Here is a 122,750-nt window from a genome sequence, read left to right as displayed (position 1 = left end):
AAAACACAAAAATAAATTGCATCTACACAAACACACAAAAAAAAGTTGCATCTACACAAACACACACAAAAATGAAATTGCAATTGCACAAACACACACGAAAATTAAATTGCATCTACACAAACACACACAAAAATGAAATTGCATCTACACAAACACACACGAAAATAAAATTGCATCTACATAAACACACACGAAAAAAGAAATTGCTTCGACACAAAACAAATGCACACAATTAAATGAATTGTATATATTCAAATGCACAGTTAAATAAAATTGGATCTCTATAAACACACACTAAAATGAAACTGCATCTACTTAAACAGACACTAAAATGAAATTGAATCCACAAAAACACTTCAAATCTTGTAAAATAAAATTGCATGTACACAAACACTTCCAATAAAAAAAATGCATCTTTACAAAAACTTGCACCAATATGAAATTACATAAAAATTCACACAAGCCACGAAATTGAATCTACGAAAGCATACAATAAAATGAAATTGCATCAGCACAAATTCACATTAAAATGAAGTTGCACTTATGTATAACACACAATAAAATGAAACTGCATTCACAAAACACACAATAAAATGAAATTGCATTTACACCAACGCACAAAAAAGTCAATTATATCTACACTCTATACAAACAAATAATAAAATGTAACATTGCATCTACACAAACACAAAATAAAATAAGATTGCATCTACACAAACACACACGGAAAAAATGCATCTACACAAAAACACAATAAAACAAGATTGCATCTACACAAACCGCAATAAGATGAATTTGCATCTACACAGAAAATAAAATAATAAGAGATTGCATTTGCACAAACAAACGCACACAATAAAATGAAATCGCATATATTCAAAAGCATAGTAAAATAAAATTGCATCTCTTTCAACACATACTAAAATGAAATTGCATTTCTATAAACACACAATAAAATAAAATTGCATCTATACCAACACACACTATGATGAAACTGCATCTACACAAACACAGACTAAAATGAAATTTGTTCTACAAACAGACACTGAAATGAAATTGAATCTACAAAAACACTTCTAATAAAATAAAATTGCATCAACACAAACACTTCATATAAAATAAAAGTGCATCTACACAAACAATTGCTACAAAATAAAAATACATAAAAATTCACCCAAGCCACAAAATTGTATCTACGCAAGCACACAATAAAATAAAATTGCATCTATACAAACACACACTATGATGAAACTGCATTTACACAAACACAGACTAAAATGAAATTTGTTCTACAAACAGACACTAAAATGAAATTGAATCTACAAAAACACTTCGAATAAAATAAAATTGCATCTACGCAAACACTTCGAATAAAATAAAATTGCATCTACACAAATACTTCCAATCAATTAGAATTGTATCTACATTCCAAATAAAATAAAAATGCATCTACACAATCACTTGCAGCAAAACGAAATTACATAAAAATACACACAAGCCATGCAATTGTATTTACGAAAGCATACTATAAAATGAAATCGCATCTGCACAAATTCACAATAAAAATGAAGTTGCACTTACACAAAACACACAATAAAATGAAACTGCATTCACGAAAACACAAATTCAAATGAAATTGCATTGACACCAACGCACAACAAATTAAATTGTATCTACACTCTATACAAACAAATAATAAATTGTAACATTGTATCTACACAATCACGCAATAAAATAAAATTGCATCAACACAAACAAACGTTCAAATAAAATTGTATCTACACAAACACACAGTAAAATAAATCTGCATCAACACAAACAAACGTTCAAATAAAATTGTATCTACACAAACACACAATAAAATAAATCTGCATCAACACAAACAAACGTTCAAATAAAATTGTATCTACACAAACACACAATAAAATAAATCTGCATCAACACAAACAAACGTTCAAATAAAATTGTATCTACACAAACACACAATAAAATAAATCTGCATCAACACAAACAAACGTTCAAATAAAATTGTATCTACACAAACACACAGTAAAATAAATCTGCATCAACACAAACAAACGTTCAAATAAAATTGTATCTACACAAACACACAGTAAAATAAATCTGCATCAACACAAACAAACGTTCAAATAAAATTGTATCTACACAAACACACAATAAAATAAATCTGCATCAACACAAACAAACGTTCAAATAAAATTGTATCTACACAAACACACAGTAAAATAAATCTGCATCAACACAAAACAAACGTTCAAAATAAAATTGTATCTACACAAACACACAATAAAATAAATCTGCATCAACACAAACAAACGTTCAAATAAAATTGTATCTACACAAACACACAGTAAAATAAATCTGCATCAACACAAACAAACGTTCAAATAAAATTGTATCTACACAAACACACAGTAAAATAAATCTGCATCAAACACAAACAAACGTTCAAATAAAATTGTATCTACACAAACACACAGTAAAATAAATCTGCATCAACACAAACAAACGTTCAAATAAAATTGTATCTACACAAACACACAGTAAAATAAATCTGCATCAACACAAACAAACGTTCAAATAAAATTGTATCTACACAAACACACAGTAAAATAAATCTGCATCAACACAAACAAACGTTCAAATAAAATTGTATCTACACAAACACACAGTAAAATAAATCTGCATCAACACAAACAAACGTTCAAATAAAATTGTATCTACACAAACACACAATAAAATAAGATTGCATCGACACAAACACACAATTAAAAAAATTGCATCTACACAAACACACAATTAAAAAAATTGCATCTACACAAACACACACGAAAATAAGATTGCATCTACAAAACACACAAAATAAGATTGCATCTACATAAACACACAATAAGATGAATTTGCATCTACACAAAAAATAAAATAAAAAGAAATTGCATCTGCACAAACAAATGCACACAATAAAATGAAATGTAAAAAAATTGCATCTCTTTAAACACATACTAAAATGAAATTGCATCTCTATAAACACACAATAAAATAAATTTGCATCTATACAAACACACACTATAATGAAACTGCATCTACACAAACACAGACTAAAATGAAATTTGTTCTACAAACAGACACTAAAATGAAATTGAATCTACAAAAACACTTCGAATAAAATAAAATTGCATCTACACAAACACTTCGAATAAAATAAAATTGCATCTACACAAATACTTCCAATCAATTAGAATTGTATCTACATTCCAAATAAAATAAAAAATGCATCTACACAATCACTTGCAACAAAACGAAATTACATAAAAATACACACAAGCCATGCAATTGTATTTACGAAAGCATACTATAAAATGAAATCGCATCTGCACAAATTCACAATAAAAATGAAGTTGCACTTACACAAAACACACAATAAAATGAAACTGCATTCACACAAACACAAATTAAAATGAAATTGCATTTACAACAGCGCACAGCAAATTAAATTGTATCCCCACTCTATACAAACAAATAATAAAATAATAAAAAAAAAATTGTACAATCTGGACATTACTTTCATAATGATAACTAAATTGTTTTGAGTGTGTCTTTCAGTCCAAATGGATTCCATTATTCTACATTAGAATTTTAGTCGTATAAATCTTTTCAGAAAATTTTCCAGTGTTTTCTGTTAACAATATCCTCTAAGTCTACAAAACTAATGTAAACACCAGACCAATATCTAAAACATCGTTTTTAAAATCAAAGCTATCATTTTGTGTCGGATTTATATTTAAATGTAAGTTCACCTTCGAGAAAAACAACAACTAGGTTCGTAGTCATTACGAGGTTTAATGACAGAAGACACCCGGTAAAGAGTAATAGCATATGTCATCCCCTTTGAAGTGAGACTGAAGAATCTTAACCGAAGATGAAATATAGTCTTAAGTTGTCAAACACAAGGAATTTGCCGAATGTTGAACAGCTAAAATAGTTTAATCTAGGGTTGAATATTCTCCTGTCTCACCGAACGAGGGTAAAAAATATATATTAATCTAACATCGGTTAAATTGCAGATATTCTTGTCCGGGTAATTGGGAACATTCAATGTGTAGCATATATATGTACCTTGTACCTACATGAATATATCCATATACTATCGTTCTTTGTTGGTTTGTATTTGAAATATATGATTGGTGTTTTAAATCTCCTGCTATACTGACGCCATGTCATTACTAATCAATAGGTTATAATCATTGTACGTCATCATACCATTGTGTCCCAAGCTACATTGGTCCCGCATAATTGTTTTTCTATTGAACATAATATGTAGACCGTAATACACCATAAAAAGATACTGGTAAGTAAGCAATTACCTGACAAATTTTCAAAAGAATATTGGCACTTAAAATGCCAATGTATGTTACTCATACACAGTACTCGACATGTATATATATAAAAGGCTATGACTATTCAATGCGTTATAACTCAATTAGTAAATTAGTTCAGGAGTTTTTTATATACATTTTTTTTTCTGTAAATATTTTTGTTATTATCTCTACACATAACAGTTATATTTTCTCCTTTCTGACTTCCCAATAGTGTCTCTCTGCCGAATATATATAAACAAACTATTATCTTATGTCTTATACCGCTACAGCAACTTTAGAAAAAATGATATCATGAATTCATTTCACGTCATAACATCTGTACGGTAACATTTATCGTGCAAATAAAATGTTTATTGTTGTTTTGTGTGAGTTTAAATATAATTCTAGAAAATATATAATGTAATTAGTGTTATTTTGTCCGACATCTTCAGATAATTGTTTATATACACTGCGGCCAGTTTTGTGTTTCTCTGTGTATTGTTTCATTGAATAGATATGGAATTCAATGAAAATAATATTTATTCCTTGATCCCATAGTCTTCGTTATCAATTGTGATGCTGTGATGAGATAGATTAAATCCATTATACATGTGTTTAAGTATTGATACCACTATTTCAATAGAGGTGTGAAACGAATTTAAAGTGTTAAGACTGTTTATGCTTTTGAACTTTTCAGACTATTTGATAAAACAAAATACGTCTCAAAGTACGACCATTAAATATAAACTTTAAAATATCAAACAAATATTTTGGTTTTTACAATACCTAATTTCTTTGTATATATATTTTACTTTTGAACAAATATTATATAGACTTAATAAACAGATATTAAGTTTTTGACCATACAATATGTTTTTGACCAAACATTTTGTTTTTTACCATACATTTTGTTTTTGACCATACATTTTGTTTTTGTACAAACATTTTGTTTTTGACCATACATTTAGTTTTTGACCATACATTTTAGTTTTTTGACCATACATTTAGTTTTGACCATACATTTAGTTTTTGACCATACATTTTGTTTTTGACCATACATTTTGTTTTTGAACATACATTTAGTTTTTGACAATACATTTTTGACCATACACATTTAGTTTTTTGACCATACGTTTAGTTTTTGACCATACATTTTTGTTTTTTGACCATACATTTTGTTTTTGACCATACATTTTGTTTTTGACCATACATTTTGTTTTTGAACATATATTTTTTTTGACGTTTTTTGACGATACATTTGTTTTTGACCAAACATTTAGTTTTTGACCATACATTTAGTTTTTGACCATACATTTAGTTTTGATCATACATTTAGTTTTTTGACCATATATTTAGTTTTGACCATACATTTTGTTTTTGACCATACATTTAGTTTTTGACCATACATTTAGTTTTTGACCATACATTTAGTTTTTGACCATATATTTTGTTAAACATATTTTTAAGTTCTCTACTAATACTTATGTCTAATGTCATCTAATTAAAAGGATACCTACTATGTCGCTCTCCGTAGACCCAGTCGATATTTTATGTTTCTGATGAAAAGTTATCTCCTCTAAATCAATTATGTGATTTTCATGACTAGTAGTGGTTTGCAAATTCACTCTTTATGACCTCTATTTGTCTTTCCTTTTCATGGGAATGTTTATGAATTAACGTTGTTAAATATTTGCAGTACCGAAATGTATGACGAACACGCTGATGAAGGAAGAACGCCTTGCCATGATAGAGGCCCCATCGTTTTATGGAGCTAGGTAAACTAAAACGTCACATTTTTCCAGCTTGCTTTTATTCTAGATAGCTCTATGCAGTCTTTTATAAAGCAATACATAAAATTAAATCATTTGTATGATATACATGGTATAAACTATATATTAATACTGATGCGACTCAGTTAATGTGGATAACACCAAATTCAGCCAGATTGTGCATCTTCACAAATGAAAGTTTGTAATGCTAGTTTACGTACAAACACTTTATAGAAAGATGTAACTGGTACATAGACGAGGACTTACCTTATACAATAGAACTTTCTCTTATCAATACAAACTTACAATATGTTATTTTTAAGATATAACTTTGAGCGCTTAAAAGTGATTTGTTGTGTCAGCTCTTAGCTTTATATATTAATATATGTGTGCATTACTCTTTTTCCAATATAGTTTAATAAAATATAACATATATAAAATATGTAATATTAAATGTTTGATTTCATTGTTGCTTTTTGCCACAAGGTTAAAACATATGTTTTTCGGAAAATATAAGCACTTACAATAGCTTTCCCTTCAGAAAACAGATGAAGAAATATTTCATTATTTTTATTAATTGATTTTTAAGACATCTTAGCAGTATATTTACTCCCTATGTAGTTTCGATTTCGGAGCAGTTAATCAAATGCGAATAAATACACAAGTAAAGCAATTATGTAAATCTGAATTTTGATTAAAACACAAAATTAAAAATACAACATTATAAAATTACATGAAAACTAAAAATTTCTGTTTAAGTCTTTTTTTTGGATTTTTTTTAAAAATTTATTTACAATAATCTAAAATAAATGAAGTTAATAAGTATTTTCTAATACAACCTTCTATTTCTACAACTAGTTTAATATATTCAGTTAAATTTTCAAACCCGATAAAAATATATGAAACTGAATTTCAAAATAATTACTTATCCATTGATTTGATTTATCCGAATCTTCAGATGAAATTAAACATTGTAGACCTACCGTCACTGGTAATTTCCGCAAATATATATTGCACTGGTACAATGTACAATGTAATTTGTCCTGGTAGCTTAATCATAGTAATTCTGTCGATTACACACACATGACTACTGTGCTTATAAAACGTATGTAATAAAATATAAGGGAGGGCCATTGTTTTATGTATTGAACGGTACTTATAATTTACCATTGCATGGTACTCATGATCAGTTAATCACATGCCAAAGTGAAACACATTTAAACAGCATATACGAAACCATCGACACAAAATACAAGTAATGTATTTATTTAACATATTTAAATTTCAGCGCAATAAATTAAGGTTAAATTTGTTTGTAACCCTTGATATACGAAATATCTTTCGGGCTTCACGACAGAATCTATTTCTGGTGATGACATATTCAGTTTAAATAAATATGACGAATCATACTATTTAAAAGGTTTAAGTAATAATTAAAACTGTTAATTTATTTGTGCTAGAATCTCTTTAGAAAATCGTGATCTATCAATATGGCTGAATCAAGTACGAAACATTAAACTAAAGGTTTACACAACTTTTGAATGTTTTCTTGATATTTATGATTCGTATCGTTTAACAAACACGTTGACCTTTAAAGGTATCATAGGCAGCTAATTTTAATCTTAAAAATTCAATAATCAATATTTCTGTTTCGGTCTATGTGAAATCATAAAAAACCAACCTCAGTTGAAAATAATATTGACATGAAACCAACATTTCAATATATGAGTTTAAAACTAGAATTTTACTTTTGCAGATAAACGCTATCGATAAGGATTTTCAAAATACGCTGTTGAAGAGATAAAAAAAATAGTACGCATCAAAAATGACCCTTTACATCTTAATTTTGCCTGATATGTCACAAGTGTATATCAATTCTGACGTATCACGTTTAATTTATTTATGCAGGTGTGTTTCCATCTACACATACGTAAGGCATGAAAAGAGCAGTAATTTTGTGTTGTCACATATGTAAAAACAATTTTATTTGAGACACAGAACAAGCACACTTCACCTAGTCACATTATTCTTACAAACGGGCGAACCAGTCGTCCCACTCCTTTAATGCTAAGCAATAAGAAGGAGCAGTAACTACCACTTATATAGCCTATCCTTGGTCTCGGACATGGGGACAGAAACCAGAGTCTTCCTCACAGGGGCAAGGGTTCAACGCATGCCCAAAACTGAGGCGTAGCCGATGATTTTATAGGCGACACGCTGATAGGCTCAACATAGTGGTCATACTGATAAGACCCTAAACGGGAAGTGTTAGATCTTTTGTTGGAGCGAATCGTAATGTAGCGGAATTACAAGTCTAATCTTATTAACATTGATAATTACTGGACGAACGCCTAGAGCCATAGCGTTAGAGCCCATATAACTTTAAAACATACCACAAGTGTGAAATAAAAGATCATATCCAACAACTTTATGTATCCTTTACTTATTTGATGAAATCGTACACGTGTTTAATTATTTGACATTGATCTCCTTCCTGACTGCGTTGAGTGAATAGACATGTGTATAATGATATATATATTTCATATATTTCGGTTGTAATTTTTAATGAGAGTAATGATAATTATTCGTTTTTTCTTCTGATTTTGTTTTTCAGGATGGCAAACACTGTAAGGGCACAACAAAACATAATGTTATTTGTAAGTAATTTCCCATCCTCATTACTCCAGGGGTTCCGATCACTTTCGATCTCTACACCCCTGGACTACTTCATATTGAAATTGAAGGCAGCTCAGCGGAAACATTTTGACCAATCACAGGCTACGAGCAAAGATTTCCTTTGAAAGACTACAGAGACAGACGCCTAACATCAAAGCCACACAGTCAACCACAGTGTACCGTTTATACGACTCTTTTGATGTACATCAAATGACTAACTTACCTGTTCTATTCTGTTTGCCTCCAGTTTTACTATGAGATAGTCCAGGGGTGTAGAGATCGTAAGTGATCGGAACCCCTGGAATATCGAGGATGTTAATGTCCATACATCATTGTGTCTTTATTTTTGAACATATATTTTGAAAATGATACCAAATAAAACAAAAACTATTTATATGCCCTCCTACTTCATAGCTTTGGTCAATGTCAAATGGTAGAGATTGTGGTATGTCGGAACATCACATAACCCTTGAAAAATCGCAGCGGAGTTCGTTTGAACTGACTATTTAAATCGGTTTGGTTTGCTTTAATTTACATCTTATCTACAGTCAGGGTCATGAAGGTAATAAAAAGTTTTGATGAAAATGACTTAACCGTGTCTTATTAATATGTAGTTAAGGATATACACCTTTGAGAAGTCAAAATGTTCTTGTATTAAAACTTTTTCCTTTTATTATAGATTTCTATAAAGGGTTAAATGTGGCGAAATAGGCTGAAAATGGTGCATTTTGTAGCTCAAAATTAAGGATTTGTTGTTTATTTTGAGAAAAAAATATTAGTTTTTTAATATTGCTTATGTCTTTATACGTTGGGTAATGTTATTTAATATCTATTAATGCACCACTGAAATCATGATTCGTATACATTTGATAATGTATACTTTCTACCAAATAAGCTGGATGGGCTAGATCAGGCTATTGTACGAAATACTTGTGAATCTATAATTATTCTTGACTTGCAGTTATTCTGGAGGGCTGAGCTTGCGCTCCTGGAGTTGCTCTGTTATGCAGAGGCCAGAACCAATTCATCTTAGAAGCGAAAATGGTGGTGTACAATAACGCCCTGATGACCGTTACTGGTGTCAGAGAAATACACAGTCCTATTTACTTTTGCACAAACCGATGGCATCCTTCGTTCTTCGATGTCAATGTAAGGATTCATCCTCTTGAAATTTAATATGTTGCAGTAGCAAACTATTTACAATCTAGAAGTATCTCTCAAAAAACTATCTAGAACTTTTTGCTTGTTTTTATATACATTGTTCTTCCTCGTAACCATTTTTTGTTTGTCTGGTTGTTACTTAATTTTCATAAATTTATTAACAGATAATAATGGCATTATTTATCTTATATTGTTGAAACAAATGTTATGCTATCTACGTTTGTACAGAAAATTTTAACCATACAGAATTTAATGTGAATAACTATTTAGACCGACCAGTATACTAAATATATCCATACTGAATGCAATTACCGTTAGAGTAGACTGGACTCTCTTCAAATAACTATAGAATGAATCACTCTGCGCAAGAAATTCTCAGTTTATGTTAGGTTATGATGAGTTATATTTCCCCTTAGTCCTTTTAAGGGACACTACCATCTACGCTGCTGCTCAAACCCCGCCTTGTATAGTCGTCCAGGAGTATATTCGGTCTTGTTGGTATATGTGACGGATACGTACCTTCTCGAAACAATCAGTGTTTACATTAATTAACATCAAGCTGAATTCTATAGTAGGCCTAAAGAGTGATGCCTCAGAACCGTACGTCACGTTCCCACGCATATGTCATAACATCACTGTTAATGAAGTACGTCATGTGTAGGCTCCCACTTTTACAACTAAGCAGATCCATACTATTATCCACCACTACGGCGCTACTATTCCACAAGAACAGGCTCTACTATTGCGCCAGAAGGCTCTACTATTCCACCAATAGGCTCTTCTATTCCACTAGTAGGCTCTGCTATTCAATTAGTCGGCTCTACTATTCCACCACTAGGCTCTACTATTACAATAGTAGGATCTACTATTCAATTAGTATGCTCTACAATTCCACTAGTAGGCTCTACTATTTCACTAGTCGGCTCTACTATTCCACCAATAGGCTATGCTATTACAATAGTAGGCTCTACTATCCAATTAGTATGCTCTACTATTCCACTAGTAGGCTCTACTTATTTTCACTAGTCGGCTCTACTATTACAATAGTAGGCTCTACTAATTTCACCAATAGGCTATACTATAACAATAGTAGGCTCTACTATCAATTAGTATGCTCTACTATTCCACTAGTCGGCTCTACTATTCCACCAATAGGCGATACTATAACAATAGTAGGCTCTACTATCCAATTAGTATGCTCTACTATTTCACTAGTCGGCTTTACTAATTCACCAATAGGCTCTACTATTACAATAGTAGGCTCTACTATCCAATTAGTATGCCCTACTATTCCACCACTAGGCTCTACTATTACAATAGTAGGCTCTACTATTCAATTAGTATGCTCTACTATTCCAATAGTAAGCTCTACTATTTCACTAGTCGGCTTTACTAATCCACCAATAGGCTCTACTATTACAATAGTAGGCTCTACTATTCAATTAGTATGCTCTACTATTCCACCAATAGGCTCTACTATTTCATTAGTCGGCTATACCATTACAATAGTAGGCTCTACTATTCAATTAGTAGGCTCTACTAATCCACAAATAGGCTCTACTATTCCACCAATAACCTTTTCTATTCCACTAGTATGGCTCTGCTATTCCACAAATAGGTTTCTACTATTTCACAAATAGGTTCTACTATTCACCTAGTAGGCTCTACTATTCCACCAATAGGCTCTACAATTCCACCAATAGGCTTTTTCTATTCCACTAGTACGCTCTGCTATTCCACAAATAGGCTCTACTATTCCACTAGTAGGCTCTACTATTCCAGCAATAGGCTCTACTATTCCACTAGTACGCTCTACTATTCCACTAGTAGGCTCTACTATTCCACTATTAGGCTCTGCTATTCCACAAATAGGCTCTACTATTCCACTAGTAGGCTCTACTACTCCACAAATAGGCTCTACTATTCAGAAGTAGCTCTACTATTCCACAATAGGCTCTACTATTACACTAGTAGGCTCTACTTTTCCACCAATATACTCTATTATTATACCTTTGCTTCCTTTTCACTATAGAAAGAGTAGAGAATAGAAATGCTATTCAAATCCAATTGTAATGTAGTCGTTTTCCCCGGGTAAATAGTCACATATCGAACTATTTACCTGAAAAAATGAAGCTATTTACCTGCATTCAAATTTTCGCGCGGACTTTTGCTAAATCATGAATTCGATTGGATATCGCATTGGGAGTACTTCATTCGGAACCTCTCTGACTGTATCTCACACTTCAAACGAAAAAACACAAACGCTTAGGTGATCTAGATTTGACGCTGCAGACTACAACTTGTTTACATGGTCTCCAGATTCATCAACCTAGACGAGGAATTTCTCTCGAAAAATTGTTGACCAATAGGGACATGTGGAAATACACAGCAAGTTGTTAAAACAGTCAGTTAATATTTTAAAGGACTTCGTACGAGAAAAATCACTGGGCACTATCGATGATATGGAATGTGGAACGTTATAGCATTATTGTCCCCCTTGACACAACTATTTCCCCCGGCTTTGCCCTCGGGAAATAGTTTATGTCTCGGGGGACAATAAAAGTGCTATTTCCCTCATACCCATTCAATAACTGTATACTATTCCACCTGTATGCTCTACTATTCCACTGGTAGTCCCTACTATTCCACCAATGAGCTCTACCGTTCTACCAATATACTCTACTATTCCACTGGAAAGCTCTACTATTCCACCAATAGGCTCTACTATTCCACAATTGGATTTACTATTCCATTAGTAGGCTGTACCATTCACCAATAGGCTCCACCCAACCACACTGGACCAATTACTGATGTCACTGTCTAGTAGTCCTACTTTCTCCAGAGATGTAGATTATAAATTAAGTTAAAATCCGTCTAGGACTAAAAGTGTCCTTTTGAACAACTCCCCATATTTATGTCGACATGGTCTACTGAAAATAGACTTTTTTCCTCCTCATTAATCTTAATATCAGTATTGTGTGATGCTGGTATACAAATGCGTGACAAATGCTGTGTGTTGTGTGCTCCATTTGTCTAATTTTTGATAAAAGATAAAATCACAACAAAATATGTGTTTATGGTATTCAGGCGTAATACGTGTTCATTGAATTCAAATAATGCAATGGACATTATCACGCTGTATGAGAGGGATGAAATAATGTGTATAAGTGGTAAAATGTATTGTTATAGCGAAGTGATTATAATACTTAAACGACAAACACAAATATATATGTATAGAAAAAATATCGGGAACGAAAACAAGTGTCTGTAATAACGGGCTGTCGTAATTTAATTGGTATTGTAAAAGAAGCGGGTCGTTTGTACATAGTGCTAAATATGGTCACTGTTCCTCAGTTGATGGAACATGCTTCTTGTCTCAGTGGGTAGAGTCGTACGTATTTTGCACATCGGAGACCAGAGTTCGATTCCTGGTCGTACATGTAGCACTCGATAGGAATCATGTGTAATTTCTATATTCTTCTACAGTATAATTATCTCGCAGTGAGAAGTGTTCCATACTTTGTTAGTTTTTTGCTGAGCAATGCCATTAGAAGGAGGGCTAAATATTTTTAATTGCTTATTTATTTGTTGATTTATTTTGTGTTAACGGCTGTTAAACATGCATTTATGTCGTCAAGAGACAATGACTGTAAAATGGTTTCTGATGGGATTTGTAGAATGACTGCGATCGTTTCTAACTTCAAGAAATATTCAAGGTAATGTTATATATCCATACTTCGAAACAACTCTAAGCTAATTCAGTTTATGTATTTATAATATTTACAATGCATCATGATGGCAATTTTACATTGCAAAACAGATCTGATTCTCATTTCATTACTAGTATGATGTATATGCCGTGGCTATCACATATCCTAAGAAATTTGTAAACGGTAATGTATGACGTCATTTTTCAAAGACTGTATGACGTCTTTGTGGAATGTTGTGAAATGGGAATCTCTACCTAATTGGGTGAAAATAAGAGTGAGTAATTAAACATGATTTCCAATGTTCTTGAAAACAACATTTTAATGGCAAGATGCATAGGTTCAGAGCAAAATCCTTAAAATAACATAAGGTATTTTGATATTAATTCAAGCAATTTAGGTTACTACGATAGATAGGGCGGTGATATTGGATATCTAAAATGCTGCATTGATTTATTGCTATATTTTTTACATCTTATTTGAGGTTATTATATATGTGTTCAGGATGCAATTAACGGTTACTATTTAAGTGTAAGTAATGTAAATTTTTACAAATTCTTAATTTTCAAAACGTTGCATACACCATCTGCATTTAAGCTTTGTTCAATTTATAGATTAAAAATGCAAATATTAAAGTGTAATGATGTGCTATTTCTCTAGTTGTTGAAAACAAAATGTGATGCAACACAAATAATATTCACACTGATTTATTGTTCAATTGAAAGTACAATGTCTGAAGAAGGAGGCCTATGGCTACATTGTTTGTGTGTTTCATTTTTTTTATTTCTTTTTTTATAACAGGTTGTCACATACATATACGCGCATTTATTTTGGTAGTACGCTGTTCTGTGTATGCTATTTACGAAAAGTTATAATCGTAAGAACATGTTCAGGATACTATCTTTGCGTTCCTAACTCGGAAGGAAATGCTGACTGGAATGTTGATTAGGTTAATTAACAGCTTGAGTCACTGTTAGGGTGATGGCCTCCCATGAAGGCCGTTTGTTGTGTGTGCAAAGTGCGTGCGTGGTTTGGGAGCATGCATTTTGTTATGATATTGTCTTTTCATATTTCAAACACAGCTCATGAAATATCAGATTTAATGTTACGTGTTTTTAAAGAATGTTGTATTTTTTGTCTGTATTCTGTATTCTGTATTCTGTATTCAATTTAATGGGACTGGAACTTTGTCTTTAAACCGAATTTGAAATTGTTTTAAAAGCACAGTCAAGCGTATACACGGTACATTTTTGTATACGCACTCGTCAAATTAACTACATGTTTACATAAGATCCATAGAGTGGTGCTATTTGGCCTTTGAATTTGTAGACTTCATACATATGTATATGTATGAATCTACATGTATTCAGGAATGCAGATGTAGTGTAGTTGATGCTAGTTTGATTTGTTAATTTGACTGTGTCAGGGTTAACTTACGATGACTTTAGAGTGTTTCATCTAAAGTTGATTAAAGATGTTAGAATAATTAAGAGTTAAGTCTATAATAACCTGCGTTATTTATCGATCGAATGTTCAACATAAGGTTTAATCCAATGTTAATTAATGCTATGTAACATTAACAGTGTAACTTACAGGAAGGCTTGTTATATTTTGTATCTCATCAATACGTTAAATATTTAAATTCGTACTGAAATAACAAACTTTCACAATGCTATGGAAAAACAGCAACACATACTGGGAAGTTATCTCTTGTTATATTGACTCAACCAACTTATCAATTAGTTAAGATATCAATACCAAAAAGTAAAAAAAAAAATTTAATTTTTACATCCTTTTCTCTGTGGTACTATATTTTAACTATTAATCACTACCCTCGGAGAAGATTCACAACAGTCTTACCCTCGGCAAGCCTGGGATTAGACAATCGTGAATCTCCTCCAAGGGTAGTTATTTCTCTGTCGGAAAGTAAAAACATTTTTATTGACATATTTTTTTCTCTATGGTACTATATTTCAACTCTAAATTATTTTGATTTCATACATTGCACATGAAGGTAGTTTGATGCAAGGGTTCGACAATTTAGTTTTCATGAAAAGTTACCATGTGACAATTCTTAAAAAAAGTTTTAACACAAAAATACTGTTGGCAACAAGATGTTCATTTTCCACATAAACAAAACATGTTTGCTATCAAAACATTAAACAAAAAACTTGAAAATCAATCTTCGGACCAGTGACTTCGTTGAGCAGTGGACTTACCGATAGGTGGGTTTCCGATAGTATTAATCCATTTTAAATATCGACTAAACATTTATAACGCACCAGGAGAGCTCGATACAAGTTAAACGATAATGAAGGACGCACCTGTTAATACAACGATATCTATTAATGTAAAGCATATATGCTCTTTCAAATCGTTTCTAATATATTACTTTTCCAAAGTTGTAACCAATGTTATGGAAATAAAATAATGTTTGGGAGGAGATATGTTGGGTTCTTAATCATAATAGTGAGATAAGTTTAAATAAGCAGTCAACGTCACAGAAGCGCTGTCAGTTGTAAAGCTATTCACATATGAATTCTAAAACACATGCATGTGTACACCTATCAACGACAACAGACGATTCTATGTATACAAAGGTTGCAATTACTCATAACTAAGTAAATATATCATTAAAACCATCTATACAACAATCCCCTGTTCTTACATATGTTTTTTAAATAATGTTTTGAAATAGTAACTAGACCACGTTTTGTCTCTTGTCCGGATCAATGCCGAAATTATTATTGATGGCCTTTGTCCTTTTGAAGTCTACTAGTTCAGAGTAGTAGCTACGAAGTAAATATTGTGACACGTAGATTCCTGAAGGATGACATCAGTTCTCACATCACATGGATAGTGATAATAACGTGACACATTGATACGACAGAACCTGGTGATTGATATAGAGATGTTGCCAGTCTCGACAGAGAGGAGACACTCGCGTAGGCAGCTTTAGGTATTTACAGGACGAGCGACGAGAAGTGCGTGCGCGACGGATCGAGAGAGCGTTGGTGTGTGATGTGTGGGAGGGTGAGCGTGGCGTTGTTATACATACTTGAGGAGCTTTTAGTTTGCGAGTTGATATTGGAATGTGACGATGAGCATGACACATATGAAGAGAGGAACGTGTGAGGTAGGTGAATTATTGTATGATTGAGTACAGAAGAGGTGGTTTTATGTAATTAATTTTGTAGTATGAAGTATTTTTTTTGTAAATATAATTGGTGATGTCTAGATAGATGTTGAATTTGTCAAGTAATATGTTTAATAATTAATTTGTGGTAATTTTGATTGAATTAATGATGATTGGCCTTCCGGAAATTTGATTGTTTTGTACCAGATTTTTAAGGTTACATAGTTTTGTTTTATATTGCTTTGTGGGTATCATTTAGTATATACTAGTATACTTCGTTAACCAAAATCCCTAAAGCAAATGTGGATTTTGAATAGGCAAATACCAAAATAAACAATATAGCATGAAATGTTAGAAATATTCTAAAAACATAATAATTATGTTAAAATGATAGCAAAACATCTAAAATTGCACTTGCAATATGTTTTTGGCCTTTGAAACGAAAAAAAAAGTGAATTTTTCAATTTCTGTTCATTTCCCACCCCGTTATAAAACGCGTGTTAATCCATGATTTCCGGTGTATTACTCACAAAATAGTTGACTTTGTTTTTTTGTCGAATATGAACAGATTATTTGGATTTAGATATTTTTTTTAGAAAGAGACATCTAAATATGCCAGAATATGTAGAAAACGTGTCATACATACAATGTTTAATTTCTTTAGATTGGGTGTTCTTGGCCACGTTCTTTCGCAAATTCCCCATTTTGACAGTGTTCTTTGCTTAGCTGTCGTAAACAAATCAACACGTGAAATTAATTTTAATTTTGTTGAAAATATTCGCCATTAGTTTGTCCTCAGTACAAAATTCAGCCAATGCTTACCATTTTAATTTTTACAGCCAGGAATTTTTGTTGAAAATATTCGCCATTAGTTTGTCCTCATACAAAATTCAGCCATTGCTTACTATTTTAATATTTACAGCCAAAAATCCCGTGTTTTTGTTCGAGCGCTGGCCCGATTTCCCGAAACAAACTTTAAGTCAAAAACTGAATTAAATCACAAATTTTCATTTTGAGTTTACATAAGAAAAAAAAAGTTTTGACTTAAGTACATTGTATACACTTTTGTTTCGAGAAATCGGGGCCAGGTCAGGGGAGTCTAGTATTGTACGATTATATAGTGTAAACAAAATAAAATCACCATTGTTCTAATTTTGTGAATTATTTTTGCATGGTTATCGCCTATAAATATTGTGACCTCCATTTAACCATTCGTAGATACTTTGATAGTTACCATAGAGGTAAAATAGCTACTACATTGTAACAATTTCCCGTCAGCTTCTCGGGGGCTTCGCCCCCCATACCCCCTACCGGGGCTTCGCCCCTGGACCCTGAGAAGGGGGCTGTCGCCACCTGCACCCCTTAGCATGCAGGTCTTTCAAAACCTAGCTACGCCCCTGTGAATTGAGTTTTTTTGCGTGCGATTAATTTTCCTTTATTTCCCATACAGTTCAAAATAGCAAACAGAGAATCATCGCGACAATGTTTCAAACACAAGTACAGTAGAACCATATGTGTATACGTCGTTAAATAAAACCGCCATAAAAAGTCATTAAACATGGAGAGGTGAACTTTAATTTACTCACTTGAACTTTGTTCAACATTAACATAGAAATTAAACTTGCTAATACCATATAGCCGTTATATACTCCAGTCAAACATTTCGCAATTTATAGCTAAAAATGAGAAAATAAAAAAATGACAATTGTGAATTTTCGCGATATGCCTTAAAAAAGACGTGAACTTTAATGAACTCACTTGAACTTTGTTCAACATAAAATAAGAATTAAACAGATGATTTTATTTACTAATATCGTATTGCCGGTTATATACGCGAGTCTTACATTTCACGTTTTTAGCTTTAAATGCGAAAATAAAAAAGTAACGATTGAAAATTTTCGCGATATTGCTAAAAGGGTATATATAAATCAACCAATATTTAATACCTCGCGAATGGAATTTTCGCGATCACAGCAATGTCCCGCGAAATCGGGAAAACATCATCCCCGCGAAAATAACCGGCAATACGGTATATTGGTGTCATATCATAAAATTTAAACGATCTGAATGCATTTTGTGTGTCATATTATGATTTTAAAAGAGGTCTCATTAGATTAGTCTAAGTATTGATAATTTGTTGGCAGCCTTACGTTATAAAAAGATTGTTGATTTCGAGTTAATGTAGTTATAACAATTCCGCAGGGTTTTGTCAATTATTATACATTTATAGGTACATTATCAACAACAGACGACGAACGGGATATGATAATGTTTCTAATGAATATTTTTTCCCTATCACACAAACACACAAATTACCCTACCTGTGGGTTTTTTGCGATACCGTACACGGAGCTGTTTTATCAATTTGCATTTCTAAATGTTACAAATAAAAGAAAAAAATAACACATTACAAATTTTGTCTTTGTTCCATTATCAAACTGATAATGCTTGTGACACAAAACATTAGATTTATCTTTGGTACTGATTAAACACAATGCTATTGTTTGAGATGTAAGGAACCGTATTACATAGTGGACACACGAACACAAAACAACTTTAAATGCATTAGGTGTAAGACGCAAAACGAAAACATAAAAGAAACACGCAGGCTAGTTATGATGTATAGCTACCAAATAGACAAGACAAACACCATGGGATTCCTTTTAAGATCTATTAAAGTTTTTCATTGTCACGCCATTATATTTACCTTAACACTTCAGTTATTATCAATAATCCTCTATACTTATTTAACCCGCACCAACGCGACAAAATACTACGATATCATTAAGCTTTATCATATTTTAGCCATAACTCTTTATACATTCGAAATAAATTTTCCATCGACATCATTTATCGATAACCTTCATCTTAACTTTTTTAATTTTTAATAACAATTTTAATTTGATTTTATTGCTGAACATGTTACCGCTAGCGCTGTAATACATTGTATGTTAGTATATGGTAGTGTATAGCCGATTAACATTGTATTTTAGTGAACAGATAAAAGAAAATTTCAAGGATCCAAAACTACTAGGTCTTTTAATAAACACTTTTGTTGTGAGTTATGTTCACAAGTGAAATCTAAATATCAATTACAAATTAAAGAGATATCCTCTGTATATACTAATCATCGATGCTATGTGCAGTTTTTTTTCTATACACAAACATTTGGACCTCTCTCAGCGCAGCTACATGTGTATTCTCTTAATCTTTTACATTTTGCCACGTCCGACTCCCCACACACACTCCTAATGATAACATATCGTATCTGCATTATTAATCCAATTCCATGCAGCCCTAGACTCACTGGTGTAGTAATCTGCTAACAAAACACAAAAAACAACACAAATAGATATGAGTCCTTGTTTTACCTGACACACCATGCATATGTTTAGTCCTGCGTAGCGAAAAGATGACATCGTAGTTTAATCAACACAGTTTGGTTTATGACACTTATAAAAAAATCCTTTAAATGTCTTATATACATTGAAGGTAAACTGAAAAGCTATTGAAAAACACTGTAATTTTGTTATCTTTTCATTTTTTATAGGGAAAATAAATATTCATAGCGCTATTCTATTTATCTGCCATCCAGATTGCATTTATATCTCCTTTAAATGCAATCTAACAATCCTTTAATTGTTAAATAAATCACGGGCCATCAGAAATGTGAAGATAGCGTTTTCGATAGGTATTTATTACACTGCACATGAGCAGAAAACTCGATAGCCTAATTAGACATATAATTTTTAACAGAAAATTATTATCTTAATATCAACATAGCAATTTAATGATTTTCGTTTTTTAGAACAACAAATAACTGTGTTTTATTACTTGTCACTCACACCACTCTTACCGTGTGTATGGGGCCGTGGTGGCCGAGTGATTAAGATGTCTTGACATATTACCACAAGCCCTCCATCTCTGGGTTGCGAATTCCATGTGGGGGCAGTTGCCAGGTATTGACCGCAGGCCGGTGGTTTTTCTCCGGGTACTCCGGCTTTCCTCCACCAACAAACTTGGTACGTCCTTACATGACTTTGGCTGTTAATAGGACGTTAAAACAATAAAACCAAAAATTTACCATGTCTTTTTTTATCTCCGTCCTATTTATTACTCTCATATGCGAACGGCTTTCCAATTTTTAAAATGGAGAATGTAAAACGAGACAAAATTCGGGCTGTTTCATTTTTTGTAATTCCGTTTTATGTCTATGACCTCATAAACCCAAAATAACTCATCATTCATTCGATATTGACTCAAACATGGTAAGCAAACATTATGGCTGACATTCCCATCGCAATCGTTGTTCAATATCACCAATTAGCAGTAGCGGAAAATAAATCTGTGTCTAAATAAAGTGTCAGTGCGAGAAAAGACAGACTGAGACACATTTACAGATGATTTTAAAAAGAACTGATCGTCTTCAGTTGTACTTTGTATCTTGTTTTCGTTTATAAAGGAGGTAGAGACGCAATGTCGAACTAGATACAGTGTTTTAAACATGAATACATCTCAACATGGCTAAATTATAAATCTGTATCATTATCTCTTTTAAAATGTATCTAAGCATAATCCTTGCAACATCACAGTGGGAATAAATGACACTACATCATGGTCAGCGCCCTGGCATGATGAATAGCTTATGCAAAATACAAATTTAAGATGAGTACTTTATAAGGATTGTATCAGCATTTGAACGGCATAAAAGATGATAAATCACATCAATACACGAAGAAGATTTTGGATGATCAACACTTTTTTTGCCGAATGCTGACCAGTTCTTACTTGAGGATAGATTTATAAAGAAAAATGATGAAAACAGTAGTTTTTTTAAGTGTTTTAATCGCATTATCATCAAAAGTAATATCAAAATCGATGGTGACATTATTGACAATGTATGCCGCGTATACACGGCCAATGTATGACAGAGTTGGTCTTTCCAATAGCAACAACAACAACAAAAAGAAGAATCCTGTGAAGCTTGAAAGAAAAAAAATATTTCTACCCCATTGGACAGATATACAAAAGTACAGTATCTGCATTTCCGATGAGAGAAAGATATTTCTGTAGTACCCAGGGTAAGACAATCTGCAATACGTAGAACATATTCGTGTGATAAAGCAGATGTATCCAAATAAACAGTAACCTGCGCTGTCCAATTGGACATTCTATATCACCTTTAACGCTAAGCTCGTGCTTCACGCGCGTGTTAACTCTGACCTAATGATCATCGCAGTTGGAAATCAACCTGCCTTCTCATATTTCGTTGATGTTTACCCGGTGAAAAGATTGTACTTAAATCAATTGCTACAATATATGTTAAATTTCTTCAACAGTAAATATTTCAAAATGATTTAGATCCTTGTTTGTCACCGTGCAACGAGTTGAGTTTTTGAATATCAAATTATTCTGAAATTTAAAACAGTTTAATAGATAAATATATGTCTTCACATTTTTGAAATAGAGTAAATAGTTTTTAATTTGTTTGGAAATTTCAGTGGCAGGAAAAATATAATTCCCTACGTAGAGAGTAAGACAGTGAAATCTCTACCCTCGGAGAAGATTCACGACAGTTTTTACCTTTGACAAGCCTCGGATTAGACAATCGTGATTCTCTTCCAAGGGTAGATATTTTTTGTCTAAAGGTAAATACATTATAATTGCCATATCTTTTTCTCTAAGGTACTACATTTCAACTCATAATGATTTTGATTTCATATACTGCAGAAAAAATATAGTTTGATGCAAGGGTTCTATTTTTTTTTAAAGAATAGTTACCATATGACAATTCTTAAAAAAAACATAACACACAAATATTGTTGGCAACCAGGTGTTTATTTTCCACATACATCAGCCATGGTATACAATGTACTTATTTTTTTTGTTATTCATTCATTATCCATGGTAATTTCAGAAATTTAAATTATAAAGTCCTTTAAAACTTAAAATATTGTATAAAATATATAATACGATTCTATAACCGATATAAAAAATATGTTTGCTATCAAAAAGACTAAACAAAAAACTTAAAAATCAATCTTCGGAACAGTGTCTTCATTGAGCAGTGGACTTACCGATAAGTGGGTTTTTAATAGTAGTGATCCATTTAAATATCGACTTTATATTTTATAACGCACCAGGAGATACAAGTTAAACGATAACGAAGGACGCACCTGTTAGTACAACAATATCTATTTATGTAAAGCATATATGCTCTTTCAAATCGTTTCTAATATAATACTTTTACAAAGTTATAACCAATGTAATGGGAATAAAATAATGTTTGGGAGTAGATTGGAGTCGTAATCACAAGAATGAGGTAAGTTTAAATAAGCAGTCAATGTCACAGAAGCACTGTCATTTATAAAGCTATTCACATATCAATTCTAAAACACATGCATGTGTACACCTACCAACGACAACAGAAGATTCTATGTATACAAAGATTGTCAATCAACTCAACTACGTAAATATATCATTAAAACCATGTATGCAATACTGTGGTCGAAATTACCTGTTTTACATAATTTAAAAAAATAATGTTTTGAAATAGTAACTAGACCATGTTTTTTTTCTCTTTCTCGGTTTAATGCCAAAGTAATTCTTTGTGTCCTTTGTTCTAATTGTAAATTTATTAACTTTGTTCTTGTAAAGTCTATTGTTCAGTCAATGCGCTTTGTAATATAAAACTTACGAGATATGACCCATGTGTATATCCAGTCATCACGAAATATTGGCAGTGGGTGCATAATTATTCAACTTATAACTAACACATCTAATACTGATAATCAAGTTATTTTTGCGTGCTATTAATTTTCCTTTATTATACAGTTAGTTATTGCAAACAGGGAATCACCGGGAAAATGTTTCAAACACAAGTACAGTAGAACCATATGAGTATGCGCCGTGAAATAAAATCGCCATAAAAAGCCGTTAAACATGAAGACGTGAACTTTAATTAACTTACTTGAACTTTGTTCAACATAAAATAAGAATTAAACAGACGATTTTATTTACTAATACCGTAATGCCGGTTATTTATGCGAGTCTAACCTTTCACGATTTTAGCTGTTAATGCGAAAATAAAAAAAAGTAACGATTGAAAAATGTTCGCGATATTGCTAAAAGGGTATATATAATTCAATTATTACTTAATACCTCGCGGATGGGATATTCGCGATCACAGCAATGTCCCACGAGATCACGAAAACACCATCCCCGCAAAAAATAACCGGCAATACGGTATATTGGTGTCATATAATATATTTAAACGATCTGCATGTATTTTGTGTGTCATATTATGATTTAAAGTATTGATTTTTTGTTGACAGCCTTATGATTTTATATAAATAGATTGTTGATTTTGAGTTAATGTAGTTATAACAATTCCGCAGGGTTTTGTCAAATAAACGGTTGACATGTCAATTAATATAAATATAATATAAGTAGTCTTAAATACATTACCAACAACATACGACATATGGAATATGATAATGTTTCTTACGAAAAAATTTTTTTCGTATCACACAAATTACCCTACCAGTGGGTTTTTTACGATACCATACACGGAACTGTTTTATCAATTTGCATTCCTAAATGTTAGAAATAAAAGAAAAAAATAGCACATAACTAATTTTGTCTTTGTTCCATTATCAAAGTGATACTGCTTGTGACACAAACATTAAATTATCTTTGGTACTGATTAAACACAATTGCTATTGTTTGAGATGCAAGGAACTGTATAAGATGGTGGCCACACGGACAAAAAACCACTTTGAATGCATAAGGTGTAAGACGCAAAACGAAAACATAAAGGAAACACGCAGGCTAGTTATGATGTATAGCTACCAAATAGACAAGACAAACACCATGGGATTCCTTTTAAGATCTATTAAAGTTTTCATTGTCACGTCATTATATTTACCTTAACACTTCAGTTATTATTCAATAATCCTAATATACTTATTTAACCCGCATTAACACGACAAAATACTACGATATCATTAAGCTTTATCATATTTATAGCCATGACTCTTTATACATTCGAGATAAATTTTCCATCGACATCATTTATCGATGGCCTTCATCTTAACTTTTTTTATATTAATAACAATTTTAATTGTATGTTTATTGCTGAACATGTTTACCGCTAGCGCTGTAATACATTGTATGTTTAGTATATGTTAGTGTATAGCCAAATAACATTGTATTTTAGTGGGCAGATACATGTATATGAATTTAAGTCCAAAATCTATGGCTTAAGTAAACATTTTTGTTGTGAGTGTGTTCATATGTTAAATCTAAATAGCAATAATAATTAAAGAAATATCTCTGTTATATACCTATCATCGGCATGGCAGATTTTTTTATAGCAAACATTGGACAAAAGCCAGCTACATGTGTATCCATATATTTACATTTTGCCACTGCGACTCCCATTACACAAATGATAATCGTGATCTGCATTATGAACCAATCAATGCACAGGAAAATTGACATTGTAGTTGAATAATCAACCAGTTTGGTTATGAAACTTATAAAAACATCTTTTAAATGTCTAGATAATTGAAAGTAAGCTGAAAAGCTATTGAAAAACATTGCAATTTTGTTATCTTTTCAATTTTGCATAAGAACAATAAATATTCATTTTGTATGGGGAAAATAGATATTCTTATATCTCCTATAAATGCAATCTAACAATCCTTTAATTGTGAGATAAATCATGGGTCATGAGAAATATGAAGATAGCGTTTTCCATAGGTATTTATTAAACTGCACATGAGCAGAAAACTCGATAGCCTAATTAGATATATAAATTTCTAATAGAAAATTATTATCTTAATATCAACATAGCTATTACATGATTTTCGTTTTAGAACAATGAATAACTGTGTTTTGTTACTTGTCACTCACACCATTCTTACCATGTGTATGGGGCCGCGGTGGCCGAGTGATTAAGATGTCTTGACATATTACCACAAGCCCCGCAGGCCGGTGGTTTTTCTCCGGGCACTCCGGCTTTCCTCCACCAACAAACCTTGCACGTCCTTACATGACCTTGGCTGTTGATATGACGTTAAACCAATAAAACCAAAAACTTACCGTGTCTTTGTTATCTCCGTCCTATTTATTACTCTCATATGTGAACGGCTTTCAATTTTTAAAATGGGAATGTAAAACGAGACAAAATTCGGGCTGTTTCATTTTTTGTAATTCCGTTTTATGTCTATGACCTCATTAACCCAAAATAACTCATCATTCATTCGATATTGACTCAAACATGGAAAGCAAACATTATGGCTGACATTCCCATCGCAATCGTTGTTCAGCATCACCATGAACTTTGACCTAATGATCATCACGGTTTGAAGTTAGAACCTGCTTTCACATATTTGATGTTCACACGGTGAACAGACTGTATTTAAATGATTTGATACAATAACTGTTATATTTCTTTGATTTTAAACATTCCAAAATGGTTTAGATCCTTGTTTGTCACAGTGCAACGAGTGAAGTTTATGAGTATGGAAAGAAATCTCCAATTCTAAACAGTTTAGTCAATAAATATATGTCCTTGCTTTTTTTTAATCGAGTAGATAGGTTTTAACGTTTTTGGGATTTCAGTGGCAGAAAAAGGATCATTCCCTACTTAGAGAGTAGGAGAAGGAACTATCAACACTCGGGGGAGATTTGCGAGTCTTACCCTCGGCAAACCTCGGGTTAGACAATCGTGAGTCTCCTCCTAGGGTAGACAATTCTATATGCATTCTATAATATTTTACATATTAATGAATACTCTGTTAGTCTCACCGATTCAACCTCTTTTTCAAAATATTAATGTTTAATCAGTATTTATGTTAAAATATCATAACCGTAGTTTTCCTAATACTGTACACAGCCAATATTTCCTGACCTGAAATTGACTTGAAATTGACCAGAATTTCTGGTTAAAATTTTGATCTGAAATTGACCTGAATGGAGCAAAAAAGTCAATTTCAGGTTAAAAAACTAACCTGAATTTCACCTGAAATTGACCTGAATTTCACATTAAAATTCGCTGAGGTCAAATTCTGGTTAAATTCATGTGAAATTCTGGTCAATTTCAGGTTAGTTTTTTAACCTGAAATTGACCTCAAATTATTTTCTGGTCAATTTCATGTGAAATTCTGGTCAATTTCAGGTTAGACTTTTAACCTGAAATTGACCTCAATTTTCTGAGGTCATTTTCAGGTTAAATTCTGGTCAAATTCATATGAAATTTGGTCAATTTCAGGTTAAATTTTTTTAACCTGAAATTGACATTTCTGCTCCTTTCAGGTCAATTTGACCAGAAAAAATCTTGACCAGAAATTGACCTGAATTTCAGGTCAATTTCAGGTTAAGTTTTCTTCATGTCATTTTCAGATCAATTTTATTGTCAATGTCATTTCCAGGTAAATGGTTCACTTGCATCAGGGTATTGTTAGAATTTGTAGACATTTCTGAGCATATCCGGTGTTGCAATCACACTGCTGAGGAATGTTTGGTGAGTTTGGTCATTTGTATCTTATCTTGTAGGAAACAGATTTTTACAGTTGAAGAATATTAATCAAAATGTGACCATTGAATTGTTTTTTTCCTTGACATTTTCAACTTTACTGATCATAAGGAATGAGTGTGACCACCAAAAAGTAGCAGAGGCGGCTTAACTACTTCTAAACCATGAACTTCGTGGATATAAAGGACCGCATCCAGTTCATAGCAAGGAGCTTATGGCCTTAAACATTCCAAATGATCAGGTCACGAGGCTACTAGGTTGCAGCATCCGCACATGTTTATAACCTCCTTCAACACGTACAGTCGGGTAATGCTACCATCAGGAGACAACCTAGCGAAGTCTTATAAGAAATTACATATAAATCAATTGTCTGACAAAAAGTCACATTTTAACAAGTATTCTTCACCATAGCATATTGTTTAAGTTTTGTATACATGTACATGTAGATATACGTACATGTTGTAAATACATTTATCTATCAAAAGAAGAAATGACAATCACAGATTGTTTTGTCACTTCATGATAGCTTGGAACGATTCACATTCAAAGAGGTTCACCTTCTTCAACTCTTTTTTTTTCTAGGAACTTCGACTTTAGTGGGTCGATTTTTTTCGTAGAGGATCTGTTACACAGCCTAGAACCTCCTCCCCTCCCTCACCCTCCCCATCCCTAGGAAAACAATGACAAAGTCTGTTTTCTGCTTTATGTTATTTATCTTCCAAAAGTCCTTTACTTGATCTTCTTGCCACTGCAATCCCTGAAATGTAAAAGAGAAACATTTACATTTCAACTGCACATGATCTACAAGTTAGCTGAATCTACGGACATAAAGTCAAAACTCAAAATAAAACTGCATGTAATATACTGGAGATGGCATACTGTGTTAACACTTTCATTAGAAGCCGGAATCATATTGTACACTGTTCTGGAAATAAAGAACACTTTGTCATCAAATGCATTGGTTTTTTCCCTCTAAAATAGTCATAGTAAGATAAAAAAAATGTTCAAGTTTCTCTTAACATTTTTTGGGTTATATATACAATAAATCAGATGACTCAGCATTACCAGTGTTTAATTAAATTAGATTTAAAAAGTTTCAGGAAAAATCATATATACATGTAGCATCTGACAAGAAATATTGACCTGAAATTCAGGTGCAGATTTCTTAACCTGAATTTTAGGTCAGGATTTCTTGACCAGAAATTGACCAGAATTTCAGGTCAAGAAATCTTGGCCTGAAATTCAGGTTAAGATTTCTTGACCTGAATTTCATGTCAATATTTCTTAACCTGAATTTCAGGTGAAGATTTCTTGACCTGAAATTCACCTGAAATTCACCAGAATTTCGCATGAAATTTGACCTGAATTTCAGGTCAAGAAATCTTCACCTGAAATTGACCAGAATTTCTCTTGAAATTTGACCTGAAATTCAGGTCAAGAAATCTTAACCTGAAATTGACCAGAAATTGACCAGAATTTCAGGTCAAGAAATCTTGACCTAAATTTCACCTGAAATTAACCAGAATTTCTGGTCAATTTCAGGTGTGAATTTCAGGTCAAGATTTCTTGACCTGAAATTCAGGTTAGGAAATATTGGCTGTGATATGTGGTTTATTTGGAGTCATGGCATAAAGGTATACACTGAAGAATGTTCAAAATGTCGGGAAACCTTTATATGTGGCATGGCTAATTGCAATAAATTCTTCCTAGTATGAAGGAAACCTCGATACTCTAGGGGTTCTGATCACATACGATCTCTACACCCCTGGACTATCTCATAATAACACTGAAGGCAGCTCAGGGGAACAAATCTGAATCAAACACAGGCATGCAAAAATTTCTTTGAAGACTAGAAAGAGAGCGACGTCCACTTATCTTGGGTACAATGTATATGTTAATAAACACCCAAAACATTCTTTCTATAAATGCAGTATCGCAAGTTTTACAATGATCTTTTTTTTTCACATATTAGTTGTTGAATTTTATTATTTAAAATCATCGAATTCATGTTGAACACATTGCAAAACACAATTAGCTATTTTTAACCACAGCTCATCCGTTTACAATGTCAGGATCTATTTTAACATGCCCTACCATATAAGATATAGTCCGATTAACAACATATTATAATGTTACAAGCAAGAAACAAATGATAACATTTTCTATAAGATGTGTTTTAGATACACAAAACAGAATAAACAGCTAGGTCTGCGTAAGAAAATTTAAGTCATTGATTATTTACTGCGTAGAATGACTTTATACATACGTTACACATGCGCAACGTGTTTTCTGATATCCCCGTGTTTTCTTGGCAGAAAGAAAGTAAGTTGTCTTTCTACAATATACATGTATTTTCCATACATTTTCCTGTACTGAAATATCAATAACTAATAATTTTATAATGTCTACTTATAGCTTTGATTTGTAACTAAATGAACTGGATGCACTCAAATAAGGAAGTCAGCCATTTTATTTATAAATGTGCAGTTCATGTCGAGAAATCGAAAGCATCATTTTGTAAATAAGTTATTCCTTCTGACGAAAAGGATACAATTTGAAGTAATAAGAAAATATTCTTATTCACAGAAAAACTGCTGGACTCGGATACTTCAGTCTTAATTAAGAAGAGGTAGGTATGAATGATACTCTGTACATTGCAAAGAATCATTTTAAACTTTAGATACGAACAAATGTACTTTCTAAAGAGGAAAATTCCGTTGCAACATTATACGTCAACCGTGAAGATGCAATGTAAGAATTTAATCTTTATGATAAACACTTATTGTGATCCAATATAGAGATTAGGGTTTAGCTGCTTCTCGTTGTAAGCCATTATTATATTAGATGTAAGTGAAACTTCAAATTACTAAATCTATTTACCAAGTTTGACAAAAAGAAAGATACCAATTTAAACTAATATAACTAGTACGTATTTCTCTAACAACCAAACAGATTAGATTGGAATGGGGTATAAACATCTTCTACTGCATACAGTACAATGGGTTTTCTTTAAACATTTCAAATTTTATGAAATCAAATACATGTATATAATTTTAAAATACATTAGCAAGACTTATAGAAAAAAAGTTGAACATCCTAATAGAATACATAATCCACAATTACCTTTAACACGACAAGTACTTTTAATCCGTTTTAATAAGGTATTGTGTAGAACATTTTGAGCAGACCATTACTGGATTTAAACGAGCATTCATTAAACAACTTCTTAAACAAAATAAATATCGTTCAAGCGATTATATCCACAAAACCTTATATATGATAGCCCGTTGTCTCCCTCCTCAAGTAGAATAGCGTTTACTATTCCTTTTTCCAAAATACTGTCTGTGAAGATTTGTTCATACCATATTGAACATCTAAACCGGACTACGATGTTAATACATCTACTTCGCCTTATGACTTGTTCCTTAAAAGCTTCATAATTCATTATGGCTTTATACCTACACTAACATAGATAAACACGATTTGCTATGCGTCACGAACAGTTATTGGAACCTTCGTAGGTAATAGCAACCAATCACAACAATGGTTTTCAAAGACCACTGAATAACTGACACCTCACCGATAGTATGTTAATATGAAGAGGTTTGCCATATTATATATTGAAAAATATTTCGGTTAATGCGTTGGTAATTGTCACAACTTTTCAAATTTTATTTAAACGACCATTGAGCCACAATGGTGTAAACGCTGAAAGATAATTATATAATTAGAAGTCTAGGGAATTGGAACTAAATACATACCAAACTATCTGACCAGGGGAATGATGTCGAATGCATATCCTTCCTCACAAACTAATTAAAAGTTATGTATAAATACAGTTGGATCCACTTAATTTGAAATGTGATATTGCAGTACTGCTTATTATGAAATGAATTATAATCCCTGTTCACACAAGCATTATAATGAAATCTAGGTGATTTGAAGAGATTTTCTATTCCCCGAAGACATCATTATAACCGTGTTCCACTGTAAATCATTTTTCCAGTTTATGTTATTGTTATGATAAATTTTCATGCCACGAATTTTGAAACATATCCAACGGATCTGGCAAGACTTCAACTTTGTCTCATTTTTATCATTATTTGGCACAGTGCCATCTGCTTGCTTTTGTCTACAATGCATATCAAACTTCATAATGGCGTCTATCGTTTTTTTGTATTTAAGATAAGTATGTGCATTTTACCCATGTGAAGTCCCCCACCGACTCCATGCCATTTATATTTTACCAACTCAAATTATATGTATGTCTCTATTAACAAAAGTACATTGGACCCGGTTATAAGGCGTTCTTATATGGGATAAACTACCCCGAACAAAGAAACAAAACACTTGAGTTCTATTTAGTAGACATTTAAACATGACAGACAATACACTTCTAATCAATACGTAGGGTACATTCTGCTGAAGCTGAACTTCAGGCAGAGTCAATTTTACAGAACGCTGAAATTGAAGCCAAGTTGAAATGTCTAAAGATCTAGATAAATATCTAGAATGGGGCGGAGACGAAACAGACGACGTCCAAAGACGATTCCGCTCACCTTATCCCTAGACTAATTTATTTTGGGATCTTTCGTTGGGTATATTGGAAGATATTTGTTAGCTGGATTATGAAATGACGACAGAGACGTTGAGATACATTTAACATTTAATTAGACATAATAACGAAACAATAGGGGGTGTCGAGTTTACACAATAACACTATAATTATACCAACAGTCTATTGCCGCCCGCGCTGTGACCCAATTTCCACACGGTGCACACACAGCCGTCACAAAAGTTCCACGCGTATTACACCGACATCACAGTTGATACACACGTTCATGACGTTAGGCAACCTCCTTCAGTTCATTTCGAAAACACATACACATACAGTTCATAGATACACCGCTCCTTGAGCCGTTGTCTCCGACGCGCGTTCCTTTCACTCTCCAACTAACGCTGCCTTAAGGTAGAACAAACCACTTTGGAAATCACACAATGACACCACATTAAAAATAGACTAGTTTCTCAAAAACTCACTCATGAGAAATAATTCTGTAATATTTTGTTTTAGTTCCTATTAAACTTTAGGAACAAAAACATTTTACGCAAACTATTCTTTAAAATAATGATATATGAATTTGATAATTCGTGATTTTCTTCGGAGCACTCACTTCCGGAATGGCGTTAAATCGACGACCACAAATGTTTACATGTGTTCTTGAAGCCTCTTGAAAGGTAATCGGTAAGTAATTTTGTTTTAATTACATTTAAAGCTTAAAATAGTGATGTAAACATGTACTTTACTTTATGACTATGCCCTGCATTTATGTAAATCAATAGTTTTCTCCAGTCTGACAGCTGCCTGGCCGCAGGCAAATGTCAACAAATTTGCAAACTTTTTATAAGCATTATAATTTTCTTGTTGTACTTTTGCTGTATGTTTTATAGAAATGAAATAGTTATTAAAAACTGAATTAAAGTTTTTGTGCGTTTTTAAGGCTTATTATTTATTGCTTTGGTGCTGAGGTTTATACGGCAGCCCTGTTGAGAAACACGCGTGTTATGTGTATATATTAATACAGAATAATAACAATTCCTATTTGTTCTAATCTTAAATAGTACATGAACTTTTGGAACTAGGTAAGTCACAATATTCCTGTATTCATAAGACTGTTTCAAGTTCAATAGTTTTACCTATTTTGTGCCTCTTTTACATGTATTTTTTTTTTGTCTGGTTCCATCACTCTTTACAGACAATCATCTAACCAATTTTACAATTTCTAATTTGTTTACAGAATGATCCCAAGACACATTGGAAACAGTCACTGACGGAAGAATTCCTTGTGTAATTTTTGTTATCCTCACCTTGATTGGAGCATAGACAATTCTACGACGTAAGACGTTCCGAAGAAACATTGACATTGATTCATTTTATGAATATCTATAGGAGGTATCCTGTATCTGTACCTCATGGTATCAGTTATAAATTTTATAAATTACATTAAATTGGCATCTTTTTGAAACCACTCCAGAATAAATATATTAAAACTGACATAGTGTGTGATCATGAAAGGCCTCCATACTTTTTAGAAAGTAGTTCCAAAATGGGTCCTTTCAGTTTTTTTAGACTTGATTAATTTTTTTGTTTGATCTATAGTGGTTTTCCTGCCCATAGTAATATTTTTAAATGAGGGCATGCACTTCCTTGTATCTTCATGATTATGTTTTTACCTTTTTTAAACAGTTTTGGACATTTCTGCAATTGATGCATTTTTTTTAGAAATGTTTGATTTTAACTAAATATTTTTTGTTCTATTGAATTGTACTTGGATCTAGCTACATTTTTTAATAGTATGGGCCAAGACAAAAACAACGATATATTACATGCCATACTTTTCATGTAATTCTGAAAGAAAATTCACTAATAAAAAACCTGGCTTGATAAACCTTAAGCGTTCAGCGCGTTCTCTTCATCTTCACATCCGGTGAAGGGCGATAACTCCCCGGCTAACACAAAATAGGGAGCACAACACTATCTTAACTATGTCCATAGTGGTGTATAGAAAAATCACTAAAATTTATTCTGACAACCCCCTATTTCTGAAAATACTTAACTTTATGTATTTTCGCAACACTAAGAATAAATGTATACATACACAAATCCTATCTTAAACTCTAACATATCTCTAACGACATCTATTAGTAGGGAACAGAATGACAAATCTAGTATTGTCTACTGAGATAATCTGCTGCTACATTTTCTGACCCCTTAATTGCCTTAATGCGAAACTTGTAGTTCTGTAAGAACAGAACCCATCGCATCACTCTACTACTTTCCTTCTTGCTCTTTTGGATAAACACCAATGGCCTATGATCTGTATAAAGTACAAACTCGCGACCTTACAAGTACATTTGGAACATCTTAATAGCGAACACATTAGCAAGACACTCTCGCTCAATAACTGAATAGTTTCTTTCCCTATCAAGTAGTTTCTTACTTGCGTAGGCGACTGGAAATATACCATCAGCGTGTTCTTGTAGTAAAACACAACCTTAAACCAGTATCTGAGGCATCTGATTGCACGATGAAAGCTTTGGAAAGATCTGGCAGCCTTAGAATCGGGGCCTGGGTAAGGAGTTCCTTGAGACACCTGAACGCGTCTTCCACTTGTGGTCCCCAATCCACTTGATTCGGTCGGCTCTTTTTGGTGAGGTCTGATAGAGGTTTCGCGACATCGGCAAAAATTGGCACAAATTTCCGGTAATACCCGGCGAGTCCAAGGAAAGCTCTGACTTGCTTTTTCGTCTTTGGCTGTTGAGCGTCGCGGATCTTTTCCAACTTATCATCCTCCATGGCGATTGTCCCTTCGCCCACAGTGTGTCCTACAAATCCTAATGTCCTGTAGCCGATCATACACTTGGAAGGCCTAACTATTAGATTCGCGTCCCGGTTCCTTGTAAAGAGATCCCGTAGATCCTTAATGTGTTCCTTCGAGGTGTGGTTGTGACCAAGTATGTCATCTACGTAGTGGTTGGTGTTCTTGCTGCCGTCCAACATCTTTCTCATCATACGGTTGAATGTGGCTCCTGAGTTAACAAGACCGAATGGTAACTTCCGAAATTGGTAACATCCTTCCGAGGTCGAGAAGGAAGTCACGTGCCTCGAATTCTCCTCCACTGGTATCTGCAAGTAACCCTTGCTCAAGTCGAATTTTGGAAAGAATTTATCCTTGTTGAGTCTCGTCATTATATCTTCAATGTCTCCTATTGGCTCAGGATCAAATCGCGTAATGGCATTCAACTTACGGAAGTCAACACAAACCCTGTTGGTTTGGTCCTTCTTCTTTACAATGACAATCGGTGCATTATAAGCCGACGTCGATGGTTCGACTATACCCATTTCAACCATTTTCCTTACTTCCTCTTGGACTTCTTCCCGCTTAACATAAGAAATGGGATACAGTTTGACTCTTATCGGATCATCACAGGTTGTCTCGATCAGATGTTCCTGTACATGTGTCGTTCCAGGTATATCGGTGAAAATGTCCTGAAATTCCTCTAGAAGTGCAATCGCTTGTGATCGCTGCTCCTCCGTTAAGTCCTCACTTATCTTGACATCTTTAAAATTCTCTTTCCCGGAGATATTTCCAAGCTCTAACAGATTTTCGTCGTCCACTGCTCCGCAATCAACTGCATCCTCCGCCTCGATAACAGCTATCCCTGCTGCTATATCTCCTGCTGACCCTGCTTCACTATTTGCCTCATCTTGTTCTTTGCTGTCCTTTCGTTCAACATAATGCTTTAGCAAGTTCACATGGTACACTTTCACTTTACCACCAGCCTCAACTTTATAGTTCATTTGGTTCACAACTTCCACTATGTTGAATGGTCCCTTCCACTGAAGCAAAAGTTTGTTGTTGTCAGTAGGTAATAGCACCAGTACTTTCTGCCCGACTTCAAGTGGGCGATTCCTATTTTTCTTGTCGTAGTGGTGCTTGTATGATCCCTGTAATTGACGTAAGCTCTCACGAGCTATCTTGCAGGTTTCTTCTAACCTGTCCCTAAGGTTGAGAACATACTGGTAAGTATTCCTCGTTTCAGACTTCTCGTTAGCCTCATCTGTCCAGATTCCTTTTAACGCCTGCATGGGCCCGCGAACTGTTCTCCCATACAAAAGTTCGAACGGTGAGAATCCGGTACTCGCTTGTGGGACTTCCCGGTATGCGAACAATACTGCAGGAATATATCGGTCCCAATCCTTTGGTCGTTCTTGACACATCTTCTTTAACATGCTCTTCAGAACTCCGTTCATCCTCTCACACCAGCCGTTACATTTGGGATTGTAAGGCGTCGTGAATAATTGTTTGACTGACACCAGTCTACACACCTCCTCCATTAGTCCTGAGGTGAACTGGGTCCCTCTGTCACTAAGTATCTCCTTCGGGAAACCAACTCTGCAAAATATTTCCAGGAGCGCTTCTGCTATCCTCTCTGTCTCAATCTTTGGTAATGCCGTAGCCTCAGGGTACCTAGTGGCATAATCCACTACTGTCAGTATGTAACGGTTTTTAGTCTCCGATGCCGGATAAATCGGACCAATCAAATCCACCGCTACCCGTTGGAATGGTTCCTCAATTAATGGCATTTCTCCTAACGGTACCTTGGTCACCCTGCCCTTCGGTGTTGTCTTTTGGCATATATCGCAAGATCGACAGTAGCGTGTTACATCGCTGGTCATGCCCGGCCAGTAGAAACTTGTTGAAATCCTGTCGATAGTCTTCTGTACACCTCCGACAATTGACTCATGTGCAAGTGACATGACTTGCTCTCTATATGTCTGTGGAACAGCAATCTGTCGTATCTCCTCAATCAGTTCTCCTCTCTTCTGTTTGTAGACACGATACAATATGTTGTTCTTCATCTCCATTCGGTACTTATTACCGGAGTTGTCTCCCTTGATTTTCGCTATCTCTCGCCACCTGTCCAGTGACTTGTCTGCCTTTTGGGCTTTCTCTAGTCCTTCAAGTCCGACAAACTCAATCTCCTTCACTTGGACGTTCAACGGCCTTATAGCTTGCTTCTCCTTCTTTGCTTCAGCTCTGGTAACTACAACAGCTGATTTGCATTCCTCTGAACGTGGCCTCCAATCAACATCCGTTGTTAACTTTTCCTCGTCCACATTACCGATCACGAGATCGTAGATTGGATCCTTCATACACATTACTTCCAACTCTCCTACATAGAAAGGGGTATCAACATTAATCTTAGCCAGTCTGAACTTCCGCTCTGTTCCATCAATCAGTATACATGAGAGTTCTCCATCGGTCATCTGGTCAGGCTTTACAAGTGCTTCCCTAACAGCTGCGCTGCTACAACCTGTGTCCCTTAAAACCTGCACCGGGTGATCTCCCACGTATGCAAGCTGAACAGGCATTCCACTGTCGTCTAGTCGTATATTTCCCATTATCGCTGTGCTTGAATCTTTCTTACTGTGAATCTCACTCCTAATACAATCATCTGTTACTGCCCTCTCCTTCTGTGTAGATTTACAAAGTGCTGCCTTGTTGGTGTCCTTACTCTGACCACCTTTGTTAGGCCTTGATCCTATCTTGCCTCCATCTGCATGATCTCTCGCGATATGACCTTCACCTCCACAAATGAAACAGAGTCGTGTCCTCTGACCTTTCACTTCTGTTGTCTTGTCATTCGCTTTCTGTTGCTGGGGGTTATTATTACGTACTTGTTGGTTCGGCTTACTCGAGTTGTATGTGGCCTTGCTAGACTTCCAATATTTCCTCCATGGGCCTCCATATATTGTTCAGCGAGTCGTGTTAACTCATGAGCATCCTTAGGTGCTCTTTCCTTGAGGAAAAGTGCCATGTCTGACGAACACGCTAAGATAAACTGCTCTCTTATTAGCAGGTCTGTTAAGCCCTCAACAGATTTAGCAATCTCTGACATTTGAGTCCATCTCGTTAGATATCGAGTTAATCTAGCCACAAACTGAAATGCAGTTTCACCTTTCTCAGGTTTTCCTTCTCTAAATTTCACATGGAGTCCTTCCTCTGTTAGCTCATACCTTCTGAGGAGTGCCTTCTTCAACTCGTCATAATCGTTGATCTGTGTCGATGGCATGCTTGAATAGACTTGAAGTCCCTTTCCGGTAAGCAGAGGGCTTAGGCTCAAAGTCCAGATGTCATTACCCCAATTCTGTGCCATAGCAAACTTCTCAAAACGTTCAAGAAAAGCATCCATGTCATCCTTTTGTTCGTCAAACTTTGGTAGCTTGGGTTGCAATGACATTGACCTTGACTCCTCTGTATGTGACCTTGACCTCTCGTTCCTTTCCTGTTCTGCCTTATCTCTAACCATCTCTACATCATTCTCCATTCTAAGCTTTTCAAGTTGAAACTGTCTATCTCTCTCGACTTCCTCAAGTTCACGCTTGCGCAACTCCTCCTCCTTTTGTTCCTTCTCATTTTCACGCCTCCTTGCTCTTTCCTCCCGTTCTAAGTACTCCCTTTCCTTGGCTGCCACAAACTGCTGTAATTCAGCTTTTTTATAACCAAGCCTCTCCCCAATACTCAACCACTTTTCGTAATCCATGGTATATTTCCAGTCGCTTACACCATATAAGTATGGACAATAAACCACAAATAATCACGGTTATTAGGATTCTACTCAAAAATATTCAAATTTCACAAATTCTGGAATTTTGAACTCTAATAAACACAAAAACTTTTGTGCGCTAATCTATTACGTCTAAAATATCTGTGTATATTACCCACCTATTCTATCCTGTCTAAATAACAGTAAATCCACAATGTTTCTATAAATAGACAATGTATACATGTACACTGTCCAGTTTGATAGCTTACAATAGCAACCAACCTACACTCTAGTATATAACAATTGATAATAATATGCCCAACCTATCCTGACTCTCAGAATAATAGCATAATAAATATTATAGACAATCCGACCTATTTTGACACTCTAGTTAATGGTTCTCTAATTCTATCAGCTAGTCTAAACAGTCTAAATACTGAGGAATTTCCATGTCTAACGTTTCCGGTAGAGGACGGTGACATGATACAAAACCGACAATCTACACCTATACAAATATATCATCACTATATGTTTATATTATTCTAATGCCCTAGGTATATTAACGTACAACACCTGTAGTCACTTTCATCAAGTCCAAACAATTTACCCATGCAAAATAATCCCGGAAACGAGCCCACCAAGGTTGTCAGGAGAAAAAGAAGTATCTGAGATAAATATCTATGAATGGGGCGAAGACGAAACAGACGACGTCCAAAAACGATTCCCGCTCACCATTTTCCTAGACTCAATTTTTTTGTGGATTCTTTCGTTTGGGTATATTGGAAGATATGTGGTTAGATGGACTATGAAATTGAATGACAGTTGGGACGTTGAGGATAACATTTAAACATTTAATTAGACATAATAACAAAAACATATAAGGTGGGTGATTCGAGTTTTCACCATAGGACACTATATATTATACCAACAGACTCTATTACCGAACGCGCAGTGTGATCCCAATTTCCAGACACGGTGCACCACACAGCCGTCGCCACAGTATCCAAGCGTATTACAACCGACTAATCACAGCTTATTACACACGTTGACGACGTTAGGCAACCACCTTCAACTTTCTTTTCGAGACGACACAACGTTACACATACAGTTCATTGGAAAAATCCGCTCCTTCTTTAGTCGTCGTCTCCCGACGCAAAGCGGTGCGCGTTTCCGTCACTCTCCAACTAAAACGGCTGCCCTCCTTCCGAGTTCACTACGCGTTCGACTTATTCATCTTCACATACGGTGAAAGTGCGATAACTCCCCAGGCTTAACACAAAATAGGGATCACAAGCACCAACTTAACTATGTCCCAAAGTGGTGTATAGAAAAATCACTAAAATTTGTTCTGACAGGAAGAATATGACGTGGAGAACGTTAAAATGCAAACATTACTTGAATACGATGAATCAGACTCTAAATCGAGCGTTTCCCAATCGAAAGTTCATCAACGAACAAAGGCATTCATTAAGGAACAATTTGATCTTAAATTAATCATCGGCCTGCTCGGGAATCAGGTACTCCAGGCTTGCGCACGCCCGGTCCAGTATCCGAACAGCCCTACGTGCCCTTTATGCCAAAAACACCACCAATCTATCCGCAAACGACGGAAACTCCTTATAAACCCAAATGGGTGCCTGTGTCTAAAGTTAATGAAGGCGAAACAAAAAAACATTTATTTCAACCGTTCCCTCAAAAACCGTACACGCCAAGAATCCGTCGGTAATGATAATGTCTACAGCGGGCTGCCACAGAACACGTCTGTGCCCCCTACGAGTGCACCGCAGAACACATACACGTCTGGTCCCCCTACGAGTGCACCCCAGAACACATACACGTCTGTGCCCCCTACCAATGACCATCAGGACACATACAGGGGAAAGAGTACACCCCAGAATATATACACGTTTGTGCCCACTACGAGTGCACCTCAGAATACATACACGTCTGTACCCCCTAACAATGCACCTCAGGACACATACAGGGGAATGAGTGTACCTCAGGACACATACAGGGGAATGGGTGTACCTCAGGACACATACAGGGTGAAAGATTCCGGAGTCGCAGCATTGGATATTTCTAAGTACTTATTGAAACGCGACTTGACTGTTGAAATTTACAGATCAACCAGAGTTTTACATGTGGAGAAATTCTTTCAAACATGTGATGCTCGGAATAGACCCGTCCCCGGCAGAAGAGTTAGACATGCTAGCCAAGTGGCTTGGCCCTACCTCCTCAAAACAAGCTATGAACCTTAAGTCGTCTTTCGCTAATGATGCGGCTCGTGGATTGAACCAAGCGTGGGAAAGACTTGATAGTTTTACGGTAGTCCGGAACGGATAGAGAACGCTCTAAAGCACCAACTGAATAACTTCACATACAAGAACAAAACAAAACTCTTCGAGCTTGTTGACATACTGAATGAAATACTAGCGTTTAAACAGGATTCAAATTATAGCATGTTACTTAGCTACTTTGACACATCGGTCGGAGTAAATCCGGTCATTTCGAAACTTCCCACAGGAATTCAGAACAAATGGCGCGAACGAGCAACCGCTTATAAACGTAACAAGAGCGCGGTTTTCCCCCGTTCATGTTCTTCTGCACTTTCATCCAAGACACAGCCGAAACCTTAAACGATCCAGGGTTTGATATTGACCGTAGCACGGACGTTTCACAAACAACACACAGAAGAGGTCGCAATCGGTCGCGTATCAGCGAACAAAACCTCAGTTGTGATAGGTGAAAAGGAAAACACCAAAAAAGAGCGATGTCTAATTCGTAAATCAGGACACTCGTTAAGCAAAAACTGTCGATGAACGCCGAAAATTTCTTAAACGTAACGATCACTGTTTAAGGTGCTGTAATGGAAAACACATGCGGAATCTGTGCAAAGTGACTCTACGTTGCAAAACTTGCAACAGCAACCGCCATTGTTCGGCTATGCACTTCGATAAACCAGCAGCAGAAAACAAGCCTAACGACGGGGAGAAGATTAAAGTCAACTCCATTTGCATGGAAATCTGCGGTCGTGGTTTTCTGGGGGAAATCCTGCGCCAAAACAGTTTTGGTAAATCTCCGTCACAAGTCAAACATCGGTGGCTCCATTCGTATCTACGCTATCTTGGACGAACAAAGTAACCAGTCCCTCGGTCGAGCAGAAATTTTCAACACCTTTGATCCGAACTCGTCTTCCGATGAATATCTACTCTCAACGTGTAGTGGTAACGTAGAAACCAACGGGAGACGACTTCTGGATTTGTGATCGAATCATTAAACGGCACAACTGCGCTCGAACTCCCACACTTGATAGAGTGTGACGCAATTCCTAATAATAGACAGGAGATTCCGACCCCAGATGTAGCATTGAATTACCCACACCTCTCTAACATGCCTTGTCACATTCCTCCGCTTGAAGAGAACGCCGAAATTCTACTGCTGATTGGAGCAGCCATATGCTCAGCATCTGAGTCTTGGTTGGGTGATAATCGGTGATATCTTCCGTCGTACAGTCAATGACAACAAACCCGGCATGTCGGTCGACGACAAACATTTTCTGTCCATAATGGATACCGAAATGAAAAAAAAAGATAATAGTGGTAAATGGATTGCCCCACTACCTCTGAAGGACGACAGGCCGCGTTTACCGAACAATAGGAAACAGGCATTAAATACAGCTAAAAGCCTTGGCAACAGTCTTCGACGGGACCCAGTTAAAAAGGGTCATTTCCTCATTTTCATGCAGACCCCTATCGATGCCGGTCATGCTGAACCTGCTTCGCCACTAGATCCAGCTGTGGAACGCTGGTATCTTGTTCGGGGTGTTACCAGACTTGATGAACAACCTCATAGGAGTGCTGTTGACGTTTTGTAAAGAGGCAGAAGCTATAATGGCAGACATCGAGCAAATATTTTATTGCTTTCTCGTCCAACATGACCATAGAAGGTATCTTAGATTCTTGTGGCACGAAAACAATGACTTTGAAAAACCGCTCATCGAGTATTAAATGAACGTCCACGTCTTTGGAAACTCGTCTTCTCCGGCTGTAGCTACTTATGGTCTCCGTAGGACAGCGCTCGAAGCCAAGGAAAAATACGGAGAGGACGTTAGTCAGTTCGTACTTAGAAGCTTCTACGTAGACGACGCGCTTTGGTCGCACTCATCAAGTGAAGAGGCCATTGATCTTCTCCAGCGGACTCAGAAAGCTCTCAAAGTTTCGGACAGTTGAGTCTGCACAAAATGTCGTCCAATTCTAGTACAGTGTTATCTGCGTTCGAAAACATTGACTAAGCCAAGAAACTGAAAAACGTTGAACTCGGTCAAGAAGGTTTGCATACCCAACGAAGCCTAGGGATCTCGTGGAATCTTCAGGATGATAAGTTCACATTTCAAGTGTCGCCGCAAGATAAGCCTTTCACAAGACGGGGTGTTCTATCTACCATAAACAGTTTGTTTGACCCCTTGGGTTTTGCGGCACCAGTGACCATTGCAGGTAAAGCAATACTGCGTGAGGCAATGTCCAACGGTCGTGATTGGGACGAGCCTCTTCCAAACGAACATCGCGACAAATGGGAAGCGTGGAATTCGTCATTGCATTATCTTGGCTCCGTGAATATATCCCGCACCTACGGCAGCACGTCTGTTAGCCAAACAAATAAAATAGAACTTTGCATCTTCACTGGCGCTTCGGAGATGGTCATCGTAGCGGTTGCCTATATCAGACTCACCGATCTCGCTGGAAAAGAACTTGGATTTAGGTTAGGGAATTTAGGGAAGGCTAAACTGGCTCCAAAACATGGGCATACCATGAGCATACCATGAACCCTGACGTCGATAACGAGGTCCGCAACCTCAAAACGGAAGTCAAGTCAGAAACTGTACCTGTGAAACCATCCGATATCGGATCAAGGTTTGAACATTTATCTTCGTGTTATGGGCTTAAACGTGCGATATCAAATCTTAAACATGTCGCGTCAAGGAAAAGCGCCACTAACTGCTGTCAGGGTCGACGCTTCTGTGAATCGGCAAAAACTCCAGAGGCCCTAAAGGCTCTTAGCGCTGTTCAGAACAGCTCTTTTCGAATCGACATTGAGGCGCTTGAAAACGGAGATCCGTTGGCCAAGAACAGTTCAATCCGTAATCTTAATCCAATTGTGGACAACGCCGGACTGATACGTGTCGGAGGACGTTTACATAACTCAAATATCTCCGATTAGGAAAAGAACCCTATCATCATCCCAAAGAAACATCACGTGGCTCATCTGGTCGTGGCACACTTCCACTGTGAAGTGAAACATCAAGGAGGCCTGTTCACTGAAGGCGCGATACAGGCAAGTGGATTCTGGATCGTGGGCTGTAGACACCTTATCAACGCGTTCCTTCGAAAGTGTGCGCAATGTGTGAAACTGCGCGGTAAGCAACAGTACCCCAAGATGGCTGATCTTCCCTATTAACGATTGAATCCTGCTCCACCATTCAGCCACGTTGAAATAGACGTTTTTGGTCTATGGAGGGTGGTCAAGCCCAGTCTAAGAGGTGGACAGTCATTTTCACATGTCTGGTGATACCTGCCGTACACATTAAAGTAGTCGAAGAGATGACATCTTTTAGTTTTATAAACTGTCTTCGTCGTTTCGTAGCACTCAGGGGTTAAGTCAAGCTAATTCGATCTGACTGCGGTACGAACTTTGTTGGCGCAGCGAAAGAACTCAACGCTGATGTGATTGATGTCGACAGCTCAGATGTCAGGGATTTCTTGTCGAGAAAGGGAATCACCTGGAAATTCAATCCCCCTCATTCATTCCAAATGGGTGGGGTCTGAGAACGTTTAATTGGCGTCTCACGCATAATTCTTGACTCTCTCCTCTCCGGCGTCACGCATAAGAACCTGACACATGAGGTTCTGACTACCTTCCTGGCGGAAACTAGTTCGATCATAAACTCGAGATCAGTGACTGGTACACTTGCTGATCCGGACTCGCCCGGGCTTCTGACGCCATCAACGCTTCTGACGATGCGGACTACTCATACGGTGGATTCTTTATGTATCGAGGACTTCAATTCCAAGGACATCTACAAGAGTCAATGGAGATGTGTCCAGCATCTTGCGAACTGTTTCTGGAAACGATGGAAAAACGAGTTCCTCTCGTCACTTCAGGACAGGAAGAAGTTGCAGAAGGACTCGAGGCACGTTTGTGAGGGAGACATCGTTCTTCTAAAAGACAAAACTATACATCGTAACGAATGGCCTATAGGAGTCGTGAGTAAAGCCAGTGACATTCGTGTTCGTAAGGTCAAAGTACGAGTAGGTCAGGACAATGTGTACTTCAGACCCGCGAGTGAAGTAGTCGTCTTGGTTCCAAAGGAGAAACTTTGTGACATTTGGTATTACGTGTTGTGTTGATTAGATTATATGACTTTCTTGTGATGAACATTATTTTTAGGTATTTTGATATTGGTAGGTGATATAATTATATCAGACGGGGAGTGTTCCGCTCCGTTTTCGGTTTTATTTTGTAGTTGTCGAAATTTGTATTTTTCATAAATGGCGCTGTTCGTGTGCACCACACAAAAATTGATCATCCCTTGCCAAATCAAGATGTAAGTTGGATATCATCATGTTAAATAACTTCCTCTAACGTTCAGGAAGAACTAGACATGTCAATTTATTTTTGTCGAAGCGTAATTTTTGTTCATACTTTTTGTTCAGTCACACCAGCTAGCGAGGTATATCTATTTTTAGAACCGATTCCGGGAATCGGCGTGAAGTTTCAGTTCTGAGAAATATATGTCTCTATATATATGACATTTTCGATTTGTCTTATTATTTACAATGTACGCATAGCTGCGAATTTGAACATGTTAAACTGGATTATGGTGTTTAATTTAATTTCTTAATTATTTCTAAAATAAATTTCACCCTTGTATTGTATAGAAAGAACTGTTTGATATATCAGATTTTTATTTCCTGTTGTAGTTTTTCACCGCATATGCGTATCGAACGACAATACAATACACGGTTCAACAATTCAAGATTGTTTGTTCGCATTTTCGGTTAGCTGTCAAAACAAGATTAATCTTGCGACTACAGCGCCACCTTTTATAAGTTTTACGTCCGATTCCTACTTGTGAGCATTTAATGTATCATATTAAGGCATACAAAAGGCAAAGATAAATTATTTTGGTGTAATAACACCAAAATATTTCACAGTATTTCGTATTATCTTTTTCACGATATACAATATTCCATCATATATGTTGGGGTTTTCTTGCAATTTCTAGTTTAGCTCTTAATTTTTCATGAAAATAGAGCACTTCCATTTCATTAGTTTTTAATTGATTCCTTAGATAACAATGACAAACCCCGAGTACACTAACATTTTAGCAATAAAAATATCTTCATATATTATTTATTGACTCATGAAAATATTCTGTCGATGAATCACTGGATATGCCGACTTTTTAGCATTTTTTTACGTCTACCCCTTTTATTTCTTACCCAATATCAATGTACTGAGAGTACACCTCCCCCCCCCCCTGAAAAGAAAAAAAAACACCTTAAAATGAATAAATTAGAACTCCAAATATTCTGGCAAAACACATTGTAACAGTTTTACTAAATTAATCTGACTCTTGTCTAAACCATATGTGTATTTCAAAAGGATTTTATGTTCTTTAGCAGAAGAATCGTGGACACCCCCTCCCAACACTACCCATAGAGAAAAAAAATATCAATACATATTCCCTGATCTATGATTCAGGCAGTTCCCAATTACAATTTTTTAACAGTCAGGGTCATGTAAGGACCTATCAGGGTTATTGGTGGAGGAATGGCGGAGTTCCCGGAGAAAAAAACACTGCCAGGAGTCATTATCTGGCAACTGCCTCAAGCAATCGGCCACCGCGGCCCCAATTACAACTTGTGCCAGAACGAAACGAACAACTGTGTTCTAAATATTATCTTGAACTTTTGTCCTGAAGACACGATGGCATAGCACAGCTCATTACCACAAAACTAAATCCTTTCGGTCTCGCGACTATTCCTTTGGTTTTCACCAAGCTGCTGCAGGTTGGCGTAGGATTTCAGCACTCAGGAAAGTAAATGTTCACATCTATTTCGACGATTCCCTCATGCTCCACCTAGTCTACGAATCGTTGGAGCGGAACGCCCGTCTGGTATTAAAACGTTTGCTCAAAGTCGATTTCGTCCAGCGTTGGTTTTTCAGTTTTCTGGGTAATATCAACTCCCTGGCAGATGTGGTCCCCCTAGGGTAACTTAATATCAGACCTTTCTAGATGTTCCTCCCCGCAAACTGGGTGCCTGCCAGCAGGGAATGTGAGGCGTGACTTCCTCTCAACCAGTCCACGAACGAGTTTGGTCGGTGGTGGACTCTGAAAGATTATGTTCTCCAGGGGTTCCGTTGTCCAAGTTAGTTTCTACCATGACCTTGTTAACAGATGACAGTTTGAGGGGGGGGCTTACTTCGTCAGTCGGGGAAGTGGTCTGGGGATCACCGTGCTGATAAGAGCTGGTCGGTTGGCTCTGCAGGCTTTTCAGAATATTCTACATTCCAAGGTGGTTTGTGTGGCTACGGACAACTCTACAGTTGTCGCGTATCTGGAGAGAGTGAGGGAGGGGGGCACGTCCTTTGTGCCTTCGCCATTCGTGTTCTCCTCTTCTGTCAGGAAATGCAGTTGACTCACTTAGTCAAGCATCTTCCAGACAGGTTGAATGTTCTGGCGGATACTCTTTCCAGGGGCCGGTTGGCAGAAAGGCAGCTCAATCTTGCAATCTTCGAGGGCATTTGCCAGGTGCGGAACAGACCTCATATAGACCTTTTCGCCACTTCCCTGAACAACTAGTTGTTCACCTTTGTCTCTCCGGTGCCAGACCAAATGACTTGGGCTGTGGACGCTCAATCCCTAGATTTGGAGGGGATACAAGCTTGTGTATCCCCTTCATTCAACCTGGTGGGCAGGGTTCTAATAGAAGCTGATTGCGGATTTCTTTCTCTATTTGTTTAGTGAACGCAAACTTCCCTCTGGTACTATTGCAGGCTATCGCATGGCTATTTCCAGTGTACTGTATTTTGATGGTAGACCTGAGTTAGGGTCTTCCACCTCTTTGTCTGCTTTGATCAGGGGGTTCAGTCTTGACAGGCCTAGGGCACGGCGGTTAGCTCCACAGTGGAATCTAGCATTTGTGTTACTGAACGGGGCTCCTTATGAGCCTTTGGTGTCGGTCTCCATAAGGTGTTTACTTTTGACTTCCTGTTTGCTCTTTCATCAGGCCGTAGGAGGAGTAATATCCATCTATTCACTTTTTGTGCTTCGTTAGGCCAGATATAGATCTAGTACCCTATTCACTGATTCTGCCTTTTAGGTCAAGTATCAATAGTGTCTCTATTGAGTCGAAGGAAAATGATCGGCTGCTTTGTCCCTGTCGGACACTTAGGTTTTACCTTGATGAAACAAGGGGGTGATGTACTATTCTTGCCCATAAAACAGGTTCAGCAGGATTTCTCCTTCCAGTACATCTTGTGCTTCTTTGGCTCTCCATAATGGTTCCTGGTTCTAGGACATCATATGTGCTGCCTTTTGGCGTGGTCAGGCTACTTTCACTGACTTTCGCCTCCGGTCCCTGTCCTCTCATTTCGATGGACTGTTATCCTAGGGTCCTGTGACGGCCCATTATGTTAATGTTCCTCCATAGCAAATATTATATATATTTGTAGTGTTTAACTGTATGCGAGCAGGCATCACAATGATACACCTTTTTCATGAGGAGATATATCCAAAATTAAAGGAGAATTATTCGAACCCAGTTGTTTTCACTAAAAAGAATTATTATTAAAGAAAAATTATTTCGGTTATCGGGAACTGCCTGAATTATGGATAAAACATATGAACCAGCCTTTGATGTTTACTGGATCCAGGAATAAGTATTTTTTCAATTATGGGAGGAGGGGGTGGGGGTTGGGGCGGGGGTCATCTCGCTTCTTCTGCTAAAAACGATAAATCTATCTTTTTTATAATGCACATATGTTTAGACACAAGAGTCAGTTCAATTCAGAATAACTGTTACAATGTGTGTTGACAGAATATTTGGAGTTTTAATTTTTTTTTTCTTCTGCATTTTCTTCTCGGTGGAGTTGGGGGGGCTTACCTCTCTTTTTCCCACCTCACTCATGCGATATATCTTTTTATTGTAAACGTATGTTTACACAAGGGTTAGTGCAATTCGAAATGATTGTTACAAGGTGTTTTGTGCGTCAATTTTTTCTTATGGTGAAAAATACGACATTTATCGATTTTTAAGGGGGGGAGTTAAAAGTTAAAAATTCATTATTTTCCCGTCATTTTACAAAACTGAGAAGACTTAACATCATTATTATGATTTTATCGCATTCAGCATGTTTCAATCATATTATAAAAAATGTGTTTATTTGCCTCTGTGTGTTGTTTGGTTTACTATCTATGCGCGTATATACGAATGTGTCATTTTGGCCATTTTTGATAACTTTTTTCGGGGGGGGGGGTTCCTCTCTTTTTCCGACCTCATTGATGCGATCTATCTTTTTATTGTACACACGTGTTTTCACAAGGGTTAGTGCAATTCGAAATAACTGTTACAAAGTGTTTTGTCCATAATTATTTTACTTGTGATGAAAATTATGACATTTATCGATTTTTAAGGGAAAAAAAGCTGAAAATTTCCTTGTTTTCGCGTTAATTTATAAACCTGAGATGACGTAACGTAATTGTTATCATTTTATCGTATTCAGCATGTTTCAATCATATAAAAAATGTGTTAATTTGCCTCTGAATGTTGTCTGGTTCTCTATCTATGCGCGTATATGCGAATGAGTCATTTTGGCCATTTTTGATAATTGAAATCCAAGATGGCTGCCATATGACCCCCATGAGACATTAGTTGGCAATGGCAACAAGCATAAAATGAAACTAAACATCATACCGGTCCTAAAAAAACATGTTTCAAAAAACTGCCAGAGGGATACATGGCAACCTATTTCTCCTCCCCCACTATAGTACTACCTTAGCATGTTTTCAGCCGACGCTGAATTAAGTTATAGCTAGGTAAACAACGCGGCATGATAATATAAATGCAAATTACACAATAAGAGATAATATCTTATAGAGTATCATTCACAATCACAGTTTGTATTTACCCTTTAGACTACAAAAGACTCTCTTGTAAACAATGTTCGATATTCTGTCCAAATTATGAGGTTTCTTTTTCCCGTTCTTTTTCGTATGGTCGACAATAAAAGTCCACTTCCGGAACCGGACTCCGTAATGGGTATTATATTATCTACGTAAGGGTGAGACACGACACTATATAGACTCAGTTGGCCAGTGCCCGGACAACATACTAACACGATTTTTAGCAGTTAAATTAAATAAGCAAGCAATAACTGAACTTTGTTGCTTCTTAACGTAGGACAGACGTTTGGCAAATATTTTTAACGAAATAAGTAGTTTTTAAGCTGTTTCGATATATTTATATATTACATCTAGAAACAACAACAAGTATTTTCCAATCCTGGCCACATTCATATTCTTAACGAAACAACGACAACTTTTTCGTGAATAATTCACCGGAAATGCATGGATAGTCACGCGTTTTAATGGGGCGATTAGTTAACCAGCATTGAGAAATTAACATTTTTTTACACAAAAACATGTTGCACGTGTTAAGAAGAAACGTTTTGCTATCATTATAACAGTATGAAGCTTTTCATGTCAAAGTGTTTATTACAGCGATCGTCAGTTTGTGATTTGTCGTCACAAGACGCCAGGGTCTATTTTCATCAACATTCCGTAACTAAAATTTCCCCATAGAAAAGCATTATAGAAGTTAAGGAACAATTTTAAATTAAGGAACCTTCCTTAAATTCTGCAATGCTTTCCTATGGAGAAATTAAGCTAAGGGAGTTCTTAAATTCAAGGAATGTTCATGAAACTGGGTAGATATCCACAGACGTGTTTCTAAAACAACATTGATTCTGGAAAGTGCGAGAAGCAATTTTTTTTTTAAATATTGATATGTTAGTATCGTTCACTGTCTTCCTACCATAATGCCTACATTGTCAACGAATCAGTACCATGGCAGGTTTTGTCTTGTCGTCACAGATTTCATGGTGTTCTCAAGTCATCACTTTCATATCAATGCATAATTCACAGTATTTTATCGGAATCTTGACGACAGCTGTTTTCCTTTTTATTAATTTATCTCACATCAAAAATCCTTGTGGTTTTCCACGCTGAGTTATCATTCTGGCGAATTGCTTCATATATGGAACTTTTTTCAAAAAGACAGCAGTTCGTCAACAGTTTGCTGATCATGAAAGTTTCTCTTCCAAATGTGAAAGTGATTGAGAAATCGATGTCATCTGTAATCTTCTCTGCACTGTTATGTGGAAAAGCAAATAGAAATAGTTTCAAGTGTTTATATTGAACGTGTTAGAAATATTTCCCTACAATGGTATCTGGTGCAGAGTGTGTTGATAAACAAGTGAGTTTCCTCGAAAATATTTTTATCATACTGTCAGAATTACTTTTTTGTTCCATATTTACCACTATAAATAGTTCGCATCCTAAAAATATACGTACGGTTGTACCATCAAATTGTTTTCATATTAAGAGCCTATGTCAGTACCATTGAGCTATGTCTATGTAAAGCATGGAAAGTGCAAAAAAAATAGATTTCTTTGAAATTTGGGTATATGGAAGCATATGTGAATGTCTTCTCAAAAATGACTTATTAGGGTCATATATCCCTTATTAGCATGGCAACGGCAAAATATATGCCTAAAACAGGAAATGTATTCAACAACCGATTCCTAATAGTGATTGTAAACAAGAAGCCCATGGGCCTTAACAGTCATCTGATTATTCGCACAATACAACACCTCAACGAATATTGTAGAGGCAAACAATTAAAGCGATACAAAATAACTCTTTTTAAGAGAAGAATTTCAGGTTCTGATATATTTTATGAATTAAACCATGATCCTCATCATGCTACAAGTCCAATATCCTTTCTCTAGGTCTCTTAGTTATTTACAAGAAGTCGTTTAAAGATTTTAGCCAGTGTGATCCAAGTGACCTTGATTGAAGGTCAATGTAATTCATTTGAATAAACTTGGTAGCCCTTCATCCCAGCATGCTACATGCTCAATATGAGTACCCTGGGCCTTTCGGTTCTTGAGAAGAAGTTGTTTAAAGATTTTAGCCTATTTGATCCCTGCGATCTTCAACGAAGGCCAAGGTCATTCATTTGAACAAACTTTGTAGCACTTCGTCCCAGCATGTCACCGGCCTAATATCAGGTCTCTAGGCCTCTTAGTTATTCATTAAAAGACGTTTAAAGATTTTGCCTTTTTGACCCCTGTGACCTTGAATGGAGATCAAGGTCATTCATTTGAACAAACTTGGTACTGTAGCTCTTCATCCCAGCATGTCACAGACACAATATCAGGTCTTTAGGCCTCTTAGTTATTCACAAGAAGTCGTTTAAACTTTTAGCCTATTTGACCCCTGTGACCTTGAATGAAGGTCAAGGACATTCATTTGAACAAACTTGGTAGTTTTTTATCCAGCATGCTACTAGCAAAATATCAGTACCCTGGACCTTTCAGATATTGATTAAAAATCCTTTGAATGAAAAGTTTTCGCAGACGGCGTACGGCGAACGGTGCAGGACGATGGATGAAGTATGATGACAATAGGTCCTCCTGACCCTTCGGGTCAGATGACCTAAAAAGCATAACATAAAAAATTAAATATTTGTTATTTACGCTTTTGTGATGTAATTATGTTGTACTATTGACTTAATATTTCTATCTAAGAAATAATTCTCCAGACTACGAAGAAAGTACTGATAAACATTTTATGGCATACCGCAGATTTTATCTGCATTTGAATACAGAAGAAATCATAGACAAAACAAATTTCTACCACAATAGGTTGTTGTTGTTTAACAGTCAGATCATCAGTAAATAATACAGCTGTTGATTGACAATTAACTTTACCATATGTGGTATAAACATAGTTCACACAACGAAGGGTTCTTGGATAGGGAATTTATTTCACACGAGTGAGTAATTTGTTTATCAAAGTTACAATGGACACGAGATTTAGCAAGTGATACTTTCAAAAAAAAAAAAAATACAGTGTATATAGTGCGATAATGAGTACCTATATTGTTAAAAAATTTACCAAATTAAATTTATTAATAAGTAAACATTATATAAGTAATATTCCATTCTATAGTTAAAAGGCGTGATCTTTGAATATTAATTAGTGCCTTTTCATTGGTTAATGGAAATATTACTACACCATATTTGCCTAAGACTGCAATTACAGTTTAATCGTATGCTGGTCTATCGTCTAAAAGCAGGTAAAGTTGTGGTAGACACAGGTCACACGACTCATGGTTGTTTAAAAGTTTGATAGATAATTTCACACTAGTTAGCTAATTTTTAAAACTAACAAAAGACAAGAGCTGCACAGAGTGTCTTTTGTAACTTTGTTAAAATAATTCACAAGTGTAGAATAAATTCCATATTCAACAACCACTCGTTGCACAACCTCTATGTATTCAATATCAGAGAACGACATGTTCCCAAATATAATCTCCTCTTGCTAGAATATTTTTATGATAATTTAAAGACGCATAATCGTGAACATTCATGAACTTGAGTCATGACCAGTTTTGTCTTCATGGAGTTTCTTGAATGTAAGTTTGAATCAGCGGCAACATTTTATTTTGATTGAGTTTAAAGTCAAATCCTTGAAACGCCTTATTGAAATGACCACTGGATTCCACAAGATTTTACTATTGGATTCCATCGATATTTTAAAATAATCAAAACTTACTGAAAGTGTTCATCTGTGCTTCAAGAAATTCAGGAATGGCATAATCCTTTCACTAATATGCCAAAACTTACATTTTAAGATGAATAATGTTTCCCCTTCCACACTGCAGCAGATACGACAGCCATTTTAGATTGTGACTATTTTGGCGGGAAACATATATAGAAGTCATGTGACTCATGTGGTCATGTGACATGTCATGTGACTTCAGTGGATATTAATTAAAATTCATCAAAGTGAATGGAAAATATCATTCCAATAATCATTCATGAAATTTTATGCATAATTGACATTCATTAAAATTCTTAAAAATGAATGAAAAATTTCATTCATTACTTCGAAGAATTTTTTATGAATATTAGTTATTCTCTGACACATTGGCGAGTCATCAACAATCTGTCAGCGATGTTTCATGGATTCATAAAACTTCCTGAAGAGTTCATGAGAGTCATTTTGATGAACTAATTACATGGTACTCCCTGTACAATTTTCGCTAATATTTCTTCAGAGAAGTATCATGTATCATTCATACAACATACTGATATTGAATTATCACAAGGGACAAAAGAATATTGTATGGACTCTCAAATTTCGTGTCGTTTTAGAGATATTTACTTATTGATGATCTTCATTCATTTTTGAAATTAATTGAATGAGATGAAATCTTAGATGGTATACGGCACCCCTATCTTTATCAAGTTTAACTTATTGCTAAAGTTCGCCCACTAGAATCGGATTAACTTCTACTGGCTTAATACGTATTTCATTGATAACAAAATTTGTACAATAAAAATCCTTAAAAAAAAGATTATGAATTTATAATAAATAAACAATCAATTATCGTTGATAATGGAAAGCTATTTTCTACAGCCATCTTCCGTGATCGCTGGTATGATACTGATGCTACAATAGAAAATATATGCATGTGGAAGCCTTTATATAACAACCAGAATCATAGCTTTGTATCCTAACAGATGTCATTTATTGATTTATTTTGTTACCTCCCTCCCCCTCAATATCATTACATTCATACTGAAAATGCGACTTACAAAAAGTACGCCGCTTTGTGTATATATTAACATTTTCCATGACAATTAATTCTTCTTTTTAATAAATAAAGCATAAAATCTATGTAAGAATTCTATAAGGTGAAAATGATTATATCCAGTCTCTGATGAAATTATTTTAGTCCGAGAGTACTTTAAAACGCAAATATGTAAATCATTTTCTCTTGAATTGACACTGACCAAACGTAGTCTTCTCTTGTATCACAAAAAGAAATATCCGAGAAATTTTGATATGCCTATTTCTGATCTGTAGTTGTCTTTAAAGATTTTCATATTTATCTTATAAAGTGATTTTGATATGCGCATGAAAAATAGAGAATCTAGGTAAAATAACATAATTGAGCGTAGGTTTCTCTTGAAAAGAACACTCCTTTAAAGTAGTATATATAGTGACTGCTGTAATTACTCTATACTACTTATTACTACTTGCAGACCGAAGTCTAGTAGCATACAAGTTATATTTTGAGTTATCCTAAGTGATCACCACAATTGATCCATCATCACTCCTGATGTCCCAATCCACTGTTAAATGTCGGATATTATTATCTCGGAAAGTTCTTGTAGAATAATGGAAAACTCCCAAGACAGGAGTTCCGTTGTTACTCGTTGTTTTTTTTCACATCCCATGGTTAGAGATCTCTGTGTTTTTCCAACCAACAGTTACCACGCTAAAGGTTTGGCAACTCTAGTGTATTAAATTGTTATTATATGACAATTATGTAAAACCGTGTTTTCAAATAATCAGCAATTTCGTCAACAGATTATCCTTTTTTCTAATCATAAAACGGTCTCTATAAAAACTCATGATAGTCTTGTAGTTAAATAGTATGTTCGGATATTTTCAATTATTATCCTTCAGACATACGATTGTAAGAATTCAGTATTATCGGAAATGTACCTTTTGGAATTGCTAGGTATTCCTGGGTAACAACATTGTGTCTTTCGGAAATCATCGGTCGATTCCGGTATGGGTACAGTATCTACGACATCATAACTGTAAGGATGGAAATTCCACTCCTTGATTGTCAGTTGGAAGTATCTATCTGGATATAAACACTGGATCATTTATCATTTGCGTAATTATTTGTTCTCAGACTGATTGTTTGCTATACCCTCTAAATGTTTTCTCGTAACGACATTTCCAAATTGAGGTTTCAATATCTGGATGTATTCTCGATCCGATTCTTTGTGCGTAAATGCAAAACATGGATATTTTAATGTTCGTTGTGCAGAATCGTTTGCTATTATCGCTTTTGTTAAAGTGAATAGTCGAGCAAGGAAGGCTAAAGTTGGTAAAAATGGTGTGAATGTATCCAGTATAATTTCTTATGAAATAGAAAAATAAAATCTCTCTTTAACATCTCTCTGCATGCGAAGAAATTAATTTTAATTGTAGGAATCTTAAAACGTCCTCCCGGGCTAAGCTAATGTCTCGTTGGTATACATTTTCCACGGAGGCCGTTCGCTTTCAAAGAAGTTTATTTTTAGAACTTTTTCATTTAGTTCCAATGGTCTAGAACTGGGCAACGTAAGCAGAGACATTGACCGTCGTTTGGATCTATGTGAGGTCTTTTGGAAGTCGAGATTAGACGCATGCCTTTTTGGACTGGTTTTCTTAGCCCGTACTATTCACTTTAAGAATATTTCTTTATCCTGCACACCTGCATTCATGTAGTTTGCGAATCTACACCTACGCACATCTTACATTATTATGCTGTAATTTGGCACTCTGACCAGAAAGACAGCTGCAGTTGAGAATGGGCGAAGCACGTCGGTGCTGAGCCCATCTAACGATGTAAAGACCAGAACATACTTTATAACAGTGTTTGCATAGTTTAGCTGTGTGTGTTTTGAATTCATGTAGCAGGATAGCAGGAAAAAAAGTATGCATGGTCAATGTCTTTAAATATGCGCTGTATAACAGCTATTATTTTAAAACATTGTTCATGTGTTCTCTTTATCTCTGAAACAAAGAAGTATATCCAGGCCTCAATCTAACCTGGATTTGAATACAGAAGAGATCGTTGATAAGACACATTCAAATCAATAGATTGGTGTTAATCAACTGTTTATCCATTACGCATTACAGTCTTTCATTTAAGCACTGGTTGTCATTTTTGACACCTAATTTTACTTTATAATAATAATAAAAAAAAAAAAATATTAAGAAAAATTAATTGCATCCCGAAGAAATTCCATGCCACTATACCCTATTTGGAATGAAGTACTGATTGCGCATGCACCAAAAGCAAAATTTTGCTTTTGTTTTGTCAATTAGACATATATAAACATGATTAAATACCAATTATTGTTCAAATGATGAGTATCGTTTATGTCCTCTCGGTGATGGAGTAACTAGGTTCGTAATCATTAAGAGGTTTAGTACGATGGCCCATATCAGCCGACATGGCAACTGCTTTACTAAACTGTAGTTGTACACACATTTGTGGTGATTGTCATGGCAACTGCTTTAGTAAAAAAGCACTTGCCAACGAGTTTTGTCATTTTACTCGTTTGGCAACTGCTTTACTAGAGTAACTGTTTTGTCATCCTTACGCGTGGCCCATATCAGCCGTATTGGCGAGTGTCTGGCTTTTGAGACAATTAACATTCCACGCCGATATCAAGCCTAGTTTGATGCCGTACAGGTGTGCTGATTAAATGACCTTTGAAACCAAAACGATATTAAAGTTAAAGTTATATACAAATAACATAGCCATAGGTGGTAACAAGTTATTGTATGGTAATTAAAGGTTAACTAATTTTGAGAGCCGGGTGGGGAGAGGTTACAGACCTAGGATAGGAACAATTAAATAATAGCTAGATTATCTCTCCTTAGTTTGAAACTTAATCAGACATGTATACTTAGTAGAGACAAAAAAAAAATATAGAGCCAAATTTCAGTGATTTTTTCCCAATATACTAGGGACTGGTTGCCAGTCTAGGAGGGAAGCTAATTTAATGCAGAGACATTCAACTCACCTAAATCTCACATTTTATGCCCTTACCTAGGGAAAACCCATATTTTTTACATAATACCTGATATTATTAAAGATGAATAAACATGCGTATGAAATTTTATAATATACTGAGTTACTTCTCTGAAAGCCTATTTTCATTCAAACGTCAACATTAGCCACAGATTGCGTTACCTACCAATGATTCTACCAAGAAAAGTGTCCTAAAATATCGTTTTGGTTTCAAAGGTCATTTGATCAGTACACGTGTACAGCGTCAAACTAGGTTAGATATCGGCGTGGAATGTTAATTGTCTCAAAAGCCAGACACTCGCCAACACGGCTGATATGGGCCACGCGTAAGGATGACAAAACAGTAAAGCAGTTGCCAAACGAGTAAAATGACAAAACTCTATGGCAAGTGCATTTTACTAAAGCAGTTGCCATGTCAATCACCACAAATGTGTGTACAACTACAGTTTAGTAAAGCAGTTGCCATGTCGGCTGATATGGGCCATCGTAGTTTAGTTACAGAAGACAACTGGTAAAGAGTAATACAATATCTCATCCCCTTTTAATAAAAAGACAAGAGAATCTCAACCGAAGGCAAGAGTCTTTAGTTGTCAATTACGAGGATTTTCCGAGTTTTGAGCAGCTTAAGAAGTTTATTCCGAGGGTTGATATCTCCTGTCTCGCCCAAGAGGGAGAATGATTCTTTTAATCTCAACCTCGTAAAATTGTAGATATTCTTGTCCGGGGTAAGAGAACATTGAATGTGTATTTGTACCTTGTACCTTTATATTCACGATACCGTTCCTTTGTTGTTTTGTATTTGAGATATATGATTGGTGTTTTAGATCTCCTCTTAGAGAAGCAATGTCAGTTCTAATCAGTATACGCCATCATACCATTGATCCAAGCCACGTTGGTCCCGCACAATTATTTCTCCATTTAACGTAATATGTAGACCATAATACACAAACAATTATCTGACGAATTTTCAAACGAATATTTGACACTTAAAATCGCAATACATCTTACTCATACTCGTATAGAGGAAACGATTTTGGCAATTCAATGCGTCATAACTCAATTAGTCAATTAGTTCATGAGTTTGTTATATACATTTTTTCTGTAAACATAATTGTTATTATGGCTACACACAACGCTTTTATTACCCCCTTTCTGACTTCCCAATAGTATCGGAATATATGTAAATAAACTATAATCTTATGTCTAATATCGTTACAACAATTTTGGAAAAAAAACCATTAAACAATTGTACGGTAACATTTACCGTGCAAATAGAATGTAACTTTTTGTTTTGTGTGTTTTTCAAAATAATTCAAGAAAATATATAACGTAACTATTCACATGAACATTTATTGGTTAATTTTACAGGTAATTAAGTGTCATTTTTCCAGACATCTTTAGAGTATCGTCTAAATACACTGCGGCCAGTTTGATATTTGTTTTATATCTATTTCATTGATTGGATACGAAAGTCAATAATAATGAAACCATTATCACATAGTTTCTTTTGTAAGGCTGTGATTGGACAAGCGAAGGTAATTTTACTTAGGTGTTGATGTCACTATTTTTCCATTTCATACGGGTATAGAAATTAAAAAAAATATATAGGCCAAATCCTACGAAAGAAAGAAGCTAAGATTAGTTAGTTATTCCAAACGTATTCTTCCTCACTTAAGTTGTTTCTTGTAAGTATAATTAAAATATATTAATTCCTTTATGACTAAAAGTTAGCGACCTTATTCTTACCTCCTGCCTCAGGGAATGTGAGATGGTCAGAGTCAGCATTTACAGAAAATGCCTTTCCATTTCTGTAGATTAAAATTCATTGCAAACTTTGATACTAATACGCTCTATAAAGAAGAAATTTTTATTCTTGGTTATCCTGGTAAAAGTAGACTTGCTTTCTTAATAAACACTTTTATTTGTATCATGAAGTGGACAATATGGAAATGCAGAAATAACATTAAACACAACAACAGACTTCCAAACACAGAAATTACAAAAATACAATTGAGGAAGCAACTTAAAAATGAGTTCTGGCTTTTTTGCAATTCTTAACAGAAAACAGCAGTAACTATTGATATTGTTTCCCAAATATGTGATAATATACCCTAGTAATGAATATTTGAATAAGTATATCACATGTATAGCTTGCTACATGCACTATGTGCAGTGTACTTTTGTTTTTAGCACACATGCATGCTAAAGGAAATTGTGAAATAAATTCACACATTTCAGTTTGACGTAACTCGTAAACACCTTAAATTAAGTATTATATCATTTGGTGAACTTTTGAATCATTGTCAGATGTTTGGTCTGTAACAATATATTTACATTTTACATTCGATACGGATTTTGTATAAACAGGCATGCTTCATGCAGAGAAATACAACATTATTATTGATATGTGAGATATGGTATTAAAAATCAAAAGAAGTTATCACCGTGATGAGAAAATGAGAATAAAACGCAGTATTCATGCATGATGTATGTATGTATGTATGTATGTATGTATGTATGTATGTATGTATGTATGTGTATGCATGCATGCATGTATGTATGTATGTATGTATGTATGTATGTATGTATGTATGTATGTATGTATGTATGTATGTATGTATGTATGTATGTATGTATGTATGTATGTATGTATGTATGTATGTATGTATGTATGTATGTATGTATGTATGTATGTATGTATGTATGTATGTATGTATGTATGTATGTATGTATGTATGTATGTATGTATGTATGTATGTATTTATGTATGTATGTATGTATGTATGTATTTATGTATGTATGTATGTATGTATGTACAGTAAAACCCCTCTAACTCGAACCCGGATTCCTCGAATACCCCCTATTCGTCGAACTGGTCGTACGGTCCCGACCGTGTCCCTATATAATCTATGTAACAAAACCCCGGATAGCTCGAACAGCTATTCGTCGAATACCCCTTATTCCTCGAACAGAAATATATCCATGTTTTAGCAAATGCATAGTATGAACCCATGCATTCGTCGAACAGGTGTTCGGCCCTTGGTAATTGTTTACCTGTGTCACACCTGACTGTACCGACCGTCACAGATAATAGCTCACGACCTGTGTTTATACAGGTGTCGTATCAAGCCTTTCGGTAATTAAGGGATTAACGGTGTCAGTATTACCTATCTTCACGATCGCCAGTCGTTGTTTGATGCAAACTTTATTTGAATATTTCAGAAAAGGCGTTAAATAATCGATGTCTCTCTCGTAATAATTTTCGCTTAAATACGAAAATAGAAAGTACGCATTGTGAAATGACAAAAGAGTCGAAAGAAATCGCTGACGTCCGACTATTTGATATTGCTACGTACATATCAGTGCTTTCCGTATCTTTTCCCGCATATTGTATTTTCGTAACTTTCCTCGTGAACACGTGTAACATAACGCTTTTACAAGGTAGACATAGGTATCGTTGTTTGTTCGTAACTATGCTGGTTAATAACTTTATAGTGTGTATTTATTTTGTAAATGTGTTAAATGATTTTTTTAATTAAATCATCGATATTGTACACATTGTCTGTTTAAACCAATATGGTATTTTGTACCACGTTTGACGATCGTTTACATTTGATTTACTTTGTCGTCAGTATTTTCAAACCCTCATTTTATGCAATACATATTTTTTTCAACTTGATATTGCTATCAAAAAACACTTTCATAAAAAATCCAAAATGCTGAAATTACGGTAATTAAAATGTCATTACAATGTATTGTTTGTCATAGGGAGACCGGACATTTTGACTGTCAACGGTCGATCATGACCAACCTCGGATGAGTCGAATACCCTGTATTCCTCGAATTATTGATATGGTCCCCTGCTGTTCGAGTTATAGGGGTTTTACTGTATGTATGTATGTATATACAATGTTTATTGCATGTTTGTTTGCATGTAAACGTATAATTAAGTGTGTACTGTATGCATTTGTTAAAAGTGTATATTGTATATTATGTATGTGTATGTGTTTAGGTAGAATAGATAAAATTCAGTTTAGAAAAAAAGAAAATTTGCTGGTGGTTGAGTGATTCTCTGCTGCTCTGAGTGAAAAAATACGCTCTATCTTCCCTATAGTACCACGATTTGGAAAAATGCTTTATTTAAAATAAGGATTTCTTTTCCAAATGATGTTGCTGATGACATTAGTTCAGTAAAAATACGAAAATTAGAGGCCTAACCTCCAAATAATTGCAACAGAATTTGTGTTATGCTTTTTGGATTGGAGGATCGTAGTATTTTACCATGAAAAAATCGCCAAAAATCATATGTTCGGAAAGACGTTTTTACAACACCAGAAAAAAAATGTAAAGAAATCACACTTTTAACCACTTTAAAAGTACAATATCTGCTATTTTTGCAATACTTGAAATCTGAAACCGGGTATATAGTAAGACAAACTTTAGGTTAGTACAAATAAGTTGAAATAATACAATGATTTCAGTCAATCCAAGAACTAAAGAAGGATGCAAACGGCTCAACACCTTTTGAATTTAGCTAACATTACCGTTTTTTGTTCTTTTTAGATGCAAACATTTATAAATATCTTAATTTGAACAATATCAGTTTATATTTTATATATCAAAGGATTGCTTTTTCTTTGATATTAATGCATGATCGATAATACATTAGCTAGAAAAAACCGAAACATTAACCTGTCAAGTTGACTGATCGTGCCAATTTGAAGTGTTTTTGTACTTAGATTTTTGGCAAAACACCCATTTTGGTAGCTGATATTACGGAAAATAAAAAAGCAAAAGCTTCCAAATATGTTATATCCTGTTTTGTATATCTTGTACTTGTTAGTTTTATCATTTGTTGTAAAAACGTTATAAATATGTCCATCTTATTTAGTAGTAAAAACTTCCTATAACGTTAATTTGGCTGAATACCAAAATATGTCTAAGTCCATAAATCTACAATACAAAAATCTTTATTTTTCGAATATGCTTTATTCGTTTGTCGTAATATTTTGCCAGTAAATAAACCAGAACTGTGATGATTTTCAGCTATAAAATTGAAATGGAACTTTGACTCTATTCCTTTATCTCATTGAAAATTGTGTAACCCCCATACGGTTCCATTATGGCAAAATGAAAAACTGACCTATTCAAATATTTGATCAAAACTAAACTTCAATCTCACTTTAAAAAGAACGCTCCATTATGGTGGTAATATCTGCCAAAGGATTTTGCAATCTGATTATTGACAAAATAGATATTCACATTTTTGATATTTCAACTGAAGGACTTAGCCAATTAGAAATGTTTAGTCACATTGGCACTAAATGAGGATTTGATAGACCTCACGTCTTTTATATTTGGGGGATATCTTGATATACTTGTCTCTTTTAGGTGAGAATAGCCTACATAGAATCTGAACTAATAACTATCTAAACACTGGAGACGGTACTTACTGAATAATTCTTGAATAAAAAGACATATTATTCAGTTTGGACTACAAAATATCATTGGAAAAGCCAAAAGACCAAATTTGAGCAACCATGTTATCCCAGGTAGTGAAACTAAAATGGTTTACTTTTAAAGCCTTTAATCAACAGGTTTAATTTAAAAAGATTCCACCAAAATGAGTATCAATGGTATTGTTGATAATATCATTGTTTGTCTTAACAATAAAAAAAAACATATTTGGCTGTTACAAGGACATAGTTATGCAATTCTCATGATGTCACACTTTATTACCTGTGTTGATTTCAACTGATGATTTTGGCAATCTGTGATGTCCTTATAATGTTCTTGCCATACATTAATTTTCTAGTATCTCATGATAACCATGTTAGTTTATATTTGGCTTCAAAGTTGGCAAATTATGCAAATATCCCTATTTTTCTGGTTTTTGGGGGTCAGGAAAAACACTTTCCCAAATTTTAATTTGTGGCGACTTTTTTTCTTATATAAAATAAAGTCAGATCTGTTTGAAAAACAAAGGAACAATTCTGTTGCAATTATTTTGGGGTAACACCCTATCTTTGCTGGACTACATGTTATCTCATCTAAATTAATTTTGTCCTTCATGACAAGATCTAGAAGTGGTTTACAAATTCTCTTTATTTCCTCTATTTGTTATGGGAATGTTTCTGAATTAAAGTTGTTAAATATTTGCAGTACCGAAATGTACGACGAACACAATGATGAAGGAAGAACTCCAAGAAATGACACAGGCTCGTCGGCATACCAAGCTGGGTAAGATAAAAGTCATATTTTCCCCAGTTTGCTTTTAGTCTAGATGGCTCTATGCAGTCTTTTATGAAGCAATAAAGAAATTTACACATTTTTGAACGATACACATGGTGTAAACGTCAATACAGATGTGACTCACTCAAGGTTTAGACTCTGTTTAAAGTAGTGTTTTTTCCTAACCTCACTGTTGGCTCATTCCCTTCAGAAAACAATTGAATGAATAATTTATTTTTGACAATGTCACCTTTACTGCTTATATAGTTTCGCATTCGAAAACTGTTAGTCAAATAATATGCAAGTTAATAAATTAAAAATAAATCTGAGTTGTGATTACAACACATAAATAAAAACCAAAATTCTACAATTACAAGCAATTACAAGCAAACCAAAAAACGTGTTAAAGTTGTTTTTGTTTTTTTTATTATTTTCACAATTTAAACTAAACGTATTAAGTTCAATATCCGAAGTCAATGAAATATATTAAATAAAATTTAAAAGTTATTACTTATCCAGTGATTTGATATATCCACGGATCTTCTGATGAAATAGCACGGTGTTGTACACGCCCGCCCGGCGATTTCCATATGACATACTTGGCATGACATGATTTATATAGATTTATATATGTACTACATAGAGATTGAACAGTATTTTGATTGCGTTAAAGGTGGTATGAACGCAATGGGATACAGACATATTCAATGTAGCGCGTTAGCGCTGCTACATGTAGAATATGTCTGTATCCCATTGCGTTCATACCACCTTTAACGCAATCAAAATACTGTTCAATCTATATATTTACATAAATAAGTCTATTTTTACGTCAATTTTAAAACGGTGATGGTTGCTAAGTTGGGTAACTACGGTCGTCAGGATGACCGAAGATATAGTTCCGATTGTTGAATGTTATAGCTGCAGTTTGGTTTGAAATATAACAATGACACCTTTCAATTATTTTTAAAATACATATATGGTTTTTTTTCAATTTGATAATATATCAATAATGTCCATTTCGAATAAAGATTGAGATAACCGAGGCGGAACGACTACCGGTACGGTATCGTTGTCAGGGTAGTGATGCGGTCCGAAGTGGAGCGAACCGCCATATTTGATTTTCAACCGAGGAAAGTTACTGTGATATAGCCTATTGATGGAATGACCGTTGAGCTACTGAATCTTTGTCATGTATGTATCGGTCTACGAATACGATATAGACTAAATTCTTCATAGTCATGACTTTTATTTTATTGTACGGATGATAGACAAGTGTTTGCGTGAGTGTAAGCTTATATTAATTAGGCTTATTTTGAATGCTAACGGTGGTAACGCTGATGATACTGTTTCGGATAGGCTTCCTGTTTTTTTTTTGTTTTTTTTTCTTTTTTTTTTCTGGAAACTTGTATATGATCTGTTAACCTATTGTTCGCTTAGATGCTCCTAGAATTATTCACAGACAATCAGATGTTCTGAATATTAATTACCGTTAAAGTGCTTGAATACATCTTTTGTTTTGATGTCAAATACATATTTAATTGGATCTAATAAAACTCTTTATTGTTATATTGAAATCCGTCAACTTATGACGCAACATCTTATCGAAGCGTGAACTAGAAGTAGTCCAAACCTGTTCTGTGTTTGTATTCATACGTCATTGTGATTACGTTAATTTAAACGCAACGCCTCTCCCATTGACTATATATATTTTAAATGATACCATAATGAAATTTTACTTTTGTGCTTTACATGTGATTTTTAACATAATTTAGATATGTATAACAATGAGGATTTTTAACTCAATGTACATTTAAGTGTGTCATAAGCCGATATCGGCTGGGCATCAAAAAATTACTTGTACATTTATTTCATCAATGGCTGTATATTTTTACGAAGCGTGACACTAAAATAAATTATATTTATTGATTGATTGATTGATTAATTTGGTAATATCTTATTTTAGTCGAGCGTTACTCGTAATTACAATTGGGGGCAGTGATGGCCGAGTGGTTAAATATCTTGACATATTTCCAAAAGCCATCCACCTCTGGGTCGTGAGTTAGAATCCCATGTGTGGGAGTTGCCAGAAATTGACCACTGGTCAATGGTTTTTCTTCGAGTACTTTGACTTTCTTCCACCATCAAACTCGGCACGTCCTTGCATAACTCTAGCTGTTAAACTAACAAAGCACCAAACTCGTAATTACAGTATCTATGAAGCGACTCAGATTTTTAATTTTATAAGTAGATAAGTTAACATTTCTGTTTCGGTCTCTGAGAAATCATAAAAAACTAACCTCTGTAGAAAATGATATTAATTTACCAAAACCACATTTCAATAGATTAGCTCAACATTTATTCTTAATGAAATTTTACTTTTGCATAGAAATGGTTATCCATCGACTGAAAACAATAGCGTAACGTAAAGACTCAAGCCAAAAATGAGTGACTTTCGCTGTAGTTTTGCAATACATTTTGACATTAAAATTTTTTGAGATGTGGGGTTTTGTAGTTTTATCATAAGATCTTAAATTTGTGCTCCTTTCATATGAAATAAGACTCGAAGTTTTCATTCTTGTTTGCTCGATATATTTCGTCATTGTAAATGCATTCTTGTTTTCTACTCTTAGTTTTACAAATGTTATAGCTTTGCATGCTATAAAGAAAAAAAAAAGTTTTGTCTTATTTTAAGGACTAGCAATGACGTAAAGGCCCGGCATATCATTTTGATGTATGTAAGTACAAATTCATCTTACAACAATTTGCGTATAAATTTTGATATTGACTTGCCATTTTCATAATACGTATAATGTTAATTTAGGCTTTACTCGTTCTCGATACCCCAGGGGTTACTATCACCGTCGTTATATTCACCCGTGGGATATTTCATAAAACTGAAGCCTCGGTGTGCGATCCCAGATGAGCATATATATAGTTGTTTCTTGATGTACTTTGAAGTATTTGGATATCGATATGTATGGATGACTGTGTTGATTTGGGCATCGCTGTATCTGTAAACTTCAAAGGAAGTATCTGCAAGCCTGTGATTGGTCAGTTTTTTCTCCTAAACTGCCTTTAGTTTTGCTATGAAGTATTCCATTATACTAGCATTGATATTAACCGCTGGAATAATCGGAATGTACTATCATTATATGGATTACTTTCGATTTTGATATACGTAATAGCGCATATAAATAAGGTTATATAGATTATCCTCTGGCGAGAGGCACTACAGTCTATACATTATAGATCTGGTCTTTGCTATCACTCAGCATCTACTGATTTGCCTATTGTCAGTATAATGTTAAGAAGATCAGTATTCCTTAATGAGGTTGTAAGTTAGTACTTGTGAAGCGGTACAGATTTCAGCTTTCACACGAGAAACCCATACCTGATAATTCAGTATCAAAATATCCGGTATATCATAAATTAGTCTATCTTTGTCCCAAGGCGGCATATCACTATCTTTATTATATGAATCTTACCAATTATACATGTATAGTTGTTAATTCCACGGGTAGAAATATCGCTACTTCTTGCCTATTTACGGAGGATATTGTTCGGTATTGGTATGAAAACGTTATACTTTAATCGCTATTTCTAAGTTCGTGGAATTGAACTTGACCTCGTAGTTGAGCTCGTTATAGGGAATCGAAGTACTGTAAATACTGCAGTCCTTAAGCCTTTGTGTGCTTTTAAAAGTTGTAAAACTTTACAATTTGGCAATGGTGTGAGAATTGAATAAGTTCAATGCAGTAGTATTGGTATGATAAATTATGGAAATAATTGATCTGAGTTATATAATGACATGTTTTGTCATACAGGATGGCCTCCGTATCAAAGCTTTTTATCAATATAACTGACAAGTTTTGCCATAAAAAGATTACCTTTATATCAAAGTTTTTTAATCAATACTTATTGAACATCTTTATAATGCATATAGATATAGTCTCCGCATATAATGCTTGTAAAAGGAAAAGTAGTGAATCAATATTTGTTTTTATATATGCTTTCCTTCGTGCCAAGACATGGAACAATTTTGTTCAACTTCTACAAGACATCGGACATTATAATGCGAAGATTCCTTACAATTGTAAGAGGTGGATATAACATCAGTGATAATGATCGCTTGAGTATTGGGGATGTAGGTAAACATAGTAGTAGCGCATTACAGCGTCAGGTTGGACCACTTAACCCCTTATAAAGGTAATGAACAGTAATGGGACAAGATATACGTTTCGATGTGCATTTCTTGAACTATTTCGCCACACTGACACTAATTCTTATCTACCCATGGTCAATAATTGTTTTACCTGTAACTACTGTAACTTTCTGATTGGGTATACAAGTACCAGTCAACAACTCAATTCAATCCTTTTTATTACCCAACAGATCTAGAGTTGATAGAAATGAATGAACGAAATGTCTATGATTACATTGTAAAACCTTTATCCTAAGATAGAATTGTACATTTTTTAGTAATAGCTACATGTACCAGCCCTCACCAGATTTTGTAAATAGTTTGAATATCTGAATGTTATTTGTAAACAAAACTACGTGACAATAGGTTTACTTAATTAAGAAGGTGTCCTGTTTGAAGAAAAATCAGTTCGATGTATGACATTTTTAGAATGTGATATGAAAATTAAGTTTATTTATTGATATACAAAAATGTACAATTCAAATTATAGAATAATGATGATTGAACTGGTAAATAACCAATGGTGTGTAAGAAAAATACCAAAGTTTGAATATTTTTATCAATTGCATGTACATTTTATTTAATAAATCAACTTTGTAAAGACTAAAATTATATGAATTTATCAATAATAGATAACTGTTGGTTACTATTTATTATGCTCTTTGTCGAAGTGACTTTTTAATGATATAATGTTTCAAGATCAACTTAAACGATTATTCTAAATTATGTTCTGTTTAATATGAGTGCAACTTGGCTTCTCACATACCAACTTTTATCAAAAACTGCAATATGTCATGTCTTACCTTCTCGCGGTATTGCTTACGAAAATGCTAGCTAGTTCTGTCTACGGAAATGCACGCTATCTTGAATAATACAGGAAGTAGTTTTTCTACAATGGTTCACGCTTTGAATCCTATTTTGATTCTCTTTGCTATTTACATGCCAATTTTTATGTTTTTATTAAAACGTGCAGCGGGTTATTTCGTTACTTCTCTAAGTCTCGCCTACAAAAATGGCGGCCATCTTGAAAAATACCGGAAGTAGATACCCTTTTCAATGGCTTACTTTTTAATTCCTATTTTTGATTGTCTAAGCTATTCACATACAAACTTTCATGCTTTTATCAAAAGGTGCCGCTTGTTATTTCATTAGTTTTCTTAGTTTCACTTCACTACGAAAATGGCCGCCATCGTGAAAAGTACCGGAAGTAGAGACATTTTGCGAAGGCTCCCGTCCTCATTCTCTTTTATATAGTCATAACTACCTGCATGCCAAGTCTCGTGCTATTTCATACAAATGCACGATTTTCCCATTTGTGGCCATATACCTCTCTACTATAGCGAATAAAAACACTATTGATCTATGTTACAGCTGTACTGGGTAGTAGAACACACAATCCTGGAACAACTTCAATGTGCAGAAGTTCAGAATCACTTCGTTCTAGAACAGGAAATGAATTTCATGAATTCCTTACTGATGAGCTATACTGAAGTCAGCAGGATAAACGACGCTGTCTTCCTTTACCCCAACCGATGGGCTCAGTCCTTCAATGTACATGTAAGTTATTCTTATGATAATTTGGAACGCCATAGCTGCCTTAAGACTATATGTTTTATTGCATCACGTCACCATGTGATAGCATCACGTCACCATGTGATAGCATCACGTCACCATGTGATAGCATCGTGTCAAAAATGCGGGTGCAAAACAACAGTGAAACATGAAGCACAAATACAAATATACATATAAACGTGCGTGCGTAAACAACCCAAAATTTACCCAAGCATTGCTCACGGCACCATTTAATTTGTAGGCGTATCGCCCATATCACACGTGACCCAGGTTCTGGCTAGGGGTCTCGGGTGTCTATTAGCCTACTAAGAAATAAACAACGCACATAAACATTTCAACAGGTTTATTGTTTATTGTAGTCAAATATATATTAACAACATAACATATAACGACGAACACACACGTCGCCCCTTACCTATAGGCCACCGCTGGGACACACACACATACATAATGGGGCAGCTCCCGTCTTCTTCCCCAACGATATAACACTAGGACAGTGCAGACATACAACCAATATTACATAGACTCACCATAGACACAAACACCAACACAGTCAGCCCATACACGACAACGGAGTAGTCTCAGATCGAGGAGTCCTGTACTACCCGTAAAACACACGTGCACACGAAACTATATAAAACACATGGACCAATCAGTGCTCACGATACATTGACACACCCACCCTAACTCTCATCCAATCACACGACATTTGACCTGCGACGGAAATACACATACATAGCATGGACGATGGAAGACAACAATCGATGAATCCCAGCAACGGTAACATTTAGATAACAAATATAAATCAAATCCTAAAATATACCACACATCCAAACACCCTTATAACATTCTCTCATAGTAGACCTACACCATTCATGCTCACATTCATGTACCAAACTTCCACAAATATTCTCGGTAGCATTTCTTCTTGATGAAAAGCATCAACGATGTGATTAGGTTAAATACAAATATGTCTCGTATAGAATTATGTTAAAAATAAATTACAACAGGACCAGGTTATACTAAATCTATGTAGGAATGGAATCTTTTCAAGATTGCAATATTATCAAGGAAAAGTCAATAAAGTAGTGTCAAATTCAGCAGAAATTCGATATTTCCGATTTCAAAGGAATATTGAATGCGAACACGGTATGTAGTTTTCTTGTTTCAGAATAAGATGCGGTATCTCCTCATTGCCTTTTCAGAACGACATTTTCTCTGCTGCCCGGACCCGTCTGTGTATCTTTCAGGAGTATATCAGATTAATGGTAAAGAATGGAGTACCCTTCCACACTATTGTTGTTAACCTAGAGAACCTGTTGGACGTTACCAGACCCACAGTGTTACCTGGAACGCGCCATATTCGTTTAGGTTCTACAGTACGCGAACCACAATTAGATTAGGCTCTTCCCAGCCATTGATGAAAGCTTCTTGATGACCTATTTTCTTCAATCTTCGCAAGCAATGAAGGCCGTTTGTTGTATGTGCAAAGTGCGTGCGTGTTTTGGGAGCATGCATTTTGTTATGATATTGTCTTTTCATAGTCCAAGCACATCTCATGAAATACCAGCGTGTTTAAAGAATGTCGTATTTTTTCTGTGTTCAGAGGGTTCAAGATCAGCATAACATTGCCATTGCAAAATATTGCCATTGTTAGTCAATTTAATGGGACTGGAACTTTGTCTTTAAACTGAATTTGAAATTGTTTAAAAGCACAGAACATTTTTGTATACGCACTAGTCAAATTAACTATATGTTTACATAAGATCCATAGAGTGGTGCTATTTCGCCTTTGAATTTGTAGACTTCATAAATATGTATATTGTCAGGGTCAACTTACGATATTGCAGAATGTATAGTGTTTCATCAAAAGCTAAATAAAGATGTTAGAATAATTCAGAGTTATGTCTTTAATAACCTGCGTTATTTATCGATCGAATGTTCAACATAAGGTTTAATCCAATGTTAATTAATGCTATGTAACATTGACAGTGTAACTTACAGGAAGGCTTGTTATATTTTGTATCTCATCAATACGTTAAGTATTTAAATTCGTACTGAAATAACAAACTTTCGCAATGCTATGGAAAAACAGCAACACATACGGCCCACACATACTGGGAAGTTATCTCTTGTTACATTGACTCAACCAACTTATCAATAAGTTAAGATATTAATACCAAAAAGTAAAAAAACATTTTGATTTTTACATCCTTTTCTCTGTTGTACTATATTTCAACTCTTAATCACTACCCTCGGAGAAGATTCACAACAGTCTTACCCTCGGCAAGCCTGGGATTAGACAATCGGGAATCTCCTCCAAGGGTAGTATTTCTCTGTCGGAAAGAAAAAACATTTTAATTGCCATATTTTTTTCTCTATGGTACTATATTTCAACTCCAAATTATTTTGATTTCATACATTGCAAATGAAGGTAGTTTGATGCAAGGCTTCGACAATTTAGTTTTCATGAAAAGTTACCATGTGACAATTCTTAAAAAAAAGTTTTAACACACAAATACTGTTGGCAACAAGATGTTCATTTTCCACATAAACAAAAATACTTATTGTATGATTTCAACATTTTAATTTTAAAGTCCTTTAAAACTTAAACTATCGAATAAAATATATAAAACAAAAAGCATGTTTGCTATCAAAAACATTAAACAAAAAACTTGAAAATCAATCTTCGGACCAGTGACTTCGTTGAGCAGTGGACTTACCGATAGGTGGGTTTCCGATAGTATTAATCCATTTTAAATATCGACTAAACATTTATAACGCACCAGGAGAGCTCGATACAAGTTAAACGATAATGAAGGACGCACCTGTTAATACAACGATATATATTAATGTAAAGCATATATGCTCTTTCAAATCGTTTCTAATATATTACTTTTCCAAAGTTGTAACCAATGTTATGGAAATAAAATAATGTTTGGGAGGAGATATGTTGGATTCTTAATAATAATAGAGAGATAAGTTTAAATAAGCAGTCAATGTCACAGAAGCACTGTCAGTTGTGAAGCTATTCACATATGAATTCCAATACACAAACATGTACACCTACCAACGACAACAGACGATTCTATGTAAAGGTTGTCAATCACTCATTACTAAGTAAATATATCATTAAAGGCATGCAAGCTATCATGTGGTCGAAAATTACCTGTCCTTGTATCATGTTTAGAATTGATAACCAGACCACGTTTTGTCTCTTGTCCGGATCAATGCCAAAATTATTATTGGTGACCTTTGTTCTTGTGAAGTCTACCTGATCAGTCAATGCGCTGTGTAATATAAGACGGATGAGATAGTATTATGAAAATGGCTCATGCGTATATCCATTCATCATGAAATATTGGCAGTGGGCACCGGGGCTAATCGTACAAACCGGGCTACGCTATTTACGCTCGAGGAAAGGCTAATGGGGTGGGGGTGTATACGTGTACTTATATAACTCATGGCAAATAAACATGATATTGAATTGAGTTTTTTTTTTGTTTTTTTTTTTGCGTGCGATTAATTTTCCTTTATTTCCCATACAGTTAGAAATGGCAAACAGAGAATCACCGCGAAAATGTTTCAAACACAAGTACATTTGAACAATATGCGCCGTGAAATAAAATCGCTATAAAAAAGTCATTAAAAATGATGGAGACGTGAACTTTAATGAACTCAATTGAACTTTGTTCAACATTAATATAGAAATTAAGCTGGCGGGTTTACTTGTTAATACCGTATAGCCGTTATATACTCGAGTCAAACATTTCGCGATTTTAGCTATAAATGAGAAAAAAAAAAAAAAAAAAAAAAAACGATTGTAAATTTTCGCGATATTGCTTTAAGGGTATATATAATTCAACAATTTTTTTATCCTCGCGGATGGAATTTTTGCGATCACAGCACTGTCCCACGAGATCACGAAAATATCATCCCCGCGAAAATAACCGGCAATACGATATATTGGTGCCATATTATAACATATTTAAACGATCTAAATGTATTTTGTGTGTCATATTATAATTTTAAAAGATATCACATTAGATTAGTCTCAGTATTCAGTTTTTGTTGGCAACCTTATGTTTTTTATAAGTAGATTGTTGATTTCCACTTATATAATTATTCTTTGTTATTGACAAATAAAAGCTTGACATTTCATATGATATACCTGTTTATGTACAACATATAATGTTTATTATGGACAGTTTTTTCTCAAATCACACAAATTACCCTACCAGTGGGTTTTTACGATACCATACATGGAACTGTGTGATCATTTTTTTGCATTCCTAAATTTTACAAATAAAAGAAGAAGAAAAAAATACAAATTTTGTCTTTGTTCCATTATCAAAGTGACACTGCTAGTGTCATATACATTTAATTATCTCTGATCTTGAATAAACACAACGACATTGTTAGTGATGTAAGGAAGCGTATTAGATGGTGTAAACACAACACCACTTAAATGCATTAAGTGTAAGACACAAAACACAGACATAAAAGAATCACGCACGTTAGTTTGGGTCCAAATGAATTGTTGCAAAAAAAAAAAAATAAATAAATAATAAAAAAACCAACATCATCATGGAATTCGTTTTAGGATCTACAAGGTATTTAAGTTTCAGCACGACAGAAAGACATATATCGTTACGCTCATCCAGCTTTTAACTAAAACTATAGATTGAAACAATTAATGACAGCTATCGACATCATTCATCAATGGCCTCCAACAATTTAATAAAAGTTTTAATAGTATTATATTGCTAAAGCTGTAATACGTTAGTATATGAGCCTCAGTGTAAATTATACTCAATTGGGATATATTTTAGTGACAGATAAATTAATATGTTCAAAGTGTATGACTTGAGTAAATATTATTGTTGTGCAATGTTCACATGTTGAATTTAAATAGCAATTACATGTACAATTAAAGAAATATCTCTGTTATATACTTGTCATCGACATGACAATTTTTCTATAGCATATAGCCTCAATATTGGACAAGAGCCATCTAAATGTATCTAAGGTACACAAATCACGAGTCTTGGGAAATATGTAGATAGCACTCTGAACATGTGCAGAAAACTCCATAGCCTGATTAGATAGATGTATTACTAACAGAAAATGATTATCTTGATATAAACACAACTGTTATGATATGTTTACTGTTACTAACACCATTCTTAAAGTCTATTTTATCTCCGTCCTAATTATTACTTTCATGTGTGATTTAAAGGCCCACTACCTTTGCAAAACAGCTTTCAATTTTTTAAAATGGGAATGTAAAACGAGATTGATAATTTTGTAAAGTACCAATAGTTATTTGCTTACCGTTAATGTCACACATATCATTACCTTCTGAACTACTTAATCAAAATACCAAATTCCTAATTTTAATACCGCGAGTCGTCTTATGTTTCTCGCCGTCGTCCTAATTACTGCGTTTTAATTGCAGACCGCAAAACAACCAAAGTGAATCTTAACTTTTAACATATATGTATTACTCAGTGAATGTTGTAACATCATCGATACAACCTATCGATATACATGTTCTATGAATTATAATTGTTTTTTGTTTATCAAATGCCTTAAACAGCTATTGACATTCATCTTGTGCGAAACAAATCTAAAAGTAGAATTATAACACATATACCTTCCTTATACAGAGAAACTTTCTCTCACGTTTATATGGTTTTTTTTTTAAATACATTGAAATGTTGAAGAAAGAACAGTTCATAACGTAATTAACTAATTTAATTGTTTTGTTTAGATCATGGGTATCATAAAGAGTGAGAAAGTGGCAATTGGACGATAACTCGAAAGCCGAATAGTGTGGTGTCGATATTATGGGGAAATGTTTTTTTTTTTTTTTTTTTTTTTTTTTTTTTTTGTTGTTTGTTTGTTGTTATTTTTTTTTTTTTTTTTTTTTTTTTTTTTTTAATTTCTTCTAAATACTATTCGGTTTAATTACGATAGTTCTGGGTGGGTGTCAAATATTTTTCTTCGTGTGAATATTTTTGCATAAAAAGTTTATCCGTTTAAAATTACACTAACTGCTGGAAATAACAACATTACAGAGGATAGAAACAAATGTCTTTATACTTCCCCATGTCTTTATATTTGTGCAGTGTTTGCCATGATTATCTAAAAAAACATTCCGGATCTTCCAAACTCATATTATTATTAAATTATTAATACGATTTTGACTCAAACATGGGACGCAACCATTATGACTGACATTCCCATCGCAATCGTTGTTCAGCATCACAGTAGCGGAAATAAATCAAGTGTCAGCGCAAGAAAAGAGACGACGGAGAAACATTTAAAGATGATTTTAAAAAGAACTGATCCTCTTCAATTGTACTTTGTGTCCTGTTTTTTCTGTAAAGGAGGTAGAGGCGCAATGTCGAACTAGATACAGCGTTTTAACATGATTACATCTGAACCTGGCTAAATCAATCTGTATCATTACCTCTTTTAAAATGTTTCTAAGCATTATCCTTGCAACATCACAGGGGAATAAATGACACTACATCCTGGTCAGCGCCCTGGCATGATGGATAGCTGATGCAAAATACAAATTTTAGATGAGTGCTTAATTAGGATTTGATCAGCATTTGAACGGCATAAAAATTGATACATCACAACATTCCACGAAGAAGATTTTGGATGATCAACATTTGTTTTTGCCGAATGTTGACCAGTTCTTACTTGAGGATAGATGAAAAAGAAAAATGATGAAAACAGTCGTTTAGAAGTGTTTTTTATCGCATTATCATCAAAAGTAATGTCAAAATCGATGGTGACATTATTGACAATGTATGCCGTGTATACACGGCCAATGTGCGACAGAGTTGGTCTTTCTATAGCAACAGCAAAAACAAAAACAGAAGAACCCTGTGAAGCTTGAAAGAAAAAATATTTCTACCCCATTTGACAGAGATACACAAGTACAGTATCTGCATTTCCGATGAGAGTAAGATTTATCTGTTTTACCCAGGGCTTTGTTTGTTTGTTTGTTTGATTAATTAACGTCCTATTAACAGCTATGGTCATGTAAGGACGGCCTCCCATGTATGCGGTGTATTGCATGTATGTTGTGCGGGGTGCGTATTTTGGGATACTGTTGTGTCTTCTTGTATAGTGGAACTGTTGCCCTTTTTATAGTGCTATATCACTGAAGCATGCCGCCGAAGACACCAAGCAACACACCCCACCCGGTCACATTATACTGACAACGGGCGAACCAGTCGTCCCACTCCCTGTATGCTGAGCGCCAAGCAGGAGCAGAAACTACCACTTTTATAGACTTTGGTGTGTCTCGGCCAGGGGACAGAACCCAGAGCCTTCCTCACAGGGGCGAACGCTCAACTCAAGGCCAAAAGTGAGGCGGTGCCAAGGGAGGCATTAGGAAAGATAAAGTCAGTTAGGAAGAAGAGAAAAGATAAGATCCTAAATTTAGTCGCCTTTTACGATCATGCAATAGGGGCAGCAGGTACAATTCTAATGCCCTACCTGCAGGGCAGATTACCCAGGGCAAGACAATCTGTATACGTAGAACATATTAATGTGATAAAGCAGATGTATCCAAATAAACAGTAACCTGCGCTGTCCAATTGGACATTCTATATCACCTTTAACGCTAAGCTCGTGCTTCACGCGCGTGTTAACTCTGACCTAATGATCATCGCAGTTGGAAATCAACCTGCCTTCTCATATTTCGTTGATGTTTACCCGGTGAAAAGATTGTACTTAAATCAATTGCTACAATATATGTTAAATTTCTTCAACAGAAAATATTTCAAAATGATTTAGATCCTTGTTTGTCACCGTGCAACGAGTTGAGTTTTTGAATGTCAAATTGTTCTCCAATTTAAAACAGTTTAATAGATAAATATATGTCTTCACTTTTTTTAAATAGAGTAAATAGATTTTAATTTGTTTGGAAATTTCAGTCAAATTATTCTCCAATTTAAAACAGTTTAATAGATAAATATATGTCTTCACTTTTTTAAAATAGAGTAAATAGATTTTAATTTGTTTGGAAATTTCAGTGGCAGAAAAAAATATAATTCCCTACGTAGAGAGTAAGACAGGGAAATCTCTACCCTCGGAGAAGATTCACGACAGTTTTACCTGTGACAAGCCTCGGATTAGACAATTGTGATTCTCTTCCAAGGGTAGATATTTTTTGTCTAAAGGTAAATACATTATAATTGCCATATCTTTTTCTCTAAGGTACTATATTTCAACTCATAATGATTTTGATACTGCAGAGAAATATAGTTTCATGCAAGGGTTCGATATTTTTTTCAAGAATAGTTACCATATGACAATTCCCACAAATATAGTTGGGAACCAGGTGTTTATTTTCCACATACATCAGCCATGGTATACAATGTACTTATTATTTTCATGTTATTTATTCATTATCCATGGTAATTTCAGAAATTTAAATTATAAAGTCCTTTAAAACTTAAAATATTGTATAAAATATATAAAACAATTCTATAACCGATATAAAAAAAATGCTTGCTATCAAAAAGACTTAACAAAAACCTTTAAAAAATCAATCTTCGGAACAGTGTCTTCATTGAGCAGAGGACTTACCGATAGGTTGTTTTCCGATAGTATTGATCCATTTAAATATCGACTAAACTTCTATAACGCACCAGGAGATACAAGTTAAACGATAACGAAGGACGCACCTGTTAGTACAACAATATCTATTTATGTAAAGCATATATGCTCTTTCAAATCGTTTCTAATATAATACTTTTACAAAGTTATAACCAATGTAATGGGAATAAAATAATGTTTGGGAGTAGATTGGAGTCGTAATCACAAGAATGAGGTAAGTTTAAATAAGCAGTCAATGTCACAGAAGCACTGTCAGTTATAAAGCTATTCACATATCAATTCTAAAACACACGCATGTGTACACCTACCAACGACAACAGAAGATTCTTTGTATACAAAGATTGTCAATCACTCAACTACGTACATATATCATTAAAACCATGTATGCAATACTGTGAAATTGCCTGTCTTAACGTAATTAAAAATATATTTTTGAAATAGTAACTAGACCAGGCTATTCTCTTTCCCGGTTAAATGCCAAAGTTCTTCTTTGTGTCCTTTGTTCTAATTGTAAATTTCTTAACTTTGTTCTGGTGAAGTCTATCTGATCAGTTAATGCGATTTGCAATTGAACTAAGGACTGCATGAGGTAATTAACATATCCAGTCATCACGAAATGTTGGCAGTGGATGTATAGTTATACATCTCACGACAAACACATATGATACTGAAAATCAAGTTATTTTTGCGTGCTATTAATTTTCCTTTATTTCAAAAACAGAGGTTGAAAACACACCGCGACAATGCAGTACCTTAAATACATTAGATGACTCCAATGCTGGCCGGTCCCCTCATCAGGTGGATCTATCTTCCTTAGACGTTTAGGAGCTTTCCACGACGTCCTCCAGAGGTGCGCCGGCTGGGTTAATTAGGCCCAACCAGGGACCGGTCGGCTATCGCATCCGCTTGATGTTATTGCGGGTAGTTGTTTTTTTCCTGCCTGTTCATCGCCACGGGCAGCGATGTCTGTCTTTCTGCCATTTGTCACCTTGTGGCTAGCACTGTTGCTGGTGACAATCCACTTCTCATGCCTCATCCTCCAGATCCAACTGGAAGCAACTTCTGCCTGCCTGCTAACTGCTACTATCAGGTTCCTCCGTTCTGCTCCGGTTACCCCTAAAAGGCGTAGGGCCCTTTTGATACCGCTTTTTCCTCCTTGCACGGTCTAGACTTGCTGCTACCTCCTTGAGGACCTGGTCGTGGCGCCATATGTATCTTCCGTCAGAAAGTGTCACCTGGCATGATGTGAGGACATGTGCCAGGTTAGCTGGTTTCCTGCAAAATACACACTCGGCGAAGTCCTTGATTCCCCAGGTGAATAGGTTGGTTGGGATTGGCAGTATATCGTAGGTTGACTTCAGCAGGAAGCTAAGTCTGTGACCTTCCATCTTCCAAATATCATTCCAGGATACTTTCTTCTGCTTCACTCCCTCCCAGTGAGTCCAGCTACCCTGCTGTCTCATGCTCACTGCCTTCACCTGCCTAGCCTCCTCATCCATCGATCTAATATCTTCCCGGGCCATGTCCCTACGTGTCCGTTGGTTTACACTTCCCCACCTTGGCCTTGCGATGGTCACCAGGCCAAGTCGCCCTGATGCCACGGACCCTACGATATCTCTATGACGAAGTCTTGCCTCTGCTTCCTTCAAAGCCTGTTTAGGTCCCACTTTCTTCCTGTTCGTGTAACGACCCTCGCTTCTCTGACCTTGTCATCCGCACTGTCCCTTAACATGATGACTTGACGTACTTTGGTAACCTTGAACTCCTCCGTTAACGATTTGAGCGGGAGTTGGAGTTTGGTCCCTGAGCTGTACAAGCCTACACTGCTGAAGCTGCGTGGAATGTTCAGCCATCTTCGAAAGTGTCCACTGATCATCCTCTCCATTGCCTCTACAGATGTAAGTGGTACGTCGTAGACAAGCAATGGCCACAAGAGTCTGGGTAGTACGCCATGCTGGTATATCCAGGCTTTGAATTTCCCTGGGAGTCCACTCTTCTCAACTGCCTTCATCCATTCTTCTGCCTGCTTTCTCATCTCCACTACACTGTTTCTGTCGTTGAGTGAACCATCAAACCATTTGCCAAGGCTCTTTACTAGCTTCTCTGTAACAGTTGGTATGTCCACTCCCCCGATCTGAAACCTTTCCTCCTTCACCTTGTAGAACAATATGAATATACGTCGTGAAATAATATCGCCATAAAACATCGTTAACATGAAGACGCGGACTTAAATGGCCACGAACTTACTTTGTTTAACAATAATAGGAATTAAATTGACGATTTTATTTGCTTAAGCGGTATAGACGTAAATGGCCACGAACTTGCTTTGTTTAACATTAAATAGGAATTAAATTGACGATTTTATTTGCTTATGCGGTATAGACGTTATTAACGCGAGTCATATATTTCCCGGTTTTAGCTACATGTATATATAAGAAAATATAAAAATAACGATTGTAAATTTTCGCGACAAGACTTTAAGGGTATATATCATTCAACCATTTCTTGATACCTCGCGGATGGAATTTTTGCGATCACAGCAATGTCCCACGAGATCACGAAAATATCATCCCCGCGAAAATAACCGGCAATATGGTATATTGGTGCCATATACAACATATCTTAACGACCTGAATGTATTTTGTGTGTCATTTTATGATTTTAAAAGAGGTCACATTAGATTAGTCTCAGTATTATTTTTTTGTTGGCAGCCTTATGTTAAATATAAATAGATAGCTGATTTTGAGTTAATGTAGTTATAACAATTCCGCAGGGTTTTGTAAATTGTTATACATGTATAGGTAGACTTAAAGACATTATCTACAAACGACGACGTACAGAATATAGTAATGTTTCTTATGACAATTTTTGTCGTATAACACAAATTAACCTACCAGTGTGTTTTTGTAATGCCATAAACGGACCTGTTTTATCAATTTGCATTCTTAATTGCTATGAATAGAAGAAACAAATAACACATTACACATTTTGTCTTTGTTCTATTATGTGAGTGATACTGCTTGTGTCATAAATCTTAAATTATCTTTGATACTGATTAAACACATGCTATTGTTTGAGATGTATCCAACCGTATTGGATGATGGACACACGGACACAAAAAGCACTTTAAATGCATTAAACACAGGCTAGTTATGGTGCAGATTATTGTTGCTAAAAAAGACAAGACGAACACCATGAAATTCCTTTTAGGATATATATTTTTTTTTATTATCACGTCATTGTATCTACCTTAACACTTCAGTTATTATCAATAACCCACTTTATTTAACTATTTAACCCGCATCAACACGACAAAATCCTAGATATCATTAAGCTTTACCAGCTTTTAGCCATAACCGTTTATAATTCAATTTTGCTTGTTACGAGCATTTTCATTGGCTTAAAAATTTACTTTATCAGCCCATAAAGGAAAAAAATGGCGTCGCCGTTTGTAACGTCGCTTCTGATTGGCTGAGATGACGGCGTAATAATTTCATAGACAAAAGAGTCCCAAAATGAATTTTAAATGTTGAAGAGATTATCTTTAGTAAATTGAATTATAAGGATTAATTTGAATAGATTTTTTATGTTATGGAGATATAACACAAAAATCTGAGTGTACTCTCATCATAAACCGCTTCGTGGTTTATTTAGAGTACACTCAGATTTTTGTGTTATATCTCCATAACATAAAAATCTATTCAAGTTAATCCTTAAATACATCAAAGAGTTAAACTTTCCATCGACATCACTTATGGATGGCCTTCAACTTTAATAACAGTTTAAATTGTATTTTATTGCTAATGTTGTAATACATTGTATGTTAGTATTTGGTAGTGTATAGCCAATAACATTGTATTTTAGTGACCGATAAAACAATAACTCCAAACTCTATGGCTTAGGTAAATATTTTTTATGTGAGTATGTTCACATGTTAGATTTAAATAGCAATTACAATTAAAGAGATATCTCTGTTATATACCTGTCATCAGCATGTCTGGTTTTGTTCTATAGCAAACATAGGACTAAAGCCAGCTACATGTGTATCTATATAAATCACGGGTCATGAGAAATATGAAGATAGCGTTTTCCAGTATTTAGTACACTGCAAATGAGCAGAAAACTCGATAGCCCAACTAGATAGATAAATTTCTAATAGGAAATGATTATCTTAATATAAACATAGCTACATGTATTATATATTTTTTCGTTTTAGAACAACGAATTACTGTGTTTTGTTACTTGTCACTCATACCATTCTCACTGTGTGAATGGGGCCGTAGTGGCCGAGTGGTTAATATGTCTTGACATATTACCACAAGCTCGTATTCGTATGTATAAATTAATTCTTGAATAAAATTATTTTTTGAAAAAAAACTGTCTTGACATATTACCACAAGCTCTCTACCTCTCGGTTGCGAGTTCGAATCCCATGTGGGGCAGTTGCCAGGTACTGATCGCTGGTCGGTGGTTTTTCTCCGGGTACTCCGGCTTTCCTCCACCAACAAACCTGGCACGTCCTTACATGACCTTGGCTGTTAATACGTAGGATGTTAAACCAATAAAACCAAAAACTTACCGTGTATTTTTGTCTCCGTCTTATTTATTACTCTCATTGGTGAACGACTTTCAATTTTTAAAATGTGAATGTACAAACGAGACAAAAATCGGGCTGTTCCATGTTTTGTAAATCTGTTTTTTGTCTATGACCTCATAAACCCAAAATATGTTGAGAATAATGCTTAAATGTCTGCATAATCCCCATGTCTTTATATTGTCCAGTGATTGCCATGATTAAAACAAATTCTGAACTTCCAAACTCATCATTCATACGATATTGACTTAAATATGGGAAACAACCATTATGGCTTACATTCTAATCGCAATCGTTGTTCAGCATCACCAATCAGCAGAAGCGGAAAAATAAATCAAGTCTCAGTGCAAGAAAAGACAGAAGACGGAGACACATTTATAAATTATTTTACAAAGAACTGAACCTCTTCAATTGTACTTTGTACCTTGTTTTCTTTTATAAAGGAGGTAGGGGCGTAATGTCGAACTAGATACAGTGTTTTAACATGAATACTTCTCAACCTAACTACATGTATATTATAAGTATGTATCATTATCTCTTTTAAAATGTATCGAAGCAAAATCCTTGCAACATCACAGTGGGAAGAACTGACACTACATCCTGGTCAGCGCCCTGACATGATAGCTTATGTAAAACACCAATTTTAGATGAGCTCTAAATTAGGATTTGATCAGAAATTGAAAGACATAAAAGTCGATAAAAATCATAATAAACACACTTCTTTCTGAATGTTGACCAGTAACAATCTTACTTGAGGATTGAAAACAAAAAAGAAAAAATATGATAAAAACAGTCGTTTAGATGCTTTTTCCATGTGATTAGAATCAGGTACTTGCTTCTCCGCTTATTCCGTGCTACTGTACATAGCGTAGCACGAAGTAAGCGGAGAAACAAGCAGCTGATTTTAATCAGGTCGATATTTTTTATCCGCATTATCATTATACTCATGTAGTAGGCCTTTAACAGCTATTGGAAATCATTCTGTGTGACACAAAAATCTTATGTTACACTAATATAAAATATAACACATATATTGCATCCCTTCCTTACACAAACGATCTTTCACGTTTATAGGTTTTATAATTACATTGTATAGTTAAAGAGAAGAACATTCAATAAGGTAATTTATTCAAATTAATTTAAATCCTTTGTTGAGATCATGTGTATCATAAAATAGTGAGAAGGTACGAAAGCCGAATGGTGTCTAAATTACCGGTAATGTTGTTTTTTTGTTTGTTTTTTTTTTTTTTGGGGGGGGGGGTTGTTGCTTTTTCATAGCATTATCGTCAAAATCGATGATGAAATTATTGACATGCCGCGTATACACCACCAATGTGCGACAGAATTGGGCTTTTTGCTAGCAACAACAACAAATACAGAATAACTCTGTGAAATTTGGAAGAAAAAAAGTATCTCTACCCCATTGGACAGAGATACATATGTATGTGCACTTCCAATGATGGTAAGATTTCTCTGTCTTACCTAGGGCAAGACAATCTGCGTACGTTAACAAAAACATTAACCTGCAATGTCCAATTGGACATTCTAAATCATCTTTAACCTTGAGCTCGTGCTTCAAGCGCCTGCTGAACTTTGACCTTATGATCATCGCAGTTGGAAATCAACCTGCCTTCACATATTTCGTTGATGTTAACCCGTTGAAATGATTGTATTTAAATATATGTTACATTTCTTTGATTTGAAATATTTCAAAATGATTTAGATCCTTGTTTGTTAGATCCTTGTTTGCACATAGACTCTTCTAAATCAAAGATTAGACCTGTCCATTATGTAATATGAAGGGTAAATAAGTCTAATATTGTTTCCTACCGAAGACATTATCTGTTCCAGGGCAAACAAAAACGGCAGCTATGATTACATTTAAGGAACTTCTCATTAACATTTACATTTGTATATTTTGAAAGACTTCGATGATATAACCAGCTGAAAATAATCATGATTTAGGAGAGAAAGCAATGTGTGATAAATGTTCAACGAATTTAAGATTAAAAAGCACAAATGAGTTGAAACTCAATTCTTTATTTTCATAACGAGTTCCTAGATCGTGCATTCCTGGTTCAAAATGTAATTTACTGACACCACAGGTGTTTTTCTCCTAAATTGCACATTTTCGAGAGAATCGGAGCGATTTGGTTGATATTTTGCCTGATTAATACCTTGGGTACAATGTATACATAATACAAATTAAAAAAAGTTCTTTGTTTATACAGGCATTATCGCAAGGTTTACAATCATTTTCTTTTTCATACATCAGTTATTATTATTTAATAACATCAAACATATTTTATAACACGATTGCATAATTTTTATCGACAGCACATTCCCGTGTACGTCACGGATCTATTTTAACTTGCTAGATAAGATATAGTCCGATTAACAACATCTTATAGTGTTACAAACAAGAATCAATTGATGTCTTGTTCTATAAAATATGTTTCACATAGATAAAATAAATAAATTGCAATGACTACAAAAGGAAAATCATTTATATTTACGAATTTCTTTTACCTGCGTAGAATGGCTAAGTTAAAACGTTTAGTACCGTTACACATGCGCATACGTGTTTTCTAACATCCCTGGGCTTTCTTGGCAGAACAAAAGTAAGTTGTTTTTCTGCAATATATTTCCTATATATTTTCCGTACTGAAATATCAATAACTTGTAAGTTTATAATGTCCATATATAGTTGTGATTTGTAATTAAATCGATTGGATTTCCAGTGGGAGCGTTTGACAAGATCATGCAATATGTTCATTATCTATCAAGGAAGACAGCCATTTTATATATAATTGTGCAGTTCAGGTCGAGTAATCGGAAGCATAAGTTTACTGTAAACATATTATTCCTTTTGCAGAAAATAATGCAATTTCGAGTAATAACGGAACATTCTCGTTAACAGAAGAACTGCCGAACTCAGATACTTCAGACTTAATTACAAAGCGTAAGTATGAACGAAAACTATTAGATTGTAAAGATTTTTTAAAACATTAGATAGTATCGAAACAGGAAAATTTCGTTGCAACATTATACATCAAAAAGCAAAGGCAAAGTAAGTATTTAATCTTTTGGGTAACCAAATGCTGAGATCAAATATAGAGCATATTAATGCTTAATGAATTATCTATCTTTCTTTAGAAGTCCTTGTTCTATTAGATAAAGCAAAACGTCAGATTACTAAATCTCACAAAATGTGACAAAAAGAAATATATCAATTCAATCTAAAATTACTAGTACGTATTTTCTGACAAAATAGATAAAATATGAATAGGGTATACCTACACACAATGTTTTTACAGTAAACAGCACTGTGGGTTTTTCTTAAACATTTTAAATTTAATAAAATCGAAAATGTTATTATGAAAAACTTTAACAAGACAAAAAAAGTTGAGAATCCTTTTAGAATATATAATCCACGATTACCTGTAACACGAAGAGTAATCCGCTCTAATTAGGTTTTATGTAGAACATTATCAGCGGACGATTAGTGGATTTTAACAATTATTGATTATCTGTTATGCAATTGTATCTACAAAACCTTATATAGGATAGCTCATTATTTCACTCCTGAAGTAGGATTATGTTTGCTGTTCAGTATCCAAATAGAATTGCAAATGAAGATTTTCCATGGCATATTGTATATACTTATACAATGTATATATATATTTTATATGTAAAGACGTTTTGTCATGCATCAGGAACAGTTATTCAAAATCTGTTTGGATAGCGTCGATAGAGGAACCAATCAAATGACCAGCAAATTATTACCCATTCCTAATATTGATATGCAGAGATTCAGATCTATATGTCGTAGTATACACAATATAAAAAGCAAAGCCACGTGCGCCGTTCATCTTTCAGATTACAAATATTTCGGTTTTGAGTTTCAGTTCTCGTAATGTTAAATGAGGAACAAGCCACTATGGTATAAACCCTGAAAGATAATTAGTATTCTGACCAGTGGAATGCTGTCAAATGTATTTCCTCACAAACTGATTTAACATTATGATAGGTGCCATACTTCTTTAAATGTGTATTATTATTAAATTTTAGATTTATCAAAATGTTATCATTTTTTCCATGGTATGATTGCGTTTCTGAACTTAATATTCCTCTAGCAACTTGAGTTTAGTAAATATGATTACCATCATTATTCTATGTGATTGATTAATGGTGTTCAAGACAAATAAATGACGCAAACATCCGTTAATACTCGTAGTTGGTTTATGTTGCCAATTAACTTGTTAAACCAATATATTAATTATCCTTATACACTGTTGTAGTCATTATTTACGATTAAGAAGCGAATAGTAGTATATAATAAATGTATAACAGTTTTGTAGAAGGTCTTAATCGTAAGTAGTGTACATGAACATTGGTGATACAGTAGTCTTCTACAATTTTATATCACTCCCGGGGTATTAAATAAATATATAGCTACCATTAAATTACTACCAAGCGTTTTCTAAATTTTTAATCCGCTTGTTTTGCTGCGAACTTTCACCGAAGTCTGGTTTTTGTCTGTTTCACGTTACCATTTGTCATCGAATGACGCCATGCTGCTGTTGCTCTGATCTCCCCTTGCCGTGTGTTCCTCTTTCGGATTCGTGCCAGTTATACATGAAGGAGATTTCAGTAACGATGGGGATGAATTGATACGGCACCGCCTAATGGAACGCGTTTGAATTTTTCCAATATGACGACACTCATATTGGAAAGTGTTATTTTGGACTGAAGAAGGTCATATAGTAGCTGAATATATATTCCATAGAAATGATTTTTGATTTTACTTTGAATTTATTTGGCCTTTTATTTCGGATTATTAATATACTGGCTTCATACCGTTTTTACCTCATTATCACATAAAAAGGTTTGGAATTCCAAAAGTAATTACTTTCTATCTTAAGAACATTACCATTTTTAAGCAATGCCTACCAAATTTCGAAATACATTGACATACTTAATAAATCAACTTTCAAAAAATTTAAATCTGTTATGTCTTGTTTTCACAAAAAAAAAAAAAAAATTCGATGATAAATGGAAAACATCGGGTCCACCATCTTCGTACGGTTTAGCTGGCACGGTGTGTCCCATTACAGATACAAGGTTCGTAATGGTATAACTGGTACGAACCCACAGATGGAATGCGTCGCAAATAACACACTGTTGTTGCAGTATGGGGAAGCCTACAAGAAAAATATTTAATGATTCACTGCACCGATAGCTTAACGGTTTGATGCATCATAACCGCAATATCATCTTACATGTATATAATCTTGGAACGCGATTTCTGTCAATAAAATTTAGTTTTTGGCCAACTTTGATACTATTTTATTTTTCGTTTTGACGTGTACGTTACTCTTGGAAGAATAACACTTTTTTAACGAAGTCGTTGTTTGCGAGTGTAAAGAATGTGTTTACGGGTACAATGCACTAAACTGCAGTAAAAGTTTTTTTTATAGCACATTTAGCCGTGTACGGTATCTTTTGATCACGTGGCATTCCAATATTGTGCTGTTATGGTATTGGGATTATTGTTTCATTTCTCAATATCAGGTTGCTACGACGCGATTTCGTTTGATGCGTAAAAAAGTACTCCTTCTAGATCTCTGTCGCGCCTTGTTCTATGGGCACTGATGTTAAAATTATCACTATTGAAATAAAAAATATAATTATATTGAATTGAGTGTTGAATTATACATGTAAATGGAATTCATTCAAAATATATCTAAGAGTATATTCTGAATTTGTAAATTAATTTCATCTGTAACGTACGGTGGCTGGGAGCGGACATGAAATAAATAAAATTATTGTGTGGGAACGAAATATTATTGCGTTCGAACGAAATATTATTGCGTGGGAACGAAATATTATTGCGTGGGAACGAAATACTATTGCGTTCGAACGAAATGTTATTGCGTGGGAACGAAATACTATTGCGTTCGAACGAAATATTATTGCGTTCGAACGAAATATTATTGCGTGGGAACGAAATAATTATTGCGTTCAAACGAAATAACTATTGAACTCATTATCATACATGGATGATATGACAGTAATCATGCCACCGTAGTAATATGATTAAGATATGGCCTACAACTTATGAAACGGCACCTTATCTAAAAAAGATGTTTTCCTTATTTTTAACGATTTAAAGTCTTGTTTATTGTATTATACTTTATATATCTAATGAAATACACGTACCTATGATGGCGTACAGGGGACACTATACATGTCTATAATTGTATCTATCTTGTACGTACAGCATATATATATATATATATATATATATATATAGTATATTGTACATATGAACAACTTAGTGTATAAACTTGTACGTACAAGATACTACGTTGTGCGTGCAAATGTACTATATCATAATTTGTACGTACAAGATACTGTAATAATTTGTAAGATATGAAGTTGTACGTACAAGATAATAATTTGTAGGTACAAGATACTAGGTTGTACGTACATGATACAACGATGTACGTACAGACGTACAAGATAAGTGTTTGTGCATACGTACGTACAAATGTACACGATACTGTAACAATAGATACTAAAAAGATACTAAGTTAAACGTACAAGATAATAATCTGTATGGACATGATAAAACTATATATTGGTCCTAACACGCTGCCGTAAATAAAAGCATTATATGTGCTTTTATATTACTGTGTATATGACTTTAATACATTATGCTTCAATGTTTCCATTTGAATATGTGCAATTATGTTACAACGAAAGTTGTTTTGTATCAATACTTAGTCAACTATTTTAAAAAGTAAAACAATGAATTTACATGACTTTCTCTACAATTTTAATGCAAATCATTGAAGGCAAATGCTGAAATAGAATACAAATCCAAATAATACATGCAAAAAACTTTAAATTAATGGTTTCGAAGCAAAATATACTTTATAAAATATACCTTATTAAGATTACACAAAACCACATTAAATGACCAATTACAAAGAATATTGATATGAAATTGCAGACTGCCACATTTGAAATAGCCAAAGGTAAACCGTTGATATTTCGTTCGCACGCAATAATATTTCGTTCGCACGCAATAATATTTCGTTCGAACGCAATAGTATTTCGTTCCCACGCAATAATATTTCGTTCGAACGCAATAATATTTCGTTCCCACGCAATAATATTTCGTTCGAACGCAATAATATTTCGTTCCCACGCAATAATATTTCGTTCCCACGCAATAATATTTCGTTCCCACGCAATAATTTTATTTATTTCATGTTCGCTCCCAGCCACCGTAGTAACGATACTAGTCAATACATTCGTGGATTTCATTGATATGTTTATGTATCGTGTAAGAATATAAATTGACGGAATTTTGACCCCTTCCATTTACACTAAAAAATCTAAACCTTTGGATTTTATCTATGTTAATTTAGACATAATGTGATAAAACAATAATAGAATGAATGTTGGTAGCCATTATCTATCTCTGTGTAATTGCTACACAAAAAATGGATATGATGTTGCCAATTAAACCCATTGATCGGGCTGTATTGCATGATATGTGATTCTGATATTTTGCCATGTAATTATTCGTCTAAAAAGTCTGATAAGATTGTTTGACTGGTTCTTAACGCTGATTTCGGAAACATATCTATAATGAAGTCCCCCACAGAGTCCATGTCATTCAGAATTCAGTTCAGCATGTCTTTAAATAATTACCTTAATTGATCCCGATTATAATTTGTTATTATCTATTTGTATAAAGTATTCTACATTGTTGTGGTAAGATTAATAAAGAGTATCATATGACTTCAAATTACGTGTCATTTAAAATAATTGAACAACATTCAATTGGAAATTATGAATGATTGGATGCCAATTGGCCAACAGCCAATTTGATTTTAAGCGCCCTAGCGTTTCATTTTGAGTTTGTCGTTTACAGTTGGTATTCATACTCCAATACATGATTGTCAAAAGCAATTTAATATTTGTTTCTAAATTTGATAACAATTTTATAATACAATTTTGATGGATTTTGCATCTATAACTAATAAGCAATTCTTTATCGTCAATGACGAAACAGCCATTCCAATTACCATCTTCTGTGATCGCTAGCACGACAATTGTGGCGTCACAATGATACTGACGTCTAAAAGGCAGATGACAGTACTGTACAATGTCAACTGCGTTTGATAAGGTTATATTATACGTTTGCATATTACAGAGTTATTTCCCTTGCGGGTAGGTATCCAATGTGATGTCATTATTTTGTGGGTGTATTTCACGTCGATTCCTCCGAATAGTCAATCTCTCCCAGAGTGCATTGCGGTCCCCACATTTCAACTCTGTAAACGGCCAACGGAAATTTCATGATTCTCAAAAACGTATTTCGGACGCATACTAACTTCTTTAATACATATTGTAAGTTTTCTTTGGTATCATTTTTTTTCTGTAAACGTCAGTCAGTTCTAACATATTATAATTTGACCATTTAATGTTAAACCAAACAATTATGGATTTTGTTTTGCCGATACACTAGATTTTCTTGTAAGTAAATAGTCACGATTTGCATATGACGTTCGCCGTGTTTCAAAAACAATGACTTTGATGTCATTTACAAAGTGGGCGCAATATATTAAATAATCGTCATGACGAAATATTCTGTGACCCAAAGTCAACAGACGCCCAGTCCGTGAGCCGTTGACAGAGGTGAATCAATCTCTCCCAGGGTGTATTGCGGTCCCGACAATTTTACCTCTGTAAACGGCCCAGCGAAATTTCAAGATTCTTGAAAAACGTAAATTCTTAAATACATATTATAAGTTTCTTTTTGTATTATTTTCCTGTAAACGACTGTCAGTTCTAAAGGCCAATTCCTGAGCCGTTGACAGTGGTGAATGTGGGGACCACAATGAAATCTGGGAGGGATTGTCGAATAGTATGAAGTTACGCTTGCAAACACATGACGTCACAATAAATACCTACCCGCACGGGCAGATAACTATGCAATATGCAAATACAAAAGAGACTCACGATTTTTAGCTGATATATTAAACTAGTAAGCAATGATTGAAGTTTGTGGTATCTTTATTTATGACAGACTTGTGGCGAATAATTAAACCAAATAAAAGTCATGTTCACAAGTTGTTATGTGTGCGACAGCGGATCACATGACCCCTGTCAAAATGGCGGAAATTGCGAAAGTGCCAGGATTGTTTTTTGATTACAAAAGACACAAGCTAACCGGGTGCAATGGAATTCGGAGTAGTTGTTATTACAGTGATTAGCCAGAAAACCGCAATGTGGTCACAGTATGGGAAATGTCCAAACTCAATAGTGGTAAGATATCTTGTATGCCAAGTCTTGGTCCGCGCTTGTGGAGCAAAACAACTTTTTTCTAGAATGAATCAACCGCTCTTACAGTGATGCGTTCACACTATTAGGTGTGTGATCTTGTCTTTAAAAAATATTAACTCCTTGTTGGTTATTTATAACTCCGGCTCTTGGATATAGTTATGGCGCACATATTGTACCTGCTTAGTTGAGAATTTCATCAGTGCATGTAATATAATTATATAATTCCGCATTCACGGCGACGTGCAAGTTAACAAGTCATTAAAAAGTAAAGGTCTCGCGAGGCAATTTCATATCGCAAACCTCGATAAGATATAATTACGCATGTTTAAAGCACTAAATGACCTATGAGCCTAGGATAGTACAACATGCTGGAATTTACTGACTTTCTCAGCATTTGGTGAATCTATCAAGTAATGCCTCCTGAACGTAGAGGTCTTGGACCAGGGAGCCATACCCATGATCTCCTTACAAGACAAGCCCATTGCCTTAGCTTTAGAAGTTGAGGCTCATCGAGTAGAATGGGCCTTGAACTGCTGTGTATCTACTCCTGCCAGGCCTAATACCGTGACTAGCCAACCTGCCACAGTACATGCAACTCCAAGTTTGTGAGGTTCTACATAGCTCAAGATGATTTGGTCTCGATTGACATCCGAACGACTTCTCCATGCTCAAGATCTGTCAAGATAAGCCCTTAAGATTTTAACTACGCAGAGTTCTTGTTTTTCCTCAAATTACTTAAATTTGATCTCTAATGGGGATTGGCCAATACGCCTGGATTTCGTCAACTTTCTCAGTTTAAAACTTATAGCATCCCCTGTGTCTTATAATAAACTTAATGTTCAAGGCCGACAATTCCGAAGATCTGCTTGCTGATGTCAAAGCCATCAGCATACTTACGTCCACTCCCTTTGCCTTGGTGTGATGTAAATCGGCCTCCAACTCCTGCTCCTTGGGATGGGGCCTTGCTCTGAAAGGGCTGGTTTCCTTTCCTATTGTTGGACTGTGACTGGTAAGATGAAGAACTTTTGCGATCACGAGCAACAGACCGCTGGGATTTTGCGGCTAATTCTTTAGATATCTCGCGTGTCTCTTTACACACCGATGATGACTTCAGTAAAGCTTTATTAAACTTATTCCCAAACAGTTTGTTTTCAGACTTCAGCTTCTCTGAATTGTCCTTTAACAATGATTTTGCTTTCTTACATCTTTTGTTAAATTGTACAAAATGTTCATACGTCTATGGTAAGTAGTGGTGTTGAAAGCCTCACCTAGCAAGGTAATGGACTTGTCCACTAATTCTAAGCATGAGAACAAGTCAAGTTTATCCTTGGTCTTCCCTGACCTGATGTTATCAAGGTCTGTCCATATTTTAGTGAGAGGCCCCATAACACTGCCTGCCATTGACTGTATAGCCACCAAATTTTGGTCATACGGTTTGCCGTAAGATCGTTTTACGTTTACGGTGTTAAAAGTATCCGGAATATAGCTGTCGACCTTTTGGGCTGACACTGCTAAGTTCTTTGGAACAGGATATGTATCAAGAAACTTTATCCTGCAAAAAGTTTGTCTGGAGTAAATGTCGTAAACTTGTCGGTGACATATCTAGCCATATCTTGAGGGATCGATGGAGCCTGTATGGTCGCCTTGTCATCGCGCGCGTGAGCCATAGTCTCGTCGTCCGCGAGACCTTTGCTTTATAATGACTTGTTATAATGCTTACACTCACGTCGCCGTGAATGCGTATTATATCTTATCGAGGTTTGCGATATGAAATCGGAAATATAGCTTAACGATTCGGAATTTCAACAGTTTAAATTAAAATTATCGTGGAATTTATATATATATTTATATCATACCGATAGTTTGTTTCATGATTATGTAATATCATCAGCCTCACCAAATTGTACCTTTAAGAAATAACTTACAATGCGTATCGCAGGACAATGAGTGATATATTATGCAATTATTGCCCTCTATGGAGGGATTACCTAGTCATAAAGTGAGGAGTCCAAAGATAATTTGAAAAAAAACGAATATTTGTAAAAATCTGCCATAGAATTATGTTCCTTAACAGTATCAAATTGTCGAAGGAGTGATAAGGTTGAATAGATACGAGGGCTGATTGACATAATGCGAGTCTCATATGTAAAGGTTTGAATTATAACTAATATACACTTTTGCCAACAACATTGAAGGACCTCTATGCAAATGCCACATTTAAAGCAGTTCTTTTCTTGACCATTCATAATGTTCTCCAATGGATATATGGTTTCGTCATCCAACTAAAACTAGGTACTGGTACTGAAATAATGCAAGTCTGATGGAATGCGATCAGACGAACAAGATGTATGCTCAATCAATTTAAGGTAGGTCCATACTTTTGAAAATCGCGCCAATTCATATGACGCTATACCGGAAGTTGCGGAGGTTGTTTTGAATAGGAGATTTCAGAAAAGATGGCGTAACGTCACAGAAAATTTACATCCGGGTCCTCAAAGGTACAAACACTGTATGTCGACTAATGAAAACAATAACAGATACGTACAGCCCTGCTACACAATCGATACTGTGGCAAAAGTATACACTTTCATACTTGCAAATTCTGATTTTAAAATGGTTTCTTATTGTTTAAGAGGCTACAGACATTTATATTTTGATATTTACAATTGTTTATTGCTAAATATATTTCTGTAGATTTAGTGTTGAAGCCAGCTTGCGAAGCGGTGCCGGGTCGTCACATCACACGTACCCGTTTTTTGTTCACACGTAGAAATCCATGTTGTGAAAAAGTTATGAATAGATAATTGATTTTATTGTGTCATGTTTCTGTTGTACATGAAAAAGCTGCTCACAACACTATATAACATAACGAAAGGTGGACCATATCTGGCCAGACCACGGCCGCTCGTGCATGGCTTCGTCGCTGGTAGATCACCGCAGGCCACAGCATTGTTTGGAAAATAAATCATATTAATAATTACCAACACTTTTATCTCAATAAGGACTTGTTTAAGATATATATTTTGTTATTTAATATGTACTTGTTGTTTTAATGGAATGCTCTTGTATCGTAACAAAATGACGAATAGTAATGAAACTACTGTATTACACGTACACGTACACGTATGGCTGCCGATCTCGAAAAATGGTGAAATCGTTCAGTTTTAATGCTGCAGATTTCATTTTTAATATTTCATTTTCAGCCGCTTTTATCCCATAGACTGCTATGTTAAGTCTCAAATTGAAGTGGTATTACTTTTAGAAAATTTGAATACATATTAGTTAGACTTCATTTAAATTGATATAAATTAATGATCGTAGTACTGTAAATGCCGACCAGGATACATTGCGCACGGCTTCGAGAATCATAAATACTCTAGTTTTGTTTTAAAAAATGTGATAAAATGAACCTACAAACTGACTCATTTGTATGTTATAAACTAATTCCCAAAATTGATGACAAAAAAATTTAACCAGAATACGTATTTTTTTGACACTGAAAATGGACGAAATTCGGGTTCTCGGCTGTACTGTAATGGCTGCCGTGGGCTTGGGGTAATCTACGAAAGCAAATGTTTAATTTTGCACTTATCATACATTGTAAGGTATTTTATCAAGTAACACTTCGAAAACAGTAATAACTTATAATAATATTTTGGGGGACTTTGAATTTAATTTGTAATTTCAAGTTGATATTTGCAATATGTCTGTCAATGTTATACGTAATGGCGACCGTGTTTTCTCGTAGCGGTCGAAAATGGAGTATAAACAGAGTAAAATATATGAATACCATATGTTTAAATTTGTATATTATTGTAAAATATTTTTATTTACACTTTTTGAAATTAAAATAACGCAATAGTTCTCGGTTTGCCGTACTATTTATTACAATAAAATGTAAACAAACATCGCAAGCGGCTGTGTTCCCACCATGTTAATGTGTACAGATATACGGAGTTGTACCTTTGAGCGCCCGGATGTACCTTTGTGTGACGTCATCGCCATCTTTTCTGAAATCTCCTATTCCAGAATGGTTTCCGATACGCCACGACATCACACTTGGATATTTTTTCAATAGGCGAACATTGTCAACATATAATATTGAATGTTTAAAATCATTTAATAAATCAAATAAAAGCAGTGAATTGAAAATTATATGCTATCTCTGAGGTTTTTGCGGTCCCTGTCGTAAATGGGAATGGATTTTTAAACACCGGAAGTGCCGTTCGTCGCTATAAATCATAAGAGGGGACCCGGCCGGACCGAAATTCCGGAATTCTAAAAAAATCGCATACGGATTTCCTTTAAACACACAATTTGGAGAAAATCATAAAAAACAAACAGACATAAACCAGATATAATATCACAAAAACGTATGAACTGATGTGGAATGTTTTTTTGCGGCATGATTTTCAAAAAATAGTCAAATATAACCCATCTTAGCACTGGATGAAATGGGGGTAGGGTTGCGAGTTACAAACTTCAAGCTTACAAAATTGTGAAATTTTGATCGAGGACCCCGTGTTTTTATATGATATTTGAAAAACATATTACCTTGGGCATATCATATACAAATATTGTGAAATTGACATGGGTTTTCATTTCCTTTTTGGCCTATTCATTGATTTTTTACGGGCGAAAATATGGCAAAACATGATAATTACGTATAGAAACGGTCCTGGGAAATAACAAAAATTAGTTAGCATTTGTAAAAATAAAATAGTTTTGTATATTGTTCTATCGTAAGAAATTTAGGACAAAAATCAACAGGATCGAGACTACATTCACCCTAATATTACAGAAAACATAATTTTATGAATTTTTCTATTTTCGGTCAGCAAATTTGCATGGATGGTATATTTCAAGCTCAAATATCTCAAAAAGTAGTTCAAGAACACCCATTTATCTTTACAGATTTGAAATCTACATGAAAAATGCAAGAAAATAAGACCTGTTAGAAAAAAATGACATGGGTTTTCCAAAAAGTATGGAGCTACTTTAAAGCACAGTTGTTGAGAGGATTTAAGTTCCGCTTTTGTATTGTGTAATTATTTACAAACAGAATTCCCATGATATGGTAAAAAAGACCTCAATGTTTATGCTTAGACATCCAATCCGGTCAAACAAATGGTGTGGGTATTTCATAGAGACACGCTCTTTGTATGTATTTAATCACTTAAATTTTAAGTAATCAATTGCCATACGCATGCGTAAATGTTCCGTCCTGCATATGCATTAACACACGGTGTAAATTTACGCAAGCAAATGTAGGTAAGTATTATTCAACATCTTCTGATGTAATAATGGACAAAGTCTTCCATTTGACCATCTGAAAATACGGGTACTAAGGACATATTGTAATCAGTTGTCACAAATTAATACTGCATGCTCTAAATAATGTAATCAGTCTGCATTGATTGTGTAATACAGAATTAAAAGTTTCCAGCCATTTTGTTTGATTTAACTGCGCAGTTGTCAGAAAACCAAGCCCCTTGCAACATGCTTATATGAGAGAACTTAATTTTGATTTGTTTCATTAGGATAGAAATAACAGTTTTTTTAAATAGCAATCACTGATTGTTAATACAAATAGAATTAATAATTGATATACGTATCTCGAGATACTCACACGAGAAACCGGATTAAAGTAACTGCAGATACCCTTATCTAGGATGGCGAGCAAGTCGAATTATTTGTTCAAATAGATCGTAGGTAATTTCTTGTAACACAATCAGCAAGCACTTGAAGTGAAAGTCGTGTATACAGAGATCCATTGACGTTATATTTAAGCATAATAGTATATAAAATAGAGTGTGATTAGGGTAACTGAAAATTGATGATGTAAATATAGGGTGAAGTGAATGAATTTCATGTAAATTTAACATTCCAAATGTCGATATTAAAATGTTAATACCATTTAATGTATACGTAGTTGTTCCTCTTAAATCCAAAGACAACTGAAGTTCCGTATCATAACGTTCGTCACACACTAATGTATCGGTCAGTTACCCTGATCGTACGCTATTTTACAGGCGCTCAATTCCAACATCTGTGGATCTGTACATATAAAGTTTTATTCAAATATTGTTGATAATTTTACATTCATGCCAGAAAAAAAATGTCTATTTTATGAAGAGACAGTACAATTTACTAATCCGGTTCTTTCTGTGATATTGCATTAGTCGTGTCCTTCCACTAGAAGTTCCAAACGCATTGCAGTGAAACAAACATCTCCGCAGTTTGCTCTACAACTTACCTATGAGCAGAACACAGATCCAGTTCAAACTACCTGTATTTATGCTCTGCAGGGTAACAACTGAAAATAAAGAATATTTGACATCAAGTCACCTTACCTTCTAGAACACTATACTCAATTCAATTCAATGCAATACTTTATTTCGTTGAACCTTACGGTTCACCAGAAAAGGTCACTATCTACCTATCATGAGGACGGATTCACACAGCTAATTTTCTACACAAAACTAAATGCTTACTACCCAACCCTTAAGTCCGTTCTGACGTGTATATAGTTTTTTGTTTACTTATTGTATAGACGGTACTATACTACATGAGAAAAACATATTATTTCCAAAAAAGATCATGGTTATAAATATGTGTATCAATCTACACATTATTTGAATGAATATCGTTCTATAAAAGATTAATATATTAAAGTATACCTCCACATATTTATTATTTAACGGGTAGTAGTAAATGGATATCGGATAATGGTTCTAACAAAATTATTATGAATTAATGTAATATATTACAGCAAGATTACAGTTTTCATGATATATGAATTCAGGTATATCTAATTTAATGCACTGTTTGTTCAATAGATGATTCTATCATATATTCATATACATTGATTTAGAAATACCACAAAGTGAAGGGCTATAGCCTGTACCAAATGCTGTGTTTTGAAACATATTTGAGTAATATGTGAGCAACGGGATACTTTAGAGTCAAATTATTCAACTTATTTCGAAGTCAAATGTTTTTTTTTTATAATTTAATGAGCAATTACATGTACAAAATGCTTATCTGATATGATTTAAAAATCTAGTACAGTAGTGGGCTAGAAATATTCTGACGTTTCCCCATCTATTCATATGAACTGCCAGAAATATGCAATTTGGACACGGATCCTTATTCTAACGGTTTTTATTATCTTGTTCCAGAACTGTAGAATTATTCGGACTAATTGGCGGATACGAATTTTGAAAACTAATTCTTGATAGCCATACTCGACTATTTGAGTTGCATTGTGTCTGTTATGAATGATAGAAATAAGTGAAATGTTTCTTAATTTCTTAACTTTTCTTTTGATGACCATATGATTTAATACGGCTGCAGTTTATCAGTAAAAGTCAAGATCAGCGCTACAATAATAAGGTAATCATAAGGTAATGATCTCAATATTCCAAATATTTGAATCGCCAAGAGAAGATTCAGCTATCTAGAATTTAAAATTCACATCGACATGAATACACAGTCCGATTCTATCTCACTCTTTGTAAATGTTAATCCTCTACAGAGCGTGTATACATTTGGTATAAACTTTTTCTGTCAATGAAATTAATGTAATTAGAGTGTTGGTACACATTCCATTTGAAAAAATCAATTGAAATAAATTGTATAGAGTATGGTAGAAAAATTGCTCTTATGGATATGATTATTAAACAAACCGCATTCAAATTTTTTTAAATACACTTTTGCGACAGAAATGATAGAAATATCCTTCATCGAATGAAAATGATTATACGTTCGACGTTTAATTAAAATATTATGTGAATGGGTACCTAGGCTGGTGGAACCAATGGGGTTAGCAAGGCCAATCTAATACATTTGGCACTTTAAGGTATTAGACCCTGTTTAACTGGTTACATGTATATTTTATATGCCTGTGGCCTATATATCACGTTATATGTGTGCTTGAACATAACTAAGTTGATGAAAAGTGTGTATGCATCGGGCCTGACCTTAAGTACATATGTATTACTGTTGACTCCCAAATGGTTGTATAGCTTGTACAGATTAATAGGATCTTTCCCTACCTTAAGGGTAGGACAGAGAAATCTCTACCTTCGGAGGAGATTCACGACAGTCTAACCCTCGAAGCCTTGGGTTAAACTGTCGTGAATCTCCTCCGAGGGTAGAGATTTCTCTGTCCTACTCTTTAGGTAGGGAATGATCCTTTTTCTGCCCCTGTAATTATGTAATAATAGTATACCCGATTCCAAAATGCAAAGGCAGATTTATTTACTAACTATCATTTTTTTTAAATGTTTTAATTTGTCACAAACTTTGTTTAACTAGTTGCACTGTGTCAAACATTACAAATCATTTTGAAATATTCAAAGTCAAAGAAATATTAACATATATTTACCGGGTACATTGTATGTGAAGGCAGGTGGATGATCATTATATATAATAAGATCGAGCACACACGCGAAGCACGACCTTGAGGTCAAATGTGATATGGATTGTCCAATTGAACTGCACAGATCAATATGCTCAATTTGCATATGACGTTTGAAACTTCCGGTTTAGCATGCGAACATGTTCTACGCGTGCTGGCTGTCAGACAGAGAAATCTTACCCTCACCAGAAGTGCAGATATATCTGTCCGATGGGGTAGAAATTTGAATCAAAAGTACATTTCAGGAAATCAAGTACACAGGGTTCTGAACCTATTTCTGTCACCAAATAACAATGTCATTACAAAATCATGCACATCTGGTCATTTTTGCCTGTAAATTGTATTACGCAATTGTGGCATATAGGAAGGCATTTTAATCATAAAAAAATGTTGCTATGGAACGCTGAACATGAAACAAAGACTAATGTTGAAAACAAATGTTCAACCGCTGTGTTTGGGGCAAAACTTGCAGATTTGTATAAATGTACTTAAATAAAACCAACATTCTCAGTATGTTCATATGACATTATGACATTGAATAGTTGTGTATTGGTATTAACTGAAACGCCTCCATATATGCCATATTTGCGTAATATAATTTACAGCTGCCAATTGCATGACAATATCAAAAATGATTCGATGTGTATACTGTTCTAAAGTCGAATTCGGTCAAGCAAACACTCCTTGTTCATGCTGTACAACTAGTAAACATAATGGCACGGTTATTATGAGATAGAAACCTTTTAGATGGTTGTTTTTCTTTCTGAAATGTACTTTTTTCGCAGAAACTGATTAATTTGAAATCAACAAGAGCGGTTAAGGTATTAGCCCCTGTAAAAATATCACTATATATGTGTGTACTTGGGTATTACACTTGTGAACATTGTTGTGTAGCTTGTATCTTTGACAGAATTATCTGATTAGTCTTAGTAATATCAAGTAGATGTATTTCATACTCAGAACTCTGAAGTGGTGTCATCTGATCCCGATTTCTCGAAACAAAAAATGCCTGCCTGAAGTCCAAAAATAAGTCACTTCATTATGTAACTTCAGAATTTGTTTTAAACTTTCTTTGTTTAGATATATTAGGCGCACGGCTCTGATGCAATGTATCCAAGAAAAAACTTATTAAGAGACTTTAATCTCACCTATGATATTGATTGGATCATTGTTTTGCAATAAGCGTGAACCGCAATAAAATATTAATATGGTTTCAGCATCAATATCCAGAACAAGTATATTACTATAATTAGTTGAGGTCAACGTTTAATAAACTTACCCCCAAAAAGCAGAAGGTAAATGACTAATACTGCAGTTGGTTGTCTGATTAGATTAACGTCCTATCAACAGCCAGGGCTATTTAAAGATGTTCCATCGCCGACAGAGCATAAGCGATATCATTTGAACAATAATTGATGTTTAATCGTGTATTTATGTGTCTAATTAACACAAAATGCACATAAAATAATTTTTTTGGCTTTTGGTGCATGCATTATCAGTACTTTGTACTTCATTTCATATATGTCATGGGGCTATGGATTTTTTTTCAAGAAGGAATTAACCTTAATTTATTTGATGAAATCAGTATGTTATTTATTTACCATTGAGTTCCACCCTGACTGCGCTGAGTGGATAACAGTGTGCACACTATTATAAGACGTTCATATATGGATATGAAAGATATGTTACACAGCCTCAGGTGGTGACATGACTGTATTGCAGCTGTACATTGTAATGACAGTAATGATTAATTCTAAATCTTATCTTATTCGTTTGTTGTAGGATGGCAATCACTTTAAAGGCACTACAGATCATGACGTACTATGTAAGTATCTCCAAACATGTGTCTACGTCTGACATACATTTTTTCAAAATTATGTCAAATCAAGGATCTATTCGTATTATCTTCTAGTTCATAGGTTTAGTAAATGCTGGATTGGTAGAGTTTGTGATACGTGGGGACACCTTAACCAGTCAGCCACCGCGGCCGTGTTCGTTTTAACTGATTTGTTTAAATTGGATTTGCTTGTTTAGTTTTACATCCTATCAACAGTCAGGGGTCATGTAAAGACGTGCCAGGTCTGATAGTGGAGTAAAACAGGAGTGCCTGGAGAAAAAAAACCCACCGACCAGCAGTCAGTACCTGGCAACTGCTCCAAGTTGGATTCGAACTCGCGACCCAGAAGTGGGGGCTTGTAGTAATATGTTGTGACATTTTAAGCAATCAGCCACTGCGATTCTGAATTAGTTAAAGGCAACTAATACTGGTAATAACAATTCTAATTGCACTTCTCCCAAAAGTCCATGGCTCTAAATCTCATATTAACAGCGGAATAAAAAATATAAACTCTAAAGTTGTGTCCGGTTAATCTGCGCATGTGTAAACGGCGTCCTTTCCTTTTTTTGGTTTGGTTTGTTTATTTTTACGTCCTATTAACAGCCAGGGTCATGTAAGGACGTGCCAGGTTTGTTGGTGGAGGAAAGCCGGAGTACCCGGAGAAAAACCACCGACCAGCGGTCAGTACCTGGCAACTGCCCCACATGGGATTCGAACCCGCATCCCAGAGGTGGAGGGCTTGTGGTAATATGTCGAGACATCTTAACCACTCGGCCACCGCGGCCCCTCCTTTCCTGCTGTCAGAAAAAGTAGACGTTCAGCAAGTTTCCTATCATGACAAATCATTGTCATAAATTCGTCAAAGTTCGTAATGAAATGCTGTATTGTTATAATCAGTTAGATCAAATCATGAAATGTGTTGTAACACTACATATATCTGATTTCTACCCTTGTTCAACAGGTATTATATTAGTATAAACAAAATACTTTGGAATCAGCACACGACACCAATAAACCTATCTATATCATATATGAGCCTCTATACTAAGTGAAATCTCTCCGGAAATGACTAAATTCTACACATGCGCAGACTTACCGGACATGTCAACATTCGCAAAGACGCATATTTTATGCCTTGTAATTCCAGTTTTTTTAACGGATATTTCATTTCTTTTCTTCCCAAAGATAAAACTTCAGCCTTTTTATTGGTGTGCAATTTATTATATTTGCGCGTACAATTCATTGTATGTAAATGAGTACACGGTAACTAGGTAACTGTGGCTGACTCAACTTCACGATATGAAAATAAAAACGATCTTAAATATGAAAGATGTCGGATTAAGTTACATTTAAGCAATATCACGTCTCTATTCGTTAGATAGTATTCTTTCTAAAAACTGTAACAGCACCACTGTGACCAGATTCGTGTATATTTGATGATATACATTCTACGTTTTAACAAATCAGCTTGATACATGTAGGCGAGATGAGTGTATTGTTCAGTTGGTCAGGAAACTATCAGATAATAGTCTGGTATTTAATAATTTATTGTATCAGAACAAGTTATTACTAATGTTTATCTACCTATTGTACAAGTCGTTATCTAGCTGTAGTACAGATATTTATCTAAATGTTGTACAAATCTTTATTAAGCTATTGTAATGTTTTCTTCCCTTCCTTTATACATAGTTATCTCATATCTGACTCCAATTCCCAAAAGTATTCTTTCTCAACTATATGAAAGTAAAATAGCTTAAAATATACGCTTCCTTTGTCAAGCGGCTCATTAAAAAACAACATACATATGGATATCAAATTTATTCAAGTTTGTACATAATAAAGGTTTATTTTGCAGTATTTTCCACAGAAAACATTTAAATCGAAACTCAAATATGTAACCCAGGAGTTTAAATCCTAAGTTGAATTTCAACATTGACCAAATGATGACTGGTATATGGACCACAAACTATTTTAAACTTATGCCCGCACTCTCTACTTGAAACCCTGGAAACTGGACACACTAAGTCCCTATCTTTCACCTCATATCCATTGATAGATCAGAGCTGAGAGCTCTGGAACTGGACATTTATTATTCTACTTATGATCTCAAGCCTATTTATATAACATAGTCCACAGACTCTGTATCGTGTACTTACATCTTATAGACTCAATTATCAACAAACTCTAGGATAATTCATCTAAACAGTAAAACTTTTTGCTAATACTAAATCTTCTAATTAATTGTACATAAACCCTTAATTATCTCTCTCCTATTGCTAAATAGAGACAACTTTATACAATCATCACTGGTCATAAACTGACCCTACACAATCCATCTCATATAGACTCACCTTACAAATACAAAACCACATGAATATAATACAAGGGACATAATCCACGTAAATATTCCAAACTAAACGTTCTCACAATTGCACAAATAATATATCTAGCTATTGTACATATATTTATCTAAGTTTTGTAAAAACATTAATATTGTTATTTTACAAATATTTATATATTTATCTATTAGAAACTATTGTACGGACATGCATCTAGCTGTAGTACGAATATCGATTTAGCTATTTTATAAATATTTATCTAGCTATGTACAAATATTTATCTAACTACATGTATTGTACTAATATTCATTTATAAGTAAATATTGTACGAACATTTATTTAGCTACATATTACGAATATCGATCTGGTTATTGTACAAATATATGTCTAGGTGGTGCGAATATTTATCTAACTGTCGCACGAATGTCTATCTAGCTATTGCGCAAATACTTATCTTGTTATTGTACAAATACCTGTCTAGTTATTGTACCAATATACATATTTGTGATTCTAGCTGTTTTACAGATTTTTATTTTAAATTTTAATAGTTATTCTGGACGATGGAGACTGCGCTTCTGGAGTTGCTCTGTTATGCAGAAGGCCAGAACCAATTCATCTTAGAAGTGGACATGATGGTATTAAACAACACCCTTATGACCGTTACTGGTGTTACGGAAATCAACACTCCTATATATATTTATACAAACCAATGGCATTCTCCGTCCTTCGATGTCACTGTAAGAATTCATTTTCTTGAACTTTAATATATTACAGAGGTTAGAAACAATTTACCAACAATGTACTAAATATATCAATACCTTCTTAATTAGCTAATCAATGAATAAGTAGACTGAGCTATGCATGAGGTACTGTACATTGTATAATGCTTCGGTGAGTATTAGGGTATCATGAGTTATTTCCCTTTATTCATTTCAGGACACCATCTACGCTGCTGCCCGAACCCGCTTGTACATCGCCCAGGAGTATATTCGGTTATCAGTATGTAACGGAGTACCATTCGAAACTATCATTTTTTACATAAAGAATATTTTGGATGGTAGTAGGCCTACAGTTATGCCAGGATCACGTCGCAATCCACCTATACGTCGTAACAACCCTCAAATAGACGCTACTACTCCACTAGTAGGCTCTACTACTCCAACAATACGCTCTACTACTCGACTAATTGGCTCTGCCATTCCACCAATAGCCGCTACCATTCCACGTATATGCTCTAATATTCCACAAGTTGGAACTGCTATTCATCAAATAGGTACTGCTATTCCGTCAATAGGGTCTACTTTTCCACCAATATGCTCTACTTTGCCATCAATAGGCTCTAATATTCCACTTATAGCATTTACTATTCCACCAATAAGCTTTATTATTCGGCTCTACTATCCCATCAATACGCCCTACTATTCCATCAATACGCCCTACTTTCCCACCAATACGCTCAACTTCTTCACCAATACGCTTTACTATTCCACTAATACACTCTACTACTCCACCAATACGCTCTACCATTCCACCAATAGGCTCTACTACTCCACCAATAATACGCTATACTACTTTACCTATACGCTTTACTATTCCACTAATACGATCTACTATTCCACTAATACGATCTACAATTCCACTTATACGATCTACTATTCCACTAATACGCTTTACTATTTCACTAATACGATCTACTATTCCACTTATACGATCTACTATTCCACTATTACGATCTACCATTCCACCAATACGCTTTACTATTTCACCAATACGCTCTACTATCTTGCCAATAGACTCGACTATTCCACCAACTGTCTCTACTATCCCAACAATAGACGCTACTTTTCCACCAATAGAATATGTTATTCCACCAATATCCTCTTCAATCCTACAATATGCTCTACTCTTCGGCTCTACAATTCCACTGGTAGACTTCACTATTCGGCGCTATTATTCTACCAATAGACGCCACAATTCCACTCATATGCTTTATTATTCCACCAATAGGCTCTACTATTCCACAGATAGACTCTACTAGTCGGCTCTGCTTTACCTTTGCTTCCTTTTCACTATGTAAAGAGTAGAGAATAGAAATGCTATTCAAATCCAATCGTAATACATTCGTTTAAAACCGCTATTTACCGGGTTAATAGTCATTCGAACTATTTACCTGAAAATGAGCAATTTACCTATTCAAATTTTCGCGGACTTTTGCTTAATCATGAATGTGATTGGATAACGCATTGGGAGTACTTCATTCGGAGCCTCTCTGACTGTATCTCATTTCCAACGAAAAAACACAAAGTGCTTAGGTGATCTAGATTTGACGCTGCAGACGACAACTTGTTTACAACACGGCCCCCAGATTCGACAAACCTAGATTAGGAATCTCTCGAAAAATTGTTGCCGATAGGGACAGTGGAAATACACAGCAAGTTTTTAAAACAGCAGTTAATATTATAAAGGACTAAGTATGAGAAAAATCCCTGGGCACTATCGATGATATGGAATATGGAACAAGTGAAAATGTCAACGGGTTATCTGTTATATCATTTTCTCAACGGTATAATAAAACACTTATTGAATGGATTTATCAGGAAATATACCTTTTATTGCCCCCCTTGACACAACTATTTCCCTCAGCTTCGCCTCGGGAAATAGTTTATGTCTCGGGGAATAATAAAAGTGATATTTCCCTCATACCCATTCAATAACTGTATACTATTCCACCAATGGACGCAATCGTTGCAATTATTTAGTATCCATTATCATTATTCCCCGGTAACAAAAGTATAGCGAGTCGATCCAATATGACGTCGTTTTGTAGTCTGCAAATAAGCATCCACCTGATGAGGATATGAGCCACATGTGCGCCTGGAGCATGCATATCGCGTGCAAAATTGACCATGTGGTTATGAACATGTTCTGATGTATTAACCATTTTTACAATTCCAATGTAGCATGGTTATTTAATAGATTATGTTACATGTTGTTTGTTCATTTAAGATTGATATCGTGCTAGTCAGTGATGACAATGTGAATTTCAAAGAACCACTCTTGCCAATTGTCATTATAATTTTATATTACAGTATTACTTTATAGAGTAGTACTGAACACATAAAATAGATAATTCAAATTTTAAATGTAATTTCGCACTGACAAAATTTTGATTAGCCTTACTATACAGTGAATGAATTTATTACCAGTATTGCATTTTGTACCCGAAGAAATAATTTCTGGGATTACAGTTGCTAAGTTATTTTTGTTTTCACCCTATAGTAATATATATCATGTTACATGTTTATACATGTTCGATAGGATTTTCATGCATTTCATGATTGATGTCTTATAATTAATTTTTTTTATTAATATATGCAAGAGTCCTCTATTTGAACTTGCTTAAATAGTTATTTACATGTAATTAAAATTCCATATTAAAATTATAGTTTTTTATATATAAATCATATGATTTATTTTGTAGAATGATATGAGATAGATATACAGCTGTATCAACATTATATAAGAATTATGTTTTTATTTTTCATGTTATATTTTTCCATATAGGTGTATGGCTTTCCGAGTGACATTCAGATCTTTAAATTGTGTTCGCTTACTAATTAGTATATCCCTGATCATTGATTATATATCAATTTTCTTTAACTCCATTATTACATAATGGAATAATTCAATTTTGCTTGTTATGAACATTTTCTTTGGCTTAAACATTTACTTTACCAGCCCATAAAGGAAAAAATGGCGTCGCTGTTTGTGACGTTGCTTCTGATTGGCTGAGATGACGGCGTAATGATTTCATAGACAAATGAGTCCCAAAATGAATTTTGAGTATTGAAGAGATTATCTTTAGTAAATTGAATTATAAGGATTAATTTGAATAGATTTTTTATGTTATGGAGATATAACACAAAAATCTGAGTGTACTCTCATCATAAACCCCCCGGTTTATTTAGAGTACACTCAAAATTTTGTGTTATATCTCCATAACATAAAAAAAATCTATTCAAGTTAATCCTTAAATGTCCTTGATTTCCCATTTATATAATAGATATTTGTTTCCGTGACTCTGTTTATAAGCTTCCATATAAAGATATTACACCGCTGACGTATGGTATATTTTTCTGTATCAAAACTCAAAATATCGAAAAAAAAATTATAACAGACATAAATAAACCAGATGTAATATCACAAAAAGATATGAACTTATGTAGAGTGTTGTTTTTGTGGCTTGGTATTTTTTAAAGTCAAATATGACCTATCTTAGCGCACAATGAAATAGGGGTAAGGCTTGCAAAATTATGAAAATTTAATAGAGGACCCCGTGTTTTTATATGATATTTGATACAGTAAATAAATTACCTTAGGCATATTATATGTCATCCTCTATCCAAAGTGTTCGTACTAACCCCTGGGACCATAGGCCGCATTTGCTTTGGTTCTAATAAATATTCGTAAAACGGACCAACAATGAACAAGTGTGTTCAAGTTATCGGCACACTTTTACAGGTCGAGTCGATCACTATATAAAGAAATCAACAAATAATACGTCACTATCTTCTTACTTGTTATTTTAAATCTTCCGACTAAATAAAATGTGGTCACATGATCACCTTTACTATGTATTTACTTTGCGAAAAACAGGTGTTATGTGTTCAATTATTTCTTTTAATTCCGGATAAGTCATTAAATAATTAATTTAAAATAATTGATACTTCGAATGATAAACGTTAATATATACATATAATCAATTGTACTTTTAGTTTATGTATTTAAACAAACTAAATAAGATATATTAGTCACTGTTACCGGCCATGCACTGTCATTTGTTAATTGTTCGAAATTTGTTATAACAAACTATCATAATTGAGTCAGGTTCGAATCCTGCCGGCCGCCGAAAGGATATATTTTTAGTCAGAGGGATGCAGATGTATATGTGTATTAACGATTAACGTAGTGTTGATAATGGCGATTATTACAAATAATTTGATTGCGAATCATTCTTTTCAGCCATTCTTACAACATCTTGCATTTTGCTTAACAAAACTGATTTTCTTGTCTTTTATTAACCCCGTAGTCGGTGTGGTTTAAGAATTAATTTGAGCGAGAGTTGTCTCTCTTATATTGATGATAGATCCCAGATAGTTACATAATGTTTCTGTTTTTTATATTGTTCTTCATATCTATATATAGTTATACACTTTAAAGGTTAACGTTCTAATTGAAGCAGGGAAAGGTTATGCGTTTTTTAATGAGATCAGTAATGCATTGATGAATTTGTTAATCGATGACAAGCTGGCTTGGTCAACACATATAAATAAATGAATAAATAAATAAAAATAAACAAAACTTTCAACAAAGGAATCTCTAAGTATTCCACATACGCGTTGTACATTTTACATTTTTCGATACCACAGTTGAACTGTCTCTTACACAATATGAAATATACCATACTGATATTATTAGTTACACAGTTTGTTAGTGACCTAATACGGAAAATCATTGGGCTTCGCCTCGCCCGATACAAGTTTATTTTAGACCCAATATTTTTCCGTATTAGGTCACTAACAAACTGTGTAACGAATTTATCCCATCGAAGACCATTTCAATGAAGTAAAACGACTCAAAACTTCAAACAATTTTCACTTCCTTGAAGACTCGAATGCGTTGTCATGGTCCATTTCTGTTAAATAATCCTAAATAAGTGTTGCCGATTTCGGTTTGCTTTGAAAGTGGTCATCAGCGCTATCATTCAAACATTTTGTCTCCATCTCTTTGAGTGCTGTCGTCGCGAAGCGTTACTTGACCGCCATCTTGTTACTAAGGACGTTACGGGCAAAGATCGATAAGTCTATCGTCCAAACCAGATACGAATTTCTACTAACCTGATACGACTATATCTTGGATATCACGTGACATAATTTTAACTAATAGGAATACAAGATTCTTGTCTGAGGCGGGATGAAATATATACATGTAACAATCCGTACTGTGTATCTATATACATTCTGTAAAAAACCAGTAAAATTGACACTACACACTGTATGCTACCTCGAATCTGCTGTACTGTATGCCCATGTGATTTAAGTTAGAATTAAAAACAATATTATGTTATTGAAAAGCGCGATTAAATTTTGCGTATTTCGTAATCAATTAATATCGCGAAAATTGATCACCGCGAAAAAAGAGTCAAGCATTAGTACATAGGAACTATATCGCAAAAACAAATCGGCACGAAAAAAGCGATTGAGGCATGGTATCGGAAAAAATAAGTTAGTTTACAGGACATGTTGAATAGTATATGCTATTAGGTCACCCTCCTTTCACTTTGGTCCACAACAGTTGCTTCCCTTTGTTTGACTCCGTCTGTATATATAATGACTCTTACTGTAAATCAACTTTCTTTCGCGGCTACTAAATTTCGCGATTTCATTTTCAAAACAAGTTCGATAAGATTATTTTCGCGATTTAGAAAATTAAATACAAATATAAATCATTAAAATCGAGGTTTATATGCATTTGCGGAGGTAAACATTCGCAGAGATTAACATTGCGCGGAGATAAACATTCGCGAATTTACTGTGATCGCGAATTTCGCGAAAGTAAATCGCACGCGAAACAAAAATGGTTTGCAGTATTTATTGCGATACAATACATGTTAAATGAGTTAATCACACTAAGTGTATATTAAAAATAAGATGCTGATTAAATGACCAAAGCTAGGGCAATCTAAAGAAAAATGTTACACAAAACTCAAATATGTTGGTTGTATCTTTTAACACAACGCTCGTTTCATGATGACCCAAAAGTAAGAAAATAAACAAAAAACGAAAACATTAATTTACAGTTATTTCGGAAATGAATTAAAGAAAAATCACAGTATTTTTGTTGTTCTATGATTTCCTTACAAGACATACATTTATGTTATGTGACGTGTTAAATAATGTTATGTTATTAATTTTTATTGAACGCCAAGACCATACAGTCATGTTAACGAGATGTCGGATATTGCAACTAGAAGAATAATATCGGGTCTTTAATGTGGCGAGCTGGATATCGCGGCTAGCATGAGTGACACGTGACGTTAATGTGCCTGTCGGGAGCCTAATATGGACTCTTTGTGCCTCGATAACATCCATTTTCTCTCTTATTCATCACTGTTAAAATTACTCGATGAAGCAGGAATTAAGATTTCTGGCGTAAAATTAATTTAGTGGATATGAGCGGCATGTGCTCCCACGTGACCAATCTGTCGCTTAGGATTTTGATCAGATTCCGACTGTGAGGAGAAATTCAGCTGATGAAATAATGACCGATTGGACTTGTTGTCACGCGTGGCAGATAGTAGCATCCTGTCCGCTTCTTGAACATCATATTCCTGGTGGGTTTGACATGGAGATTTTAACATTCGAGCAACCATCGCGTAATATTGCGTTTTATAATAAATGGATGTGCGCTTTACGGACACATTCACATCGATTTATTTCGACAAGACAATACTTTGTTAATTTTGATGTAATAGAATTATCGTGGGAGCTGTAAAACCCTTATTTCGTGTGTCCAATATCTCGGATATTCGTTGTTTTTAATGTACATCAATTTGCCATCACCGGCTCTTACTGACAAACTTGCTTTCAATTAATACCTTAATACAACAATTCGCGAAACATCTAAATTTGCGATCGACTTTGCTCGCGAAATTAACTGATTTTTTTAATTCGCGAGTATAAAGTGGTTCACAGTACTTATTTGAAGAACCGTATATGATCAAATAAACACCACATTCCCTTGTTCCTCGAACGCTATTATGAGGTCTCAATTTCAATGACATTGACTTAAATACAGACCGAATACTTGTATAATATAAGCACTGTATTGCCATTATTTAGACAAACCAGTGTAGGTTTAGATTTTTTTCTTCAAATCTATCAATGCTTTACTGTGTGTAACCACAGGAGTTTGTATATCAACACTAACCTGTTCACAACCCCATCACAATTAGTTTAATCCCAAGTCCTTTTGGAAGTTTGCAGATTTCGCGGCCACTTTGTTTTGTTCCCGAATCCATGCGCTGACGTCACACAGTTCCGCACAAACGAAATTTAATTATTTTTGAATCCAATTATTTAACTGTAAACTCTTAAGTTATTTGTTACTTATAAAATATCTATGCTTGTTACATATCGTATACATTTTTTCGTGAATTAAAAAGATATTTTTGATAAACATTTTAAAGTTTTAAACAAGGGAGAGCACTCAAAATGGAACATCCTAAAGAACTGATTGGGCCGGAATCTGACATGAACGGAAAATAAATGGGTTTAAAAATGAAAATATTCGTGGTACCTGTATGTCTGATGTCATTATGTGCTTTATAGGAATGAGTATAAATGTCACAGTTATATGGATATTTTAATCCAAAAAGCCCAGTTTGGTACGTTTGATTTAGATGCAGATCCAATTATGTTTTTAGGATGTTCCATCCCATCTTATGACGTCAGCGCATGAATTCGGGAACAAAACAAAGTGGCCGCGAAAATCTGCAAACTTTCAAAATGACTTAAACTTATGTTATTAAACTTATTGTGATGGGGTTGTGAACAGGTTAGTGTTGGTATATGTGAAGAATAACATCTTATTGTATTATCGGCGCGGTGATACATACAGAAACTTTTACTGACTCAAGGTGCTGGAAATTTTGGCCAGAGGCGCATTTCATTCCTGGTGTTTTTATATAGTATATAGGGGTATTTTTTTATATATGCATACTATACTATATATATTGACAGAACTTCAAACTCCTGTGGTGTAACACTTTTGTGAAAGGTCAGCTTTTTAAGCGTCCCTTCATATTTCAGGTTTTTTTTTCAATGCTTTAATTGCTAATTATTGAGTCGAATACGGTATACTAGTTGTATGCATCCCTTCTCCAAATATATTTCATATCATGACTCTGGTCATACTATTCCATTTTAAGATAAATATCTTTTACTTTGCGTCTGTAGAATGCAAAAATGGCGTTGTCAATGGTATAAAAGATTTAATATCGAATTTACTGTGTGAAGAGTGAAAACGTTATCGAAACATCCATGATAATATGACGATTGGTGATATCGAAATAAAACTCTCCATCGCTGATACGCGGAAGTGGTGTTTATGGGATACCAGCAATCGAGTGTAGGTGTCAAGGAGACACCAATACCATTTGTGATAAAGATTCCATTGCAGAAAGTATGACTATGAAACACAACCATGTAGATGAACCAATAGTGACTACAGAGACATTTCGCCAAATACAGGAGAAAGTTTCAAGAGAGGTATATTTCTCCCATACTTCAGAGAGATATCCCTTGGTTGTTAGGAAAAAGATAACTCTGTCTCCCATACTTCACAGGGATATCCCGCGGTTGCTAGGGAAAAGATATCTCTATCTTACACAGGGGGTGTAAGACAGCTCACACGCGCTAGACAATAACGTGACGTCATCAATACATGCGGCGTAACTACGCCTCGCATTGTAGATGACGTCATCAATTATGACGCATAACGACGTTCCTGCTATAATGGCGCGATGAAAGAGCTGGGAATCAAGTGGAATTTCATAATTTTTTTCTACTAAGTATGGGAGAAAAAGAATCAAGCATGGGTCTGTGAAGTGGACACGGATATCTCTCAACCCTCGTGAAAGATTTTGGCCGTCAACCCTCGGCAAGCCTCGGGTTGACCGGCCAAAATCTTTCACTCGGGTTGAAATATCCCTGTCCACTTCACAGACCAGTGTAAGATTCTATTAATTCTCTTACCCAAGACATAGAGAATACATGGTTAGTATCTTACAATACAAGGTTTATTTTGGTTCGAGACTTAAGAAAGCCGAGATGTATGGCAAGCCGTTTGGGTTTTTACCTATTGAAATGAAGATATCTGTATTCAAAATAAAGATATCTGTATTTCTACAACAATTAGAGATATCTGTATTTGAATTAGAGATATCTTTAATTGAATTATAGATATCTTTAATTGAATTAGAGATATCTGTATTTGAATTACAGATATCTCTATTTAAAATAGAGATATCTCTAATTAAACACGAAATAGATATCTCTAATTCAAATACAGATATCTCTAATTCAATTAAAGATATCTTTATTTTAATTAGAGATATCTGCATTTCATTGTAAATAAGGATATCTGCATTTAAAATAAAGATATCTTTAATTCAAATACAGATATCTCTAATTCAAATACAGATATCTCTAATTCAAATACAGATATCTCTAATGCAATTAAAGATATCTCTATTTCAAATGCAGATATCTCTAATTGTTGTATAAATACAGATATCTTTATTTTAAATACAAATATCTCTATTTGAATTGAAGATATATTTATTTGCATGAAATAGAGATATCTGTATCTAAATATCAAATAGGAAAAATACTGCTCCCTTGATCTCGTTTTGCCGTATGACGGAAGTAAAGCAGTTGTGGACCGCATAAATGGCGGGGAATGCAGACCGTTACAACGTAACCGCTTTCAATATTATTCTATTGATAGCGTGCAACAGTTCGCTCTGTTCTTAGGAGGCAGTTGCCCTCGTCCTGTTCATTATGAAAGTCCCCTTCCAAATTGCATGTTTTATCGGTTTTCATAGATCTACAGTTATCATACATGCATACTGGATCTTAAAATCCAATTTTCATTACAAGGTTTCATTACATTGATCAGGATTAGGAGTACTAATTATTTCCTTTTGTGTTTCAAAATTAATAAAGGTATTTTAGTTTAAAATATTGGGATATCTTTACATTCAAATAGAACGATATCTGTATCTTCGCGGATTTATTCTAGAGTACACTAGATTTTTGTGTTTATCTCCATAACATAAAAATATCGGATTCAAATTAATCCTTATAATTCAATTTAACTAAAGATAACTCTCTTCAACATTTTAAAATTCATTTTGGGACTCTTTTGTCTATTTGGAACTTATTACGCCGTCATCTCAGCCAATCAGAAGCGACGTTACAAACGGCGACGCCATTTTTTCCTTTATGGGCTGATAAAGTAAATTTTTAAGCCAATGAAAATGCTCGTAACAAGCAAAATTGAATTATATAAAGATATCTTTAATTGGACAATAATTAAAGATATCTCTATTTAAAATAAAGATATATCTATTTAAAATAAAGATCCCTCAGTTACGATTAAAGATATCTGTAATCCAAATTGAGATATTTGAATTTGAAATAGAGATATCTTGTAATTTAAAAGAAGATATTTCTATTTTCAGTAGAAATAGAGATATCTGTATTTAATTATGACATATCTGTATTCAAATAGAGATATCTTTATTTAGATTACAGATATCTTTAATTAAATAGAGATGATATCTTCATTTTAAATAGAGGTATCTTTAATTAAATAGATATATCTTCATTTCAATAGGTAAAAACCCAAACGGCTTGCCATAGAGATGACGAAGCTTTGCCGAGTCATCTCGGCTTCCCGTGTCGATCGACTGACGTTCTATTCAACGAAAGGTAAAAGTTCGGGGTCAAGTTAGAAAATGTTCCGTCGGGTGTTGAACAAATTCACGTGATCATATTGACGGATAGAGCATTTTGTATCGACGGATAAAGCACAAGTTTATCCGCCAGTAGTTATCCGTCAGTATGTTCGGCAGTTGCAGGGTAAAAGGATATCTGCAGTTTTATCGGTGTGAGATTTTTCTATCTCGCCCTAGGGTAAAGACAAGTTACACGGGATCATTGCACGTGATCAACAATTGAATGACGTCGCGTTAATAGGATTTACGTCACGACAACAATGAAATGACGTCACAAAGACGGCGAAGACGACGATTAATTGAGGGTAACGTCATCCTCCCTTGCATAAATGACACGTTTATTAGAGACATAAAGTGGTGCATGGGTAAGAGAAAAATAAACATTCACCCTCTTATGGGTGAGACAGGAGATCCCAACCCACGGGATAAGATTCTTAAGCTGTCACACACGAGACTTAAGAATCTTACCCCTCGGGTTGAGATTTTTCTGTCTCACCCTAAAGAGAGTGAAAGATTCTATTAATCTTACAAAGCTCACACGCAGTAGACAATTACGTTGCGTCATTGATAAATGCGGCGTAACCGCGGCGTGCATTGAAGATGATGAGCTCAATTTTCACACATAACGACGTTCCTGCGACAATGGCGCGATGAAAAAGCTTTAGACCAACTGGAATTTCATCATTTTTTCTACCACGTATGGGAGAAAAAAGAAACAAACATGAGTCTATCAAGTAGCCAAGGAAATCTCAACCCTCGTGAAAGAATTTAGCCGCCAACCCGCGGCATGCCTCGGGTTGACCAGCCAAATCTTTCACTCGGGTTGAGATATCAGTGAATGGTGGGAGAATTATCTGTCCACTTGACAAACCAATGTAAGATTCTATTATTCTAGGAGACAGACGACATATTTGATGAAACAATAGAGGTACTGTGCTAATAACAGTCAAATGTAAGAGATATATCACCAGAAAGATACCGATTTCTAGGAGACATGCAAATAAAGAAATAATTTTTATGTAACAATAGTGGTACTTGGCTATTGGCAGACAGATATCAGAGAACTGTAATCAAGAGAGATACATATTTCTAGGAGACATACCAAATACTTTGCAAGCGGGCGTGGTTGTCATATGATATAAGGAAATATTGACAAAAATACATTCGTAAATTGTAAACAATGTTATAGACTCTGGCTGTTCATATAACGTAAAATATATAATCTTGCCAATGCTAATCAAATTTTTTAAACAAGATTGTAAATGAAAAAAAAACTTTGTCATATATTTGCTGCTGAACCTAGGGTAGAGAGGGCTTCATTTGACCCCTCTAATTAAGGGTCATTGCCATCGCTCGTAAAAATGTGTACTGGTTTAACATACAATGTAGCTATTTGAATATTGTTATTCGATAATCTTAATACAAACACCAGCGTTTATTATTTTGTTTTCACACGGTCATATTTACAGGTACAGAATCAGGTGGGATAAAATCACGTGTAAAAATTCCTCTTTTATATAAGAGCTAATCAAATGATGATGAAATGAGGACAGCGTCCTAAAATCATGTCGGCCTCTATTTTCATGACTTCGTGCTTTTGATTAGATATACTTACTGTTAGTTGTACGTGTGACAAGTCTAAACATTGTGTAAACTTATATGTGCCATAACTGGACAAAGGTGTTGACAAGTTATTATTTCTTCAGTAATCCATCAGAAATGAATTCAGCTGTAAAAGTCATTACCTTATAAAATTAAGTTACAATACAGGTTGCATGCACTGTAAAATTCTTGTTTTATGCGTAATGTATGTTTCGACGCATATTTACCTGCAGATACTATTAATACCATAAAATGCGAAATACAATTGTAGCGAACAACGTCATGGTCTTCAGCTGTTGGTAATGTTTTGTTGTGTATAAGATATAAAAAGTTCTTTTTTGATTTGTGACTATAGAAATTATGGCCTATATAACTTAAAAACGCCAAATGCGTTACATATTTTTGAAAACATCAACTAAGTGCGTAATGTCCATCCTAAACTTGTTGTGTAATCAGAAAATGCGGACAAATATACATTACAGTTCATCATGATATAATGAATCTATAACAAATGAAAATAAAGATATTATATATCCTATAAATCTTCTTTGTCACATTGTATCAGCCGGGCCAGGGGTCAAGGGTCGTTAGGGGTTGGTATACATTGTAGGAACGTTAAGGTTTTTAGTCGTGCTATTTCGGTCTGGATAAAGTTAATGTCCGTTTTATACCTGGACCCAGTCTCTCAAATATCGTCAGCGCTGGCTGCTTAATGACCCTCAGACCTATTTGAATCCCCAACAGCAGACATAGTTATGTATTATACATGTGTAGATTGAATGTAAGGCATTTCAACCTTGGTACTATGTATACAGCCTTTTTTTTATCTATTTCTCGTCCATTTTTTGTGCAAGTCGTTATTTGTTCTCGGCTAAGTCCACACAATCACTATAGCCACTGTTTGGCGGAATGATCTGTGCGTAGTCATTTTGATTCATTAATACATTACTTCCCTTCAAAGTGTAAGTTATCAGATATGTTTGCTTCTGAACACTTCGTTGCTAATAAAACACCCAAAGCGCATGTGCTTGTTTTTGTTTTTATCAGTTTAGTATTAATATAGTTAATGTATTTTTTTATTTTTTCATTTGAAAAACCTAAACAGTGTTGGGAGCATACAAGAAGATGCTTTATTAATATGCATAAATCGTAAAGAAAATATTGCCATTAATACAAGCAATATACCACAAAACATTTTATCAAACAAATAGCATCCACTTTATTGATAGGACAATATGCCTTGTTGTCTATGCATTATTTGAAGTTGTTTTCTGGTATATACATTTAATTATAAGCTTTATGAGCTACAATTTGTATATCATTTAAACGTTGATGATAGTGCCAGATATTACAGATATTAAAGTAAATTGTACATACAGATATAAGTCAGAAACGCCTTCGCTTTGTGTTTAATACATACATGTATAATTGGCTAACTACCTACTGTTTTTTGACACATCATCAACCATCTTATAAACTGTATTTAGTCTTACGAAGTTTTCCATTCATATCATAATTAGCGTAGGTTTACATCGGTTCCTTCATCAAATGCATCTCAAGATTCCGTAGGTTTGTTACATGTAACTTCATAGACCTAATTAAACGAAACTGTACAACTGTTTACTGGAACGACCATATACTGGAGCCAGTCTGACGCATATGCATAAAACAACCTCATGTTTACTGCAACGCTGATTACCTTTAGTTCGACATATTGGGTATGGGTCGTCAAACCTATATCCGCATCAACCTGAGGTAAATGCTGCCAAGATGAGGTTGAGAAAATAAGTAATTATATCGGTAATAAATGGCATTGATTTAATGTTTATCAGTCTAATTAACACACGCATGTGAAACAAATACGCTATTTGGCTTTTGGCGCATACACAGTCAGACTTCTATTGAATATGGGATGAAACACTTTCAGTTTTTTGAAGTGCAAATACTTATTCATATTTTTGCCTGTTTCCATAATAAGATATGGTATTTGTTTGCAGTGTTTTGCATTGTTCTGTTTCAGTAAATAAATGGCCAACAAAAGCAGAACCAATGGATTAGGTAAGTGAAATTTCCCTGTATAACTATTATATTACGATAAATGACCACCTAAATTCAGCAGTAGCGTCGATCATGTATGAAATTACAAATGATATTAAAAATATTCCATTATTTTGCCAATGTATTACCACAGGCTTTTCTTATTTCATATAAAAATGACAAAAATATACTGTAAGGCATTCGTTGATTCATAATTTGGATTTCGTAAGGAATGACACTTTTCACTCCTTGCATATACGAAACGCAAATAATGAATAAATAAATGATTACCGTAATAAATTTTCTTCATCTTTAAGCGTATTTTGTTCCATTTAATGAAATGAAGCTTTCAGTATAACACAAACAATCATATTACATATAAATAAATTACTCCTTAGAAAATAACATAAAATAATATTTCCATATTACTACTGCACAAATACCTTGATGTTACTACTACATGTAAACACAATGTATGATAATTGCAAGTATATGTATATTGGCAGTTAAGACTTTATCGGATGAATTCATTTACCGTTACTTTTTTTTACAGAAATCATTGGATGTTCCATCGAAAGATATTTGTCTCTATGCATATGTTAACGTTTTGTTTTATATCTCTATTTTCTGAGATATAGCATATTTTGTTCTAGCATATCTATCATGGTGCACGAACACGCATCATTGGATATGCCAGAACACCCAATGTATGTTTCACACAAATGCACATCAAAAATATGACAATCAGTGCTTATATTTACATTTATCTCCCGTTATGAAAAGAAAATATCTATAAAATTTTAACTAATCAATACGAGCCTGTGTGTCTTTAGATTATGTGCTTGTTAGAGGTAGAATCACCGGCAGTATTGGAAGTAACTGATTTACAAATAATGACTTTTAATATAATACTTCGACACAAGATAGCTAAAATACCTAACAACTATAAACTAGATCAAAATAGTTATGTTTCTGCACGGTGTAAACTTTCAGGCACATACGACTACTTATTTTGCCTATTGGGGTATCGGTGGCCGAGTCGTTAAGATATACAGCCGAGTGGTTAATATGTCCTCTCATTATTACCAAACAAACTCCACCTATGGATCGTGAGTTCGAATCCCATGTGGGGCAGTTGTCATGCAGGTACTGTCCACGGGTCGGTAGTTTGTTTTTAAATTACTTTGGCTGTTAAATCAAATCTGTATGATACTTTGACATCAGATACTATATAGTGTAACGACCCTGAGCTAAATACATTTACAATAGATAGAAAATAAAATTATATCTGCACTATTTTAATCTTCAGGCACATATTACGCCTAGAACCATGGCTACCGAGAACCCATAAATAATGCATTCATTGAATTTGTTGAATTTCAAAGGGATAGCTTGAAGGTTTTATATCAATAACATACTAAACTGTACGTGTAAAATAAAATAAAAAAATAAACGTTTTTATCTATTAGTGTAGTGGATCCATTTAATAAAAAAAACATATATATATCAAACCTCATAAAATTCATCATAATTTCTAATAATTTTCATCTTACATAATTTCTAATGATTTATCTTACATAATTTCTAAGATCTTCTTCATAATTTCTAATAATGTATCTTACATAATTTCTAATGATTCATCTTTAAGTGTGCTCTATCCTTCGAGATCTAGGATTTTAACACGTTTGGCTAATGGAATCATTCTTATCAAATAACTAGCTCGTACAGCCATGTCATACGTTCATGTCATCAATATCGTAAGACGAATGTGTAATAACACTACACTATGCCGTCACCTGTAGTTTTGACGTCATAATATATATATGACGTCGCATGATTGTTTCAGTAGACGGAAACGTCATATTATATTGTTTTTTTGTTTGTTTGTTTGATTAATTAACGTCCTATTAACAGCTATGGTCATGTACGGACGCCTCCATGTATGCGGTGTTTGCGTGTATGTTGCGTCGCATGATTGTTTCAGTAGACGGAAACGTCATATTATATATCCGAGCCGGAAGTCTATTGTTTTATAAAGAGACGAAATTTAATGTTTTACTTATATTTCTATTAATAAAAGTTATATGATAAATATAATCTTACACTCATGACTATGTGATATTAAATAATTTAATATATTCCTTAAATAATTTGATATGCCGCGAGCCTTTCAAATTATTTAAGGAGTTTTATAAATTCCATATCACATAGCCACGTATGTAAGATCTTCTTTTTCATGAGCGTGTTTGTTTGGTTTTAGTTTACGTCTGATTAACATCCAGCGTCATTAAAAAATGGGTCATGTTTAGGAGGTGGAGAAAAGACTGTGTACCCGGAGAAAAAGAACCGACCTATACTAGTCCATCGCGACCCCTTGTACATTTATATTGATATGATGTCAGTTATATGGCTGTAGAAATACTAAGGCCAAAACAAAAATATATCTCGACCCCTTGTACATTTATTTACATTAGCAAATCAAATAGTGTCGGTAGGTCGGGATGTGGTTTTCTCCCATACGTCACAGGGATATCCCGTGGTTGCTAGCTCACACGCGCTAGACAATAATGTGACATCATCAATACATGCGGTGTAACTGCGGCACGCATTGTCGATGACGTCATCAATTTAGACGCATAGACGCATTCCTGCGATAATGGCACGATGAAAAGGCTGGAAACCAAGTGAAATTTCATCATTTTTTTCTACTGAGTATGGGAGAAAAAGAATCAAACATGGGTCTGTGAAGTGGACAGAGATATCTAAACCCTCGTGAAAGATTTTGGCCGTCAACCTTCGGCAAGCTTCGGGTTGACCGGCCAAAATCTTTCACTCGGATGAGATATCCCTGTCCATTTCACAGACCCATGTAAGATTCTATTATTTTTT

At 34.7% G+C, this 122,750-nt stretch overlaps 2 protein-coding genes across 4 annotated transcripts; both read left to right on the top strand.

Moving 5' to 3' along the window:
- The first annotated feature begins 7,880 nt into the window (after positions 1-7,880).
- On the top strand, positions 7,881-107,928 carry LOC138321581 (uncharacterized). 3 transcript variants are annotated; one of them, XM_069265350.1, is made up of 4 exons: positions 99,364-99,438; positions 102,248-102,290; positions 105,190-105,378; positions 105,578-107,928. In XM_069265350.1, exons 2-4 carry the CDS (start codon positions 102,249-102,251, stop codon positions 106,604-106,606), a joined length of 1,260 nt encoding a protein of 419 aa, XP_069121451.1. In that variant the 5' UTR covers positions 99,364-99,438; position 102,248; the 3' UTR covers positions 106,607-107,928. The 3 variants fall into 3 exon arrangements, with proteins under 3 accessions (XP_069121453.1, XP_069121451.1, XP_069121452.1); XM_069265351.1 differs by having other exon boundaries at positions 99,364-99,449; XM_069265352.1 differs by lacking the exons at positions 99,364-99,438; positions 102,248-102,290; positions 105,190-105,378 and adding exons at positions 7,881-8,808; positions 9,789-9,976.
- LOC138322501 (uncharacterized) lies at positions 63,594-71,262 on the top strand. The gene is made up of 4 exons (XM_069266522.1): positions 63,594-63,679; positions 66,363-66,405; positions 69,243-69,428; positions 70,649-71,262. Exons 1-4 carry the CDS (start codon positions 63,609-63,611, stop codon positions 70,844-70,846), a joined length of 498 nt encoding a protein of 165 aa, XP_069122623.1. The 5' UTR covers positions 63,594-63,608; the 3' UTR covers positions 70,847-71,262.
- Positions 107,929-122,750: the final 14,822 nt, after the last annotated feature.

The sequence above is a fragment of the Argopecten irradians genome, chromosome 4, assembly GCF_041381155.1.
Source record: "Argopecten irradians isolate NY chromosome 4, Ai_NY, whole genome shotgun sequence".
Taxonomy (NCBI): Eukaryota; Metazoa; Mollusca; class Bivalvia; order Pectinida; family Pectinidae; genus Argopecten; species Argopecten irradians.
The sequence above is the reverse complement of the archived record's forward strand: the minus strand, read 5'-3'. Positions and strand labels throughout refer to the sequence as shown.

What these genes read in the sequence shown, in the direction of transcription:
- LOC138321581 (XM_069265350.1), top strand. Translation starts at nt 102,249, where the DNA reads ATGGCAATCACTTTAAAGGCACTACAGATCATGACGTACTAT. An exon ending in TACAGATCATGACGTACTAT is followed by an intron (nt 102,291 to 105,189) that starts GTAAGTATCTCC and finishes AAATTTTAATAG; the next exon opens with TTATTCTGGACGATGGAGAC. An exon ending in CTCCGTCCTTCGATGTCACT is followed by an intron (nt 105,379 to 105,577) that starts GTAAGAATTCAT and finishes TATTCATTTCAG; the next exon opens with GACACCATCTACGCTGCTGC.
- LOC138322501 (XM_069266522.1), top strand. Translation starts at nt 63,609, where the DNA reads ATGTACGACGAACACAATGATGAAGGAAGAACTCCAAGAAATGACACA. An exon ending in TCGTCGGCATACCAAGCTGG is followed by an intron (nt 63,680 to 66,362) that starts GTAAGATAAAAG and finishes TCTTATTTTAAG; the next exon opens with GACTAGCAATGACGTAAAGG. An exon ending in GGCATATCATTTTGATGTAT is followed by an intron (nt 66,406 to 69,242) that starts GTAAGTACAAAT and finishes TCTATGTTACAG; the next exon opens with CTGTACTGGGTAGTAGAACA.